Source organism: Rhamphochromis sp. 'chilingali' (assembly GCF_963969265.1).
Source record: "Rhamphochromis sp. 'chilingali' genome assembly, chromosome: 10".
In the NCBI taxonomy this organism is placed as follows: domain Eukaryota; kingdom Metazoa; phylum Chordata; class Actinopteri; order Cichliformes; family Cichlidae; genus Rhamphochromis; species Rhamphochromis sp. 'chilingali'.
In genome coordinates, this window is record NC_137937.1 from 32917979 (window position 1) to 33050027 (window position 132049).

The following is a 132049-nucleotide window of genomic DNA, read 5'->3' on the forward strand; positions in this document are numbered from 1 at the left end:
AAATAGCATCATTTTGTTACAAATTATTTACTCGAATAGCATAACTAGCTGAAAGAGATTTGTATAGTGCTTATGTTTGCTTTTGTCAGTTCATGATTGCTTCAGGAAACCAGCATTTTTGTGCTCACACAAGTAGTTCTTCTCATACTATCATCGCTTCTTGAGCCTTATTACGGCTCATGGTGCCTAACTTTCTCTAGTTCCTAATCTCCTATTTTATCATGTATAACTTTAACTATTAAAGTAAACCGGAGAGTGGAACTTATGTAAAAGTTGTTTTCCGAGTTAACTGTGTGGGTGTGCTTATTTCACATTAGGAAATAACTTGCAGGAAGTGTGCCATTACGGTAAAAGCTGTGTGCTGAATGTTAATGAATGTTAGCGCTTATCAGTTCTCACAGGACCTTTTTTTCTTCTCCCCCCGCAGAGTGAGGTTAAACATGGTTATTGAACCTTTTGCCACATGACGGACTACTACCCCCTCCCTCATCATGTGACCAGTCAGCTCCAAAGGATTTGACAAGGAGCAATAAACCCACAGCAACAATCTATGTGGTATGCAGCCTGTCGCATGCATTATCTAGTGTGGAATGTGGTTCGTTAGCTTGGACTCATGCCAGAGTTGTGAATGCACATCCACATGTCTGTACATGTGGTATACATATGTGTGCATAATAAACACCATGTAGCTCTGATGACATGTTTATCATATGTATCATTCTCTACTGTGCAGCCCACCTGGGAAAGTTTCCAGGATGCTAGGAGTTCTGAAGAAGTTTTACAGATTGGTGGAATCCAAACAGTTCAACCACAGCTTTTTGTGAAGGTGCTAGAACCCTGCCTGATTTGCACAAGACATCATATTTTGCATTTGTGATGTAAACTTATTTTAAAAGTTTATTCAAAAGATAATAAGGACTTTGTTTGACGTATTGGTCTGCACCTCACACTAGTCAAATGAAAGTTTAATCATCCCAAAGATGATGGAAGAACATTATTATTTGGCTAATAGAAATAATAGTAAGGGCACAGTTAAGAAATTTAAGCTCTGAATGCACCGAAATTGACCAAATGCATGATGCACTAATTTTAAATACTAATAAACACTATCATCTGTAGTTGTTGGGGTAGAAAAAAAGGTGAAAATTGTCTATCAAAAATATGACACTCATTGACTGAACATATTTAGTTTTTTTTATTTACTTTGATTTAATTTAATTAGAATATCATATAGAAGCTAGCTGCGAATGACTTGTATTTTCAGAACAGGTGAAGGTAATACATTAACACAGCAAATGGCATGGCTACCAATGCTCAAGACATCAATATATGTACAGTATTAAAACAGTGCAAAGAAGAAGTTATTTCTTCTCATCATGAATTCTGAAAAAGTCTCATCATTTCAAAAGTCCTCCCTGACCTTGCTCCAATCTTTAGCTGACTAATAAAATTCTAACTCCTGTCAATTCAACTCATTGCAAGACTAACAGAACAGACTAACACAAGTGCATTCATCATTTTAACTGGACCAACACTAACAGTGTCCTGAACACGTCTCTGCTAGCTAGGAATGAGGGGCAATACATTCTTCGCTAACTTGTAGTAGTTGATGGTTTAATGACAGGAAGCTACCTGATAAATGACACTCCAGAACAGTTGTGCAGAGATTTAGGGGGTTGGCACTGGCATTTTCACCACAGTCTGTAACATTGTCCACTCCAAAGCTCAGAACTGAATCATTCTGCAATTAAACAGATCATCAAAGTCTGGTTTCAGGTCTCGTTTCTGACTCAGAAGGAGGACAACATGGGGGACTGGGAAATGTAGAACTTCTTCTGTGAATGTGTTTTGGAGAAAGTTTTATTAGTCTGTTTTTGATTCTTACAAAGCCAACATATATACTCACTGGTCACTTTCTTACATATCTGGTTAGACCTCCTTTTGGTTTCGGATCTGCCTTAATTTTTCTTGGCATAGATTTCATGAGGTGCAGGAAACATTCCTCAGAGACTTTGGTCCATATTAACATGATAGCAACACACAGTTGGTGCAGATTTTGTCAGTTGTGCATAGATGATGCAAATCTGCCATTCCACCAAATCCCAAAGGTCCTGTATTGGACTGAGGTCTAGTGACTGTGGACACTACACTAAACTGTTTTTCATGTTCAAGTAACATGGTGTGTTACCCTGCTGAAAGCAGCCATCAGAAGATTGGTGCACTGTGTTAATAAAGAAATAGACACGGTCAGCAACAATCTTTAGACTGGTCTCTTTTCTCTCTTTTTTGGACCTTTCTCTCTAAACAGTGTGTAAAGATGGTGGTGTGGGAAAATCCCAGTAGAAGTAGCAGTTTCTGAAATAAACCAGTTTGTCTGGTATAAATAACCAAGCCACATTCAAAGTCACGTAAATCACCTTTCTTCTCTATTCTGATGCTCGGCTTGAACTTCAGCAGGTCATTTTGACCACGTCTACATACCTGGATGCATTGGGTTACTGCCACATGATTGGCTGATTAGCTATTTGAACTGGTGTACCTAGTAAAGTGCCTGATGAGTGTTTATTTAAGTTTAGACTTTAGTTGTATATTAGTGTTCTAGCTTGCTTTGGAATATAGATGATGGAATTGCTTTATGTATCTATTTCTTTTTGTTGTCTGTTTGATTCCCTTTGATCTATCAAATTAAACTTAAGCGTCAGGTCCAACTGCCCAGGGAAGGGCATCATGCCCGGCTGTGTTTAAGGGTCACTCTGCCCCATTATATTATCATGCTCCCTCAAACATCAGGTGACCCAAACTCAGGCTTGGATACTGTAACTAAGACAAGACCATGCTCATCTTTCTGTACGTCACTGGCAATGCCTCCCAGAATTACACCTTCAAACATTGTAAAAACGTTCAGATCTTTAGTGCTGTGTGCTGAAGTTTTGTGTGGCCCAAACTTCCCAGAACCTTTCTTTCTGTTTTCTTTTTCTCTTTTTTTTTTTTTTTGTATTTTGTGGTTAGTTTTGCTATTCTTGCTAACTTACTCCTTCTTCTTTTATTTATTCTAAGGAAACCGCTGTAGCTGTTGCCAAATGTGAAACTCATCGTAGAACCACTTCCTATTTGCAAGAACAACTTGTCCTCTAAAGGCTTACTTGTGCCTGTGCTTTGACTATCAAAACCTGTCAGAACAGGCAAGGATGAATCAATATCACAAAAAGTGCTGTAAAGAGATTCAAAATATATATTTAATAAATGAAAGTGTTACAAGTTATTATTCAAAAGGGCACATTGATGTAAACACAGAGTTAATGGATAACTCACTGAATATACTAAAAGTTACACCACAGAACCCAGTTAAACTCATATTGACCTTTGACCCCCACGCCACCTTTCAGTGTGTTTGTGACTTTCTTTCTGTTAGATAACAATAATAAACTCTGGTCCATCTTTTTATAGTCTCAGGTAGGAGTTTGGAGGAACTGAAAGAGACTCATTTTACCTAGAGATATTTTAGTTATCTTTGACATTCCTTTTTAAGTAAGGAAAATCATGTTTGTCTAATTAATAAAAATTACTATGTGTTATCTAAATTCTGTTTTCAATTTAAAAAAAAACTTCTGGCACCTTCTAATCCTTCTTATCATTTATGATAAGATAGTCTGTGTATGTATGTTGTTAAAAGTTGAGTGGAAGGAGAGGGTGGGACTGGGAATAGAGACAGCAGCAAGCCTGCACACATTTCAAGAATGCTACAGTCCCACAGCCTTCACTGGGCCCTGGAGAGGGGGAAGGTGGTGTGTAGAGTGGCAAACCAAAACATGAGGGAGGAGGGACAAGAATTCTTCCATTTGAAGGTCTCACTTGGCTTTTAGAATTCACGTCTCGGGGCGTTTAGTCTAGACTAAGTGGAGATGAAGGCACAAAATAACTGTGCACATGAATATGAACTGATTTTAATTGATTGCAAATAGATTATTGGTTACAATAATGTCCCCAGTTTAGCTAGCTGAAATGTTTCTACTGCATAGATTTCTACAATTTACATTTCATACATTTCATACTTGTTGTTTGATTGTTTCAAAGATCAATCAGTCATCAGCCTGTCCTCTGTGGCTCCGGAAGAAGCATTCTTGTCTGAGAACCCTGAAGATATTGTAGTGTCTTCAAGGTTTTCTCAGTTTTGACTTGAAATTTCAAAATATAACAAAGTTACCATTGTGCAGTTATAATGCAGGTAGAGTAAAAGATGCCAAAAGATGCCTGGATCTTGCAAATACAAGATCCAGGGTTTTACAACATAACTCACAAAAGGACTAAAGATCAGGATACATGTTTTCTTCATCCTGAGTATATGTAGATTTTGTAATTCAAACTGTTTTAACAGCTGCAACAGCTGCAAGACTGACTTGCTGGTGCCTTAAAGTGTGGACATAAGTGAGAATCCGTGTACACAGTCTGATGTTTGTTTTCTGTGGAGTCAAGCAACTGAAAGTGAAAGTCATGGTCTTGGATTTAGTGTTATAAACATGAACAGTGTTCTTAAAGTAGAGAGCAAAGAACCAAGGACGAAAGCTGTCCTCAATAAAGTTCATCTAATCATAAAATTGCTCAAGTGCAAGCAACAAAAAACATATTTAAAAAAGAGTGAAGTTTAATGTAGTGAGAGAGGAGGAAAACAGGAGAAAACACAACAGAATTAGACATTTACATTTGCATTTTATGAGGATTTTAAGCCTTTTGATGAAAGCATTTCTTAGGAATACAAGTCTAATCATCACTACAAGCGGTCAGAAATGAGAACAGTAACAATAATCATGTCTTTGAAAATGTACCAGAAATTTTGAACTAAATATGATAGAACACGCAGAATGTGAATGATGAAGTCATGTAGGCATCCTGATCTTAAAACCCTGTGTTCTTTCCGCTACAAGATATCAAAGGCAAAGTGACCAAAGCCACCTACAGGAAAATTCAATATTTGCTCTACTCCAGTGACAGGCCCTCCGTGCTCCTGTAGTTGTGAAAGTGAATTTGTCTGCATGCAATGTTTGATTAGTGGTGAAAAATTGTGCAACCTGAAGTTGGGTCTTGAAATAGCTGCTTAAAGACTGAGTCGTAGTGAAATCAACTTTAAATAACGACATTTTGCATTGTGAAATAAAGCAGCTTAAGCTTGTTTTGCAATTTCAGATTCAATCTATTAATTTTTGTATTATATCCTCTTTGTAATTCTTGTTGCTTGAAAACAGAGTAATCTTGTGTTTAAGTTATATTCCGATCATTTATAAAATCTATTAATGGGCACATAACACACTTTCATCATTTCCCCTTTTCTATCTTCCTGCTACTGCATGCATCCTTGGTTAGCACTTTATCATATACTGATAAACTTCCCTGTAGTCAGCTCTTTGCACATGTAGTCACTCTTATCTCAGCTCAGATAGTTAAGGGTAACTGCACAGTTCTCGAAGCCACAAACACACTGGAATTTTCTACTCCATAGTTTTTCCAGAGATCTATCAGGGCAAGAGCTAGTGATTAACTGGACTTCTATGTCATTGTGACAAATGACACTTTTCCCAAGATCAAAGTCATGTCTGGTATAGCTGGTTAAAGGCTGTCTTTACTAAACTAGCTGTGTCACGTTAGACTAAAGTACAGCGGGAAACCACCTGTTGTAGTGGTAAGAATTCAGCCCTGCTGTCATGGCTGATTATTTTAAATATACTGTGCTCTATGTCTAGATTCTGACTTTAATCCTTTATTTGTTCCCAGACAATAAATTTGTTTGGTGACCCTTTATTCTTTTGTGCACTATGATTTGTGGTTAAATATTTGCAGGACCTTACCATTCAATTCACAGTGTGAGGGCCATTGCGTGGGGGCCAACGTGGGGGCCCTTCGTGTTTGTCACACGGTGCCAGTGGTGGACCTGCCAATTCTGGTATTCTACACCAAATGCCAATCTACACAATCATTGACCGAAGTGCTCACTACAGGATGTCGGGCCACCCTCACGAAGTCTGTTTCTAATTGTTTGGTCGTAGAAACAGACTGAGAGGAGCAGATACCAGTCCTGCTGATGGGTTAAGGACCTTCTGTGGCCCTGTCCAGCTATCATAGACTAGCTGCTTATCTCCTGGAATTTTCTCCACGCTCTTGAGACTGTGCTGGGAGACACAGCAAACCTTATAGCAAAGGCACATATTGAAGTGCCATCGTCATGCTACTGATTGTGGCACTTGCCTTGGCCAAATGCAAAAAGAGTGAAAACATGAAAAGATAAAGACGGAAAAATGTCCGAGGCCTCCACGTGTAAAATCATTCCTGTTTTGGGGCTTATCTCATTCTTTCTCCTCTAGGACACCTGTTGGTAATTTCGTTAACACCAAAGCAGCTGAAACTGATTAACAACCCCATCTGCTACTTAAGTGGATCAATATCACGGAAGGTTAACCGACTTGATGCTATACTCTGATTAAAAATGGTAAATGGTAAATGGCCTGCATTTGTATAGCGCTTTACTTAGTCCCTAAGGACCCCAACGTGCTTTACACAACATTCAGTCATCCACCCATTCACACACATATTCACACACAGGTGATGGCAAGCTACATTGTAGCCACAGCTGCCCTTGGGTGCACTGACAGAGAAAGAATTCCTTCAATTTTGGGGGGAAGTTTATTAAGGATTGCTTTTAATTCAATTCACTGTCCACAAAGCTGTCTGTGCTCTAGATAGCATACTAGTATACTAAGGTTAATATGGAGCAGCACGATGGTGCAGTGGCTGCTGCCTCACAGCAACAAGGTCCTGAGTCAGAATCCATCCACCAGCTGGGGCCTTTGTATGTGGGGTTTGCATGTTACATGGCTTCTTCCCACAGTCCAAAGACATGCGTGGGGTTAGGTTAACTGGTGACTCTATATTAACCACGAATGTGAATGGTTATCTATAACTCTTTGTTAGGCCAGGGAAAGACTTATAAACTGTACCCTGTCTTTCGTCCTGTGGCAGGTGGGATAGGCTCCAGCCTTAGAGTAAGGTTTTTAGTCTAGTGCTAGCCTTAATCCATGTCTGGGTCCATAGTCTTGTATAATAAGATGAGTCATTAAATAAAGCTTAAGTTGTTTCCTTGTTAAGCTGACATACAGTACAAAGTTTACACCTGACATCAATTCTATTGATCTCTTAGACCTCATCTCTGTGGGAGTATTTAATATTACAACAGACACAGTACAGCCTGTGACAGCTGAACTCTGTTTATTGTCTCAGTTGGTCCTGGTGAAAACACATGAAAGCTGAAATTCCAAACAGGAATTACCATACTTAGCTTGCATACGAGTATGCATGCCAGTCTGTCTGAGCTCTGTGATCATGTTTAAGTAGACTGTTATTGCCAAATATGAGCTGACAGATGAGCCTTTAGGCCCAGAGCCCTGGTTTGAAAAGACTGTGAAAGGCCATCTAAAAGATCTGGTTAACTTAAAGTTGTAAACAGTCTCAGACAGTTCAGGGTGCAGAATTCAAATTACATTTGAAGATCAAATAAAAGGCAAAACTGTGTCAAGGTAATGAGAGCTGGAGTCATTTAGATGAATTCGTGATTTGCAGTTTAAATTCCCTTGATCTGCTCTGAATCTCCATTACGTGGGTTTGCTGCCTCTGAGAGCTTCAAAGGGAGAACCTGACACGCAGTGTAGGAGGAATCCAGCAGATTGATGTTGTCTTTTTGTTAACAGGCTGCCTCTTGCACACTTGCCACATGTACAGGAAATGAAACCATGGCAATGACAGCTTGTGTAATGTGTGACGCCAGTTCTCCCATAGCATGTATTAGCTTGTGCCTATTAAGTATCACTCCAGGAAGCTTTCTGCTTACGTGATGTCATTTATGGCACAGATTGACTCATCATCTTTTTTTTCATTACATTTTGTTCCAAACAGCATGTTTTTCTCTGAGTAAATGTTTATGTGATGTTTTTGTTACTATTGTTATATATTTTATTAATGTTTATTTGATCGTGAGTGTGCAGAATGATGTACAAATTTGGATTTGATGGGTACATACGGTTAGGTATGGAAATTGTGAAGAGTGATGTAATCTCACTTATTATTAGAGAAATCCCTGCCTGTCCATCTGTTGTTTGCCTGTCTATACAGTTAAACATCTGATTATCTTCAGTCTGGCTGGATATTTTTCACCAGAATAAGTGCAGTCCTGGAGTTTTTTTGATTTAGCAGTTTTCATTTTTTGGATAGAACTCATTCTCTTTGTAGTCACTCTTATCTCAGTGTTTCCACTCGAGTGACTGCTGCCTCGCTGTGAGGGAAGGGCTATAAACACAGGCACGCTCGTTTGGCTATATTTGTAAGGACATTCATTAACATGAATACATTCCCATTTGTGATGCTTTGCCAGTCTTTTGCTGTAATTGTGTCTATTGTTGGTGGGTTTTCTGCCATTAATTTTGTCTTCAGCAGTTGAGCTGGAAGCTCATTCAGGTAAAAATTAGATGTCTGACTTGGTCATTGCATAATATTCAGCATTTAAAAACACTTTAAACCTTTTTACCTGCTTAATAAATGAAGAAATAACAGCTAACAGCTGTCTATTGAAACTTTTTGATTGATGTTCAACTACATTTTGGTCCATAAAAATAAATAGCTGTGTATTAAAAATGGTCCAATATTTCTGGATTTGACTGAACAAGCAGGATTTTGTTCCACACAACAAGTCTGGAGTTCTTGGTCTCAAAATGAGAAGAAAATATACGACTGTTTAAGGTGTTTTTCAGTGAGAAAGATGAAGCAGATATTAACTAAATTGCTGTAAAACTCTACTGTATAACATTAACTGTAGAACTGCATATTCTTGACTTTCTGGAGCACGGCCATAAGTAGCGTTACTGCTCCCTCAGTGGGTTCTGGCTCAGTGCTGTGGATCAGACGTTCATTAACACACTTGACTGACCATCTTTTGTTGCCAGTGGTAACTGAGGATAAAGATCTCTGCCACAGCTTGAGAGTCAACTGAGCACAAGGTTTGAGTGTGTCTGTGTGTGTGAGCTTATGATGGTATGTGTACGTCATTGTCTCTTGTTTGCAGATACCTTGAAGCTGTGAAGCAACTAAAAACGGCTGACATGAGGTTTGGGATAGTCGTGTTATCATTTCCTTTGGTGTTTTTTTTCTTCCAAGCAAAAAGAGCAGCTCGAGCGGTGTAATTAAGAAGAAAAGATTGATTGATGGCTTTTAAACTGTGTAATCATTTACTGAATGCTTAATAATCGTATGGTATGTTCAACCTCACTAAGATCCAGTAAAACAAGCCAGGCTTAAATACCGTGGTTGGTTTCTATTATGGGAATAGAACCACACCTTTAGAAACTGGAAGACTGTTACCGTACTGTGACAGCACTGTCATTTTTAAACATGGGGGTACATTGTGTTTCTCCCTGTTCACAAACAGAGATGGACACATGACGTTTGTTGGCAGTTACCTACACAATGACTCACTTATCTCCAGCTCATTCATAAAGTCATTCGTAAAATTCTCTCAGTACCAATCCTGTATCCCATTCACCACTTCAGGTTGTAATCCGTTTATTAGTCTTTTAACATTGAGACCAGAGTGAGTGTTTGAGCCATTTTTATTCTTCATTTGGGTCTGGTGGACCTTTCACCCCCAGCCAGCAACTCTACTTATCCTCACATGAGAAAACTGTCACATGAGGCATGTTATGGCCTTCTAGCTGCCTTGACTTCTTGTTTGCTTTGCACACGATTCACTTTGTGTCTAAATTCTGTTTGATCAGCTGGTAGATTTTCTTAAAGATAACAATGAAAAAAAAGAGAAAAGTACTGGAACAAGTTTCTGTCCTTGTGTCAAATTGCAGGCTATAAAGATATAATCTAAAAGAGATATTTTTAATGTTCATTATAAAGACCTTTAAAGTTCTATCTGTGGATCCGCACTGACATTGAAGAGGGCAGCTGGCAGTGTAGGTTTAGCAATCCTCTTTATAATCCTGCTGAGTGAAGTAACTCGAGACATGCTCTAAGGTTTAGCCAAATCCATGCACAGGTGACAACAGTGTCATATTAGCATGACAAATCTGGCTTTAATTTAAGTATGAACTTTGACACTATGAAGCAAGTTGGGTTCCTGATGGTGTAGAAGTGCACATTTAGGACCCTTTCGGAAAATGAAAACAAGCCTAAATGAAGAAAGTAATCAGAATTTGCAGTCACCAAAGTATTGTATTTTAAGGGAAAACATTATGCATATATGTTCAGTATCAACATTAACATAATATACCTGCTGATACAGCAAGGTGACTGCAGTGGATTTTTCTAACAGGGCATGCAGGCTTCATAAAAGCATGTAAACAAACAGATTAGACTTACTTTTTCTGTAGAATACCATAGAAAAATATTTTAAAAGGGTTTAAAAGTAAAGGCAGATCGAGAATCCAACCTATGTAATAATTTAATGCCATGTAATGAACATCAAGTGGCTTACAAAGATAACCTCCCAGTCATAAATATGCCGCCTTTTAAATTGCTGACTGACTCATGTTCTTCTAAAGCAAATGTTTATATTTACAAACAGTAATCTGCTGATTAAGCGTAATTTGACTTATATTATTCACACAAGAAAACGTGATTCTGTTAACCTGTGTAGAGAAAGACTTCTGTAACTACCAGGATTGACGTGACAAAAAAGGGAAGGGTGTACAGCTATTTGATCATATTTCAGGAAGGAATTGTTCCCGTATCTTCATATTGCTCTCCGAGTTGTGGTGCCTTTTTTTTCACCTTACATGATTTTTACAGAAAGATGTTATTAATATTGTAAAAAGACATAGATTTCATTGTACACCTGAAAAATCTACATCACTGTATATTGTTATTATATTATTTATATTGTTATTTATATGAATTTGTAAGATAGACAAATCTAAATAAGTAGTCTGGAGTTTATTGACCTTCTTTTATAATCCTTTATGCACTGTTGCTGTTTGTTAAATGGATTTCACTGCCTAAATATGTATTTCTCCTAAATATGCACCAGTATATCTGCCCAACATCACTATTGACCAGCATCAGCCCTGTATGTGTATTAAAAATATAACAGACTTTATTTTTACAGTGCTCTGTGAGGTTTTTACATGTTTTTTAATTGTTTATTTGAACATCATTTTTTAAGTGTTACTTTTGAAGCAAATTTTGTACTTTGAGGTGAGTTGTTGATGCCAGAGGTTAAAGGAGAAGCTCAAGATAACCTGCCAAAGTTTACAATGAGTATCAGAATAGAAAGAAAAGATGATTTGAGTGGTTTTAAATATGGCATGGTTGTTGGTACTAGACAGAGTGGTCTGAGTATTTCAGAAACTTGTGTTTTACTGTAATTTCCTGCACAAAATCTTTGGTTTACAGGGAATGAGCTGATCTGGAGCTATTTGTTCTCCAAAAAAGAGAAAATATTCAGTGACCACCTTTTTTTCTGTGTTATAATTTCCTTGTTGACAACACTGCAGCAAATCTCTGAGGAATGTGTCCAGCTCTTTGTTGAATCTATTGGCGTATTGGCTTCCCTTCATTGGCTTCCTGTTAAATCCAGAATTGAATTCAAAATCCTGCTCCTCACATACAAGGTCTTAAATAATCAGGCCCCATCATATCTTAATGACCTTGTAGTACCATATCACCCTATTAAAGCACTTCGCTCTCGTACTGCAGGCCTACTTGTTGTTCCTAGAGTATTTAAAAGTAGAATGGGAGGCAGAGCCTTCGGTTTTCAGGCCCCTCTTCTGTGGAACCAGCTTCCAGTTTGGATTCAGGAGACAGACACTAGCTCTGCTTTTAAGATTAGGCTTCAAACTTTCCTTTTTGCTGAAGCATATAGTTAGGGCTGGACCAGGTGACCCTGAATCCTCCCTTAGTTATGCTGCAATAGACGTAGGCTGCTGGGGGATTCCCATGATGCATTGAGTTTTTCCTTTCCAGTCACCTTTCTCACTCACTATGTGTTAATAGACGTCTGTTATTAATCTCTGTCTCTCTTCCACAGCATGTCTTATCCTGTCTTCCTTCTCTCACCCCAACTTGTCGCAGCAGATGGCCCCGCCCCTCCCTGAGCCTGGTTCTGTCGGAGGTTTCTTCCTGTTAAAAGGAAGTTTTTCCTTCCCACTGTCACCAAAGTGCTTTTTCATAAGGGGTCATTTGATTGTTGGGGTTTTCTCTGTATGTATTATGGTTCATGGCCTGTATTTGTATAGCCCTTTACTAGTCCCTAAGGACCCCAAAGCACTTTACACATCCAGTCATCCACCTATTCACACACACATTCACACACTGGTGATGGCAAGCTACATTATTGTAGGGTCTACCTTACAATACAAAGCGCCTTGAGGCGACTGTTGTTGTGATTTGGCGCTGTATAAATGAAATTGAATTGAATTTAATCTATGCTACAAAGGTATCAAGTACCAGATTTTTTTCTAAACATGAAGTATATTTTCAAAAAAGAATCAGGAGAATCAAGATTTTTTAAAGTGTTGTTTCCCACATGTTAAACGTCAGTAGAGTGCTCACTTTAACATTTTCTCATAATGGAAAGTCTTTAGTTTGGTTTACATGAGGATGCCTGTGTAGAATAAACAGGAGTCAGGAAGCATGATGTACACTGACTCATTGTTAATTATTGCACAATTGCCTACTCTGTTTTTACAAGGGTGCAAATGGACATCATACTGATTTTGCAATGAGGATCTGGCAGGGTAAAGACTCCACACACGGATACACACCATGTCGAAACAGAAATTAGCCTGTTTTCTCTAAATAAATCAGAATCTACAACCTGAAATCGAAAGACCTGCTGGAGCAGCAGATAGGTTTTAGTTTCAGCTCAACAGCTGTAAGGCTGATTTAGTCTTTGCTGTGGCTTTCAAAACAGGAAATTCAGTTTTTCACCTCACTATTTCAAAGTAGCTGACACATAGCTACGTCAAAGGATGTTGTGGTTTTTTTAATCCTGCCGCAAGAACATAAAAAGTCAGTAGAGATCAATGAAATAGCTGAATTTATGATTTTATTGTTTGTCTTTGCTATTGCTGACACCTACTCCATACAGCACAGATGCTATAAAACAAAGAAGGACATGCAAATACTTTCACAGCGCTTTGTAATCATATAAAGGAGCTAAAGCTGATGGAGATGGGCAGTTTGATCCTGTAGTTTTAAGATCAGTTCTGCATCTAAAAACCTGATATAATCAGCTCACAAGGACAGACTCTTAAGGTTGTTACTTAATGGGTGGGTCATACCAATCATACCTTCAGGGACCAAAAAAGAGGGAAACTGTCTCCTCTAGCATACAAGGAGGCCTCATTGTGATTTAAATAAATGACTGAGGGCCATGGTGTTTTCCCCCTCTTCTGCTTATCCTCTTCACACTAAGCCAAAACACCAATTACACCTGCTGACCTCTTTTTCATGGAAAGGTTTGACAAAAATTCTCTCAGGTTAGAGGCCCAGGAAACTCCCAGTAACATTAGAAGTGTTATGTAATGCAGCCCTTCCTCCTGGATCAGCAACGTTGTGCTGCACAGGAGAAAGAGGGCCTATAAACACTGTGTTTGCACATGTAAGGGTATTTAACAAACAAGGACAGGAAAGTTGACCAGATATCTTTAAAAAGTACCCTAACCTTTGCTCATACATACTACACCAAGATAACCGTAACTGAATAAACCATGATTTGACTAAAGAAAAACTAGAAGAGAAAAACAGGCTGATGAGTTGAAGTAAGATGATAAAGTGATTCAAAAGATGACACGTCTTCTAAAAATGATCTGTCTTAGTAATCGTCTATAGAATTCTGAACTTTGTGTGTCTATAACAGTTATTTTCAGTGCTGATTACAGGTCTTATAATCTGATTCATCTCAGCTTTTCTTTTTCATCTTCAGGTAGAGTAACATCAACAACCAAATTATACTATGAGAAAGTAATTTCCAAAGCGAGAAAATACACCGGTCACAAAAACTACACTGTGAAAGGTAAACATTTTTCATTGATTTTGTTCAGATTTATAGTCTGAGTTTAAGTTTTAAGCAATCCAAGGTTTTACAGACATGATATAAAGCCAAGAAGTTGCCATAAATTGCCTCAACTGTTTGTTAAATTTCAGCAGGCGACCATATGCCGCATGGCTGAGAGCAGCTGGCCCGGGTTCGAGTCAAACCTGCGGGCCTCTGCTGCCTGTCTTCCCCTCTCTTTCCTGTATCCATCTAAAAAAGCTGAAAAAAGGCCAAAAAATTTTTTTTTTAAAAAAGCAAAAGTTTATGCTTCTTCAATCTTACATCTTGCCTTCTTTTCTTCTTGATTATGTGTAAGCCTAATGGAGGAAAACCTGTGTAAAGTTTCATGTAGAAATCATAAAAGCTAGGTATGGAAGAGTTAGATTTCTCATGTTGACTCCCATCAGCTCTTCAAATGTGACTCATGCCTCATCTGCAAAAAGTCTATTAAACTAGTATATAGATAACGTGATTAAAGACTGAAAGTTTAATTTGGTCCCCAGCACAGCGGGTGGAGAATAAGACAAAATGTGAGTATTAGCATCCTGCAAAAAATATAAATTTCATAAAATGGCACAATACAGAGACAAGATGCGATGCAAAAAGTTTTTTAATGCGGCAATTACACTACAAGGAGAGCAGTCAAAAATAAGAAGACGTTTTTTTTTATAAACAAGCATACATACGACTCCAAAGCAGAACAGATAAATAATTTATATTTAAATGATCGGTTCCATTTCCCCCTTAAAATGTTACTTTTTTTACAGAAATAATGGATTCACCTACCAGTGAACTATTAAATCATATGCAAAATTAGGTCATGCTAATATAAACTATTTAGAACTCCATCTATCACAGATGGATACAGACCGGCTGTAATAAAAGGAGACTGAATATTATCCTGTTCAGATGTTCTGTTAATGAGAAATAGGGTGCTTCTGTAATTTATTAGGCTACACATTAACCCTTACATGTGTATATACATTATGGAAATACATCTGTATTATTGGGTAGAGGGATTGATTCAGACACTGATAAGCTGGGGGAATAGTTCATTAGCAAACATGTCATTAGCAAACATGTCATCCCAGGCACTCTCTGCACACAGGGGGGACGACATGTCGCTGAAAGGGGAAGGGGAACCTTCATATCCGGAGTCGCTGTAGGTGTCCGCCAGACAGGCTTCTTTCTCCAGACTGTTGAGGGCAGGAGAGGAGGGTCCAGAGAAAAGCTCAACTGCCTGACTCTGACTATTACATGCAGGGATGACCACTTCCTGTGGTTCATCTTTGACGCAGATGGTCTCCTCCTCCACCATGACCTCAGTAACGGGGAAGGCTACCTCGTCATTCTTCTCATTTGTGCCGCTCTCCAAGTCGGTGTGCTGCCCACTACTCACTTCCTCCACGGGCTTTGTATAGATGTGGTCAAAGTGAATCAGTTCATTAAGGGTCTCCAGCTTAACTGATGTGGGCCCCACAGTTGGAGATGGGGTGGTAGGTACTGGCTCACCCCCTCCGAGCAACAGGACCTGCGGCTCCTGGCAGTCTGGTTCACAAGACTTGAGAAATAACTCTGGGTCAAGGATGTCCAGAATGCCCAGCAGCAAATCAGACTAGGGAGAGAAAGAAAGGGGGTATAAGTATTCGTTCTGAATTGTTGTGGAGCTTTGGTGGAAATCTTAAGACCCACACTTTAGCAGGGACTCACCTCATTGTCTGAAGAGTCAGGACTATCTGTATCCATTGGGAAGTCTTCAGATTTAGGGACTGCTGGGCCTGCACCTGCTGCGGAGGCACACATAGCCTGAGTGCTGCGGACTCAGAAGACCCGATCCCCAAATCTGCATCGTTCCCGGTGGACAACATAACCTGAACCTTTGAGGGAAAAAAAGATTTAAAAAGAATTAATACAATTTTCCAATCCCTGCAATCCAGCCCACACCACTTCCCCTCTCAGCTCTCCATTCTTTTTTTACCTTCTCTTTCGAGTCAAGAGTGTCCAATCCAAGTCTTTGTCTCAGTTCCTCATTTTCTGTGAGCAGGCCATTTGTTTTTTCCCGGAGTAGCCTGTTTTCAATGTGAAGTTTCTGATTCTGCAGGAGGAAACAGATGTCTGTGAATGAAACCTGCAACAGTTTCAGGAACTAAAGTGTGAAGTATCACATGAAATGGCACAAACGGTTAAAAAAAAAAATTGCTTTGCATTTCTTCATACTAAGACATGCAATTACAAATTAATGCTATGGCTATAATGTGTAACAGTGTATACCTCCAGCTCCAACTCTAGGACTTGTTGCTCCAGCTCCCCCATTTTTGCCTTTTTTCTGTCTCTGGCTGTCTGAGCTGCCACTCTGTTCTTGAGTTTCCTGGGAAAAAAAGGAAGGAGTGGGGGGAAAATTAGTTTCCACGATGCTGACTAAGCCCTCTGACATGACTTTGAGTTCACAGTACTGCGCAATCACCGGCCATGTTCCTGCCACGCAGGCAAAGCATGATATCAATGTCCTGCTCTGTAACAGCAGCATTTAAATCCCTCACATACTTTTGACCAGCTAGCTTAAAGTGCAGCGCAGATACGATAACGTTTATGATATTTAACAGCTTCACATGACAGTTGTTATAGTGCGGAGATAACCTATTTACACCGCTATAGTCACACAGCATTTGAGCTTGCATTTATATTTTCTTGGCATTTGAACTAAACCGTAAACATAGTACCTATTGTCTTGCTAGGGGATCGATATCTTTGGGTGTGTCTCTGTATTAATTTCTTGAACAATGGCCCCATTTACGCTTTAGAAATAAGTAATTACACACAGATATAATTATAGATAAGGGTTTATTTTTGAACAAACCTGCGAAGCGCTTTCTCTTCAGGACTCAAATGTGTGAGTCTCTGTCTTTTTCGCACCGGCGGCCCTGCAGAAGTGTTGGAGTCTGAATCCGACGACACTTGGCTGGCCGTTGACGGTAAAACGACAGAGATGGGCCGGCTGAGGGCCGTCTGTGAGCCGGATTGCTTCCCTGATATGAGAAGGACTTTGTGGGCTCCTCCAGCCCCAGCTGCTACAACCACCATGTTGATGTATCCTGTTGTGTTGCTGTCTGAACTCAGAAATTACCGGGTGTCCGTATTAAAGTCAGTAGAAACCTTTAGGTTTCCCTGTTGACCCGAGCCCCGACAATTCTCAAATGCCTAAAGAAAATGGGCTGTGTCTGCGATCTTTTCTACCATCGTGGTGAAACCCGATAGGCTTTCAGCTGCTCTGACGCAATCAGCTTGAAGCTTGTGATTGGTCGCAATGCTGATGTAAGTTTGCACATAAAGTGTTTCACTCTGTTTGCAAAGTAAAATCGAGTTCCCTGTAATTTCCAGTCAAGCCTTATTGTCACATAAAGTCTAAATTTTTCAGTCCGTTATTTTTGCCTGCTTGCATGGGACTTTTTATCAAGTCCACATTAATATATTTATTAACTAGCCTCACTCGTGGATCTCCAAGGCTTATTTTGGCATAGATGGACCCAGCCTTTTTTCCATTGTGTGTGCAGCATTTACAAGCTTTCTGTTCAGCAAAGTCTAAAAGTTACCAGCTACTATATTAGTCTGAAAGGCAAAATGCCTTTATGCTAACTTCACCTTTTTTTTTTTTTTTTTTACCTCAATTCGTTTCTTTTTTTTTAATTAAACATTTATTTTACCTTCCAGCTATCTGGGTAAATTGTGCTGGATAGAAAAGTTTCCTCATTCTTTTCTTTTCTAAAGGATTCTAATGAAGCAACAGGCTTTACAAGGCCTTCCCTGAAATACATTTCCTTTTTCCTGGACTGGTGGACTGATTAGCTTATTATTTTGTCTGTGAAATAGTTCCTGTCAACAGACATTTGTATATCTTTTCGAAATTAATTTAAACAGTATTTTTTTAGCTATATTTTATTACCTGCATGTGATGTCTTGCAGAATTTAAAACTGAATTAGTCAGGCAACATAAATCTTGATCCAGTGCCAAAAAGCCAACGCTTTTTGAAAACAAAACAAAACAAGAGGTGTTAACGGATGAGGCAGCAGTGAAAGATAATAATTTATAGGACCAGGCGTAGCTTATAACCTGGTAGACTTTGTCTACCTGCGTTCAACTACAGTAAAATTTCTGAGATGGCTTAGTGCCAACAAATACTCATGCACGGTTTCAACTGAAGCTGCCACCCAAAAGTAAACAGGCCACAGTCAGAAAGAGAAAAGACATCAATCGACTTCACAAGTACGCACTCTTCCTCAAACTTCTATTTGTCCTCAAACAGGAATTCACATTTTTGCAGTAACTGGCCACCATTATTGTTTACAGCTTGTAGCCCTTTGCCCCTACAGTTTGTCACCTCAGCAGGAGTAACTGCAACAGCTAGAGCAAACAGTGGCCTGTTTGCGAAGCTTTACAGGCGCTACAGAATCAGCATGTGAGAAAGTGAGAGCCTCGGTTTATGATCAATTGAAGAAAGGAAACAGGATTTAAAAACAGGATGTGCTGTATTTCCAGATATAAACATAATAGGTCAAAGCAAACAGGAAAAAATGTGTGAGCGTTCCTCTAAATTCCCCAAATGTAAGTTTCTTTATGTCAAGAAAGTAGGCAGCAATACAGCAGTTCATATTATACACTAGCCTTTAGCTCTAGAATGAAACTGTTATTTCTGACTTGGGGATGTCCCATCACACTTATATACAAGTGTCGCATTGGCCATCAGTGAAACGACCTTCTATATTTGCAGCATGTAGCTGTCAAGTTAATGCTGGAGGGGAAGGGAGGTTTAATAACTGCTAAGGGAGTTTCCTTACTGTGTGTCGTACTTTACTCTCACTACGTTCTGTTCTCGGTGGATATCTGTCATCAGTAAGTGTAAGAAAATGTCCAGCGTGTCAGTTAACATTCAAATGCCACTTGGAATTGTTCTGCTGAGCATTTTAAATGCAAATGATGCCTTCAGTCTGCAGTATTTCCCTGCATTTCACAGTAGAATGTCCCAGTGAATCCCACCACAGATTTAGACTATACAACAGAGTGTGGTAAGTACCTCATGAAAATCCGCTTAATACATGATTTGCTTACATGGGTGTAACAACACAATGCAAGCACAAACAATTAAGACTCAACAAACACAATTTGAGACGAGGAGATTAAAGAGTCTTAAAATGTGAAGGTCACTGCTGACCAAGTGGATAAAAAGAATGTAAAGTGTACTTCGAGAATGCAGGAAAAGGGGTCTTGAAGAGCATCTTGAATTCTTATGTCATTAAAAAACAACTGCTTTGGTGAAATCTCCCTGTTTTCTTTTTTTATTAGGCCACTGGAATAGCTCTGTACATTGTTTAAAATGGGAAAACTAGGCAGGGTTTGTCTAGTGATTTAATATATAGTTCAGAATTTTGAAGTCTGGACATACTTGTAAAGTGTTATAATTTCCTAAATCCTCATTTTTCCAAGATGTTAGTATTTTGGGGTTCAAGTTACATCACAGAGCCTGAGGAGAGCATCCTGACGGGAAACATCTTAACCTGGTTCAGGAACAGCACCATGCAGGACAGACGAGCTCTACAGAGGGTTGTGCGATCAGCTGAGCGCACCATCCGCTCCGAGCTCCCTGACCTGCACTCAATCTACAGCAGGCGGTGCTGGACCAAGGCCAGGAAGATCGTGAAGGACCTCAGCCATCCCTGTAAAGTTTCAAGAAGGAGTTATGAGCCAAACAAAAGCGCTCTCTGATATGAATAAAAGCGTGATTGTTTGCACCTGGCTTTAATGCGTCGCCACATGAGATTCACTGTTAGAGTAACAATAGTAGGCTCTATACATCAGCACACCATCACATGGTGTCTGCGTTTACATTGTACTAGCATAAGAAGGCAGCACCGCTATCAGCAAGGCTATAACATCTGACAAACACATTCTTCCTCTTACAAATAAGAAGTAAATATCCTAAGCAATAAAAGACACCCTCCCTCAGTGCAGTTCATTCACGAGTTTTGGTTCCGCAACTGTCTTATGTCTGTTGTATTGCTCACTAAACAAGCCTTGCATAAATAATTCTTTATTAGACACAATTGACCCCACTATACGTGTGCTGCACTTGCTTTGGGTGTGATTTACTATTAACCCTTCAAGTGCTGATGCCAAACTTGTCAATGCTTAGAAATGGTAGTATTTTCTGATTTTTTTTTATTCTTGTTCACCGATGGTGGAAATATGTCATCTGTTTTTTTTAAAACAGTGTTAACAACATATTTAATGTTAGTTTATATACTGTGTTTATTTGCTCATAAAAAACGTTTTATTTTAGGACTGAGTATTAAAGTTGTATTATAGCCCTGACCTACTTTAGTTTTCTGGGAGAAATTAATCTTCATTGGAAAGAAGACGAATTGTTTGAATCTGCTGCAGAGCACGCAAGCTTGTGAAGAAATGTCAGGTTTGTTAAGTGAAACGTTCCATTGTTTTACATTCTAATAATGTGTTAAAGTGTTGAGAAACTATATTATAAGTGTTAGCACAACTCTAACTGACTGACATTATTGGCTGCTTTAAATCATTGGTTACACAACCAGGATTCAGATAATCTTCCTTGGAGGCCCGGAGAGGGACCGTGTGCAGAGTTAAACCTATGTATAGTCCGCCTTGTCGCTAGACTCGGCTCAGCCAGTACTTAAACACAAACACAAATGCAAACAGTGATAGACTCACAAACTCAGAAGTGGGGATCCTCCCTGGAGTTCAGTGTTGGAGTCTGTGATTAAGGTGGGCGGATCCACAAAACCACAGTTTAAAATGAAAGAATCCCAAAATCATCAAAAAGCCTCTCAGGGTGTATGAATCACGTCTATTTCTTCCAGATGGAGACATACTGTAACTGTGATACAAGATATAATCAGGCCTTTTAAATTAAAGTTGTAGCCTGCTGTATCCACACTGTTGTGCCAAAGGAGGACATACTTACTATTCTGTTTGAGTACACTGTGGTATGTCAACCACCCACAACTTGCATGTTTGCCTCTGTGTTCTTCACTTGGCCAAGTCTCTTCCAAGAAAGAAAATGACAATGAATAAGCTTGATTTGAATTACTACTGAAACAATAAGTTTAAAGTGAAGCAAATATGTTCTTCCTTTTATAACCTACCCATGGATTTGATACTGGTTATGTAACTCTTATGCTAGTAAAGAGGTAATTAAAGTAATTACATTTTATGCCGCCTACATTTCATCTACGTGTGCAGTTAAATATTTTGTGTGTTTCCATGAATGTGAATTTAGCACTAAGGTGGGCCATTATGCTCTCCAAAATGACCGGAATTGATCACTATTGAAATAACTTTATAACTTAGATTTGATGGCTAGTCTGGCGATCTGTATTGTTGACTCTGAAGACAGGCAAAATGAAGAAATGTGCATGCCAGCTTTAAATAACTACTGCTCGTGGCTTTGTTTGCTGTCAGCTGCACCAGTTCTATCCTACCCTGCACTCCACATCGTTTTTTCTTCATTACAATCTTAATTAAAAACAATATTACTAGATTAAAGTACGTGTCAGCACTCATGATTCAATTAAGAACAAAATACTAATACGTGTTTAATTAGAGGCTGTTATCAACTTAGCATCAGTTGTTTTTCTTTTCCAGGAAAGGCCTGGTCTGTACAGTGAAGGCTAAGCATGCAGAGTAAACAGCAACACCCGTGTGTGCTCATCAGGGCGGCCGCTCTTGTAAATGGTGGTGGTATGGGGCAAAGCCGAGGTGAACAATGGAGGTGAGTGGGGTTACACCCTGGGACCACAGCCAGCTGCAGAGGGAGGTGGGTCAATGTGTCTGCAAATACCTCCTTCCCACTGCACATCTCGCTCCCTGTCCACACCCACCAGGGTGTTTGTCTGGCCTGGAGGTTTCCCACACCCTCCACCTCCTGCTCTCATCTCCTCTTTCTCTGTGTTTTTTCTCCTGTCTGTTTCTCTTCTTAAATAAACAGGATGCTAAATATTTATTTAGCATGCATTTTTTTCATATCTTTTTACATCAAGGTGTTATTTTAACTTCATCTTTTCACAACACTTAGGTCTGTGTTGGCGAGAAAGCTTTTGCAACTCTGCTAATGCAGAACTGTTGACTCACTGCAGGGTTATTCCACTTCTACACTAATGCTGCACTAACACATCATCCAGCAGCTCATTCAGTCCTTTGAGACAGTAAAGTTACTAGCAGGTGGTTGTGCATCTGAGTTCACGTACCTGTTTGCTGGCCTGTCTACAGATAAGGCTTATAAGACTTTGCATATGTGACAGTTAAGACTAGAGGGACACTACAAGTTTTGAGCAGTACACACATGGCCTCACCTTTGGTTCAAAGAAACCATGTTTCTCTTTGATGCATCACAAGTTGGGGTTTTTTGCATTGAAGAATTAGGAGATATCACAGGAAACAGTAAAACTGAATGCATCTTTTATCATTTTTCCTAAATCCAGCATGTAACCTTGTTGGTCTATAATTGTCTTAGAGTCTCTGGGAGCACTTTGTTCACCCAGATAAGCCATGCTTTGTTAGTGCAGAGGCTGACATAGCGCTCTTTTTGTTTGATGGGCCACATTTACTCTGGTCTCATTGTACTGCCAGACAGACGACAACAACAACACTTTTGCCAGTAACAACACAGTAATGTTCAGATACAGAAGAAGACGATCTTGCAGGAACCTCATGATAACCTGAAACCACCCCTTTTGGAGGCGTTAATATATGGAGTTATAGTGCTCTGTTGCTGTGCAGCCACCTCAGCTGTTATTATGTTTAAGAACAAGATTAAATGGTTTTGCACTTGTGGTTGAAATCAACTTCCTGACCATTTATGTGTCAACTGAAGTATCTTAAGTCCCCTGAAGACTGTTGTACAATTAAACTGGCAACAATGTGCTAACTTACTTCACCAAAGAGACATAAAGTAGAGTGAATGAAATTAGAGTGCCACATAAAGTAGATTATAATTAGAAGGAAAAACTATTACAAATTCCTTGTATGTACACATTCAGCACTAACATGCATGAGTCGGTCTGTACTTGGACAGATCTGATGGATTGGCTCCACTATGATGCAACCCAGAAGCAAGAAGGAAAACGTCTGTCCTCAACATGATGAAATCTGTCTTAATCTTGCATTAATCATAACCTAGGCCATTGGTCATGACTGTCACTTCCTCTCTGCCTAGTCAGATATGTGTGTTGCACACATCCTATAGTGGCAATGTTTTTAAGGAGTAATATTCATTTTTATATAACATGTCACGCTAATACCCCGGCTGAAGTTTGCTCATGGAGAAGTCATGTGTGCTACTGCCCCCTGGTGTTTGTAACAGTACATTGCAACCATCTTTGAGTTGAGCTATTTTCAATGGAAGGCGGAAAAAAACGTTTGAAAGTAGCTACATCTTTATTTTATAATCCCATCTCTCTTTTTTTGTCTCTGGTGTTTCATTCAGCCAGAGGGAAGAGACAAACCAGTTCAATTCAATTCCTCATAAGAGATTTTTTAAAAATACCTGTGTCTAATCTCCATGTGAAACAGTTAAGCCGTTCTTACCCCAGTTCTGCGTGTATTACTACAATTTTCTGGTGCATTTGTTACTTCTAGGATGGGCTATGGTAATTCCTTATTTTTATTTTCTGAAAGCTCCCTCAAAAATCTTCAGTTGATCCAAAATGTTGCAGATAGAGTACTAGCAAACTCGAGACTGCCCGAATACCTTGTCCTTATTATCCGCATCCCTATCACATTAGAGATCACATGGTATATTATACCGACTGAGCAATTTGCCAGAGTTTCCAAAAATACAATGGGAACTAGAATCTTCAGCCACAAGGCTCCTTTCCTGTGAAATCAGCTCCAAGCATGGATTCGGGGGAGAGACAGCCTCTTTACATTTAAGGGTACATTTAGGTTTCAGACTTTTCTTTTTGAAAACGATTATTATTTGATTTGGATCAGGTGATCTTGAGCCATCCCTGCTACAGGTCCAGGCTACTGAGGAAGCTCCCATGATGCAATGACCTCTTCTCTTTTTCACTCCCTGTGTGTTCATATGCCACTACTGTAAGTAATCTAAACAACTCTCTCTCTCTCTTTTTATTGCTCATTGGTCTCTTTCTCCTCACATTCAAAACCTGTCACTACAGATGGCTGCCCCTACCCAAACCTGGTTCTGTTGGAGCACTGTACCGTCACCAAGAACTTTCTAACAGGGAATTCTTGCATTTGTCTCTAACACAGTATTACCTTACCCACATAAGGGAAACTGACCTGAATGCCACTTAGTGTTTCTTTAGTGACACGATCCACACTCCCAAGGCAACACAATTAATCCCCTTTTATGAGCTGGAGAGATGATTCAGTTGTTTATTTATGAGGAAAAAAAATTAAAATTCACCACATCTCAAGCTGTAAATCCACCAAAACATGTGGTGGCTTAAAACAAATGGCACAGCTGACAAGGCTATGCCAAAATGCATGCTTAAACAATGCAAAACAATAGATATACAGTGGGGCAAAAAAGTATTTAGCAGAGGTGTGGACTCGAGTCACATGACTTGGACTCGAGTCAGACTCGAGTCATTAATTTTATGACTTTAGACTTGACTTGAAAAAATGTTCTAAGACTTGTGACTTGACTTGGACTTTTACACCAATGACTTGGGACTTGAATTGGACTTGAACCGGTTTACTTGAAAAGACTTGATATTTTACCCCAAATATAAAATTTAACATGCATATTATATAGAGATTGAAAATGTGACGTCATTCACGGGTAGAACCGCAAAGGATTCTGGGAACTCGTGGCAAGCGGTACTAGCGCACGCAGGCTTTCAATTAAAATCAGTTATACAGCGATAAAAAGAAACACAAAAATGTCAAGAAGCTGTTGTATTATTAACTGCAATAGCCGGTCGCATGACAGCCACGAGAAGCTGACGGGTAAAGAGATCGGTTGTTATCGGATTACGTCGTTGAAGAGAAATCGTTCAAGCCATGTTTCCGAAGTAACAAAGACGCGACGGATGGCCTGGATCGCAGCCATTCAAAGATCAAATATAACGTCCTAGAACACTCCAGCTCACAGGTTAGTCTGCTCCAAGCATTTACACGAAGGTCAGTGTTTTTTAGTAGTTAATACGTCACTTTCATAACATAATTGGTGATATAGGTTACAAGCAAGTCTGGCGCTGAACAGAAATTGTCGCGCTATGCTCCTTTGTTTATTGTGCATAAATAGTGAATTGTCCTGACACAATATTGCGTTTCGCTTCTGTTATTATGGTACATTGACAAAAACATATGCTTTTATTCACAGGATAAAACAGGTTTTTTGTATCACTAATTGCCCAGTACGATTACAGCATACAATATTGTTGTCACTGCTACATTTCTGTGATGCTACCAGAAATTATTTCCACTACTAATTAATTACCGTTGAGCTCAAAGGTCCTATTAATAAACGGTTAAGGAATGTGTATTTATGACGACAATTTGTGAGACTGGTAAACTTATGATACGTACGATGGTCTTTCGTTCTACACGGTGCATTTCAAGGTCCTGTACCCATCCGTCGGTAAACTGTACCTGGGCTTGTTGCAGTGACCTGAAGTTACTAAACTTCATGAGTGTGTGCACTCACTCCAAGAACCGTATGATTATAAATATGCATATAAATATGCTACGATGAGATAGCTGACTTCATCTAACTAGCAAATGTTTTCCAGGCTACGTTGGTGATACAGTTTTTTTTAATGTGTATGATATTTTTGTCATGCGATTTTAAAGCTGGTCCTACAACCGCATCCAAGAATAACATGCAGCTTATCTCAGAACTGTCGGTGAAAATTATTCTTGGAGCTAGGTTTAATTGAGCTGCATTTTAAAGAGGTGCAATTTCACAATTTGTGTAGATTTTCTAAGTTCACTATTTTGTCATGTGTTGAGAAAAACACAGATTTTAAAATTACATGGTCTAATATTTACATTTAGCATAACTGCAACATTATTTTTTCTTTTTTTTTTTTTAAAGACTCGAAAGGACTTGAAATTCAAAGTTTCAGACTTGAGACTCGACTCGGAGTTGCCTGACATTACTTGAGACTTGACTTGAGGATAAAGACTTGAGACTTACTTGAGACTTGCAAAACAATGACTTGGTCCCACCTCTGGTATTTAGTCAGCCACCGATTGTGCAAGTTTCCCCACTTAAAATGATGACAGAGGTCAGTAATTTGCACCAGAGGTACACTTCAACTATGAGAGACAGAATGTGAAAAAAAAAATCCATGAATCCACATGGTAGGATTTGTAAAGAATTTATTCGTAAATCAGGGTGGAAAATAAGTATTTGGTCAATAACAAAAATACAACTCAATACTTTGTAACATAACCTTTGTTGGCAATAACAGAGGTCAAACGTTTACTATAGGTCTTTACCAGGTTTGCACACACAGTAGCTGGTATTTTGGCCCATTCCTCCATGCAGATCTTCTCGAGAGCAGTGATGTTTTGGGGCTGTCGCCGAGCAACACGGACTTTCAACTCCCGCCACAGATTTTCTATGGGGTTGAGGTCTGGAGACTGGCTAGGCCACTCCAGGACTTTCAAATGCTTCTTACGGAGCCACTCCTTTGTTGCCCGGGCGGTGTGTTGTGGATCATTGTCATGTTGGAAGACCCAGCCTCGTTTCATCTTCAAAGTTCTCACTGATGGAAGGAGGTTTTGGCTCAAAATCTCACGATACATGGCTCCATTCATTCTGTCCTTGACACGGATCAGTCGTCCTGTCCCCTTGGCAGAAAAACAGCCCCATAGCATGATGTTTCCACCCCCATGCTTCACAGTAGGTATGGTGCTCTTGGGATGCAACTCAGTATTCTTCTTCCTCCAAACACGACGAGTTGAGTTTATACCAAAAAGTTCTACTTTGGTTTCATCTGACCACATGACATTCTCCCAATCCTCTGCTGTATCATCCATGTGCTCTCTGGCAAACTTCAGACGGGCCTGGACATGCACTGGCTTCAGCAGCGGAACACGTCTGGCACTGCGGGATTTGATTCCCTGCCGTTGTAGTGTGTTACTGATGGTGACCTTTGTTACTTTGGTCCCAGCTCTCTGCAGGTCATTCACCAGGTCCCCCCGTGTGGTTCTGGGATCTTTGCTCACCGTTCTCATGATCATTTTGACCCCACGGGATGAGATCTTGCGTGGAGCCCCAGATCGAGGGAGATTATCAGTGGTCATGTATGTCTTCCATTTTCTGATGATTGCTCCCACAGTTGATTTTTTCACACCAAGCTGCTTGCCTATTGTAGATTCACTCTTCCCAGTCTGGTGCAGGTCTACAATACTTTTCCTGGTGTCCTTCCAAAGCTCTTTGGTCTTGGCCATGGCGGAGTTTGGAGTCTGACTGTTTGAGGCTGTGGACAGGTGTCTTTTATACAGATGATGAGTTCAAACAGGTGCCATTCATACAGGTAACGAGTGGGGGACAGAAAAGCTTCTTACAGAAGATGTTACAGGTCTGTGAGAGCCAGAGATTTTCCTTGTTTGAGGTGACCAAATACTTATTTTCCACCCTAATTTACGAATAAATTCTTTACAAATCCTACCATGTGAATTCATGGATTTTTTTTTCACATTCTGTCTCTCACAGTTGAAGTGTACCTCTGGTGCAAATTACTGACCTCTGTCATCATTTTAAGTGGGGGAACTTGCACAATCGGTGGCTGACTAAATACTTTTTTGCCCCACTGTACATATATATTGCATACATATGCAAAATGCAACATGTTTGTTTATGTATGCAAATCAAACAATTCTGGAGTTAGGACATGAGGTGAAAGCTGAGAAATGCTGAGAAATTATCTTTGTATTAAAAAATCCTCATTCTTCTTCTTCTTAGTGGTTCCCCCTTTAGGGGTCGCCACAGCTGCTAAATCCTCACTGGTGCAGAGTAATGGAAATGGGCTGACATTTATAGCCACAATGATCACTCAAAGCATTTTAGACTGAAAGACAAATTTAACCGTACATTCTTACAGGGTTTTATTCAGTACACCATATCTACCTCACATCCATGCCCAATTTATAATCACAAAATCCACACAGGCACAGGGAGAACATACAAATGCACCACAGAAAGGAAACCAGGAACATTCTTGGTTTGAGGTGACAGTGCTAACCACGGTACTACTGTGCAGGGTTGCCTTACAGTTACCAGTAAGAAAAGCCTGTCAAATGCCTCTAAAGCAAAAAAAAAAAAAGATTCCTGTGGTCATGTGGTAGAATTTAAATAATTTTGATTGTTATAGTAGTTTTAGGTCATTTGTTTATAAAACAAACTTCTGTTTGCACTTAATGACTCAGTATCATAATTATTCCTGGTAGCTAGATAATGTCAGCACTCTGCACTCCCTGCTATCCAAATGGGATTGGAAGACCAGTAATGCGATTGAAAGCTACACAGCTGTTGCATGTGTTGCCATTATTTTTTCAAGTGCTGATTCCAAGGTCAAAGGTCAACCTTTAAATATAACCTTTGCAGTTGAAACACATTTAAAGATAAAATAGACTTCAGAGGTTTGACCTACATGCGAGCTGAAAATCCATTTAAGTCTCAATGATTTCAACAGCGTGAGATAATAACTAAATTTCCTTCTGCTTCACACAAAGCTCTGATTTCCAAGCAAAATTGAATTTGTGTTTTACCAGCTACTAGTCTGAGCTGAAGTCCCTTTGATGTCTCCTTTAACTGGATCCTGTATGTGTGTGTGTCTATGAGCATATGTGCGTGAGTACCCATTACCACAAAATCAGCAGAAAACAAAATAAGTCTCACAGACATCAAAGAGACCCAGGAGGGAAGATGATCTGTTTTGAGTCATGGCAAACCACATTTCTCTCCCCGACCAGTTCTCCAGTCATCCCTCACTCCAACCACGATCCTTACATCTCTACTGCCACCCAACCACTGGGTGGCACATGCGGCAAAGTGTTGTAATATGTCAGCATGTCCTCTCACGCAAGATCCCTCCTTTCAAACCAGAATGAGTGATGTGCAGAACAGCTTTTCATTTGAGGATTTAGATGTTTGGGATTTGGCGATGCCTGTAGTCAGAAGCAACAAGAGAGCAATGAAATGGGAGTTTTGGGGGATTTGTTGAACCATCTGAGGGAGTGAAAGGGCCTTAATAAGGAAGAAGAGTGAGGAGATGGGGATAGGGGAGATGAATGAAGATGAGACAGAGATACTCAAAGATGGTAATTTTGTATCTGCAGTTTGGCAGCTTCAAACAGAATCTTTTCGGGTTTAGTGCTCAGTGGGATGTCAGTTAATGACGCTGCGCTGCCAATAAATACATTTAAAATATCTAAGAACAAATAAAGCAGTTAATTATAGAAAAGGATATTACAAAAAGATTTGTGTAGGCCCACAACTGTTTCTCAGTTTGGATGCATTAGTTGATTTTTTTAAAATTTATTATCACGTTAACACATTGGGAATGTTGTCATTGCAAACAGTTCATTTGATGCTTTGTGATCCAAGTCACTGTGGGAGGTTTCTGTATTAAACAACAACAACAAAAAACCCTTCCTACCAGTGGGCTCCCAACTGCTTATACAAACACAGAAACCCAGCAGTCACTGCAAGCAGATGCGGTATTGGACGGTCTTCTGAAAAAAACAAAACAAAAATCCCTAAAACTGTTCTTTATCAACGCTTTTACAAATTGCCTCTATTGTGTTAACTATTGGCATTAACTGTAAAATAAGTTTACAATTATTTCAATTATCTTAGCTTAACATAAAGTCAGTAAACTAAAGGGAATAGAGAGAATGACTTGTCTAAATCAGCCAAAACCCACATTTATAGGTTCATAACATCATCATAACTAACACTTTATATTGCCTTTGTTTAAAATCTATTCAAGAAAACTTGTTTTTATCGTGCTGGACTGCATTTTTTTAGTGGGCATTTAAAGAACCAATATGAGTTTGTTGCAAATGCAACACTTCAGTAACTCCTAAAATTAAACTTCTGCACATCAATATTTTCTGAGAGAGACAATAAAAACAGCCCTTTTTCATTTATAATCATAGTAATAAAAAAAACAAACCCTGATGTTTACATCAAAGAAAACTCTTTCCCAATGTAGTTTTCTAAAGTGGAAGAAGTTACCTAAAAATGATTTTTGTGTCCACGCACATGCACGCCACTCTCCTGAGGGCTTCTCATCTGTCCCCTGTCTTGCTTCCTCTTCCACTTTCCTGCCACGTCGCCATCGGCCAAACCCCTCGCTCTTTTAATTTGTGCTCATTGATGAGATTAGTCACTTTTTCATTTTCTCAAAGCCACACTTTCTGATATATTGTGCTTCAATTTTTCTTCAGATAAAGGCATGCCAACACATTGTTGTTTTTTCCTACATTGCTCACACTCCAATCAGTAGAATAGACATTTCCATGCCTGAATAAGCACTCTGCTTGCTGCTGTGTGTGGGCATTTGCATGTGTGTGTATACATATGAGAGAGATTCCTTCCATCCCTCCAGTAGTCCTTTAAGAACATGTTCCCACCTGTGTGAGTGTATCACCATTATATCCTCTCTATCCCCCATGTCTCAGAACAGATTATGAGCATTGAAGCTGACTGAAATTACTTTGAATTCTCCAAAGCCCCTAACCCCTGGGAACATACCTGTTCTTGCAAGCCTCAAATGTACAGGTGCCTCATTTCAAAAGACTACAGCCCTCCTCTCTTTTTCTCCCTCTCCCCTTTTCCTCTCTCATTTTCTCCCTCCACCCTTACGGCTGCAACTTTACCCCTCCATTGAACTAGTGGCCTATTGAAATACCTCCTCTGGTCTAGTCTGCACTTCAAAGTCGACTTTCACCCTGCAGCCAAATCCAAGGAGGCGGCCCGGTCAGGAATGAGTCCATCCCTCTGAATAATTAGGACTTCAAAGTCTGTAATATTTAGTTATGACCTGTTTGAAAACTGGAGAACCCCTTTAAAAAAATATGTGATTGATGCTGTCGTTTGTCCACAAGCTGACTGTTACTGTCTGACCAAAACTACTCACAACTTTAGTTAGATTAAGTTATCCTTTGAATTGTAAACACTTAACCTCTTTAAGCACACACGTAGTACAGTAATGGTAGTAATAGCAACTCAGTAGTTTACTTAATATTAAGCAGTTAATTGAAATTTAGGACAGTCTGAATGTTTGTTTCTGCATTTATTGTTACATTATGGCATAGTAGCCCTTACTTTTTCACATTATGAGGGCACTGTATAGTGGATAAAGTTTTTTAGGGTACATCTTCTCAACTTCAGCAGCAACTCTTTGTTTAGACACGGTCAAAACAACCTGCTGTCTTTCAAACTGAGCATCAGAAGGTGGAAGGCAGGTGATCTGTGTTCCCTTGAGTGAGGTATGGGCTGAGATTTGGGCCAATTTCCTGATTCTACCATACCGATGTGCATTAAAATTTCTGAGCAAACTGGTTAAATCTATGAATAATTGAGCCAGTTCTGGAAGCAAAGGTGGGTCCAACCTGGTATTAGCAAGGTGGACCTAATAAAGTGACCAGTGAATGTATAGTCTTGTAATTGGATAAATTGGTAGTGGATGAGTTTAATTTCAATTTAATTTCAATTTTATTTATATAGCGCCAAATCACAACAACAGTTACTTCAAAGCGACTAAAATTTTTCTCACTATTTTGTAAATAGGAAATAATTTCAGGCATAGTCTCTAATTTGTGTTCGTTGTGTTATTTAAAATAGTAACATAGACAAACTTCAGACAGGAGTACCCAGAGATTGCACTCAAAACCTCACTAGTAACCATGTAAAGCATCTTAAGGCCTGAGAAGAAATCGACCCCAGTGAGTACATAATATTTGTTGTAATCTAAGAGACTATTTTCAACAAAATACAGTCCTTTCTTGTCCTTTTTTGTTAGCTGTTCCGGCACCTACACTACCTCTGGAAAGACACACAAAAGCCTCTGCCTCGTGAAATAAATTGGTGTAAATCTCCAGTGAATCCTCAGTGTCTCCGTGGCATTTTGAGAATTAGGCTGCCCATGTATCACCAAAGACAGAGATTAGCCTACAGAAGGCGAGCCACCTTTCCACATAGCTCTTATTACCTTTTATCCTCTGGTTTCACAATAAAAGTCAGACTGTAAGTCTACAAGAAAATGACCTTACGTGTTACTGGTTGTATGAAATCAGTATTTTCTTTATGGTGTCAGTTGCTCAACTTAAAATGTGTTTTAACACAGAATAATGTTTTTTGTGAAATGTAGTCCTTATTGGACTTAAAAAAAAAAAAGAAGATGAAGAAAAGCAGCATTTTCTTATGTTGGGGCTACTCAGACCTAATCCTCACTCAAAACACCAAGATGGCGGCTGGCGATTGTCTGTCTTTTATGTACAGTCTATGTTTAAATCGTATTAGTGAGGGGCCTGAGCATAATGATCCCCAAAGAAGGACCTCTTGGCATTGTTGCATTATTTCCACATTGCCACTTTAACTTCATCATGAAACCTCATTTGTTTTGGCAAGCAGTCCATAAATAATGTTTTCAAAGGACTCAAAGGAGTCTCCATCATCCCACCCTCGGTGCTGGTATTTTTCCCCAACTGTCCCCTCAACTTATAATTCGTTGCAGATCGTTTCATGAGAGTTTCCCACTGTGGTTTGTTCAGTGACATCATTGCAAACATGCAGCATACTGCGAGCCTGTTGGAGTCAGTAGTCATCCTCGTACTGGGGAAATCATAATCTGGGGGGCAGTGGGGCCCCCTAATTGCTTTGTGTAATAATACGCTGCAGCGATGCACTCTTCTGGGATCCATGAATGTAAATGCTCCCCCTCCTCATCATCTCCTTTCTTCATTAAAACATAACGTCAGCACTGTACCAACAAAGGGACAATTCACAGAGGCTGGAAGCCTGGTGCATGTGCACAAATGTTCCCTTTGGGTATTATTAGTAACCCGTGCTCTTGTGTATTTCATATTTATTTATTTATCCAGCCAAGTCAATTAAAGCCAAATTCTTATCAACAATGGCATGCTTGCAGGGGGGGAGTGGATGGGAAAACTAAGCTGTACAAAATAAACAACAGTTGTTCTTTTGCATCGGTGTTGATATAAAAAAATACAGTCTTCATGAATTACATTATGTGTATGACACTGACATTTATCCCAAAAAATGCACATCTGCGTTGTGTAAAATTGGGCAGCATCAAAAGAATGCAAAATAAATGGAGAAAATCAATCATTATTTATTTATATTTATGATCAACAGAGTAAATATTTAGTCTGACAATGCTGCAAGCATTTCCAAAACCCCCAAATGAGGTGGACTTACAGTTCAAAAATCACCAGCCCTCCCCCCCAAAGCATCAAATCCTTAAAATGTTAATTACAGTCAAAACACTTTCTTCAGCTTCAGTTTTGTTTACACCACAGAGTCAGAAGAGGAGAAGATAAAGAGTGTTTGAAAAGACAAGAGAGGAAAGTGCTGTGTGGCTTTGTAATTTCACATGAAACATCTTAAATCAGCCGAAGGATCCCACAGAAATCCCCCAACTGAATAGCTCACAGAGAGAGATGGGACAGTAATGCACAGAGCTGAGCCAGCCATCACTACTCAGAGCCGTTCTCATCCTCAGCACTCACTCAGCCTAAACAAGCAGACAGCTGATTCTTCTCAGGGTGGCCCGAGTTTAGACACTGGTGCAGATAGACCGGAGCGTCAGGAGAGGATCCGCAGCTGCTGCCGAATCTCCGAAATGTGACAATTTTTCCGCATACCGCTGAAGCAATAATCAATTTAACAAATTCAGACTATCGACCGTATATCCTTTAAATATTCTGGAAGATAAAATCTAAATGACAGGAAACTAAAAATGGAGTTTAAGCATTAAAAAGTTGCTGTGGATTGAAATCTTACAGCATCCAGCAGAGGGCAGACTTGCAATAAAAGAGGAATAAGCCCTTTAGTGAGTAATTGGATCACTGTAACTCTTCTCCTAATGCATTTTGTGGTCCTTTAGTAAGCTGATAAGGTAAATCTAATTAAATTTTGATCATTATGCCTGCAGGCAGTGCTTTCAAATTCCCATCAGTTATGTATTTATTCGGTCAAATGTGCCCGAGTTTCATTTCTGTTTAAGAGTGAGAGAAAAAGGAGAGTGTCACAAGGCAAATATGGCACATGTGGTGTGGATCAGGATTCATAAAACTGAGGGGTGTCCAATCTGATCTGTAAATTATTGTCATGCTGAAGGCGCTGAAGAACTTCTTAAGTCTTGGCTTTGAATTGCCACCCCCACACCCTCCTCTCCCCTCCTTTCTTTTTTTTTTTTTGAGTCCAAACACATGTTGACCATCACGCTTTCCTTTCTTTCTTCCACAGGCGACTGCATTCTTGACCTGAAAAGTCCTCACAGTTGGTTTTCATAATCACACTGCCACACAGCTGACAGCAAGATGAAACCTTGTTTTCTACGCTTTTTGGGATATTAATCACTGTGCAGAGCTCTTACATTTTCTGCAAGAGGCCAGTGTGGTGAAACTACTGCAGACTAGTCTCTCCAGAGCAGAATCAGTCTTTTTTCATTATTGTTCTTTAATATTTTGAGAGGAGAAAAAAAATGGGCTAGCTTTCTGCTTCAAATATGAGGGAGCTTTACTAGACTATATTTTTTCTCGCAGCCTACATTAAAGACAGAACAATGCACGCACAGTACCATCATCACTTGCATGGTACCATGAGTGCTTTTCATGAATTGTTCAATTGCACAAAGATTCAAATTATGTTTTTTTTTTTTCCCTTCTAAGAATAAAAAGATTCTTATTCTCAGACACATAATGAAGCCTCACGGGCAGTGAAAGAAAAGGCAGCAGGCTGAAGATGTTCCCCAGGAGCTGGGCTGCAGGGAAATTTCACAATAGACCCTTTATTCCAGAGAGTGACTGAGTAATAATTCTTCTGCAGTAAATAACAGCAACAGTTTGTATAAAAGAGAAGTGCAGTGGACACATTTTAAAGATTAGGTTACAAAACCGACCTTTCTTAATAAATGCACAATGTATCATAAAGGCTGAATCACTACTGTAGCTTTTTTACAAAAGTCAAAATACAAAAACCACCACTTTTAAGACTGGTGCACAGTTAAATGAGTTCAAGTGAGCTGCAATGAGATGAGCTGTTCATGAAAGGTTTGGATAGATAGCTATATCAAGCTAGCTTCCATATAGGTACTTCATAAAATACTATGTATATTTTTATTCAAATTTCCTTATATTTGATTGATCTGAAGCTAAAAAGTGATGGCAGACTTACTTTGGGCGTCATACTGAGAAACTACTTCTTATTAACAAACACTGTTACCTGTAAGGTAAGCGCATTTGAACATAATTGGAAAATTAGCCCTGTTAAATCACGAAGCGTCCTGAAGAGGGTAGTGTTTGTTTTAAGGTGGCACGACGGCTGAAAACTGATTTAACCGAGGACTCCGAACTAAGAAAAACGCCACCAGGCAGCCACGGAATGCTAATGGAATAAATATACGGACTGTAATTCGTATTTAACTCGAGTGACTCAAATAACTTTGAAATTTAACCTGAAACAACAACAAGTGCCTCTTTCAGTGCGCAGTGAAGTCAATGGTGCCTCCTTAACAGAGTGCTGGCACTTCGGAAAGGGGAGTGCAAAGGAGAGGGTCAGAACGAGTGGTGGGTGGGGATAGAGCCCTTTTGGGAGAGAGAAAGAAAAAACTAAAAAAAAAAAAAATCACGTGTTTAGAGATCAAAGGAGATCCGCTTTGTAGAGGAGGAGGAGGAGGGTGAGAAAAAAGAGGGAGAGAGAGGGAGGGAGCGAGAGAGGCAGCGTTTGCAGGCAATGTAATTGACAAGGCTCGCAGTGGTGAAATAAACACGCTTCAGCCAAGGCTCAGTTTTTTATTGCACAATTTTGACTCTTGACGCATCGCCCGCACAGCGCACAGACCTGATTTCGATTATTTTCACCCGATTAATTCATCCGTGTGAAATTATGTCCCGATCGGCGCAGATCCAGCCGGCAAGATGATGATTTTACCAAGGAGAGGCTCAGATCGTGTGCCCGACTCGGTGGTCTTGGTGATCTTGGTGGTCGCCGCTTCTCTTGGTACCGTCTTCGCCAAGGATACAGCCTTTGTGGAAGTGGTTCTGTTCGAGTCCAGTCCCAATGGAGATTATACTACTTACACGACTGGCTTGCAAGGACGGTTCTCCAAAGCAGGAGCCACTATCAGCGCGGAGGGGGAGATCGTTCAAGTACGTGCAAAGTGTCCTTTTTCTTACTGGGGGGTATGACAAGCGGCGGTCCCGAGCAACGCTACCGGGACCCGGGCTGTAATTTAACCAAGCTGCCCTCCTAGAAACTTTTTCCGCTGGGACTTAGGGGTGCTGACAAGAGTTGTACATGGTGTGTGTGTGTGTGTGTGTGTGTGTGCGGGCAGTGTGTGTGAGGATGGTAACGAAGCTTGCAAGCATATGCGGTCACAAGATGGCTCCTATCTTGTGGAATTCATTCACAGGGAAAACATGCTCTTGCAAGTTATTTTGTTGATGTCTGGAGCTCACTTGAACGCGCCTTACATTCAGTCGCTCTCACTCTGAAACACACGCATTTCGGAGCAGTTTTCTTAAATAGCTACAACCCTACCACCGCCTCCACAAAGTTTGCAAACTCGTAGCGAGCAGGCGTTACGCATTTCGCAAGGGCCACTATTAAAACACTACGAAGCCACTATTTGTGCGTATTTAGCACTTTGTCCGTGTCAGAGCTGAGCCGCGTTTTTATATTAGCTTTAAAACCACCCAAAGCAAGTTTTAATAGTGGAATAGGTCTGCTTTTATTGACCGGACCAACGTGTAAAATAACCCCACGTCCCGCCGTGGTGCAGCCGTCACCACTACATTTGTAGTGGCACGTTTTTGGATAAGGCTCACTTGTAACTATTTCAAGGCTCCGGAAACACAAATAAATAAGAATAGAGTGCGTAGTAGTCGTGGAAGAAGCATCCCGGTTCCATCTTTAATTTCCTGGCCTCAGACATGACAAGTGCACTTGGCTGGAGCTGGCTATGCTTGGACCAACTCTGTGTGGGAGTCGCTAAAATATGAAGCTTCTCTTAAGTGCCAGAAGGATGTATTTGATGTTTTATTATTCTTGCCTAATGTGCTTGGACACTGTTTTTAAGAGTTTGGGTTCTGGTTATGTGCAAAAGCTTTGATGTTTAATGTTATATTTCCTAACCTCTAACATGTCCTGGATCAGGGGGTGCACAGCTCTTTGTGGGCGATTCAAAGCCACTCAAATGTAAAGCAGTTTTTGAATGGCCTGTGTCCTCTCTTTGAAGCTTGATGCAGTAACTGGGAGATGTTTGTAAAAGCCAGAGTGCAGCAAATGCCCCCATATGAAGGCAATGTGCATAAAGTTTGTCAGCAGTTGCATTGTGATCAGAGACATCATTTCAATATGGGTGTCAGTGAGCTCATCAGTAACCCGGAAGCCACAGCAATAATCATTCCTGACCATTTGTTTTTGCAGGGTATAGGACAGGTCGTGGTGGATCTGAGGCTTAATCAGGTTCAGCCTCAGTTGTGTTGTTGCATTGCCGTCATGCTCTCCAGTCAGCCAGACAGCTAGTAGCACCCTGCAGCCATCCCTCACTTCTCTGCAACAGTGTAGTCAGCTACTCTGCAGCATCTTTTGAGTGCACATTTTTGCTTCCCCCCCCTAAAAAAAACATAGGCTCTTATTTTGAAATAAACACGATATGTGGAGATCAAAGGCAGGGATACTCAGCACACAAATGGGCCCTGTTTATACACAGTGATGCCCATTTGGCGCCACTCGGTAACCACACAGAATTGTCGGACCTCAGCTTTACATTGAAAACCACATCTATTTAGGTTTGCTTTCTTTGCTAACATGGCCTCTGACCACTTAGAGATAGCTTATATTTTGTCAGGCTATAATGAGGGGCAGTTTGTCCGGCCCAAGCACGTCTTGAATTTCCTATTTTACCAAAGATTTATGTAAGTTGAAACTGACAATGAATGACAATCATACATCGTGAGGAGTATAATTTAAAACTAGTATCCAATTTCCTACTTTTGAATTCTATACTTGTAAAATAACATTGCAGGAATGTGTTGGGAAATTTCTGTGGTGTTGTTTTACACTGGAATTGGGTTAAACTCAAATATTTAGGTTCTTGTCTCTGGTGATGTCGGCAGCCGTTGCACTTGTCCACTTTCAAGGCTTTCGAGTTCAGCGAATAAGAAGCTCGCTTAAGTCTTCCTGAGGTTTGTGGAGCCCTCTGGTCCTCTGTTTGATCAGAACCCTAAGGGGTTTGCGCTACCTTAATTGTGTGTGTATAATAGCGGTCAGACCTCAGCAGGTATGGGTTCAGATTCCGGGGAAAAGTGGGGGGGCCTTGGCAACACTCTTGAGCAAAGACCCAACCGCGATCACCACTCGTACGCTCCGGACTCTCGTTTTGCTAATTCCCTAAAGCTAACACCCCCGCTGATCTGACTGAAGAGTGCAGAAAACAGTGGCACACGCTCCTGGGGCCAAAAATAATAAATTAAGTTAATTTGCTTCTTGCGCTCTTCTAAAAGGGGGGAAGCATGATGACGCATATCTGGCCACAGTGCCAAACCCCAGGCTTCCCAAGGCAGCTCCCTAATTGCTACAGTTCAGCTCCATAATAGCAAAGTAATCAATGTCTCCTTAAATCTGTGTGTGTGTGTGTGTGTGTGTGTGTGTGTGTGTGTGTGTGTGTCTGTCAACAGGCGTGACAACTTTAAGAGTGTATTTACAGCATCAACTCAACTTGGGTTCTAGGCAACCAGAGCACAGGTAGTTAATGGTTTTCACCTATTGTCCCAGATGAAAATACTTGCCTTATAGGCTACTATAATGAAGGAAAATGAGCAATTAATTAAATGGGGGAAAGCCCAATTTGGATCACCTGCGATTGAACTACTGAATATTCGATTTCTTGTTTTGCAGTCTTGCTGTACTTTTCCACGGGTTAGCGGCAGCTCAGACTTCGGTTAAACCTTTAATGCAGGGCATTGACGGCACAACCAAATCATTCCCTGGTTGATTCAAGTAGGTGCGTTTCTCACACTGGCAGCAGATCCTGCTTTTGCATTTACCGATAGTTTGATTTCAGAAGCCTAAACACTCAGTTAGGCTTCTCATCGCTGTGCTGTTTTCATTCTGATCGCTGTTGACAGCACTCGCACGGCATTTCTGATTAGAATGGATTTAATACGAAGGGAAACGCCATCTGCTGCTCATCACTCTTTATTGTCTCTCAAACGCCAAATCATCTTTCCTGTAGCGAGATGAGCTTCGATGCACTGCATGAGTTCACATCTGCCTCTGATTTCCAGCGGGCCCGTGCTGTCAGCATGTGAGTGAAGAGCTGAGGCAGGGACGTGGCAGGGGCATGCAGGGGACCAGATGGAACTCATAGTGTCATCGGCCAGAACCAGAGGGAATAACGTGGCTCTTGCCTGCTTTCTCTCAGAGGGGACACAGAGCATCCCCTGAATCCCACGTCCAGAAGCACCCAGAACCCCATTTGCCTTTGGGCTTCATCTCCATGCATATGAACACTGCGACTTCTTTCAAGGTGGCAGTTTTGGGGGGGGGTTTGTTTTTTGTCTTGTGCAGGGGTAAAGTGGTGGTTTCAACGAAGACAACGATGAGCTTAAATACTGGAGCTCCTACCTTGGAGCTGGCAGGAGTTGTGTCGCGCTGCATTTAGACTATAATGAGAGCTTTAGTGGTTTAAGGAATCCAGCGCGCTTTCTCGCCACAGCCTGGAAACCCCAAGAGGCCATAATGGGCCGGTCCCAGACGGTAGGTGCCAGGGACCGGGCCACTCCCAGCGCCAAAGCAACAGTAGCAGTACACAAATGCTGGTTTAAAAGGTTAAAAGTGCTGCTCCCTACTTTTTTCCATTTATTGGCTTGGCGGTCGCAGCTGTATTTTAAGTGCTATCGTCTCTTAACCGCCACCCTGTTTCACTTTCATGTCCCAGCCAAAGTAATTTGAGGCTGCGTTTCTCCCCTTTTTGGAATAGAACAGACTAAACTGTTTTTCTCTTTCTCTTGCTTAACACCCCCCTCTTATATGCACAAACTCATCCCACACCTTTGCGCTGGTCTTTTTGATGCATCCGCTGACTTCGAGTTGAAGCTCAGGTGAACTGGGCTGATATTGAATTGCGCTGCCCCTGGATCTTAGTTTCAGACCGTTCCCCACCTCTGTGTCCCACTTATCCTTGCTCCAGTGGCAGCCTGATGATTAGGATACAGAAAGTCAGTTCATTCTTGAAATAAATCTCAGGGTTGCATTTACTTCCCTAAAGTCAAAACATAACTAAAAATTCCTTTATCGTCTAATGTCTTTAAATTTGGCTGAAAAACGGCTCAAATGATAGATTTCCATGTCCCCCCCCCCCCCCCCCCCCCCCCAGTTATATTAAACAAGTTGCACTTCTGAGGACACCAACCTGCTAACATCTGACATTTTTACTTCCCAATTGCTTGATATAGCAAAACATTTCTGTCAGATCCAATAATAGTAATTTCAAAGAAGTGTGTGCCAAATGGTAATGATTACTTTTAGTCAATATTGAGATGTCTGTCAATCTTGAAATGCCTGACTTCCTGTTTTGATCACGTAGTACTTGTCCAAACTTCTTTCAACTCAGAAATGCTGCTTCTCCAACCCTCAACTGTTGTTTTTCTCACCTGCCGCTGGCTCTGTTGCTCTGTCTTATCTTCCTGCGCTTGCCTCTCCGAGCCTCACATTTCCACCGAATGCACAGCTCCACCTGGAACAAGTGCATGTTGGTACTGGTGGCCCCAGTAGCTATGTTAGTTTCCACTGGGCTGAATGGCTGAGCTTATCTTTGATGTTCAACTCCAAGAGAGATTAGCAGTCAGCGTGATGCTTGCGGCTGCCTCCTCTCCAGCATCCATCCTCTTCCAGAGTAACTTTGTTCACCCGAGTCAGTCCTCTCCTGACATGAGCTCAGACATGCAATCAATAGATTGCATGTCTGAGCTCACTTGTATGAAATTCTTGCATATGTCCTCTGTATTGCAGTTGAGTGATGAGGAAATATTTATTCATATTTCCCCCAAGGTTATGATTTTTCTTTGATGCTGCCTGTCTTAAGTGGGGGTTTTTCAACCCCACATTTGTGACAAGTTAAAGATGAAGAGAAGTCCTGAGTAGAGTTTTCACTTTCTGAATAACCCCTGGCGTGTTAGCCTGGTCTTTGATGAAATGGTGCTGAAAGGCCCAGTTCATCCTCTCTGCCCACATTTTTATCTACTGACACAGAGGGTCTCCAAAACAAAGGCTAAAGGGTCGAGGGTTATGAAATGACAATGCTCACAGTAGCTCATCCAGGCAGAGGCATGCTTTGTTGTCGGCAAGGAATGTGCTGACTAACTGTGGAAGGCCACAATGCCACTCGCCCCTTTTGTTGTACTTTTTTTTTTTTTTTTTTTTTTGCCAGTGAAGGTAGCTGTGCAAAGAGTTTCACTCTTAGCCCTGCACTCCGTCTTCTTTTCATCCTTCCTAAGTATATTTACTGTCATTGTTCCCTCACTCGTCTTGTTTGTCTTTCATGAAAGGAGAAGTCTTATCTCAGATCTTTCCGACTCATCCAAGTTCAAGAACACCGGGTTCAAAGTTCTTTCTTTTGTGTACATCATTATATAATGACGAGCCTCATGTGTAAGAACAAAAACACTTGCACACAATGGTGCTATTAATATGTGAAGATCCTGCCCTTTTGTGATCCATAGTTCTGTCAGGACCTCTATAGTCTAAAGGAGATTGTTATTTCAATTTGCAGACATTTATATTTACCAACATGACTCCATTTATGGGAGGACAGAGCATACAGGGAACGCATAGGGTGGCGGAGCAGATGTCAAAGGCGACAGATATGAACCTGCTTAAGGCATTAAAAGGAGGTGCTGGGGTGCATGTGGGTTGCAATGTAGCTTGCAGATGCAAAGCAAAACAAACAGACAGAATGAAGCAAATAAATGCACCTTATGTGACATTTACCCACCGGGTGTATAGAAGGATATCAGCTGACTGTTCAGCTTATACAAGCTGACACTGAGATCAGCTGCTCTGACAGAGTTGCAGTTAAGCTCGACTTTGTGGCCTAGCTGAACTAACTCTGCTCGATTTTAATTTCTGTATGGTTCAGTGAAGCAGAAACATGTTTTGCGTGTCAGATCAACCTCGGTTTTTGCACCATATTAATGTTGTGAATGCTCCCCCTGACAGCCTGTATATGAGAAATTCCCCCCAAAGGTCATGTACAGGGGTGCCATATGGGGATAAATCCATTTCAGGTGGAAGCTCTGACCTCATTATGTTCATCTATACCCTCCCATCGTAGACCACTGTGAGGCTCCTTTTGTGTCTGCAGGTAGTTGTTCCAGTAATGAGGACGATGCAGGCTGTAACACAATGAGGTCAGAGGTATGATGGATTGGTCTCGCTTGGTCAGATGTGAACAAGCTGGGTTATCTGTGTAATTTTTTTTTCTGGCACAGCACTGCATGTCTCTTGGCTCTGCAATGAATATATCACTGCATTTTCCCACCTCCTCCTTTTCCTGTTGCTAAACATGCGCCTTGGATTCTGAAGTGAAAAATTGACTCTATTTTTATATTGTCCCTGTTTCATGGGGATTCTGAAGGTATTGGGGACACAGGGTTTTCTGCTATATGTTGCCTGTAATGTTTGCTGAAGGACTATCCCCAGGAAAACTCATTTTCATTTAAGATGAATCACTTTTTCTGTAGTTGTAAGAGTAAATTCTTTGCCAACGTAAAACAGATTTATCTCCTGAAATCCCAAAGGGTCAGGTGAATTTTTTTCATTTTATGAATCTGCAAATGTAGAATCTTCACTGACAAACTATGCCAATAAAAGCTCCTTGGTACAGCCTAGGGCCTCTGCTTCTTCTCTTCGATCCCTGCCGGCAGCTCAGGCCACGCAGCAGCTCTGTCCAGCCCTTGGACCCTGAACAGGGCTGATCAGGGAGGGGCCTGCGGGGCTGGGTGAATAGCTGCCGGGAGTCATGCTGCGGGTGTAAACCACATGAATGTGCCGCCTGAGCAGATAGGATCAGGCGAGGCAGGGAGGCCTGGGAGGCCACGATGCTCGGCGCAGCACCGCGTGCTAACATCAAAGGCAGTGCGGAGGTGGGGGTGGAGGGGAGGCGGAGAGAGGAAGAGAGCGAGCGAGGGCTGGGCCAAACTCTTCAAAGGCCTCTCTGACTAATGCCGGGCCTGATATGTGTCGCCACAAAACCGAGTGATGATGCAATTGCAGGCCCCCGAGCTAAATCCGCTCCCATACAAATAAAGATGGAGGTGTTCCCTTGCACAAGCACGGTGAGAAAAATACTTTGAGTGTTTGACTGAAGCCTGAGCACCTTGCAGGTGAAGGTGTTGGGTCACCCTCTGACACTGCTGCTGGATGAATCCCAGTGGGGGGAAAAAGGAACAGGAAATGGATTTAGTGTGATTTCAGTGGATGGGTACATGCACGGGGCGTTTCTAAAGTATACAACAGGTGAAACAGAGTTGACTTTGTTCTTTGTAAAGTTTATACAGGTCTTGTGTTTACATGTGTGAGATAGCGTGTACTTCTCTTCTAATGTGCATGACTACAGATCCCTTCAAAATGCCCCCATGATAATCAGGCTGATAACTCATTGACAGCTCTCATGACAGTTGCGGAGCACACGCTGCTGGAGAGTATCTCCGTTGTTGACAGCGCACAACAGTAATTTGCTGTTGTTGATTCAGTATGCCAGAGGTTATTTGCATGCCTCCGATTGAAGTTATCTTTTCCTCGTCCTTGTTTTGCGAGTGCATGTTCCCTTTGAAGTTAAATTAGTACTAAACAGCTGCACTTTATTTCATTTGAAGTCCAGCCTTTTAATTCCTCCATCCTGGGGTCGGTTTCACAAGTCAGGACTGCAGCACAAAGCCTTTGTTGCTGGTTAGAAAAAAAGAGGCTTCAGCATTTTCGGCAATGAAGGCTGTAATGCTGCAGCTCAAGGCTATTGCAGCAAATTGCTAATATACTTACATGGAGGGTGGAAAAAACTGAATTTGTATCAAAGCTTTCCTTTATTGCTACAAATGGCAGTTCATTTCTGATTTTTTTTTTTTTTTTTTTTCCTCCCAGAAACTGATTTTTAAAATATTCTCTAACCCAAAGACATATGGTGTTCTGCTTTTCATTCTAACCTGTTGTTTTACTGGTGTTCCAGCAGTTAAAATGCTCAGTTACACTGGAAATGTTCCTTATGTGGTCAGCACATCATCAGTGAAAGCCTCATTAGCAAAATAGCCAGCAGTTTCACATAATTGTATCCACACTGAGACTTTTGTGCTGCTGGGAGAGCGAGGGGCAGAAAGCGTGGCGAACCACTGTGAGTTATAGATTGCGTTGGCCCTGTTTCAGTGTCAGTTTGCAGGTGCCATTGCCTCTAAAGTGCTGCTGTTAGGTGGATACTGCAATTGAACCTCACGCTGGGGAAGAAGTGCTGTCTAAGTCTTTCAGCCATTATTGGAAGGCTTACATGGTATATCCAATACTACATGTTAGATATTCTGTCCAAGCCAATATTATACAAAATGTTATGGGAACTCTGTAGAGGAAAGCTGTATTTTTATAATGCAGTACTATCAGTCATGATTTTCTTCACTAATATCAGTGTAGATATTTTAAAATGAGTTTTTATTTCAACAACATTGCACTAGAGGTATATTTTGATGAACAAGACGCCTGATCTGTAATTAAATACATTAAAACATCGTCATGATCAGTTTGGCTAATAGATGCGACTTTTTATGCCATGCAAATTTTTTCTGCATTACTCCAGACCCCACCCTTCCCCACCACCTGTACCCCCCAGGCTCAGCATGAGCCTGAGGTTTATGAAAAGGTTAGGATAATTACTCCTGGCCAGCTGTGTCCATATCTTTCTCCTTGCAATCCATCTGTTCACCTTTCATTGTTCTTGCATATTACTGTCAGGAAAAATGTCAAGACTTTCTCCCTTTTTTTTTTTTTTTTTTTTTTTTTTTAAAGCATATGCCACAGCTTACAGCTCGCTAAATAAGCAAAATAAAATGGAGGACATCATTATTGTTGTCAGTATGCTTTCTCTATTTCACAACTTCTCTTGTATTTATCTAGATTCATCCTTGTGTCACGCATCATTGTAAAAGCTGCTCTTCCCATTTTTAGCAATTTCATAAAAGGCCAAGGAGATATGCTTTGTTTCCCCCTTCTCCCCTGACACTGTATGGGCACTTTGTTCAAACACACTTGGCTCACTAATGACAGCATGTCCTCGGACATGTCAAGGAAATCTAGATTCTCAGAATTCTGTTTTAAGAGAAAGGAGAGATGGAGTGGGAGAGGATGGGAATGACAGAAAAAGACAGGCCAATACAGCCCTTTGCTATTCTGTCTGCATCCCACAGGCATGTGACATAGTCAAATTGTCACCCCCAGGGTGACATGCATCCCACAGGCATTTTGAAGTAAACACATCTCAGGGAATGTGGCCTCGCCATATTGGAAGCATCTTTTTAGCTCTCATATAATGAATGCAGGAGGATCTGAAGGTTGTATTATTTATGCATAAGAAAAAGCTCTGATACTTTTATGATCTAAAAGTAATGATGCTTGTGATCTGAGCATCATTGCAGGAGTAGTTTGACACATTGGGAATGGATGAGAGGATCAACAAAACATCACTGTCATTTTTATACTGTCACTTTATACAAAAAAAACCCAAACAAGGCAAATGACACCAAATTTGTTTTTAATGCACTTTTTTTAGGTGCTGCGAACTTTATGCAATAATTTCAGTTTTTTCACAGAAGTTGTAAACTAAATAAAACTTTCAGATGTTCCCATTGTCTTTATTATGAAGCATGCCCTGTAGCCTAATAAAAGATACATAAATGTGAAAATTATTATGGAAATGTTGCAGTCTGATGGCTGGAGTAAGATTAGGTGAGACCCATTTGGCATTATTTTTGTTTTAAACCTAACTAAGTTGGCAAGCTGAGGGCTCTTATTAAAGCAATCATCTAAAGGCTATTCTATAACATGCTAATGAATGGTCATAGTGCACAGTCAGTAATGTGTTGGCGGGAAAAAAAACAGCAACATGAGGCCAGACTGGGTTTATTAGCTCAGACTTCCACACCAGAGCTCACAGCGTATAATGTTGCCAAGACAAGGCCGGGAGTCCAAGATACTACATTGGGTGGATGTTGTATGACCAGCAATCTCAACATAAACAAAAATATAGGAGCTGCTACCTTATGGTGCTTTTGAGGGGTAGCGAGTGGGTACATGTATGCTTCAGTAATAACCCTTTTTGTGATATTAGATGTGCAGTTATGTTGTCTCGACTCGCTGTCGAGCACTCAGGGCTTTTGTGCTTGCAAGAGCCACACTTGTCTGTCCTAATCTTAATTAGCTTCAAACCAAAGCATCCGGTCTCAAAGGCAGTGAGGGTTGTTAAATTCAGAAAATATGAATCCATTAACATTAATCAGAATCCATCTGCAAAACTTAAAATGCTGTGCTTCCTGACAGCTGAGTCAGTCACTTTGTCAGTTGGGCTTCCAGTAAAAATCTGGATGGGAATTTCTCAGAAAGGCTTTTATGTGAATTCTCCATAATGGCTTTACACCCCACTGAGGTTTTTCAGTAGTGTTGCCACCAAATGATAACGGGTGATAACAAATTAAGGTGCCTGTTACGACATTTCCTAAATTTTATGTTTTGATTTAACACGAGTTTATCCTTGTGCCTGTTTTTGAGCCGTTTCCTGTTGGCAACCGCACATTATCCATTTCGGTCAGCTTTCCTGCAGCACTGCCTCAAGCTAAGCTCATGGACGGAGGATTTGGGAAGGTACTGATGCATACATTTGTCATAATTACTGTTTTGCAAAAGCTGGAGTTTGAATCGCCCAGGCAACGGGAAAGCTTCAGAATTCAAATTAGAGTGTGGGATTGAGCTTTAAGTTGTGGAGAAGGGCTTTTTTTCAGCTTTTTGGTTACTGCATCCAGGAAGTCTCCATCATTTTTGCAGTCTGCCCCCCCGCTGATTGGTCTTGGTTGCTTATGTATTAAAAGCTTGAGTTGGCATGGCACTTCTATCCTTGTGAGTTGAGGCAGCATGGAAGAAAGGTGAGGATAACGCAACAGTCCTCTTCACGGGCATGAAAGCATCTTAAGCCAGTTACACATATAATTGTGTCATAAAAAAATAAACAGCTGTGAATGCAAGTGCGTTTCTTTTGCTCGTTCCTTCTCTTGGTTCTCTCTCAGTGTCTTTTCGCTCCGTCTTGTGTCTCTGTTCCGCATGGGAGGGGAAGGAGGAGGGTGTATAAAAGTGGGACCACACATGCTGTGTCAATGTTTGCTGGAATAATTAGAGACAATGTGGGCCAATAACGGGAGGAGTGCAGTAACCTGAACTCACTTTGTTCTGCCCCAACAGCAACACAAAAGCCTTTCACAGATGCGCAGATCCGCAGGCTGAGAGCAAGAGCAACTGCACTTTTAGCCGGCGCGCTGCAGAGCTCTGAGGATCAGCAGGAAAATGGATTGGTTTCTATGGAACTGCTCTCATTTCACTATTTGTGCCAGCTCAAAGTGATGCTGATGTCACTCTAAAGGCCTTTTAAGCACTGCCTGAACGTCCCTGCCACCAGGCCCAGAAAAACAACCCTACCCCTTGTCACCCTCCCCAGTCTTCCAACACATGTCCCTGGCTTAGAGGACCCTCTTTAACTAGAGGATATCCGGCCGCTCGGTATGCAAAGAGCCTGTGGATTCCTGACGCGAGTGCTAGAGCTGGACTCAGAGGTGACTTTCAGCGTAGCCAGACAACTGTTGGATTAACACTTTGCGTTGAATCTGAGCCAATAGGAGGCAGCCTGGCCAGGGGTAGGAGGTACTGGGTTAAATGCAGGCTAATAGACTGCTTTGTAGCATATATGATGGATTAGATTTTAAGCATACCAGAGCTGCTTGTGTCCTGCATAATTTAACACAAAGTAAAATAGAAAGTTTTTTTTTTCTCAGCATATAATTAAAATGAGACAAATGAACATTTGTGTTGTACTTAAGGACACAAAGTGTTTTTAGTGCGGACGGGAATCAGATTTTGTGCCGAAAGAACCGAGCTAATGATCGTGAAGCGTTGCCTGTGCTGTGGATGTTTCTGACTGTAACAGAGTGACCCGCTGCTGTGCTCACACCCCGGAGATGGACCAACTGGTTTGTCCCCTCTGGTGTCCATCTTGAAAGGGGACACCGCTATGGGATGCATACATCCCCTGGAGGTTACTGGTGTCATTGTGGCACCTGTCTCCTCCACTCTTTGCCTGTGTCAACAGCTCAGATTTATTTACATTCACAGTTTTCCCTTTTCCAGATCTGGAATCAGCAGAAGATCCGTTTGTGAGATCTGGAGGTTTGTCAGTTGATGGAGTTTATGAATGTATTTATTTTATAGCTAAACCACTCCCCCCGAACACTGCACCCTTTCTCTCTTGTTTGCGAAATACAACAACAACGTTGTACACAGCGATCTTCTTGTGTGGATGCAGTACTATGTATTTATGCTACTTCTAGTGTTTCGATATTTATAGGTACTTGTCTGTGAGCTTGATTGCAGTTCAATTTTTGTTTTTGTTTTTTTCCACAAACCACATGCATCCTGAATCTCAGAAGCAGTGGGTTTGGTTCAAAAATACACCTTAAAGACTTAATGCAGTTTCCCTGCAGGACTAACGTGTGTTTTTAAGTCTTGCAACTATTCATATTTAGTATTTTTCAGTTTTGTGTGACAGAGTGTAATCTTATCTCTGCTTTTAGCTGCGGGATACACAACAGCTTTCATTTTATTCTCTTCCACCCGGTGTTCTCCTCTAATCAGTCTCAGATTCTCACTTTGCCTCCTTGTCATTCTCTTCTCTTACTCCTTCAAGGCTTGTTTTCCTCCTTTTTTCCACCCCCTCCTTCTTCTATCTCTCTCCTTGTCTTTCCATTCCACTGGGCTGATGTTCTTTTCTGTGCTCCTGGCTCGCAATGTGTTCCTCATCACAGCTTGTGTTTCCTCTTATCTGGCGTTCTTTTATCAGTGGCCGCCACACATGCCCGAGAAAAAGGGGAGGGGGAGGTTTGGGGGGCTGATGTTATCAGCAGGTGGAGATTTCACCACAAGAGTTCGGGGGCCCAGTGTGGCCAGAGGAGGGCCATGCCGGAAAGGCTCTGACATGGGAGCCAGCAATGTAAATTCTTTACAGTGCAGCCTCACTGTCATCTAAACACCTGCCTTTTTAGTTACACAAGTAAGCTTTCTGCATGACACTTGGAGAGAGTGTAAGCATTTGGCAAATGGGACGTCGACAAGGTTGAAGCTGTTTTGCCTTTTGTTCTTTCACCTGCTCAGCCAACAAAGAGCACAAGTGTAAATAGTCTTTTGCAAAAACAAAACTGCTGCAGCGATTGTAAAAGTGTCATTTCACATGTGGCCAATGAGAGAATATACCTTAAAACAGGTGCAAAGTATATTTAAAACCTTACATTAAGTTCTAATTGGCATCCGGTTTCAATGCAAAGTAGCGGCGTATGTCAGGTCTGTGCATCACAAAGAAGATAAATCCTTGACATGGAGGGAAAGGAGAGCAGGGATGGTAGGGATAGACCGGCGGGTAAACCAAAGCACAGGCTCACAAAAGCCTAAAATGATATCGCTGGTGGATATCTGGATGCTTGGGATGCCTTGGATGGCTGCTGTACACTTTTGGCTTTGTCTTTGCGGGGATGAATAGAGGCCTCTGTGGTAGTGATGACAGGCTTCTCCAGGCTGGGCCCTGGTTGGCTGGCAGACTAGGTGCTGAAGGTCTGGAAGATTCAGCTCTCTCGTAGGGGCAGAAGCCCGACAAAGGATGCTGATCGTCCAGGTTCGCCTCACAAAAGACGCTCTGTTCTTGGCCTGCCCTTGTTATTGTGACATGCCTGTTACATTCATACACATGAGTTTAGCTGAGACCGACACACCCACAGCACCAAGTATAATAGCCACCTGTGTGGGGATATACTTAGTTATGTTGGTGTTGTTGATTTTTGCAAGGGGCTCCAGAGACTGACTTTTCTTGGTGCAAAAATAAGTCAGTTTGTATAGAAGTCTATGAGGAAATGATCCTGTGTATTGCCTGACTCAGTAGACACTTGACTAAGTAACCAAGTTTATGGTCTAAATAACTAGTTCCAGGTCTCATGTAATACAAAATGATGTTTTTGTTAATGAAGCTTCTTTTTGCATTAAAAAAGATCAAAAGCAGGGTATGCTTTTGTTTAAGACTTTGGCTTTGTGGTTTGCACATTCTCAAAACAAGCACAAGGTCCCTGGTCTAATCCCAGGGGGGATACATGAATCCCTTTGGGGTTACATCAGGAAGGGCATCCGGCATTAAAGCTCTGTCAAATCAAACATGCAGGGCTGCCCACTGCGGCAGCCCTTTGTGAACAAGGGAACAGCTGAAAGTAGCAGCTTCTTCTTTGTGATTGACAAGGCTCTACTATACAAGTGGACAATGTGATTTCTCCATCAGGTCCTACCACCTTACTGGTGACATCTGGTTTCAAAACAAGAAGATGGAGCAAAATGCCCAAGTCAGGAGGCTTAAAAAGGGGACATCATGTATCTCATGCAGTTCATGGAACAGATGTAAGATATTAATAAAAACTGAAAGCTGTGATTCCTTTGACTGTGGGCCATTGAGCTGGTTTAAAGCTGATATGAAGTTGGCAGATAAGCCCAAAAGAGTATTTTCACAAAGAAGGCGCTGCAATGGCCTTAAAAGAGGTTTCATCATTGTATCATCCACCTTTGCTTAGATGGCCAGTGAGGTAAACACACTGCTCACTGTACTGTGCATCTTATGTGTTTACATGCTAGCTGGGGGCACTAATAGCTGAGACTAGTTGCAGTCTTTTCATGTTTTTTATTTCAAATTATTAACAAAGAAAGGAGAAGCTGTTTGGGGCTTCCAGGCTTGATGCATAAAGAGTGAAAGTTCTCCCAGACCCTTCACATGCCCCTTCGGGTCTATGCCAAATGCCCCTCTTAGAGATTCGTGGAGCCTCTTTGATCCTTATTATTTCCTCCCAGCTGGGAGGCCAGAGGATGCAAACAGCCCTTTTCCAAGTCACACATTCTTTCCTAAGGACCAAGAGGTCCTGACCCATAGCTGCAGTGGAATTTCATATACAGAAATAGGCCAAACTTGCCAGGCCATTTGAATGTCCAGCCATCCGCTTTTACCATTCATCACCCTTAGATCTTCTGAATTGGATAGTCAGCTTTAACACGTCAAAGAGCCTTAGTTTGCCCCTTTCCTCTACAGTGTTTTCATCGCATCAATTGTCTGTTTAAAATCTAGCTTCACCAATACCTCAATGTTCAGAACAAACACGAGTTCTGAGCTAATTGCTGCTGCAGGATTTAGTTTTCAAAGTACTTCACATTGAAATGGGTCCAAGCCACCTAAGAGGTTTTCAAAAACTATAAGAGTTTTGCTTCCTGAGAAGACTCAAGATTGTTTGTTTTGACATCCTCTCTAAATGACTCTAACTTCAGACAGTTTTTCAAGCCTTTTTTGTCTTCAGGGACACTATTTGCCACAGCTCCTCTTTTTCCAGAAAAGGACTTGCAACCTGCAGTCCTCTTAGATGTGGAGCCAAATGCCCCGTAGGTCACAGTCAGCTAAGTGGTTCCTTGCATCTAATAAAAAAACAAATCAAATAACATGGCTCCCTAGGGGTTTATAGCGCTACAGTCTCTGGACTCCAGGGCAGATAAACCTCTTCAAACGTCCCCATGCAAATATTTGAATGTGGGAGGAACTTTTTGGCTGCGATTGTATAATTTACTGTCAGGTTCATGAGCCTTTAGATTTATAGCTATTTCATAATATTACCTCTGTGCACTACACACAGTGGATTCTGACTATTAAAGCCACAACATGGCAAAGAGCTGACCACTGGGCTGCTGAACAGTTCTCTGAACTGTGAAATGACCTTATCTTTAGATGCTGGCCATTAGCTTTTCAAAGAGCCAGACAGAAAATACATTTGTGTAAAGTAGGTTTGATGTTTAACTCTTAAACGATGGTTATCCTCTGGGTCTTGCTTATTCCAGAGCTCTTGTTCCTCTTCTCCTGCAGTCTCCGTCAGCTTGTACCTCTGGCAGCGCAGCTAGGGAGAAGGAGAGGAACAATACGGCATTTGTGCACTGCTCTGCACTTGGCCTGCTGCTAAACAAATGTTCGGAGGAATTCTAATGGCTGGCCTTGCCCCTGGGCCCAAGCTGATCCCACAGTGACTTCATAAACACTCTCTGAAGTGATCAAAAGAACAAATCACCCTTTATAGGGAGATATATGGTAATGGAATTATTTCCACATCAATTAAAATATACTTTGGCTCTCTCTTGGCCTTGTGTAGACTATTTATTTTGACCCTGCTGCAAAAAGGGGAAGCGTTCTATTGCCCAGGGCGCATACATAAATTTTCGGGGAGGTGCAGTTTTTGCAGTAGTGTTTATGGCATCTTCTCAAGCTGCGGCTGCTTGTGGCGAAAATGATCAGTTGAAATGCAGAACTCCAATCATAAATAATTACTTTTCAATGACTGTTCTTAAATTTGGGTTATCTTTTACTTGCATAAGCTTAAGTCCTGAAAGTTTAAATAAAATAAAAAAAACACATCCTCACCCATTGTGGAACATTTAAAATACATAGACCCCGTTCTCAAGTGTTGGTGTGGCTTAGCATTAAATGGTCAGGTGATGTGGCCATGAGGTGATGAGGAAATGTCACGCATACGGAAGAGCATGTTATGTTCCCGTTTTTGTGTTTTTTGTTTTTTATGGAAGAGAAGCTTACTATTAGAGTTTTTATTCAATCAAATCAACAAACCCAATGTATTTCTCGCCTTGGGAGTATGTTCTATAATATTTAAACAGCTCTGATGATTTAAAGTTTTGCTCTTTTTAACCCCTCAGCTTTAGGATCAAGAAGGATCGTGAATATATTGGTAAATATGGGCCATGAGTCAGTCGGGCTAATAGTAAAGTTGAATGCAGTAAATATTACAAATATTGTGTTTAGTTTAATGGCTGACAGACTGTTTGATCAGACTGTGATTTATACAAATCCAGGTACTTTATTAAGTTGGAACAAATAATATTATCTGAACTTAAACTTACTCAGAAGACAAACAAATGTTTTCTCTAAATCCACCTCACCTGCTATCACCTACCACTGCATTTTTCACCTCCTCGCCCAGGCCTCAACTTGGCACATTTCTGCTTTTTATCTCCACCCGCTGATGGAGCCAGCCATTGAAGCAACCTCGACACCACCCCCACTCCTCCACAACCTTTCTGTGTCTCTTTACTGCGCGCCTGCACAATAGCCTCGCTCGGCAGAAGTCCAAGAACGTTGTTTGTCCGATCACCGCTGCGGCCCCACCCCCCTTTTATTGGTGCATGCGGAGGGACAGTGAGTGAGTGTGTAGGTCTGTGTGCGCAAACGGTTTTTCAAGCAGTCGGAGGGAGGTGTGGCTGGATCGTTATGGTAACTTATATTGACCGAGCGGAGGGGGACAAAAAGTGGAGCTCGGCGCATGTTTTAGACTTGCAAAGCAGGAGGCGTTTGCTGGAGCATCCCAGATTGACAACGCATAGATGGTGTCAGGTGACAGGCTTTTGGCGCACTTCCGAGGCTTTGATGGGAAATTAACTCTTGAATGTCTTTTTAAAACTGTTAGCAACAGAAAAGATGAGCAACTGTTTGATCAAAAGTCCAAGGTACTGAAAAAGGAACCAAGTCAACTACAACTCCCAGGCTGCACTATGAATAAGTAAACGTGCTTTGAAGAGTTATAATAAAACATTCAGCAGTTTAAATCAGGTCACATATGAACTGTATTTTGTCCCCAGCTTCTGCACTGAGGTGTTCTGAATTTTTGATACAGCTCATGCCCACGACACGCTTTCTCTTCCTAGCAACATTGCCTGAGGGTTATAGGTATAGCTGCTTTGAGAGCCGGATATCATACTGAATGAACAGAGATTGCCATACATACAACATTATCCTATTGCCTCATTACATTGTCCAGCAAAACTATGTATTTCTGTGCATTTTTCATTTATAAAATGCTGGGAAATAAAGAAAAAAACTGTTAAGGGTGAGTGATTGAGCTAATATATCGATATGCTAACCCCACTGCTGTTGTGTTTATGGTTTTGTTTATAATTCTTTATAATTCAACTCATTAACTGATTCACTTGTAAAATGAAGCTCTGGAATACCCTTCCTGTTTTGTGTGGCAGAGCTGGGCACCAACACTGATGAACATTCTCCACATGTATGACTAATGAATGTCACACATGTGCTAATAGCTAATAGCATTTGTTCTCCGCACTTGGTTGCTCACTTAGAGGCTTTTCGGTGTTCTTCGTCTGTTTGTTTGTTTGTTTGTTTGTTTGTTTGGTTTTTTTAGGTGGTTGGCTTTCCAGTTTTATCCATTTTACAATCAACATAATCGAGTGATTTGTATTCCTATTTCCTCACAAGCGACTTTGTGCATGGCTGTTTCTGGCAGCTGCAATCAGTTGAAAAATCTTTAAATATTGCCCAACCATGAAACTAGTAGCAATCTTTAAAGCTGATTCACTGGCCACAGGTTTTGGATGTGTTTAAAAGATTCTTCAGTCACACACCTCGCCCCGGTTTAATCCCAGGCTTTGATACCCTGAACCCAGCTGCTCTGCCAGGGGCAGGGCTGTTCCAGTCATTTTTGTCCATGCCACTGACCTCCAAGCGCACCTCTGCGGGGTCTGGCCCAAAGCCGGACGGTTGATGGCGGACATTGTTGAAGCATTGGGTTTCCCTCACCCGGGCAACCGGGCCCCTTTGAGCCCTTACCCCTTACTGTTTGCCCAGCCACTCTTTCCTCCTCAGCCCACTCTTCTTCTTTTCCCTCTCGCCGTGGAAGTGAAAGGAAGCTTGAGAGACAGCATGTTGTTTTGTGCTCACTGCTTGGATATGCTGCTGGTGGCCGGCTTCCTATGGCGCACCAAAGCTCCCATTCACTTTCTCTCCTTCTCTTTCTTTGACCTCCTCTCGGGAACGAACCACTGTTTGATCACATTAGGGGAGAAAGAGAGAGATCAGTGGTGCTTTTGACATTCCCACTAGCTTTTGACAGTCTATGTGCAGCTGATCAGTTTGCCCGGCACCAGCAAGTGGCCTCTTTTGAATTTTTCCTCTCTCTTTTATGTTTTTTAGGCCAGCCATTGTTAAGCCTTTTGATTAGAATGTGTGGGTAGAGCTTAGCAGGACTGGTGTTTCATTTCTTATTTCACACTTTTCTCTTGAGTCTTCTCTCCCTTTTGTTGGGAAGAGCTTGTGTTGACTGCTTTTCTCAAAATGTCAACTTCTGCGATCATATCTGTAGGAAAAACATGCACTTGTAAGTGAAAGAGAGCAACGGCATGCGGATGTGCCACTTTGATCACCACAAAGAGGCCATGAAAGCTGGGGAACGCTTAATATGTTGGCCACTGAGGAAGCAGAAATGCAAAAACTGCACAGTTGGTGAAAAACCACAGAAGTTTCTACAAAAGGTGAATCAGAATGTGGGCGTTGAGCAATTGCTCGCTGATATTCTACTGTTCTTTTCTTTATCACTTCTCAGAATCACTCTGATAGCACACACTCCTCTCTTTTGATCTGCAAGGTTTGAGCATATTTGAGAAAGCTCACGTGGCTTCGGGTATGACCACTTCACAATTACTGGGGGCTGTGCTTACTAAAAAGCAGAATCTGTAAAAGGCTTAAAGGAGGAGGCCTCTGGAATCTTGTTTTATTTATGCCAAAAATGCCTGGCCACAATTAACCAACCACGACCATTCTGAATGTCAATTTAGGTCATTTTCTACCCTCACAAAAGCCCTGGACTTGGAGCCCATAAAGGAGAAAAAAGCTGATGTAATGGGTTTAAGAAAATCTCCAAGGGGAGTCAAACCTCACCCACACAACCCCAACCAAACCCCCCTGCCCCGCCACCACCTCAGTCTAAAATCCACTCTTCTGAAGTGGTCACCACCTTCGGTCAACATCAAAATATGATACGCAGGAACAGCGGCTCTGAAACTTTCAATGGTAGAGTTAGTTTGTAGACGGAGGAGAAGCATTTATGAGGATTTTATTTTGCAAGCCCCCCCCAAAAAACAGAGGAAATGTTTATGATTGACTGATTTGGTGTTTGGGATGGGGGAAGGGGAGCAGGAGATGAAGGCAGAGGGAAGAGGGTGAAATAGAAAGGAGGGGGGGTAAAGAAAAGAAATCCCAGCCTTGGCACACACACTCATGCGCGCGCACACACACAAACTGCAGTGTAGAGCACAAAAGAAACCTGTAACGCCTCCAGATTCCTTCTAGTCGAGTATCAAAGACATGCTTTGGTTAAGAACGAGACTAGTGCGCAAGATAGCACCGAGTGAGCCAGTGAACCCAGCACTGGCTCGGTTGGGTGCTGTGAGTTAATCTCTCAGATGGGATTTTTCTCCCTTCTTCTTCTCCACCCTCCTCCCTCTCTTTGGGGATATCGGTATTGCTGTGTAGCTCTGAATAGAGGGACTTGTCTAACCTGATCACTGGTCAGAAAAAGCACAGGGAGAGGTTCAAAAACCACACGCAGAGACGACTGCTGCTTTTAAGTTTGGACCAGTGGTTTATCCCACCTCTATTCTGCCTAGCATAGCTCTTGTCCCAGACCTCCTAATACTTGAAAGAATCTTTTGAAAGGGCGCTTTAAACTGAAACTTTAGATGAGAAGTATGGTGGGATTTAAAAAAAACAAAACAGTCTTTTTTAAGTTAGCTTTGTGATGACTTTATCCTGTTATTTCTTCAGATCGATTCATAGAAAATAAGTGTGATGTCTCTAAGGTGTCTGCCAAACTAACAGCCCACACCTCATAATTCTCTTTACAATGAGAACATTAATGAATAATAGAAGACAGGAAAACACATTTCCAAAGCTGGACAGAAAATCTAGCTTCCACCATATTTGTGTTTCCGAATCATTGTTGGCTTCCTTTGAGGCAGTGTGGCTTAACAGTTAGGGCTCTGGCTTACTGATCAAAAGCTTGAGTTTCTGAGCAAGCCCCTAAACCCTGTCTTCTCTGAGGGCTGGGGGGGATCGTATCATGGCTGACCCTGGGCACTGACCACAGCTTGCTAACAAACTAATAAACTATGCAGAAAAAGAATTTGACTGTGCCTGTAATTTATATATCACTAATCTTTATATTAGTATTCGGAGACGTCATTGATGTGATCCATGTCTGTGGTTACTAAAAGGCTATGATGCAGTGATGGCTACCCCTCATCAAAACATGAACGGCCCCACAGAAAAAGCTGCAGCTAGGCTTACATTACGATTTCTTTGATCAGATCTTGAGGCAAAAACATCCAGGAGCAACTTGTCAAGACTGCAGCGTCAGCTTTTCAGTTATGTAAAAATGATGACTTTCTTATGGAAGCCTGTTTCCGCCACTAAAAAAAAAAAGTATCCATAACTCAAAATTTCAACTAATCTTTCTTGAAATTTCGAGTTATTTTCTCAAAATTTCGACTTATTAACTTGAAATTTTGAGAAAAGTAGCTTGAAATTTTGACTTTTCTCAAAATTTTGAGTTAATAGCTCAAAATTTCAAGTTAGCGCTGCCGGTCAATAATCTACGTGAATGACATCATTTCCTTGTTACCCGGAAGCTGAAGCCCTCAGCTACAAATGCTACAGCTAAGCTAGCAGTATCACAGCCAGTCATGAATGCACAAATTGCTGATTATTTTCAGCGTGACTTCACAAATGATGAAATCCTTGTGTTATTAGCTGAATCACATGGCGTTACTATCAGCAAACGTACTCTAAAAAGCGCCAATTAGTTGTGATCCGGTTTTGAGCGCGCATTCCACATAGATTACTGATTGGCAGAGCTAACTCGAAATTTTTTCGAGTTAATAAGTCGAAATTTCGAGTTATGGATAATTTTTTTTTTTTTTTTTTTTTGTGGCGGAAACTGGCCTCCATACTTTCTAGTTCAGGGAAAGGGTTGCAATGACACTCGACATGACATAAACCCATGTGTCACAGGAGTCCTTGTGTTTTATATACAAATATAAAATAGCTTTCAGCTGGTGCACAGTCAAGGTCAGTGTGAATATTTAGCATCTGCATTTTGCATAAAAGGGGAAAAATGGGGATAACTTAAATGTAGTTGTTGCAAAAAGTGCGACTAAAGTATTTACCGAGCTGGAGACTCAAGCGCTTTTTACTTATCAGCAAATATTCCACTATGTTTACCATGCAAAGCTCTGGAGGCACATATTGTATACGCATTGTGTCCATGTGACCCGGGCTTTTCCTAGAAGCTACAACAACGAGAACATAATTGGCAGTTTGGAAAGCATCCAAATAGCTTCCTTTGCCCTTGTTCTTTCCATCAGGATCTTCCCTTAAGGAATGTATGTAGAACGCCGCAGGCTGATAACAGCCCTCCCTCCACCTAAGAACTCTTCATTCTGTTTCCCATTATTCATTAAAATGGCTCTGTCTTTGTTTATTGTTTATTGTCGTTTCCTGTGGAATATCATTAGCTAGTTGGAGAGCGTGAGCTTCTGGGTTGCGCTTTCCTTCTCTCCCTCTGGTTTGTCATGAAAGGTGATTGTGCAGCCAATCACAGAAACTAGAGAACAATCAAAAGACAGAGAGGGTTCAGGAAAAAGCCAAGAAAAAAGCAGACTTGGGGAAGTCGTCAGAGGCTGTTCATCAGTTTTCACAAATCTCTTCCGATGCATATTCCTCCCTGTTTTGTTTAAGTGTCTCTACATTTCAAACAGAATCACAAGGCTAATTGCAGGCGACGCATAACACATTCCACATGTGGTTTAATGGTGTCCCCGCTCTTCATCTTCTTCGCTCTAAGTGCCGCGTGACCTTAGCCATATGACCCGGAAGTGATGTAGCTGAGCATTTCCTCTGGTGTATTTGGAACCCCAGTAAGTGTTTCCTAAAGAAAACAAGTTGGAGGCAGCTGAAATCTGAAACCACGCTAATGCTGGCTGTCTCCCCACCTTGGTTCTCTCTCCCAAAACCCTGTGGCCACAGGGGAAGCAGAGGTAAGGTGGAAGGGAGGGGGGGTGAGTAGCTCTTACTGTATGAAACCCACTTTGTACACATTCATTTAAGTGTGTGAACATGCGCATGTACTGTAAGTCCAGTTCACATTCCTCTCAGCTCTGACTGGCAGGGAGCTGCAATCCTCTGCAAACACACTGTGTGGTGTGAGCCAATATTCAGGTTGGCCTCGTCTAGCCAAGCCCTGACAGACACCGGCATGCAAGGCCAAAACGGCTTGTTTGTGCAGTTGTCGTGCAGAAGGTCATTCGCTACATTAAGTGTGTGCAAGGACAAAATGAACCTGACCTTTGGAGAGAGCCTTGTATCCCTCCTTTGAGAGCAGCTGGATTATAATACTCATCTCACACTGTAACTGTCACACATACGCACGCACACCCCAACACTGTGGAGGCCATCGTCTCTCGCTGATTTAACGTTTGGCTCTCTGCTTTGATATGCCAAGGTTGCTATACAAATTTCACAAGTGACTTTGGTCATCTGAAGTGGTTCCATCGCCTAAACTGCATATCTGAAAGCATCTTTCTGATGCTGCATTGCTGCAGACAAGCACGAGCTCCATAAGCTGTCTCTGCTTCTTCTTTCACATACTGCATGTCCAAAATTTGGCAGTTTTCTGCAGTTTTATCTATTGATCAAAGTCTGATGTGACGGTCATAAAGTTGAATTCACAGTCCCGAGCAAAGCTTTGTTTACTTGTTCGCCTGTATTCTCATTCTTTACATCATAAATGAAATACAGATTACGAAAATGCTCGTACTTAAAAGTCTTTAAAAGAATGTTTGTGAGGTTTACTGTGTTTTCTGACTAATTAAATACAAAAGGGTTGATGAATGCTTAAACTTCGGGGTCTGGACGAAGTTGCTGCCGTGCTGGACATTTGAGGGCAGGGTGAAGGGAGGGGTAAAGGAGGGGAAGGGTAGCATGGGCCTATACGCTAATCCCATTCCAGCGGGCCAAGCGGCAGCAGCTTGCATCGCATTCCACAGCTCTGCAAGCTTTTTAGGGTGGGGGGGAGTAACATTCCTCCATAGCCGGGGCCATCAAAGATGCCGCACAACATCAAAGGCTACTCATAGCCAAGGTGTTGATGACTGCAATCCTCCTCTCAGTCCACTTTTAGCAGCCTCAACCCCTTAGCCCTCCAACACATGCACACATAGAGCAGGCAGGCTGCGCCAAGCATGCTCACCCTCCTTCCTCCCTAGGCTCAGTGGCCATTCTGCAGCATTATTAATCACTGCTCATTAAGTAGTGACATTGACTTTTGTTTTATGGAGAGAGTTGAAGGAGGATGAGCCGGGCTCGCTGCAGCAGGGGATACCACTAATATTTGGGGTGGTGCTGGTGGTAAACATAATAACAATCCATGAGCACTTAATGCTGGTAATGTGGAACACAATCAAAAACACTTAAGTGCTTATTGTTCTTTTTTTTAATGTATTAAAAGCTTTTTTTAATGCAACCTTCCTCAGCATTCTCAGTTGCCTTTTAATAGGGTGTGAACTATTAAAAGGCAACTGATTTTTGTGGTCACATTTGCCACAAAAATCTGAAGGATGTGACTTTTGTCCTTACTCCTGAGTTCCATTTCTCAAAGTGTCTTTTATCCCCTGCAGTGTTCAAAGTGAGCAGTACCAGCTATTGTTAATGTAGAAATCGAGCCCACTAGTAATAAACGGCAAAAAAAATGACCAGCAACAATACAAAAACAACACAAGGAAGGGGGGCGGTGCTCTGAATTAAAATGATAAAAACCAGCTTAGCCTGTTCAGCTAGATGCTACATTGAGTTGCAAGCAAAAGCAATTGTTGGATTTAGTAGGTAAGCTGACGTTAGCCAGATGAATGGGATCATTTGGAGTGAAGCCCATCTGGTCAAGTGGGAACTTGATGGGGCGAAATTATGTTCTGCATCATTAATTCAGAAACCATTGTTTAGTTTTGAGGATCAAAATGGAGCCAGCTTTCTCCCGGATAGTTTTCCTAACTCAGCTGAATTGCAAGCTTTCTCTTATAGCAAAACACTGTCCTGATTAGATGTGTCATTGCAATTCCATTTTATTTATATAAAACAATTGATAGTAGTTGTCACCGTAAGGTGCTTTATATTATATGGTATGTTGGGTAAGACCCAGCAATATTAGAAAGAAACCTCAACAATAAGATGACCTCCTGTGAGCAAGCTGTTGGTGACAGTGGGAAAGAAAAAATCCTTTTCAACCGGAAGAAAACTCCAGCAGAACCAGGATGAGGGAGGTGCAGTCATCTGTTCTGTCTTGATTGCAGTCTGTAATAAATAATATAAACGTAAAGCCAAGGTGTCTAACGGTTGCTAACTAATAATAGCTTTCTTTCGTAGCCATGAGTGATGCAGGATGGAGGTGGTTAGCCACGTAGCTATAACTTAAATACTTGGCATGTATTTAGTGCTGTGTTGTCGTGGCCATGATTGCTTTATTGTGGTACTGAGATCTAAGAGGCATCTACACAAGAAAACATCTTCTTGTAGCGCATCACCTTGTTGCTGACAGCTGATTGCTAGTGGACATTTCCGGTTTCTGGTTGCCTCGGTAACTATCTGATGTATTCAGCTTAATTTCTGAAATGCTGATCACGGTTCACTTTATTGTTGCGAGTGCCATCAATAGCTGATGTTTTGAGGGCAATGCATATAGTACATAGATCCTGTACGTTATTTAACAAGTAAATGAAAAGTCCAAATTTATTTCAGCTTCTCAAATTCTTTGTTTCACATAATGACTAAGAATTGTGTCACTTTGGGATTTTTCACCTTGATTTGATCGAATAATTATTTTGGCGACATCATCTCCAACTTTGAACTTTGTCAGGACAGTTGTGGAAAAAAGATTATGTTGGAGTTTTGTACTACAGCTGTGCAGTTGCGTGCTGTATAGATTTAATGAGCCCCATTTCCCTTTGCTTGTTACACTGTTAGTCATGCTAATTAATTCACAGTGGCACCTTGATGCCGACAAATAATTTATGCATGTGTTCACCTACTTTCATAATTGTCCTCATAAGGACAGCAGCATCTTGCACATGGAGACAATATGTTTGCTCGCTGTTGTTCCTTTCTTTGATCACCATGATCTCAATTGTTTCCACTCCTCCCCCCAAAAAATGGTGCCATCCAACCCAGTGTTGACCCCTGAACTTTGTCAGCCTGTCCTTTGTTCATGTCACTCTAGGTTTTAAAGACTGAAGAGCTGAAAGTGACACCAGAGAGACTTTTGAGTGTGCGTACACACACACAGTCACACACACGCCATTGATGGTTTCGGGATGCACTCGCCGAGAGTTAATAGAGTCACAAGCTCGGCGTCCTGCTCAGTGTTAAAGCTGTCAACCCTAGTGCCTTGTGCTACATATCAGGACATTTACATGATATTGGGTGTCCTCTGCCAGTGTCCCCTGCTCACACTGAAACCATGACACTTGTTTGCTTTGCCCGTTGCTATGAAGATGGTGTAGAGGTGATTTTTCAGGGGAGTTTAAGAGGTGGACTTGGAGTAGAGGGGGGCAAACGGACAGTTGATGACGGCTCTGAGGCTCGTATCACAAAGCTGGCTCGCTTGGGGCATGGCCTTGACATTACAGCTTTCTTAAGTCTAAGTGATCAAAGTCCAACATGTAATTATTATTGTTGGATCCTTTTTCTGTCAACATTATTTTGTTTATTGCCCTGCCTTTGTTGGCTGGTTTATACCACCAAAATAAAAGATGGCTAGCTTGGCTAATTGTTCTTTTGGTCCCAGTGGAGAAGACAAAAGGGAGGAAGTCTTCATTATTTCAGAGGAGAAGCAGAAGGATCCCTTTACAGCGATAATGTTACAGGAGGAGGAGTGTCAGCCCCACCTGTATGGCCCTCCCAGATGCTCCACTGTAACTGGATCCCGCTCCCTCTCTCCTCAAGGCTACCAGCCCTCTTTGAAGTTATTTCTAGTGCTGGGAAAGAGGGGCAGAGAGGGATTGAGAGGGGCAAAGAGTGACTGTAAAAGGGGAGGTGTGTGTGTAGCGTTTTACTGGATGCATTTGAGTTTGTAAGTCTATTTGTGCATGCTATACATAGAAGGCTGCAATTCAAAACTCTTTCTCCTTTCTTGTGCTCACCCCCCTCAGTGTGATCTGACATTGAACTTGTGTAGCGGGATCAGAAGACTCGCTGACGTATACTTTTGTTTAGCCACAGTCTGATGTACTGTGGAGCAAATTAAGTTCAAAGTAAACCATAGCTACCACACACACACTTTGATGGATGCATTGAGTGGGTAGGGGTCATTATTTTGCCCCAGAACACTTTGACACTTGGACTGTATGAGCAAGGGATCGAACCACTGACCTTCCAATTAGCAGACAACCCACTCTACTTCTTCAGCTCCAGTCGCCCCAATTAATCAGCTAATTGGATTCTCAAGATCAGGGTTAACTTGCTCTAATTTTTCATGCGTAGCCAGATTTGTCCCCATCTAAGACTCATGGTTAAAGTAACCTGTCTGCAGCTGAGGACGCTTAGTGTAAATCCTCCTGGTAAGGTCTCCGAGTGTCTGTTAAACACGCACGTTTCAACCCGCACTAGAAGCTTAACCTCATAAAGCCTGAACTGGAGCGACTTGCATGAGGAGGTAGACTGCTTGCTTCACTCGGGGGTTTTGGGTCATCTTTTGGATTAAGGCTCAGTGTCAGACTGATTGGCTTCCTCTGTGTGTCTAACGTGATGTCTGAGCTCCTCAGGGTTCATTCAATTTCTCTGAGTCAGTGGGGAATGCGTGATAATTAAATAGAGGTGATGTGAAGCAAAAAAGAAAATAAAGAGGCATCTCACGTAAACAGATGACAGCTTGACCTTTTGACATTTGAATCTCAGTCAGATGTTACTTCTATGTTTTCCTTGCAGGTACCTACTATAGGTCATACGAATGAAAACTGTGCCTCGCAAATGTCGTTGGTGTTCTCAGCTTGTTTGTTTTTTGTGTTTCTGTAAATGCTAACTTTTTAAGAGTGAATCGGCTTCCATGAGTATTTGCGTTTCCCATTTATTTGAGCCGCATTGGCTCACAGGAACTGCAGCTCATATACTTCCACTTTTAATACGTTTACTGGAAGTCTGACCTGCATTTACTGGGGCAGAGAGTTCATTTGCGGCCTTATGATTAAGAGCTGGTGTGCTTGTGTGTACACACACTTGCAGAAGACATCTGGGGGGGTAAAACACCAGCGTGTTTCTAATTGGTTGAAGTCTCCTTCCACGTCTGGCTTGCAGGGGCGTTTGGGGGTGAAGTTGACTGCATCCTGACCACACCACAGTTTGAAGTGGCTGGTGGTGGAGCTGGTGCTATGTTGACATTGTGGTGGTTTGTGTGATTTGGCCCGGCTTGTTAGCTGGATGTTACACAATTGAGCATCCATGTTATGTGCTGGTTTGCATGAAGACTTTTGAAGTTGTTACTGAAAAATTTAGACTTGCTAATTTGGTTTACTTGGTAAAATCTTCAGTGGTTATGACTGTTGTTTTCCTGGAAAGACCTGGAAGATTTGAATGGGTAGTTTTTAGAAAATCTGTGAGCTATCAATTAAAATGAGTTTAATTTAGTTGTAGAATCAGCCACCTTCATGCAGTAAGAGTGAGCTATAAATTCTACTATGAATACATGAGATTATTACTTTAATTGCTATATTCATGTTATTCCTTCATATTATGCAGTGTTGTCTTTGAAGGTAACAGTTTCTAATTGAAATACTCAATAAAAGGCTGTTAACCGTTATTGAGTAAAACCTTATGATATGATTCATGTTGTGTTTTTCACTGCTAGATACTGTGAATGTGTGCAGATGTACTGAGGCTCAAGGTTGTTTAACTGTGTGTGGAGCTTTGTGTGTGCTCTGCCTGTCTGGCTCTGGACATCCTGTTGCATTCCAGTCTGACTTAGCCATTTTCATGACTGTGTTTTGAGACTCTCAAAGACACCACAGTTCCCAGGGGAGAGTCTTTGAGCCGTGATTAGACATACCCACCTTGCCATCCCATCCCCACAACCATCAACACAAGAAACCGGTGTGTTATTCCAGGAAGTTGACAGTATTTTGGTAGTGATGGCTAGAGCAGGGCGATATGGCCAAAAATATTTATCACGATATACATTTGAAAATTTGCGATAACGATATAACCGACGATATAATTGATGCGAGACAAAATACAACTCCACAACATTACTAGCGCAAAAAGACAACCTTCCATTAATTTTCACTTAAACAAGAATCTGGTTTTTATGTACATTAAAGCTTTATAAAAATGTAACAGTGCAAATGCAAATTCCTTGCTGAAAGTTTAACCAAAAGGCATTTCCAGTAGAAATGGGCTGACATATCCTGAGCATAACCATATATAATATCCACTGAAGTTAAAAAAGAGGTGCTTTGCAACATTAAACTGTAGTGTGCAGTACGTATTTTTTGGACCATAAGGCACATTGAGCTAAACAAAGCAGTCAGATAAATCAAACTTTATTAAACTCATTCTTCTTGCTTCCTCCACTTCTGTACCATTGATTCATTGATGTTGAATTCTCTGGCAGCTGCTCTATTCCCATGTTGTTGCACTATATTAATGACTAACCTCGTATTGTGGATGGATTATCTCAGTTGTTCTCCTGACTGACGTTTGGTCCGTTTACAGCATCCTGCCATGCGATTGCATTTGTCTCTAACCATGAGGAACCTTAGTGTTCGTCCTCCAGCTTCACTGTTTATGTTATGCTAACATAGCTGTGTCGCTAGCGATCACGTAGCACATCATTATATACCAGCTAGCCCAACTTCAGTAACCCTACAAACGTCACTGCTGTTTAGTTTCCTGCCTTCATTTATGTTGGAAGTGATAGCAGAGCTGTACGTTTGATTTTTTTCAGAAATCTCTCAGTCAGAACATGCTATATCATGCTTAGGTAACTAGCGAAACTAGCGAGCTAACTTCCGCTAGCTTCCTGCTAACTTCTAACTCCGTTAAATGTAATAACTTTTGTTTTCATGGATGCCTGGAAGTTAAACTGAATTGTTACACCTGGTAAAGCAGCAATGCTGATCGTTTTATTAAAGATGAAAGAATTTAGACAGTTAACTCTCAGTGATGCTGCAGTGTTGTTTGACCTGAAGTGTACTGAGTTTAGGACCCAGATTACTCCCAGATTTAAGAGCATCTTAGTCCGACAAATACAACATTAACGACGGCCGCTTGCATGTTCTGCAAAAAAATGTGCTTTGTTGTGTATCTGACGGACAAACACCAAACCAGTTCCACATCACTGAAGTTGCACCATTTTTACAAACCAATTCTGGTTCATCTGTTTCACTCAACAATCGGCCATGTGCGTATGAAAACAAAGGCACTGTGCATGCGCGTTTTACTCATATTCTATCGCGATATTTCATTTTCCTATCGTTGCCTAACATTATACCGGTATTACCGTGAACGGTATAATATGGCCCAGCCCTAGTGATGGCGGTGAGGAGGATGAAGGACCTGGCTGAGTCAAAGGCTCGGGGGCTGTGCGTGAGATGCTTTTCCACTGGAGTGAATAAGTCACCCCTTGGTCACCCCGATATGTTTCACGCTACAAACAAACCCCTACGCCTGTTCTCAAACAGTGAGATACGTAAACACATGCACGGCACCGGGGAAGCAGGTGGGTGCGAGGACTGGCTTCCTGCCCAGGTTTTTCTTCCTCTGGATTTTGTGTGCTTGTGAAATTGGTGCCAGCTCCTCTTCCAAAACTTATAGGTGGAATCGGTAAACGAGAGATCTGCATGGTTAATCATTTAGCCAGCTTCAAGAACTTCAAATACAAACTGTCGTGCACTTCCACTTTGTTGTAACCGAGGCTTATTGTCTGCGGCCTGTAGCTCATTAAAGGAAGTGTTGGAATTCAGATTGAGTAAAATATTGGTGTCAAGAACAGACAGTACATGCAAGTCTATAAACATGTATAGATCGGTTTAGCTCAGGGATCATCCCCTCCTACTTGCTTTTGATGTTTTTTGGCTCCTGCCGTGCTGTAGTATGGATGGCTTGTTGTAATGCACCATTTTCAAGCAAGTGCATCACTTTAAATAAACATGCAATTCAGCAGCTTCTTTTGGAATTTTAGATTCTGGTACCCTGTGAGCATCAGCTCCCCTCCAGTTCACAAGGCTTTCCTTGCTGGTGGTGCTAAAAGCACGATTGGAGAGTAATCTTTTTGAAGTTTGTGCTTTGTCGCAAAAAATAAAAAGCCTTTTATTTTTCTGTGTCAAAAATAGATTGGAAAGAGTTATAAACAGGATTTTTTTATTTTTTTTAAGTTGAGTTAAAGTGCTGATTATGACCTTTTTATGTTGAGCATTCCTATTTTTCATCTTGTTAGGATACCAGAGGGAATGGAATTTGTAAAAAGCACATTAATACACAGCACAGGGGAAAAAAATGTAACTACCACTTTCACAGAAGCACAATATAGTGTGGCGAGGGCAAGGTAGGGCGACTGTCTTGGACGTGTAAGAGGGAAAAGGGGTAATGGGGGGCTGTAACTGGGGCCACCAATAATTTAGAAGGAGAGAGGGAAAAGGGGTGTGGCAAAGGGGAGGGGAGGGAAGCGGGATGGGGAAGCAGCAGAAGTGGTTGTTGTACGATCAAAGGCTGAGCGAATTGTGTCACAGACAGAGTGGGAAGAATGGCATTGAGTGGTGTGACTTGCATTTTGATTTCCTTTGAGAGCTTGGGGGGTGCGAGTGGTGATGGTGGGAGTTTTAAGGAGCACGGCTCTGTTTTGATCCCATTACCAACAGTTATCAGGTCACTTGTTTGACCATTAAGGATCTCTGAGTGAAAGATGATTGTGTGATGTTCTTATGAGTCATAATGTGTGAAAGTGTTTGAAAATATTTAGATTAAAGTATGAAATGTATTCATCCAGTGTTGCTATAACAACCAGAGTGAACTGGTGCACTGCTACAACAAAGTTTGCGTCAATTTCCATTTTATACCAGTGCTGAATATTAACAATGTCTGCAGGTGGTTCTCCAGACGGAGGTGTAAGATTGGTCGGTGCCGGGCTGTGACTAGCTTGAGTGACAAGCCAAGTTCAAATCCCCGCCAGGACTTTATTGCGAGTGTGGCTTGTGTAACAAGATATTCATGTGAAAGGCTGCCTCCCCAAGGGGCAGGACAGATGGGGTAGAACAAGAGACGCCCCCTTGTGGTACTTAGGGAGTGCCTTATGCCTTTCCTCCAAACCTGGGGTACGAAGCAACGGAGCAAAGTGGAGCACTTCGGTGCTTCCAGCAGGCTGAGCTGGTTTGATTTTTGGGGCCTTGCAGGGAAAGCTAGCAGTTGGAACACAAGAGAGAACAGTCTCTGTCTTATTGTGTGTTCGTGGAACTGCGCGTGTGCGTGAACGCACGTTTGCATATGTGCTCGTTAATCTTTTGTCTGCTCGGCCAGTAGCTGTGACCCACTTCGCAAGATCACCTCTCATCTCTCATCCAAGTCCGAGCTCCTTTTCCTTTTGCTCCCCATCCCCACATCCATCAACGCATATACGTCAACATCTGAGAAAAGAAAAAAAAAAGTCTCTGTGGTGGAGATAATGGTGCAATGGCCAGCCTCTAAAATAACAACATGGTGCACAACAACAACACTGTCCCATTTGGAGTCCAAGTGCCCCCGCACAATGGCCTAGTGTTTAGGGACCAGGGGCGCAGGCGGGGCTCCCCACCACCATCCAAGCTGTTAGACAAGCCAGAGAGGGAGGTCATAATCACAGTGCAAGCAGGGCTACGCTTCCCGGTCCTCATGTAGATCCACCACAACACTATCTCTGAGTCTTTCCCATCTGCACGCTTGCACCTTATCTAACATAACATCTAAAATGTTACCTTAGTTGACTGCAGTGTGCGGTATGCACAGAGCAGATGAGATGGTATGATTTGTACAGTGATGACATGTGGAGGGGGGCAGGTCGGGAGATGCTGGTTGAATGGAAAACTTACCAAGTTACGCACTTTAATCTTTGTCTTTCCCTTCAATTTTGCCGTCCTCCAAAAGCTGAGAGGGAAAATATGCTTTAAAATTATCATACCAAATGTGTATGTAATGTATACCTGCTCCGCCTGCCTGCTCCTGTCAGCCTAAGGCGAACGGTCAACCCGAGCAAGCTTTGCTCTACAACGAGAGAAAGGGCAGCTTTGAAAATCTGTTTTATGTGAAATCAGAAAGACAAGGTGACTGCATCCTGTGGATGTGTAAAAAGGTGTTTTGAGTCAGGAAAGCCTCGCTTGGTGATGACTTTTTATGTGTTTGCGCGCTGTTGCAAGAATGATCCACTTGTTTCAAAGGGTTGTGATTGAATGTTGGAGCTTAAGCTTTCATGTTTGAGCACACGTACTTTTGTCTGTGTGTGGGAGGTCTGAGGAGGAGGAGGAGGATTCAAGGATGAGGATTTTTTTTTTCCCTGTAAAGGTGTAATTCAGGCTATAAGAGAGAAAACGTGGAAAAGTAAGTGTATGTAGTATGAAAGGAGACTTATACTTACTTTCTGTCAGACATGTTAACAATGGTAGACGCTTATGTTAAAAATGGCCAAAGTTTCAAATGAGTTCAGCGGATGTACAAGTAATTATTAGAAGCCTAAATCAGGCTTCAGATTGCTCTAAAGTCCCAAAAAACTATATCATGATATGCTAATTTCATGGTGTAAACATGTCGCCCCATTAGGCAGTGGATTATGCTCACATGGGTCATGTAGAATGAGGTTAATAAAGTTGTGAAGTTGAAGTTTTGTAGTTTTGTAATTTGTCATATCGTAAAATTTATCGTTATCGTGAGAATACTCTGAAATTTCATGATATTCTGTTTGGGCCATATCAACCATCCCTAAAGTTAATCATCAAAAGTTACTTTAGTACAATCTAGGAATGCAAATAAAGAGCATAAATTGAGCATATTAGGTTTTTCTAAATGTAATTCTAACCTTGATACCTCAAAAAGCAAATGATTTCTGCTGTCTGCTTTCGTGCTATTAAAGCCGATTCCTCTTATTCAGATTTCCTCCCTAAAGGCAGAAAGAGAAGATGCTACCTTGTGGAGCTCTAGCATGATGCACGTTGTCCACATTCCTTTCCTGTGACTCGAACTTAGTCCACTTGATTTGCATTTGACCCCATTACTATTAGCTAAGTCCTCCCCCAAAACCCCTTCAGGTCAGGGGCTTGACCTCTCAGGGTTGTGGAACTGAAGTGACTGGGCACTTTCTGAATTTCTCTTCAATTGGCCTGCTGCACAACCAACCTGCTCCCTCTGCGATGAAGTGGGGTTCAAAGGTCAGGGTTCACCAGTGGAAGAAGGGTATCTTGGGTCATCAGCAGTAGCCCCCGGCCCAGAGTAGCCTAAGGCTCGGAGCCACAGATTGGGGTGCCGTGGTCACTGGGTTAATACGAAAGCGGCCTGCAGGTCATTTGGCCCAGTTCTAATGCTAATACGCGAGCTTGTCTTTGCTGTGTTGCCAAGGTGGGGAATTGATCCAGGATTTTGGTGACTCCACTTGGTTACAATTTTTAATCCGATTATTTTTCTTTCTCTTTTTTCTTTTTCCTGATAATTACAGCCTGACAGTCATGGCTGTCCTCTAGCCATTCCTTTTTTGGTTTCTTGATGTTTTGTGCTGGAGAGCTTTTATATTTTTGTGGGTATGTGAAGAAAAAGAAGGACCCTTAATAACACATAAAATGTAATAAAAATATAATAACCTGTAATTACACGCTTAGAATGAATTTGGGTTTTTTTTTAGTTTTTTTTTTTATCATCTTTTAATTTTCCTCATGACGTACACATCTTTTGGGAGTGCATTCTAGCATATCCACAAGATTGGTGATTGGATTAGCTTTTAGCCGTCTCCTGATGTCAAACTGTAGAACAGAATTTGTTGTTTTGTTTTGTTCTTATTCTTTGAAAATATTCCACTTTGCATTTTTCCAACCTTCTTCATCAATCAGTGATTTATGCCCTCCTTTATATGTAAACAATGTGAATGTGCTTGCTCTGCAAAGCAAAGAACTGGTGCATATTAGTGACCTTGTGTATGCGTTGACACCTGAAGTTACCTGATAGACAATGTTTGATGCTGCTCGAAGAAAATGTCAACATTCACTTTCCAATTTAAGAAGAGAAGATGCAATGTAACCAGTCACTGTGCATGTATGCACAAGCACAATAGAAATGGCAGCAGCATTAATCATTTCCAGCAGTAACAATGGTAGTAGACTTAATGCACCTTTCCCTAAGTAGAAATTCAGTAAAAATGTGCCTGATCAGCAGATCCATGAAAGCACATAAATCCTGATTTTGCTTATGTTGCTGCTGTTCTTTAAAAGGTCTTCTGTATGTTTAGATTCTGGATAAGTTAAGCACACAGAGAATAGCTCAGGTGCCTAATGCTTTTAAATTTCATCATAGGTTAAAAGAACATTATATTCCCTATAAATATGAGGAATGCATCCAAGAGATGTTTGTGCAGCTTTAAGCTTGTAATTTACCTCTTTGTGAGTCAAATTCAGAACGTGGGGATGCCAAGACCCTGAAACTTGATACATCATGTATGTCGGATGCACATTTTATTTTTTAATCTTGAAGGTTGCACATTCTGACTTTTCTAATGTGATACTAGCTCCGTAGCATAGAGACAAATATTTATTTCTCCATCTTATTGTCTTTCCAGATGCATCCTTTGGGACTATGTAATAATAATGATGAAGAGGACCTATACGAGTATGGCTGGGTTGGTGTGGTGAAGCTGGAGCAGCCGGAGTTGGACCCCAGTTGTCTCACGGTGCTTGGAAAGGTAAAGAACTGCTTTTTTATGTTTTCAAGTTTCCGTTTTGCCACCGTGTTAGTTTCTGAATTTGCCTTTTGTTTCCCGTTAATGTACATCCAATGACTATCCTTTCAGAAAGTTAATATATTACAGCACCTTGCTCTTTACTGTGCTACTGCAGGTTTGTTGAACCATGCAATAAAATGAAAATCAGCATTTAACAATGCAGGTGAGTCACTTTGACACCGTAATTCACTGTAAATTAGAAGCTAGCAATACTCTTTGATATTCAGAGCCCAAAAAAACACCTTGGATTTTGCCATCTTGGGGCACAAATATCTAATAATTTGATTACTATTTGCCTAAAATTACAATAGATTGTCACCTGTCAACATGCGAGTAAAGAAAAGTTATTTCCTTGCATTTGATGAAAATCCCTTTAAGGGTTTAGCTTTGATATAGTGCAGTCACTGAGACAATTCATGGAAGGATGGTTTAGTTTTATTTTGCTTCTTACTTCCCATTGTGGTCAGAACAAGAGTGTAGTGATCCCTCCCCAATCCCTATCCTCCCGCCCTCCCTTCCTCCAGTGCCCAGGCACCTCCAGTGGTATTTTATCGTGCTTTAATTAAGTGTTCCTCTTAATGGAATGTACCAACATTCCCCAGAGGATGAAATAAGGGAGTGTTGTCCATAGTCTCATTTATCCTGTACATTCCTGGTGACAGAAAGAGAGCAGCCATTCATAATATCAGAAGCCCACGTGCCATATAAACATCCTAATGGTGCACTTTGTTTGATGATGGTTTCTAGCTGACATACACTGAGACCTGAAAACTAATGTTATGCTCAGAACTCATTAACTGGATTTCATCAGCTAAGTAGTCCTTATCGTGGCGACGTGCCCACGCTTGAGTTTCAGCAGCACAAGTGGAAGAAATGGCACGTGAATAATACATTTAAACAGATGGTAAAACAGATATGTTTTCAGTCTATCAGATTTTTAATGGTAGGTAGTAGGCTGTAGTACTAGAAGTACAAGCAAAAACCTGACAAGGTCACAAACATCAGTCATTTCCCCTCCTGGTTTTTGATTCTGACAGTTTTCTATAAACGTAAAGCTGAATGTGTGTTTGCCTTTTCTGTAAGCATACGAATCATGTCCGTAACATTAGATCAGCAATTTAATACAAGCAGGTGCATTTTCAGAAGGAAGAGAGCGAATCGGAACGAGGTTGATAGTTTTTGTTCAGTCGTTCCCATCAGCTTGTTCCTTCATACCATGTTTAAAAGAAAAAATAAAAACACAGGAGAGACGGGATGAATGGAGGATACAGTATGCACCAGTGTCAGATTCAGATGCACAATGTTGTGGTTACGCGGGATGTGTCTTAGCCAACTGAGCCACGGGGACACCCCAAGTTAGAGAAACCCACACCTTCCGCTTAGTGGACCAGGTCAGAGCAGAGTCCTAATGAGCTGGCCATTTTTATATATTCTAGATCTGATCTTTTGCTAAGGGACACTGTAGCGGTGATGGCAAGAACTTTGGCCTGTGACCTTTTGGCCTCTAGCCAGCCTCCCCAACTTCTAGGTCACTCTTGTTTCCTCTGTGTGTACTCAGCCAGGACTATAATTAGAGGAGGGAAAGCCCATTGTTGCATCTTGACAAACCCTCGCCTGGGGCCTGAACACAGCTGGGTGCTTTGCGTTGGCACAAACGCTTTTGCCAGGCCAGACAGTCCAGTGTTTACCCCCTACCAGTCTGCTCCCTCTGCCCGACCAGCCAGCCAGACCACCAGGCCGCTATGCGCCCAGCCCCATTCCGGATACGATGCCCACTCCTGCACCCTCACCCCGCCTGGCCTGGCCTCGTGCTCGGCGGCCCCCACCCTTCTCCCGCCCTACCAGACTGTCCCCTGACTGAACCCAAGTGTGCTTTACTGCCACTTTGCCACCAACAGTGTCAGGGTCTTGTCTGGTCAATTTAGATTCCATTCAATTACAAAAACCTAGCGTCTAAATATAAACTGTCTGGGAACACTGGGCCCCCAGCTGTGCTTCGGAGCTGATCAACACTCACTGATGGGCATTTAGCTGGAGCTACACAGGACATTGCTCCTCTGTGCTTTTGTGATTTGTACTCGGTTATTCAGCTAAGTGGCACAGGGATGTCGGGTTGAGCTCATTATTATAGAGAACTGCTCTGACAAATAAAATAATCGCAGTAGAGGAAGACACAGGAAAAGGGGTCGGTCATTCCAGCCTCTGAAGTCCATGTGCAAACTTCACTAAAGTGCTGGTGTGTCATATATATGTACACAGTTTTTTCCTGCACTTCCTGTCTGGTTCCTGTGAGAGCTCCAGGACTATAAAACCTCTGACCTCAGTGTGCCACAGAACTAGAGCCCCTCCCCATAACAGCAGGAGAACTGAGAGCAAATGGGCTCTCACTGTAGTGTTTGATGTGTTCTTTATCAGATTTGGCTAAAAAGTGCATTTGTCTTGTTTATAATGTCCTATGTCCGAAGGCCTGCCCTGTTGCTTTCACAGCGCCGTCTCTGTAACTCCAGCTTATCAACCCTTAACTTTCTCTGGGGTGTTTGTAAATGTTGTAAATCATGCTTACAGCTCTGCACACATGTATCCTCTTTCATGTTGAACTATTTATTGCAGCCAGTTACATATTCTTGGTTGTCATTTCCTCCTCGCTGCTCGACTTTCTCAGAATTGACCTCCCTCCCGTCTTCGCTACGCTGTCTGTTCACACGCATTCACTGCAATTTTTGGCAGCTCCTCTGGAACATGAAATCATGCCACTGGCCTTCATTGGGGGCGCAGACCCGTCGGTGTCTTTGTTGCAGTGCCAGCAAGAGATCTCTTCTTCCAGTGCTGCAGTGCGAGTCCAGTGGGCACTGGACTCTCACTCGGGGCGTTAGCATGCCGGCTTTCCTCGTTTCATCCCACCCGAGTGTTCATGACATAAGTCCCCATCCCTGGAAGCCAGGAGAGGGAAGGCAGAAGAGTGTATGGGCAGAAAATTAAGGTAAAGAGTTCGGAGACTTGGTGTCTCAAAGAGATGACCTGGGTAAATGTGTCTGTTTGGTAAGTGGGTGGTTGGGGTTTGCATTTAGCATGGTATATATATTTTCTTTTTATATATGCACATAAGTAGCAAAATGGAACCTGTCCTCCCACACGGCCCTGCTGCTTGTGAAAAGCAAGACTTTTGGCTGGCATAGCATGTAAATCTCCCTGGTATGTGCTTGTTGTGTGTGGCCTGGTGCTGGCCTTAACCAGCTTGTCTCTGAACCATGATCAGTTCCACCTTAAACGCCAGCCAAAAACAACAGTTCATCGCAGCGGAGCGCGACTGGCCATGAGATCGGCCGCTACAAAGCACTTAAAAATAACTAGAGCAACAAGAAAAGTTTCGAGACCTTTACTGACATATCCTCCCCGAAATAAAGCCAGCTACTTTAAAGTTTTTGCCAGAGGCATACCACCATAAAAAGTGTATCCTGTGTGGGCAGCTCTGTCTTTGACACACACACAAGCTTCATCTTAAAACAGCAGTTTCTCTGGAACAATGTGAGCGGGCAGAGGAGTGTGTCCTTTTCTACTGTGGTCCTGAAGTTGGCACTGTGGGACAGCAGGCCAGAGCAAACAGCTGCTGAGTCTTAGTGCTAAGTGGCTCTTGGACTCTAACTGTGTCTGGCATCTCAGCCAGAGCTGCAGAGAGGGTGTAGTGTGTGTGTGTGTGTGTGTGTGTGTGTGTGTGTGTGTGTGTGTGTGTGTGTGTGTGTGTGTGTGTGTGTGTGTGTGTGTGTGTGTGTGTGTGTGTGTGTGTGTGTGTGTGTCGGCAAGGAATGATCGGGAAAGTGCACGAGGGCTACAAGAATGATGTGCATCTGAGGAAAAGGGGAGAGATGGGCATTAAAAAGAAAGACATGGCTACAGACAGATGAGTGCGATATTGCTGGCGACTGGCTCATAGCCTGTGGCCACATTAGCCATCCTAGACGCTATAGTTTTACACACTTTACTGTTAGAGGTCATCCCGAGGCCACGGCAATGCCAGTAGGGTGTCATGCCGCAGGCCGTGTGGTAAAGAAGCTTACATGCTGGATTGAACTGGCTCTATGTGGCCTTGTTTTCAGACTTTTTCATACGAATACTGTTTGATCAGTGGGTGTATTTGTGAATGTGTGCACGCTGTGGCTCATCCGCTGTTTATCAGTATGGACATGGAGACCTAATGGGCTGGCAGATCAGCTTGTGTTTTGATGAAGATGGCTGAATGACTCACATTCTCTAACGATTCTCTTCTCACGCCATTTTCTTTTATTTTTTTTGCCTTCTTCATTTCACTCCTTCTGTTATAGAAAAGACCTTCGTGAACAGAAAGAAGGAAAATTGCTGCAGTTCTACGCTCCGCGTTCTCCCGAGTGTTTTGTTAAATTGCAATTGATCTGCAAATTGCACAGGGACCGTTCGATAATGACGAAGCTTGTCTTTTTGTTCAAAGTTTTTAAAAGAACTCTTTTCTCAGAAGATCCATAAAGATGCATGATATCGATGAGACAATTTTCCCCTGCGATTGTGCTAAAACTTACGGGGGCTTATTCCCGTTCAGTTGAATACCGCAAACCGAAAGCCAGTCTTTTTGTTTAAATCAAAGCTGTTAACTCTGGCGACCCCAGTATGAAAAAGAATTGAAGGCTAAACTTCTTCAACTTGTTGAGTTTTCACCTAACTTTAGGGATTTGCTTTTTTTTGTCACTGAAACACGTTTTTGTCGAATTCGACGGCTTGCAATTTGAAACAGTTTCCACACATTTGAATGCAGATGCAATTCTATCTGAGACTTCAAATGATTGAAATAATAGCCAGGTGATCACTCAGGACTTAGTGTTCTGTGCAGCCTTATTAGCTCTTAGAAACAAATCATGAAGTCGTGAAAGAAAGGTTCTAGATCTGAAAGGAAATACTTGATGAACTTCGTGTTACCCTGATGGGGTGAAATGCACACACTAACTCTTTAGCTTTCTCTCCACCTGGCCCTCGCCCTAAGCACTCTGCACAAACACTTTCAAACGCGGCAGCGCGGAGGGAGGGATAGAAAGAGAAACTGAAAAAGAGAGGAGGAGCAGCAGGGAGAGAAGAAAGGGGGAGGAAAAAAGAAATCTTGTGAAGCATGGAGCACTCAGGGGCCTGCCTCTTGGGTGCTTCTTTCATGTTTGTGTGCGCCTCAACTTGCTGATATTATCTTGGCCGCTCTTCCGGGTGGGGTGTCAGGAGAGGTTTCCACTGTGACCAGGCAGGAGCCTCTCTCTCTTTCTCCCTCTTATCTGTGTAGCCCCTTTTCAGACTCTTTTCTATTAACCTGACGTCCTCTGAACATGGTGGATTTATATCTGAATGAGCGCCTGAGTCACTTTTTTCTGGAAAAGTCATGACCGCAGTCTTACGCAGCCTGAGCAAACTTTTTTTTAGCATATGCATATGAACATTTAGAATCTATCAACATGGGATTTTTGGTACTGAAAGCTTTTTGATTTGCAGTTGTAGTTTACCTGCAGTCAGATATTTGGTTGTGTGCTGGTTACACTTGCAGAAATACAATCATCAAGCGATCTGATATTCCTTAAAGATAACCTAGCTTTTAATTAGCTTTTAAAAGTGATCTGCATTAGTAAACATTGACCTTTAGATGAAACAGGAAGTCCTTGGTCTCGTATCTGTCCCACAATAAGAACCGTTGCCAATTCAGGGTAAGGCTTCATACCTGGAAGTGCAAGAAGAACGATCCCCTTCGCAGCCTGTGTACAAGTTGCAGAGGCAGCACAGACAGCAAGAACCTGCTCTTGGTAATAACGGTGCAAAGAATGAAGTTTTGAAAGCATTCAAAACTGCGGTGACTCACTTGTGTTGGAAAGTTGATTAAAGCTGTAAAATAAAAATGACAAGTTAGAAATGCGATCGACAGCAAACAGGCATTTTAGTGGACCGATGAAACAAGCTGAGCTTTAAGTCTCCTCTCTAAAAAGGGCCTATGTCATGTGACATTCTGTAGACTGTATACTTTCCAAGCCTTTTTTTCCCCTGTTTGCATTCAAACCACTAATAATGGTGCAGTTTCCAGTGGCCTGTAAATAGTAATGCAGCATCACCTTTTTATTGCAGTCTTTGATTTTCTTGCAGTCTTGTTCCAACCTCCTTATTTTCTACCTACAGTTCCTCACTGTGTGTGAATGCCTAGTAGCAAGGTGAAGTGAACGTGGAGAGTTTTTTTTCCTAATGTATTTCACTCCGATGATTGAATTTTACATATAGACTCAGTGTAGCCTTGACTTCACTATCAGTTCTGTTCTGTATGTTTTGCTCCTTTTTCTGAGGCTAACATTAGTCTTGGACAGCAGCTCTTAATCTTTTACCAGTGTTGCACCACTCAAAGTTCCTCCTATATTGAGGAAGTACTTCCAATTTAGCTTATAACTCATAATAAAAGACCCTATAAATAAAGCTCCTAAAATCACCCTGGCTCCCATTTTATGCAGGCCACAGGAAAAAAGAGGGTACTGTCTTCAACCTTTACTGGAGCTATAAAAAAAAAAGCTTCTGCAGGCTTCTTCTCTCTTAGGGTGTGTTGGAACACTCACCCATCTTCCTACTTCAGTTTACCCCCATCACCCCCTCCCAAGTAAGTCTCTCCCCTAAATCACTGCTTTGCCGTGTTTCACGGCACTTGGAGGGACCCAGGGGTCCCACTGCGCTCGTTTCCATGGTCACTGGGAAGCTCCTTGTGTCATGTGGCTCAAAGTGAGCCGTCCCTGGACCGAATTACCCAGCTTTCAATGGGAGGCCAAATGACCATTATTAGACTTCACAGCTAAGGCCTCTATTTAAAGAGAGGAGAAAGGAGCCCTGGGGACTTAAGATGAGAGAGAGATGGAGGGAGAGAAAAAGAAAAGATGAGGCAGGGGGGCAGAGAAATAAGGGGGGAGGAAGAGAAGAGGGGAGAAGAAAGTGCATTTAGCTCTACTATGGATGTTTCTTTTTATTTTCTCCACCTTTACACTGATTTTTGATCTTTATCACAATTGTTACTTAAAAGTCTGACAACAGCCTGAGCTTAAGCTGTCTTGTCTGTCAGACAGTGAGCAAAAAGACAAAAGAAAAGATGAGCCATGGAAAAAGTAAATCTTAGAAAAGATAGGACCAGACATCCACCCACATCAAGCAAAGCCTTGTCTTTTCTCCCTTCATCTCTAAGCCCGTTGCTTTGTATGGGAATGTGCTTGTGTGCGTGAGAATCCTCGTGTCCCGCGCCTCACTGTGTATGTCAGGGCCGTGTTGTCTGTACGGCTCGAGCCCACGGCCTGGCACAAAAGCTGGAAACTGAAGCCCCGAGGTCCCACACAGCTAATCTGATGCCTCTCCCTGCTATACATGACTCCAAAACTGAAGGGTTAGCGGGGGTGAAAATGGCATCCTGTTCTTGTGGTTCAAACTTTCTTTCATGCTTTGCCAGGGAGGCATGGTTAGGTCCAGCACAAGAAGATGGAGAAGAAGTGATGTGTGCCTAAGCGAGAGTGTGTGTGTGTGTGTGTGTGTGTGTGTGTGTGTGTGTGTGTGTGTGTGTGTGTGTGTGTGGGTTGATGTATGAGTGTCATCGGAGCTGGTCGTGCCCTCAGACAGTGAGGTAATGGAACAAGAGAAAGAGAAACATGTAGATAGGGAGGGGATATTGAATGGGAATGCACCTAGTAGATTCTGGGTAGCACATTAGTATTGTTTACTGGAGACCAGTATAACAATAAAGATCTAACATCTGGATAAGTGATTACATGCTGCAAGAAGAACTTGAAGAAGAAAGTCAGTGAAAAATTTATCGGATAAATATAAGGAATACAAATTTATCTGTAAATTTTTTTTTTTTTTACAAAATAGAGGTACATGAAAGACAAGGTGTGTGTGATCCAGAAATGGATTTGTTGACCAAAAGATATTATAACCAAGAGATGACTTGCTGAGAAATGACAGTGTGAGGTGTTTTATTGCAGTAATAGCTGAATAAACGCACCTTTATATGGAGGCATTAAGGTCATGCAATATAAAGGTTGGTCAAATCCTATTTGCAGCAGGTCCTGTGTTCTAGTTTCAAGTCCAGTGTCTTCATATAAATATTTTTTAGAAGCCCACAACAAGTAAAATCTAGTCATGAGAGGAAGAAAAGACTGGAAGAAGAAATAAAAAGGCTTTTTTATGTTTTCCAGTGCCATCAAACATCTCACGAGTCCTTAGATTTTTGTCTTGAGGTTTGTAAGCTGTCCCAGATTACTTAAAAGGAAAATTTTACATATCAAAAAGGATCTTGGCGTGAAACTGCATATGTGAAAATAGTTGTATCAAGACTTTTCCTTATTATAATTATCTCTTCTCTACTCCATTTGGAGGATACATGCAGTTGATGCCTTTTCAGTGTCGCAGCTAAGCAGACAAGTCCGTGTGCTCACAACAAATTGGTCACATTGTATCCCAATTTAAAGAAGAATTGTATTCTTCTTTATTCTACATAATCAACCACAGTCATCCTCCTCTGCTGACCCACTGTTAGGCTTTATAGTGGGGGAAGAAAGGAACAGTAAAAAAAAAAAGAAAAAAGAAGGATGCAAAATAAGGGGAATAGGGCCAAGTCCTGACCCGCTCTGCTGTTTGCCCAGGCAAAGAAGTGAGCAGGCAATGGCAACACCCCCAACCAGCAGGAGGATAGCGTATTACAAGAAAGAGAAGCAACAGCGGCGGTGTCTCTTTCAAGCGTGCAGGGGCATGGTCTCCTAAAGCAGCGTCGAGTCAGAGATTAGAGAAAAACCGTATAACTGGAGACGAATTACAGGAAGGGGAGAAGTAGCAGTTTAGGGAAACGCCTCCACTTGACTGAAATAGTTGCATTTTAAACGTTGTGCAAGTTCACAATATAGCAGCGTGGACACTGGGGACAACAAATATTGTGCTGTTGCTGTTTTGTTTTGTAGAAGAAAAAAAAAGAAAAGAAATTTCGGCACAACTCCTCTGCCTTACTGACTTTAAAGCGGTCTACTGAAAAACAGCCATACTTCTTTACTTCATGTACCCTGTTAAACGCTTGACCAGTAAGTTGATGATTTCAATCACTAGTTTTAAATCTTTTTCAGTCCATCACGATATTCATTTTGTAAATTAAGGTTGCGTTTTGCATAAAATAGACAACAAAGGATGACAAGCTTCAGGGCATTTATGGTGGCTGCCTTGCGACTGACGAGATGCCACCATGTGAGCGTCAGTCTCGTTCTCATCTGAGGTTTGTAAAAAACACTGGTGTAACTGTAGCTACATCCATGTTTTATAGACACCTGCGTCGGCTGCGTATGGCAGGTACACCTGTATGTGTTGTGGTTAGCAGCTAGCCCGGGAGGCAGAACGAGATGTTTTTCTCTTTGTTTGCAGCTAAAAAGGCTGTTGACTGAGCGAGAGCTTTGGCCGTCTTTTTCAGCTGCGTCTCACGTGCAGTTGATGTTACAGCTGTTGCAATCAATAAAGCTGTCTGCACACGCTGTCTAACAGTTTATTCATTCATATTGTACTCTGATTGGCCACAACATTAAAACCACTGACAGGTGTAGTGAATAACCTTGAATTTACATTGTTAGTTGACATGTACCACCCATGGGAACAATGCTGCAGACCAAGCACACCCCGCCCAGAGTAATGGCACACCTCAATGGCAGCGGCATCCCCCAGCAAGACAATAGAAAAAGTGATTTATAAACAGAATCAGTTTTTTAAAAAAGGATAAAAAGTCTTTTTCAAAGTGATCAGCTAAACCCGCCTGACCTTCTGTTTTAATATTTAACTTTGTTAGTTTGAGGTCAGTATCCTTGGCAGTCAGAGAGAAACACTAGTATTGATCTGTTATGTGCCAAGAGCCTTGCAGGAAGGAAAGCACAATGTAGTGTGTCATCCCAGGCCTGCTGTCTTCTTTAGTTTCATCTGACAGCTCTCTTCAGTTCTTCTGCCTTTGAGTGTTCATTTAAAACAATCCTTTAAACCCTTTCTAGAAGCTATAATCTAACTTGTATCATAAAATCACTCTTCCATTCATTAAAGTTCTGTGAGGCTGATTAAAATGACGGAAGGCCAAATTAACAATCAGTAATACTAGTAAAATCCCACCAATGAATAACAAGTGGGATTATAGTCCGTCTTTTCTAGTCATGACTTCTCCCACTTTGGCCCCAACGGCTTCTTTTAGACACTAGGTGGAGAAGAAGCTTTTGAGAAGTAGTGTTCTTGTTCCTAGCTGGATGCTTGTTTATTTTCCTGTGAATCACAAAGGGCAAGAAACCAAAACCGGTAAGAAAACAACATGGGAGGGACGGAGAGGAAAAGTGGAGGAAATTTAATTAGCGGTTGTCCATTCCTCCGGTCTCAATGTTTGGTCTCAGCAGGGCAGAGCAGTGGGCAGCGGGAGGAGAGAAGACTAAAAAGCATCTTGATTAGCGGCAGTCTCAGTCAGTGCATTTACGTGTGTGTGTGTGTGTGTGTGTGTGTGTGTGTGTGTGTGTGTGTGTGTGTGTGTGTGTGTCTGACACCACAGGACATCAAACCACAGGGAGAGATGGGAAACGCTGTCTGTGGTGCAAAACGGGCAAAGACGAGCTCGTGTATTTTTATATACAGAGAGAGATAAAAATGCGACGTATTCTGCGAAAAGTTCGAGTTCAGTGATTGCACTTCATCCATCATTTGTTGTTTATTGTGCCTTCGGGACGCACATAAGAAAACCGAACCATTGCTCAAATTTCCCGCCAAAATAAATGTAATTAAAAAGAAAAGCAAGCATAAAACGAGGGCCATATTCAACTCGATGCTTCATGAAAGTCTCTCATTTTGTAAAAACCACAGTGTATCCTAAGTAATCTTTGTTTTTTCCCACATGATGACAAGATAATGAGATTTCATTGTCTTTTTTACATAATTCTGATCGAGGTTTTTTGTGAAAACATGTTTTTTTTTTTGTTTTTTTTTGTTTTGGTTAATTCAATCTGCTATCCGTGTTCAAAACAATTGCGCTAAAAACGGCAATGTTATAACATTCAAGCGCACATTCTCATCTGGTGTTTACGGTGTTTCCTGGAAATTATAGCCACGGGAGAGGGCTTAAAGAGAATATGACGCCACTGATAGGTGAACATACTGTTGACTGTTGCACTGAATAAAATTCATTTAAAAATGGTAACATTTGAAGCCAATGTTTAAACGTTACGGCCTTCTCGGCCGAGATTCCAAGAAATCTGTGGGGATCCAAAAATGTGTTGTTAACAGACACATGCCACAGATTGGCTTGTCGGTGGTGTCACTCGATGAAACATGAGTCCTTCACGAAAATCAAAACCGCCATTTTTTTGAAACCAGGCGACGAGGGGAAAGGCTACACTAAAAACAACAATGTCGTCCGAGTTTGACAAGCAGGAGTTATACCATCGCCTCGATGTCCTCCATTGTTGTGGTGTTCATGCCACGTACAAATGACGCCACGGTACTTTATAGCATTGCTATACAGACCCCATTAGGTGGTCCTCGATTGTAATGGAAAACAAGCAAAACTGAGTGGAGCCGTGCAGGTACTAGTGGAAAAGGGCTAATAGTGTCTCAAATTCACTGGAGAAAAAGACACCAAAACTAAAAAACATGGGTTAGTTGTAATCTTCTTTGTTATTTTTTTTCTTCTAGGAAGTGAAGTTTATAATTCCTTCCTATAAAGTGACATGCAGCTTAAAGATTTTCACAGCAAACATGATACTTAGTATATGGGTTTTGATTACATGCTGCTTTTTACAGACTGCAGAGTAGTAGGTAAAGGTGCATTCCATTTGAAGTGGGAAGTTTGAAATTTCAACTTCCAGGTTGGAATTTTCAGCTGGAATGCCCCCTCATGTTGGATTTCCCACTTGGAAAGTCCACCAACTCTGACTTTGCAATCCATGATGGCAGCAGCAGCGCTCATATTTATATTACTGATGGACAAAAATGCAAACTTCTTACATGCTTCTCTCTTTTAAATGTTTCTGAATAAAATCATGTCTACATGTGGGGAAAATGAGTTCAGCCAGGCAGAATCGAATCAACAAATAAAGAAGAGAAAATTGATCCGGCGTTTAATGCCTGGTACTTTGTGTTTTTAAGGTCACATTTTGCCAGCATATATATCTATCTCTCTCTCTCTCTCTCTCTCTCTCTCTCTCTCTCTCTCTCTCTCTCTCTCTCTCTCTCTCTCTCTCTCTCTCTCTCTCTCTGTGTGTCTCAACTCTTTAATGGGGTCGGCTCCTTGCCAAGTTCCACTGGCAGGCCTCCTCAGAGGTGCCCCCTCACACACCCATGCACACACACACATATTTTGATAGCACAGTTCACTTGTATAATGCTGGTTATGCAATAATGGGTGAATGGCCACCCAATATTGTGCGCTGAGGCAGATACAGAAATGGAGAGGGGACACTGGTGTCCCACACATCAGCCATGGAGGGACAAATCCCAAAGGGCCACTACAAAGGCGGGCTAATGGACCGCCCCCAAAAAATCTGTTTTTTTTTCTTTAGTCCAGCAATATCAAGAGAGATAATGAATACGGCTGATTTTGTCAGAAATGACAGATGATGTGTAGTCTTTGTCCACCATAAACCTCAGAGTAGTGACTCTAGGTGAAAGCTCTTTGCCTCCTAAGGAAACCTGGAAATGTCTGCTTTTTCTGCCTCACTTTTTACAATTTTTCAGCTCTGGGGCTTCAGTGCAAAGAAAGTCCTTTGGCTGGACTTAGGGGAACTGATTACAGTGTCACAGTGACAAAGATAGTCATTTCATGCTGTGTGTGTGTGTGTGTGTGTGTGTGTGTGTGTGTGTGTGTGTGTGCATGCGTCCTGGTCAATTATATGTACAGCACAGAGATGGGGTCAAGGGTCAGTGTACCTGAAGTTTGTCTGATAGTGAGTTCATTATATCTGCTCCAGATTTCTACATCTCTCTCAATCTGTCATCCTGGACAAATCTCACAACTATTCATAAATACTGAGTCATAAAAACAAAATGTGTTAAATTTGGTCTAATTCAAGCAACCTTACCATGAAATGATTCAAATCAGGATCAATATAATTAAATTAAACACACAAATTACATACTTGCACACATCCTGCTTCACAGCAGGTTTAAGGGTTGGACCACACATTTTATTTGAATGTTTCTTACTCAGCAGGTTGTAAGTCTTATTGTTTGAGGAACAAAACTGTTTCTTTCATGTTTATTACAAAATGATAGAAAATCTCTGATAGCCAAGCCTGTGAGCTATCTTAAACCAACAAATGGCTAATAGTCATTAATCTGGCAAAGACAAGCAAATATATGCCACCCAGATATTTTTCTAGAAATTGGCGAAGCAGGGAGAAAAAAGCAGTAAAGACCTAACTTGTAAACATCAGATAAAAGTGTGATTCCTATGAACAGTGAACCCTTACCCCAGCAGCTCAAATGAAACCATGATTTATGGCAGACCTGCGCTCCATTGATCGGACGCCATGTGAACATGTTTTCATTTGGGAATGAGCTTCCCGGGGAGTCTCACCAGGTCAGACCTAATAACATTTACTTATCACTTTCAATGCCGCAGCCGCATTAACAGGTAGGCATGTACACGATGCCTCTCGTGCTTCTTTCTGAGTTGACATGATTATCGTGATGGATCACCCAATCTAGAAGTGGGTGTGGGAAATGTGCTATAACCCTGTAGCACCATGTGGCACACTCGCACAGACCCTGATGAAGTAACATTGACATTATGCCAGCAGATTATTAAAGTTGCCTGTCGTCTTAAACAAATTTTAGGGCTTAAACCATTCTTTTATTCAGCGTCCTTACTCCTCAGCACATGGTGACCAGGTCAGCATCCACTTCCTTACTTCACCTCTTATCTGCATGTTGGATATTAATGGCAGTCACTGAGCTCACTGAGTGCTTTAAGTGATTCTTCCCCCTGTGTGTTTACTTTGGGTGAACTGTCAGTTTATATGAAAGTGGTTGAATGGAGAGGAGCTCAGAGGCCTGCCGGCCCCCATCCCCCATCGGTGTGACACACAAGTGGATTTTTATGTGCTCCGTAAATATTTGAAATGGTGCCTTAGACTGCCCTTAGGACTGTTGTAACACGCTGCAGCTGCGAGAAAGCATTAATATTTAAAAAAAAAAAAAAAAAAAAAAGGGAGCGAATGGGCGAGTTCAAAAGTTTGTGAGAATGGAATCAGAAACTGAACGGTGACTCAACTAGGGCTGCACGATTAATCGTTAGAAAATCGCGATCTCAATTCATACTTATGTGCGATCTCATTTCCAAATGACAACGATTTTTTTTAAAAAGAGAGAAAAAAGACGACGACGATTGTACCGCATTTTGATCCGGGACGTAATCTGCATGAAAACAAGCGCTCACTCTTCCTGCTCAACAAATGACAAGGGCGGAGCCTTATACCACGTGGTACAGAAGCTGGCTGCTAAAATTAGCAGGGGAAAAACAACGGAGAACACGTCAGGGACGACGAGAAAGTGACAGGAGAAAATCCGTCCCGGTCAACCACCCAAACATCAATAACGGGAACCTTATACAGCGCTTCCCTATACACGTCGAACTACTGCAGGCACAAAGAAATTACGGAGGCTATTACTTATCACCTGAACAAAGATATGGCTCCCATCAACACTGTGCAAAACGAGGGATTTAGGAAAATGATCAACACCCTAGACAAACGCTACACAGTGCCGTCCCGCAACTATTTTTCTATTGTTGCACTACCTGCTCTATACACGCAGCATCGAGCAACGGTGGAGACAGAATTTCAAGCAGTACAACATTTTGCGGCAACGACAAAATGTGAGACATTTGTTGTTTTTATGTTTATTTATTGTTTTTATGTTCAGTCTTACGAAGTTGATGTGCAGTTAATAAGTGCAATAAATATTTATACTGGAAAAGAAAATCGCGAGAGAATCGTGATCTCAATTCTAAGCCAAAAAAATCGTGATTCTCATTTTATGCAAAATCGTGCAGCCCTAGACTCAACACTAGTCAGGTGTTTTTAGCACATCAAGGTTTTCTGAGTGACATTGTGTCCTTGTAAATGATTTCACAATAGCGCGGTCTTAATATTACAGTGGTCATGACACAACAGTAAGCAGATCCGGCAGGATCGCTAAACCTGCTGATTAAATGACACACAGGCCAAAACAGTTATGTCGAATATCTGTAAATAGAAAAACATGTTACGACAGAGCAACGGTTTGTCGGTGAAGTGCTCACATCAAACGGTGGGAGATGAAGAAGGATTAGTTAGGTGAGTAAGTGCTCCTAATCCTGCTGTTTTGAAAATGTCACGATAATACAGCCAGGTTTTGTCTGCTGAAGTTCAGCATCCACGGAGAACAAAGGAGAGACGTTTCAGAAATGCTTTTCTTTCTCTCAGCTGCAAAGGCGTCCAATCAGATGAAGCATAGCCACATTGAAAACTCTGATTTTATTTTAGCTGAATGTAAATAATGTCTCGGCACACATGCCTTCCCTGAAAGGGAGTGAGAAAAGGACATGAAAAAAAAGAGGGGGTGACCACATATGAGAAAATCCACGGGAGAAAAGTATGCCTTTATCTTTTAATAAACGGTAAAGCCAGGAGGCAACATGAAATTACAGCATAATAGCAGTGGAGAGTCTTCTGAAGACTTAATTGCCTTAATTATAGCAGTGCGGGGGGAGAGAGAGAGAGAGAGAGGGAGCAGGAAAGGAAAGCATGAGCAGAAGGAGGAAGAAGGAAAAAACAAGGGAAGCAGAGGAGAAGAAAGGTAGCAGTGGGATAGAAGAGCTGGAGCGTGAGACAGATGTTGCAGGTGTATCCAGGTGTAGTTCGGTTTGCACGTGAGCCTGTGTTTTTCTGTTAAACATGCATTTATAAACACACACGGATGGCTCTGTGTGTGACACAGAGTTAATATGCCAACCCTCGGTCCGTGTGAATGACGGAGTGAGTTCTACACTGAGAAGAGACTCTTTCCAGACGAGTGAAAATTTCGCTCCCTCAGATCTTACAAGCTGGCAGGTTTACTTAGGGATGCTAAACATAGCTTTCATTTTCCTCTGCGTCTAGACTGAGTCCTCAGTGCTTTCTGCTGCGGTTTTTGTTCACTCAGGGACGATTGTACCCTAATTCTAATGTCTCCGAGCCAGCGGGAAGTTTGTTTAGCCAGCATTATTGTGAAGTACCTGTAACCCCCCCCCCCCAACCACCATTTTGGCAGGCAGTTCGGGTTGAGAGTTCAGCTGACTTTTGAGCATGGATGACTGATCAAGAGAGGGAGAGAGATCACGTCTCAGCTTTGAGAAAAATATTAACTTTTTGCAGGATTTCACAGTGAGACAGTTTTCGGTTTGCCTTGTTTTTGACCACCTCTGTTTGCCTCGCAGGGGTTTTGTCCTCATATGTTTACTTTTTGATTCATGGATAAAGATCAAATCTTACAAACTACCGTTGGTTGAGTAAAAAAGTACAAAAGATGGGGAATCATGGTAATCTAATATTATCTGAACACTTTATAGTGTTTCAAGTTCTTGATCAGTGAATCTCCACTGGTGAAAGAAGCTCTGTTTAAATATACTTCACTTCAAAGGTGTCAAAAGTAAAAGTACTTCTGCAGTAAAATGATCTTCTTAGTGTTTATTGTATTTTTTATTATAGATGACATTGTTATTCACTCATTATCACAAACCGGGGTGCTTGGGAGTAACTTAAATAACAGTTTGTTGTATTTTATGAAATTACACTACACTAAAGAAATAGTTCCATAATTACATCACTACATTTTATCATTGTCCACATATGTAATATGTGGACAATGTACCAGTACATGGTGGTAAATATACCACCAAAATTCCCATCTCCTTGTTTCTTGAACAATTCACCCTTTAATGTTATATTAGTTTTTATAAAACCCAAATATTGTAAACTGTTACTTGTCAGGCAACTTTCTGTCTTATTGCAACTTTCATCGTGACTTCCTTCCCGATAAGCTTAATGACCAGACCTCTTTGAAATCCCTGTTGAATCTCAATGAAAGCCCACTTTTCTAGTGTGCAATTCATCTTTTTTTGAAAGGTTTACCACAGACGACTTGGTGCTGTCTCAGATTTCTTGCACAATGTCTCGTTAAACCCAGTTTGACTCATTGAAATAAACCGTAGTTTAGTTCTGAGCAAATTTTTTAACCGTATTAATCCATCTTTTGGTGTCCGAAGATTGTAATTTTTTTTATGGTGTTTTTTTTAAGCAAGCCAGTTTGCCTGTGGGTGCATTTTTGTTGTCGTCAGGCAAGTCCCTGCACTGCAGCGCGGGCCTGCCCGAGTGGAGATTCTTCAGGAGGGAGATCTCTTTCTTCTCAAAGCGTCTTACCAAGAGCTATTAATTATTAACTGGGAGAGCTAACATCAAAGGAGCAGACTTGTGCTGAATTAAATGGGGGCTGGAGCCTGGCAGCGTGGAGCTGAGAGAAAACTGGGTGAGAGGGAAAAGCCGATTCCACACCGCTCGCTTTTGAACTTTCCAAGTACAAAAGTTAAAGAAAAACGGAGAAAGAAAAGAGCAATGCTAGTTTATGTAAAGGAAGCAGAACGAAAGAGAAAGTTGGAAGCGCTTGTACTTATTGCGTGTTGCTGTTGTTTTTCATGGGGCTTTCCTTCACTGCTGGGAATGATTGATTCAGTTTGTTTAGTTAATTAGTCTTTAATGAGCTATGAAAGCCAGATTCATAAACATCTTGTCTATGGATTAAGCCAAGGGGAAATCTAATTAAGACAGCTTGAAATTCAGAGACATGATATGTTTACATTTTCCTGAAGCTGATGTTCACTCAGTCACTCAGAGTCAAGCCCCCCCCATCAGAGGACTTTTGTTCCTTTTGTTTTTCTTCCCCTGTGCTGTAAAATAAGCCCATGTACTGAAAATCTAACTATTCTATACAGTTTCATTATTTGCTGTGAATGCAAATAGTAGCAGTGGACTGTGTAAAGGAATTAAAAGCTGCCAGTTAAGTTGGAAAAAGTTTATTTCAAACTTGCTTTAACTTCACCTGCTTGTTCTTGGACAGCTATGTTAATCATTACCACCTTCCTACAGACTCAGGAAACACAGGAAACTTAAGAGTGTCACGCAAGCATCCTGTAGAAAAGCTAATCTAGGGTAAAGTCACAAAAATGATATTAAATAATGGATTATTTTGAATTTAAAAGCCTTTTTACTTTTCTTCACGCCTCATTTTTACACAGGACCTTTAGTGGCCTGTTTTTACAATTCTCTGCCATCCTATAGACTCACTCATGACAAGTAATTGATAAATTAGTCAGCAATTATTGTCAGTTGAAGCCTTTGTGACATGATGTGCCATATAGCTACCAATTAGACAAATAAAACTTGAATAGCGCACCGAGGGCTTTACAAGCCTTTGATTTGAGGAGCGCTGAGGGCCTTTTTGAGACCCACGGTGGTCTTTCTACTGAACTACATGGCTGCCCTTTTGACAAATGATGTTGAAAGTTGCTCAACATCCCATTGTTGAATGTTGTTACCTCAGAAATCAACATGATATGTTGGGAAAAGAGCAATTGTGCCTCCCCCGCACATACCACCGCTCCCTGTCCCCACTCCGTGTCCGTCCTCCGTGCCTGCAGAGTGGAGCGGTGACACTCTGCAGCCAGTCGGCAGCGGAGTCACAGCACTGTACATTGTCACTTTGATCTTCACCCCCCGTCCCTGTTCCCTCCAGTTATGAAGAACGCTGGCAAGAGCCCAAGGGCACTTGATAATACCAGGATATGATCCAGCCGCGCTCTTTTAGATCATGTAGTGTAGACATCAAAACGCTGTCTAAATAGGGCACCGTGAATCAGGCGGGGTGAGAACGGGTTGTAGGGGAAGGCAGGAGTTAAGATAAAGGAACTATATATATATATATTTTTTTTTTCCCTGACGAGGGGAAGCCAATTTGGATTCTGCAAGGAGATACTCAGGGTTCTGCAGATCCAAGCATTTCCTTTATCTTTTGCCTTTAGCAGAACTCTTCAAAAGGCCTCTGTGTTATGACTTTCCCCCCTCTCAGATGAAAGGAGCTCACAGTTTTAACAGCAGGAAATCCATGATAACTTTATTTAACTTTTCTAAACCTGCACAGCAGAGTTGCATCACATGGAGCTGTGCATGCGTTAGTTCCTTATGGAAGTGTTTAAGTCTCTGTCGTATTATTAACTTAATATGGCGCAGATATACGTGGAATGACATCATGGTGGAGAAAGCCACATGTGCATCCAAGCAAATGTTGTCCCCGGCTTGTTTACGTCTCATCTGTTCGATTTAATTTTTCCTTCTCGTTTTCTCACTTCAGATAATGTGTGTGAAGGTTACACTCGGGCAGAGAACTCCCTCTAGTGGCCTTGAGTAAAATGTGAAATCCAACTTTGGGAGTTGAGTGTCTTTATCGGTATGATTATGCATTCCCCGGCTATTTTTCCTCAATATATCTAATGATTACTTTGTTCTGTGTTGGCAGGCAAAGAGAGCGGTGCAGCGGGGAGCCACAGCCGTCATCTTTGATGTATCTGAGAATCCGGATGCCATCGACCAGGTTTGTACACACAGAGAATTACTCCGGCATTCACGCTCTCAACAGCACTGAAACAGTCTAATCTGTCTCGGTCTCTCCGTGAAAGACTCTCCGCTTTTCATTTCTGAATGAAGCTTAGCAGCTTGCCCTGCCCTTCTGGCTGGCAGTGTATGAGTGTGTGTGTGTGTGTGTGTGTGTGTACACAAACAATGATCTTTCTATCTTTAGTTCTGTTCAAAAGCACGCGGATCAGCCTCGCGCATTCAGCCATTCCGGGCCTTTCATCTCTCCCAACTTGTGTTTGGAGGAGTGCACTACACTCTGTGAGGACTGAAAATTGATATCCAGGTTCAGCTTTCACTAGACCATGACCAAACTCTGTTGAGCTCACAATTGCACAGGTAGCATACTTTACCTCACCTCCTGAGAGCGTTCTTTGAGTGCAAGTTTAGGGGAGCACAGGCTAAAGTAAGAAAGCATATCTCTTGTCACACAAATCGAGACAGTATTCCTGACTCCCGTGTCTCTGCCGTTAAGAGGTATAATACTCGAGTTGCTCCTCTTGAACGCCTTTGTCGCAAGAATTCTCCTGTGGTATTCATCCCTGCCACACCAGGCCTGGACTTGCAGGGTTTTTTTTTCCCTCTCTCCTTGCCTCTTCTTCTCTGCTGCCGGATCATAAAGCGCGTAGCTGAGAGATAAAAGGGATTGCGCGCAGACCACATGAAAGGCAGCGCTAGGCGGCTGTGTTAAATTCCCCCGAGAGGCTTTTCCAGTCAGAGCAGCCCGATCAGCAGAGACAGGAGTCACAAGGCCGAGGGGCAGGGAGGAGGAGCTTAAAGAGAATTAAGGTCCTGGGGCCAAAATTAGGAGAAGCTTTATAAACTTAATGTACTTGACCTCCTTTTTCCTCTGTTTATACTGTAATGTGGGGCCAAGTGCCACTTGGAGTTTTGTTTTGGGAAAAGTTAAGTTTATGGTTAACTTTGTGCTTGTGTACTGTATTTTTATTTTTAGCTAATTTTTATTGGGGCATTACTTGTTAAAGGGGAAACTCGAGTTGCAGTGGAATCGTTTCTCAGAGTAAGAGCAGCTCACCAGAATCAAGCGGGAGATCAAAAGTTTCAGCATCTATACTTTTAAACCGGAACATACAGTAATTCACTGGGGAACATGACGACAGCAGAAGAAATAGCAATGTGAATATATCTTCGGTATTTCCCTTGGGCTTTTCAAATTACAGATTCCAACCAGCAGACGAGCGGGAAGAACAGAGAGGGCGAGGAGGAGTAAAGGAGTATGCCAACTGACTCAAAAGCCAGAACATACTATTCACTGACTATTTCCTCCTACTCCCTCTGGCAAACGTGGCCGCAGTTTCCATGTCTCGGGCCTATAGGTCATTTTTCCCAGCTGGGAAAAGTTTAAAACTTTTTACATTCACAAAGGTCACCGGTTTCTCTTTGCCTCATATCCTCTTTGTCTCACACTACATATGTTAATTGGTCTAGAACAATCCACCAGAGAGTGGTTTAAAATTGTTGGAGTTGAATAAAAAAGAACAATCAGTCCTGGGCATAATTAAAAAGGCCTCATTTTTGCATATTTGACACAAATGCATTTGAGCTCAAGGTTTAATATCCACAGACCAAACTTCAGCTCAAGCAACCCTTTCCATGAACTGTTTCTACATATATAAAAACAGCTTGAAATTAAAACTATAATGGAGCTAAAAAAAAACAAAGGTTCAACCTGTCCGTACCTCCATATTGCAGTGGTCTGCTTTGATTCCAGACAGACACACACATCTCCCCTGGGGTTTGCGACAGGAAGGGGATCTGGCTTAAGACTTTGCCTGAATCAAAACATGCGGAGCGACCCACTGTGGCGTCCCCTGGAGACGAGGGATCCGCTATTTCCACTAATTAAGGAGGAAGGGTAGTTCTGACTGTGAAAGCACAAACTTATCGGTTAACTTGCGATTGACTAATACCACAGATAATCCTCCATTATGAAACAGAATAACCGAGATTTACAAAATAGACTGAAAACTAGTGACCGAGTGCATAAGCTCAATAGTAAAGTGTTTACAGGGTCAGTACAGAAAGAGGTTCACCCACACTTCTTTAGGACCAGAGCTCTGATTGGAACCATAGCTGTCGCCACGAACAACACTGGAAAGCTACGTCCATGTTTTATGGGGGAAAAAAAAAAAGAAAGATGATTTTTTTTGATCATCTAAAAATAACCTACATATAAGAAAGCCTTAAACAGTAACGTTCAGCTAATGTGAGTTTCTCTCATTGTCTTCACACGAGGTCGGACATTGAAGTTATCATTGTGTGTGACATAGTGCTTTGGTGCCACCCTCTCAGTAGATATGTTATTGGAAACAAACTATATTAGTTACTTTATCCCTTCCTTTAACCAGCTTTGTTCTGATTGGCTGCACGTTGCAAGAAGAAGGTGGCTGGGGCATCTGTGCTCATACAGGGCCACAAAAAAACCTGTAAATGTGGAGTTCTACATAGACAGACCGCATTATTTAAAACCTTGGCCGTGCATAACAGGTCCCTTTTGAACACGACAGCTTTCATGTCAAAATTACAAAACCGGTCTAATTTAGTTAGAAAACAAGAGGCCTGTGTCTCACGTGTCTTCTTTCTCCGTCTCCTCTTCAGCTCAACCAGGTTGCTGAGGATCCCTTGAAGCGGCCGGTGGTTTACGTGAAGGGCAACGACGCCGTCAAACTGATGAACATCGTCAACAAGCAGAAAGTGGCCCGTGCTCGGATACAACACAGACCACCGAGGGTAAGTGCTTACTCACAAAAAACCCTCAAAATCGCTCAGTGTAGATGGAGTGCATGTGTGTGGGACAAATCTCAGGCGCATGTGAGGAACTTGGGGATGAGGTGAACATGTTTGTGAGGCCCACGCGGCAAAACAGCGCAGAGAAGCTTTGGATGTGAAGACAAACGAAAATTCCAGCTGTGAAATCTGACCCCTTTTCCTTTCTTCTCTGCTCTTTGCTGCCCCGAGGCCAAAGACTTTTTCGCAGCACTTTGAGAGATTAATATCAGCCGTTCAAAGAGCTGTTTGTTTGCTTGGAATATTTGATAAGAGACCTGCACACTTTGAGGTCAAATAACTTGACATAATGAAACCTCAAGAGAAAGGATTGGTGATGAGAGAGACTTTTCAGGGAGCAGTAGTGTAGCAGTGTAGTAAAAAAAACAAACCGTATTATTATTGCTACTGACTCGTTTAAGCTCTAGTCTGCAGAATGGTCTCAACTGTGTAGTTGTAGCTCGAACCTGTGCAAATTACTGACAGAGTGAGAAGACAGTGATGCACATGGCAAAGTGAACTGGCCAGCATGTATAATCATCCACGTATCTGTTCTTTAACACGCCACTGAATTATGCATGAAGGTCGCATTTTATATTATTTGCATTGAGCGGCGAATGAGTCACAGCTTTGCGTGTTCTGGTCTGCTGAGCAAGTAACAAAAACTATAATCAAATATGTCGAAATGCCAGTAAATGGAATTTTCTTTCTTTTAAATGCAAGTCTTTATACGATGAAATAACCCTTTTAACGAGACGCATGTGTTTCTGTTGCTTTCCTTTTTCCACAGCAGCCCACAGAGTATTTTGACATGGGCATCTTTCTGGCCTTCTTCGTGGTGGTGTCGTTGGTTTGCCTCATTTTGCTCATCAAGATCAAACTGAAGCAGAGAAGAAGCCAGGTTAGTGAGGAGCTCAAATAACTTGAGAAACTGTTTCATAATATGCCAGTCTGTGTGTGTCACAACCAAACGTATGCCCGCGTCGTGCTGAAAACACACCCAGATATACAACGCCGTGCCTTGTTTTTCCAGTCAGCACGACTTTAGTGGGAGTTGGAGGCGTTGCGTCAGGCGACAGTAGCTCTGCCGCTGATTGATTCCCCTTCTGTGCCTAGTAGGCAGTTCTGTACGTGCCGACTTATCAGTCAACATTTCCTAATAAGTAACAATTTTAAGGCGACGCAAAGCAAATTAAAAGATGAAACGAGGACAGGGAATTAAAACCAGAAAGATGCTCATGCATCAGTGAAATATTGCAAAATGATGCACTGTGTCAGAGGGAGAAGTGTTAAATCATGATGTCAGCCCCCCAAAACGCACACTTGCCAACAGTAATGTGTAGACACTTTAATGGAATTTCTTTTGAAATCGCTCATCTCAGCTTTTATGTCAACTTTGCTTCGAAAGGTCGTGCAAAAGTCAGATGTTGGTCTCAAATGTGCTGCTACCCCCTCTGACACTGTGCCACACCCTCCTCTCCACAGAGCTCGATGAACAGAATGGCCATCCAGGCTCTGGAAAAGATGGAGACAAGAAAGTTCAAGGCCAAAGGCAAGGGACAGCGCGAGAGCAGCTGCGGAGCCTCTGATTCGCTGAGCAGCAGCTCCACCTCTGACTGTGCCATTTGTCTGGAGAAGTACATCGATGGTGAGGTAAGAAGAGTTTTTTACCTGGGGTACCCTGAAATCTGGAAGGAATGAAGGAGTTATTTCACTTCTCTGAAGCTTCACATAGGTTGTTTTTTTTTTTTTTTTTAGGCCGCCTTCGTGACAGACCATATTATCAATCAATCAAACTTTCTTTGCGTGTAGCACTGTTTAATAATAATAATGGATTGGATTTATATAGCACTTTTCAAGGCACCCAAAGCGCTTTACAATACCACTATTCATTCACTCTCACATTCACACACTGGTGGAGGCAAGTTACGGTTGTAGCCACAGCTGCCCTGGGGCAGACTGACAGAAGCGAGGCTGCCATATTGCGCCATCGGCCCCTCTGGCCCCTCTCAACACCAGTAGGCAGTAGAGTAAAGTGTCTTGCCCAAGGACACAACGACCAGGACAGAGAGCCCGGGGATCGAACCCGGCGACCTTCCGGTTACACATGCGCTTCCCAACCCCCAGTGCCACGGTTGCCCCAATGTCTTTTAAAACTGAGAAATTGATAATAAAACTGAGCAAAATGTTATAAATCTGCACAAATAAAAAGATGACCATGGATGAAAGGGAAGAAAATAAAGCAAAGCTGGATTAGGAAAGACTGTGCTGAATGTTGTCTGCTTGTAACAAAGCAAAGCACTTTTATTTGATAACTGCCGACACGTTTTGTTTCTTTAAATCAGATTTTTTTTAAATGAGAATATTTCAAACTGTTAAAGCAAAATGCATAATAATGCAGTCCAGACTAACAGTTTGAGTGACACTTTGCAAAACACCGAAAAGTTCAACACAAACGCAGGACTAATGTAAAACATCTGCATTGAGATGGATGCTTTTAAACGCTTCAAGGTTCACGCAGGCATAAGTGAACCATATGGGAGTCAGAATGCTTAACTCTGGTCGTGCTAAAGCGGTCATCCACCCGCCTCGTTTGTTTTCTTTTCATTGCATATTCTGTTGACATGAAACATAATGCAGTTTTTATGGACAATGGAATGGAAGTCCCCCTGATGTGCTCGGGGACCGCAGTCCTGCGATCTTTAGTGACACGCTTTCCGCTACCTTTTTAGATGTTTAGCTCAGTCTTTCAGAGCACCTGGAGAGATAAGGGTACCCAGAGTGCACTGGATTGTGATTAGGCTTCCTGTTTTCGCATTGTGGCCTTCTTTAATCCTTCAAGGAGTCATTGTCAAATTATGTATCCTAATCTTTGTAGATTTACAGTAAGAGCATTGCTCATCCTCGTTCAACGATGATGGGGGGGACAAACCCCAGTGCCCAGAAGGGACGTAGTGGTGTGTGTGTGTGTGTGTGTGTGTGCGCGAGAGTTTGTGGTTATGTGTGTCTTCGGTAAGGAGGAGAAGAAAACAGAACAAAGCATGGCGCCAGGATTGCACAGAGGAAGTGGCGATATAAAAGACTGAATGGCATCAAAGCTGTTTTTGAGCAGTGAACCAAGCAACAAAAGAGCCTAAAGATGAGTCATATTAAGCCACACAGTAAAGTATTTGTGGCAGTGAAAGAGTTGTCGCTGGAAAACCAGTGCTCCTAGTTTAATACTTTGGAATTCTTCAAATGGAAAATTATCATATTTAATGGTGTATGAGTAAAAGCCTGCTTTGTTTGAAAACGTGGCTTCATTGAGCATTAAAGTTGCATTTTACTGTGGTGTGAGTATTGTGTTTGTCCCATGATGTCAAGTTAGTTTTAAAAAGTCAATTAGACTCACGATCAACCGATAACAGTTCAGTGTAGCTTTGCTGCCACCTTCTGGACACCAGGCTTCTCTTAAGTTCACATTAATTCACACTTTCTTAAACTTTTCTGCATATATAATACAACTGCAACTATGAAATAATACATATAAAATGTGTTTTTAAAGGAGACCTGTTGGATACATGGGAAGTTTCAAATAATGTTATCAGAGTATGTGCAAGTTGTCTCTAGGCTTTGTATGATGTCAGAGAGGATGGGTTTATCGCTAATATGGTCATCTTAGGGACAGAGCTATAAATACAACGCCCCCACCCACCTGCCGTTCAAATCTTTTGTTTGCAAGCAGCAGCCAATTAGATGATAGCTGTATTAAAGGAATCAGGGGAACGCTGGCTTAAAGGGTGGGTAAATGGAAATAAATGGCTTGTTTCCTGCATCACAGCCGAGTATAAGATAAAATGAGGAAATCTTTTTATACTGCAGTCACTCTTTTAGTAACCAAGGATGGACATATGGAGCTTGAAACCCCTGAAAGCTGATTCTGCTCATCAGGATGTTTTCTGTCGGAGAAACGTTTCGTCACTGTTCCATGTGACTTTCTTTCTTTGTGGAGACCAAAAACATTTCTCCGTTGGAAAGTACGAACATGAGCATGCATCAAGATATTAGGACTCCTTTAATGCAATATACATATGAATGACTTATTGGTAAGAAATTAATTGGCTTGAAAATGTTGAAAATGTCTTAACTGGGTTTAAGAAAAACCCCCAAAAACTAAATGACTTGTTTGGGTGTTTGATTTTTTAAATTTTATTTATTTATTTTTTACATTAATCATTTGATTTTTTTTTAACCACTGACATAAACCAGATATATTGAATGTTTTTTAAAATATTTCTAGAATGAATTATTTATCGGACAGTATTATGAGATTTAAAAAGATTATATCAGCGTAATTAAAAATAAGAGCATGCGTTTGATATATTTCATTGCTGTATTTGCTGCTGTTTGTGCTTTGACAGTGCATGAAGATTAACTGCTGAATTTTTTATTTTCTCCTGCAGGAGCTGCGGGTTATCCCTTGTGCCCACAGATTTCATAAGAAATGTGTCGACCCCTGGCTGCTCCAACATCACACCTGTCCCCACTGCAGACACAACATCATTGGTGAGTTGATGTTCAACCTCTGGTTATGCTGAGGGTCCCTTTTAGAAATGTTTCTTAATGTTGTTTTATTTGTCATCACAGAGCAAAAGAAGGGAAATCCAGGACCAGCATGCATGGACCCCGGCAATCCAGTCCATGGCAGGCAACGAGTGGTCCTGCCAGTTCATTACCCGGGAAGGGTGCACCGTGCTGGTCAGGTGACAGCTTACCCAACTAGAACCAGCATGGACCCGCATGGCAACCCAATCACGGTGCTCACTGTGGACCAGCACCCAGATCCCCAAGGTCTGTACCCACCCCAATCGACGTCGGCCTTTCTCCGGAGCTACCACCCCACTCTCCTGGAGCATTCAATCAACCCTCACCACTGTGGATTAGAGCACCGTGGACCCCCTGCTTACCCTTCACAGCCTCATCATGTTACGTTTAAAAGACCCAAAATCCATAATCGCAACTTCTCCCGGGCAGCCTGTTTTTCGCAGTATGAAACCATGTACCAGCACTACTACTTTCAGGGGCTGACTTTCCCTCAACCTCCTGATGGTGGCCAAGGATCTGCTGTGCCAGGGCAGCTTGGTGGAGGAGGGGTCCACAAGAGCCACCACAGCAGGGCTTTTCAGCAAGGGCTGTTGTACCCCACGGTGGTACACATGGCACCTGCGTCTTCTTCAAGGATAGCTGATAATGGCAGCACTTCTGGCCTTAGCTGCTATCACGGGCACCGCTCAGTGTGCAGCGGCTACCTCGCTGACTGTCCTGGCAGTGATAGCAGCAGCAGCAGCTCTGGCCAGTGCCATTGTTCCTCCAGTGACTCCATGTTGGACTGTACTGAAGTCAGCAACCAGGGGGTCTACGGTAGCTGCTCTACTTTCCGCAGCTCACTGAGCAGCGACTACGATCCTTACGTTTACCGGAGCAAGAGTCCGTGTCGGGGCTCCGGGGGGGAAGCGGGAGCTACGGCTTGCAACACAGTTTCAGCTGAGGACTCATCTTCCCCTGCACCCTTGGGACATGACTGCCTCCAGCTCCCAGCTGGAGCTTCAGGATATAACACGGGGGACCATCTCTCCAACTGCAGTTTGGAGCCCAACTATAGCAGTCGCTCATCACTGGAACCCAGGGAGAACAGCAAAAATAGTACTACCTCAGCCGGGGCTTCAGAGGCTGCCGGAGGTGACAGGGGACAGGGGGCACAAGAGGAGTCGGGGGAGCTCGGGGCCGCAGCCTGTAGCTGCTGTTTTGAGGTGCTTCCGCCCAATGTTGAGTGCAAAGGGCAGGACTTGGACCAAGCAGGGCGTCTTGCCTCCGAACGCTGTCACAGGGAAATGGACTTCCAGGGGTCAACCTCCAAGAACTACTTTGCCTCTGAGCAATTGTGCCCTTCCTCTGAGCAGGTGAGCTATGAAGGGCTGCCTTGCTGCTTCTACAAAGAGATGAAGGTCCACAGGGCCACAGCAGGGCGTTATACTGAGGACTACGCTGTTAATGTGCAGTATGCACACGCAGACTCAGAGGCCTGCTCAGGACAGGGCTGCTGCGAACTCAACCAGAGAATACCCATTATTCCTGAGGACACAGATTGTGAATCGGGTACAGGGGCAGAGACCCAGAGCAGTTTATTACCAGTCAGTGTCACAGTGGAGACGGAGTTGCGGACAGGGGAGCAGCGTGAGCCCACGGACAGGTACTTCACCTCAGGACAGTTTAGAGGTCACCCATACCTTCAAGAGGAGGAGACCAGGGCTTTGTTTCACCCTCAGCTCTCTGCAAGCCCCACTGTACTGGGAAGCAGTACTTCAACATATGAGGGAGGTTTGGGCATATGAACCTGAGTCCTGAAAGAATGGGACAATGTATGTGGTACCGTGTCAGTCAATCATTGAAACCCTCAGTTGCCTTGTTCTAGCCTTGCTCTCTGAGCACTGAATGTTATCATCTTAGATTGTGTGGATTTCTACTGAAATGGCCTGTCATTCATATATATATATATATATATATATATATATATATATATATATATATATATATATATATATATATATATATATATATATATATATATATATATATATATATATATATATATATATATATATATATATATATATATATATATATATTAGTATTAAGTTCATTCCTGTGGCCACAAATGATACTACACACATGGATGGAGGTTGTTAACTGAAAATTCAATTGGGTTGGTATTGGCATCTATTTGAAGACTTCCTGCTGCCATGAAGGGTTTGCAATCTGGGCCCAGTTTTTAATAAAATCTCAACTCAGTTTTGTTTTTATGTGCCAGCTCTAGAAATCTGATTTTTTTTTTTTTTACACATAAGTACACTATCCGCATCTACATATACATTTTGCATATTTGTGCACATGACCACTGCCTTTAAAGCTTCATCCACCAAGTCAAGTAGATTTTATGGACTTAGCTACCAATACCAAAACAGAAAGACATGATTGTTTTATTTTAAACTGTTTTCAAGCAGGGAAATGGGTCTTTCTAGGTATTTGTGACCCACTCATTTCTCCATGGAGAAAAAAAAAAAGCTATGTATAACTACAGAAAATTGCATAGAAATGTGAATGCAAGGCTGACACTGGTCAATACACAGAATTTGTTTTATGCATTGCATTTCTGTCCAGTTGTGGCCTACCTGTATGAGAGATGCCAGAGCAACGTGGCAAGCCTTATGCTGGGCTGGGAAGCTATTTGTAGCAATATCTAGACACTGCACAGGTTTTCGTTAAACTTCAGACCAGAGCGAGTGTCTCGGGGTCAATAGATTCAAACATAGAGTGTAGCACTCTACTTAATGTTTGGAAGCCCTTAAAAGTGTATTTTTTTTGTCACTTACCCGATTTCCACAATGAAACATGCTCTATTAAATATCTTTAAAGGTTCTAGCATGTATCAAAAGGCCAAAGGAAAGTAGCTGGAAAAGACTCATCTTTTAAAAGGGTTCCTTATTTGTACTGTGACTTTTCTTTTTGAATGATGCAGTTATAAGTACCGCAGTGTATCCGTTTGAATCGTGCTGTGCATAATACATACTTGCGATATCATTGCTTGTCATTCATGCCTTTCTGTTTGTCCTGCAGACTGTTTTTAATACTGTTTCTATGAAATATACACATTCTCTACACAGAGGAAAACCTGAAATAACCCTATTTATAAGTTAACCCAGTGCTGTAATCAAGTGAGAATCTAATCTTGCCTTTTGCATAGAGATATGTACCTACTGCAAATATAACATTTTGGGGTACTTGAGTCACTATTTAAGTTTTTTTGTTTTTGTTATTGTTTCTAGCACTTAAGATTAAAAAATGTGTACAAAAATTAATATTTTTTAAGAATATAATTATTTTCTGTCATTACTATTACAAATGTTTAAAAAAAAAAGAGGCTAGAAATCAATCTGTATATTTCTGTACCTGTATAGCAAACACATTTCATAAATGGAAATATGTTCTCTGAATATTTATTTACTAATATATTTATCTTTAAGCCATGTCTTATGTTCCGAGTGTATGAACATTTGAGTTGCTTTTTATTTTGAGGAAAATCACTAACATGAGACTTTGTATATACATGGTAATTGCACAAAAGACGATTAAATCTTCTCTGACCAAAAAACTGATTTTAAAACTTTAGTACCATACAGTTTTGTAATTAAAGTGTATAAAGATATGTAAAATATACAGTTTTATTCAAGTAACTAATGTTGTGGTGTCCTGCTTTTCATCATGTGCACTCTATATTAATGTTTTCTTATTTTGTGCAAAAAGTCAGTGGTTTAAATTCTAAGAGCTTCATTATAAGGAGTAATTAATGTGCCTTTTGCAGCTTTGGTAATAATCCATTTGGATATTATGATTAGCTTTTTTAGCTTTTATTCATCACCAAAACACATTACCAAAAAAAAAAATCATCTTGTCATTTGTACAAGTACACATACAGTGAGATCTATTAAGAGCAGTTTTCATAATAATTCCTCTGGATTTCATAAATGTTCTCTGACCTTTGGTCATTCTGCAATGAGCAGATGGAAGCCTCAAGCTAGAAAACTCAAGTCTGAAAAATCTGTACAGTCATACTGCAGAGACGCCTGAAACTGACTTTACTTATTCGATATTTTACAGAAGGCATTCGGAGTGCATCTCACAGCTTGAAACCAGAGTGAAGAGCCACAACTCCACCTGTGAAATTGTAGTATTGCACACAATAGAAACCTGCATCTTCAATCATGGATTTGAACTCCTCCTGCAGAGGAAAAAGAACAAGGGGACCAATGACTAACAGTGAATCCACAAAGTGACAGACATGCACACAGCAGTACAGTGTGAATACATAACAAGCTTCAGCTGTTTCTTTTCCAGAGTGGATGTTTAATACTGTGACTGTGCATATAGATCCAATCAGTTGATGTGCACTAAAGACACTGTAACCTCATTTAAATGCTGTCAATTTTTTCTTAGACTAAAAGAGGGTTTAGAAATGTGACAAACAGTGCCAGTACAATCGAGTACTCAGATAAACAAATTCACGCCATTTATCATGAATCAAATCTCTCTTTCAGAAAAAATTATGTGAATGAAAGATCTAAGAAGGGAACTTGAAATTCAGAACTGTAATCAAAGTAAGCGCAGCAATGACAGAAATAAGATACAGACCATAAATCTGCCTTACCTGGCTGGGGAACTTGCGGATGCTCTCTACTAAATACTGATAAGACTTCCAGTCTCCAGCAATAACCTCTCCCAACACTGGGATTATCTGGAAACTGTACGCATCATAAAGCCTGAAAAAGAAAATGGGAATCTCTCAGAACTAGAACCCAGTGTTAGTCTCAAATAACTCCCATAATTACACATTTCACTGAGCTCCTGGACAGTCTGAGGTGCAGCCTGACAGAATTGGATGCACCAAATCATGTCAGGTAAGCATGGGGCTACTCAATAGTATCACTTCCTCCAGGAACTGCCTCGATACTCTCGCCATATGAGACTGAGCTTTTTCGTCACCAGGGGGGAGCCAGGACCCACTGCAACAGTGTGAGGTCTGACACTCGTTTAATCCTGATACCTAATGGCAGTCAGGGTATCTATCATTGGAAGTAGTGCAAGGACTTGGTTTGAGTAGAGTCCATGCATGAGTGGCCTGGGAGATGAGGGCTACTCAGGTGGGCAGGGGTGATTGTGTGTGTGTGTGTGTGTGTGTGTGTGTGTGATTAACAAACCCCTCTGCTACTTGCTGTTACTTGACCAGATTTATTTCACAGATGTTTAATAAACATTATCCTTTACTCTTGATTTATATGATTTTCCAGAGTTCATTTGTGAATATCATGTATTTATACTTTTCAATAAACTAAAACCTCTAAATCACATGCAATCACAGTTCTAGTGCCTCATTTCACTTTGTGTTGAAATCTGTTGAACTTTAAGTCAACAGTCTGCAAGTCAAACTGATCAATGATCAGCTGATGATTCTCAACTTCTTTTTAAATATCCCAAAACTCCATTTCTACTTAAGTGCATGCATACTATCTTAAAGAGAACCAGAAGAGGGCAGCAAGAGCTCATTTAGTCTGTTACATCTGCAGTTTCAGAAAAAGTCAACTGACTTGTAATTAAGCAATATTCATCACATTATATAAACTTATAAAACCATAAAAGCATCTCTTATAGAGAAAATGAACATTTCAGCAAGACTATTTTTTACAGTATTGATTTATATTACATATGCACTCAAGGCCATCATCTCCTCCTCACCTTGCTAACAGGGGATTTGTCACTTTGCTGAACTCTAAGCACATAAACCTGCCGCCAGGTTTCAGGACCCGCAGAGCCTCCTGCAGTGCCTGAAACAGCCAGTTATTAATTTAATGTCAAAGGACACAAAAAAATGTTACTCTAAAAACACAGCTGCTGGATTCATCTCTTATTTAAACTGAGAATAAATTAGTAAAAAATAAAATTTAACTGGAAACAGAAAATAAAAAGACCGTTAAAAGTAACTTACCTGATCTATATGAGTAACGTTTCGAATGCCGAAGGCGATGGTGTATATATCGAACTGGTCGTCATCAAAGGGCAGTTCCTCTGCGTCGCCAACCACCCATGATAGACCTGATACAAAGGAAAACGCAAACAAGCATGAATTCTGTGGGTTATTGGCAGTTTGCAATTCCTCGTGACAGTTTATGCCAATAGCTCCGCCATAATTACAGTGTATCTGTTCGGGTCATGCATGGCTGAACAGAAATCTCCCACACTTATAATTAAACTGTTTGCATCTCCTGTATCCTGTGTGTCGTTCCCACCACCATGACTTGCAGAATGTTTCAAGCTGAATAGTGGCACAAATTTAATTTACATTTTGTTTTACTTGATCTAAAAGTGTTTACAGTCAAGTTGCAGTGTTTCCACCACTAAAGCTGGATGCTTATATCTGATATCAGTGAACGCAGGTTTTTTTCTTTAAACGCATTTCCGTGCATACGTCTCCTCCGCTCTGGTGTCAGGTTGACATTGTTGTCAAGATTTCACAATCAAATAACTTTTTTCCACTGACGTAAGCCAGGTATACACTGCAATTGTGGCTGTCCCACAAGAAAGACGACCAACGTGAAGGAAATGCTCCAAAACGCAGTTGTACGTAACAGCGAGTTGCCTTTTGTAACAAACCAACCAGTATGATGCAGAAGTTTGGTCTGTACGATGTGTTCAACTGTTCCGGCTCCAGAGAGGATGCAGGTGGGATAAATATCTCAGGAATCACCACCTTGCATCGGAACATGCAATTAAACACGTATAATGATTGGATAGCGTTCTCGAACAACTCCTTTTTCCCATAATACAGTGTCACTGCTGGTGCTCTACCAGTTCTGCATGGTTTCTTTTGAGAACCAGACGATATTTTGACAGGTTTGAGAACCGATTATTATGTAGAGTTACAAGCAGAAGGTAGGGGAATTTCTGTGGGAAGGAAATGATGAAAAGAATCTCTGAATCATTGATATTTTTTTTTGTTTGTTTTTTTAATTGTGACTTAGCCCAAAAGCCACTAACAACTCCAGGTTCAATTTTGGACCACAGCAGTGGTAAACATTTTGGCACTGGCATCAGTCTTTTTTTGGTGGAATTGCATAGAATCTGTCCTATATTGGGCTCCACAGATCCACAAACAAAACTTTTGCTTAACTACCACAACGATCAACTCAATACTGGCATCACTGCGGAGAAGAACAAACCCAAACAGACATTTCTGATTTCAAGAAAGGAGAAAATCTCATTGAGCTGTGGTAGCAAAAACTTCATCTGTATATGTGATCTACTATTTTAGCTATTACCAGGACCACATTTGAATGAATATTTGAGGAACTGCTGCTATGCATTAGACCCAATGAATCAGAAGGTATGACCTTTGGAAACTGTGCACCAAACCTCATTTCTACAAGAGCCATTTCTGAAATCTCACAGACTGTAGGCATTTCAAGTATTATCTCCAGGCTGATGACAATATGTTATAGACATATTAGTGACACTTTTGCACATCTTAAATTAAAAAACAGTATTTTCCACATTAACCTTTTGATTCTGAATGGTTAGTTCTCCTTCTGTCAGACACAAAGCCAGCTTTCATCAATGAAAAGCTGTTGATTTCTCAGTTATAATGCATCTGAGGCTACGTGACACAGCATACATTGCCAGTTTCCTTCAGAACAACTCAGCCAAAGTGAGGCTAAGGCTCCTATTACTGATGAGATCTGTACATGCACAGAATCACAGGGACCGAGTATCCAGCTTGAAGACACTTGAAGCAGTTTTGCATTTAGAAGATTACCAGCAGTGATGCCCAAGCTCTCAGCCTTCTCCTTTCCCACTTTGAGCATCTCTTTGTTGATGTCACAGACAACAGCCGTTGACTCCCGGGGCCCGTCCGTCTCTATCGTGGAGTAGCTGTTGGAAATGTCCTGCAATGACAGCGTCTGGCCGAAGCGTACCGCCCGCCTCTGTTGCCGCTCCCGCTGAGAGCGAACGTACTCCAGGAAACGGAAAGAAATGTCACCTGAAGATCATCACAGGGAATACAGATGTGTATTGCCAGTAGATGTTTCAGTTTGATGTTTCGCAGAAGCGCACACAAACGGTTTTACCTGTTCCACCCGCCACGTCCAGGAGCCGAGCACCAGGCTGCGGATGCATCGCATGCAGCAGCATGTCCTTCCACAATCGATGAATCCCCAAACTCATGGCATCATTCATTATGTCATACTTCTGTGCCACATTCTCAAAAACTTTATATACTGAAAAAGAAAAAAAAAAACAATAAGAAAGAGGTATAGAATAGGGGTAGGATTTATGACGTAACCTATAATATTATCATAGCTACCCTGGACATCAAATATGACATGATACAGTGGTTTAGTGATACAATGCAAAATAGTCCATATATGAAATATCAGTAATCTGTGCAAATGAAATAAAAGAATATCCCCAAAAAGTTTAGAAAGCAGAGCGTTAGTGCGTATGTGTATCACAGTTATTCGTTTTAATGTAGCAGCTCAATGTGAGTGAGTTCCTCCTTCACTTCAAGGTTTGCTGCAAGAGTCCTGACAGCGACTAGAAAGAGAGAGCAGATTTCTCCTGTTTTGGCTTCCCTTCATTGGCTCCCTGTTAAATCCAGAATTGAATTCAAAATCCACCTCCTCACATACAAGGTCTTAAATAATCAGGTCCCATCTTATCTTAATGACCTTGTAGTACCATATCACCCTATTAGAGCACTTCGCTCTCGCTCTGCAGGCTTACTTGTTGTTCCTAGAGTATTTAAAAGTAGAATGGGAGGCAGAGCCTTCAGTTTTCAGGCCCCTCTTCTGTGGAACCAGCTTCCAGTTTGGATTCGGGAGACAGACACTATCTCTACTTTTAAGATTAGGATTAAAACTTTCCTTTTCTCTGTATCTATTATTGTGCGATCTACTGTACAATATAAAGCGCCTTGAGGCGACTTTTGTTGTGATTTGGCGCTATATAAATAAAATTGAATTGAATTGAAGGTCATTTTATGTATTTTTTATTTTTACCCTCAATAATATGGCAAGCTAATGCACAAGGAGTCAGGAATTACTGACTGCTACAGAGTTGTTATAGTTAGTTTTGTATTTTCTAATTAGATTTTTTCTTCATTGAACTTTTAGTTTTTAAATTCAGTTTAGTTTAGTTATTTTCCAAAGTGGATTTCCTTGTTTCAGGTCTAGTTTTTATTTATTTATTTATTTTAATAAATGTTTAGTTTTAATTTAGTTGTTAGTGTTAGTTTTAGTCCTTTAATTATTATTGTATTAAAGGCATGTATTAGAGGCAAGATTTAGGAAAATTAGTGCAGATATTACAATAAAAACTTATGACAAACTCATAGTGTGTCATAGTATTGTAGACATCTCAATAATAATATAATGTCTTTCGGTGACTAGCAGGCCAAGTTACCAAACTAACAGACACTAAAACTAAGGCCATTACCTCTACATTTTTTTTTAAGTTTAGTTTGTTTTCACATCTAGTTTCAGTTTTTAGGTTAGTTCCAGTTGACTGTGATAAAATTGCTCTGCTAAGTCAGCCCAGGTCAAAAGTTTGGGAGACTTTTTGGAATTTTGGAGAGTTATAGAGGTAGGTAGGGTTGGGATGGTTTCACATGTGCAGACATCCCATGTCTGCACATGTGAAATATGATGAATATGAATATACTGGGTATAAGATGTTAAATATGGAGCACCCAGGCAGGAGGACAAGAGGAAGACCACAGGGAAGCTTCATGAATGTTATGAAGGAGGAAATGTATATGGGCTGGTATGACAGGATGCTGTGGGATATTAAAGGTGTCACTATGAAAATAATCATAAATAAAGTTGACGGCATCGCACTTTAAACACTTAGAAGTTCACTGAATGTTGCCTCAGACATAAATGGTTAGCCGAATTGTCTAGCAGTTCCTCACGACTCTAAAATGACCTCATATCGCGTGCTTCAAAGTCTGTACATGTCTAGAGAGGCAACGAACTATTAAATGGAGAGATTTTTATATGAAGACTGGCTCCACAGTCGCTCACCTCTTTTCGCCTTCTCTGCTTCCGACACGGTCTCAAAACCAAAATGCGTACTTCTTTCTTCGGCTGATTCGCTAAAACATCGACAGGACGGCCGAGCAGAAACCCCGGCGGCTGTAACGGTGATGTTTCTGTGAGAAAGTCGGATCGCTTGACGGACAAGCAACCTCACGGACGCCGCCATGTTGCCTGACAGTTATGTCACGGGATGTCGTCATTCGTAGGCGACAATGTAGTCTTTTTTTCTAAGTAGCAATATTACAAAAATCTAAATACGTTAGTAATAATAATAATAATAATAATAATAATAATAATAATAATAATAATAATAATAATAATAATAACAGTTTAATGCAGGTTTTGTGAAATTTTCATGTAACACAGGTGAAGGGAAACTTTTATGGTAGCTGGCCAGGCTACATTTTCTCTTTAGCTGCATTTTAGTGTCCTGTGGGGTTCTCCATGCAAATTGCTTTATTGTATAAATTGTATCAGCTAAACCTCTTTCATGGAAAGGATATTGTATCAGAGTGTGTCCTTGTAGTACAGTGTATTAAATATTTGATATTAGATATTTTTTCTCTACGATATGTTTTTGGTTACTTGCTTAAAAAAAGGATATTATTACTCAAATAAGAATCATAACTGTAGGTAAAAATCAATGATACACTCACCGGCATAGATGTGGCATAGATTCAACAAGGTGCTACAAACATTGATCGGAGATTTTGGTCCACATGATACATGATACAGCAGCATCACAAAGTTGATGCAGATTTGTTTGTTGCGCAACTATGATGTAAATCTCCTGTTGTGGTCTAAATCTAAAATATATAGAGACTGTTGATAAATATTATAAAGCTCAAGATTTTAATTTATTTGAAAGCTTGTTTTTGTTTCATGACATTGTTCTGGTTAGCAAGGCCATTAGGGGGGTTTCATAGTTGACGTTATGCAATCAAACAATTACTGTGTGACCAAAATTTTAAAATAAAAAACTTTATCATAATTTCATTTCATTCACTGAGAAAATATTATTATCCAAGAAGACACAAATACGAAGAGCTGGTTCGGGTTCAGGTTTTTAGGCCTTTCTCAAAGGTCAGTTTGCCAGGGAACTAAACCTCGCAGTATCCATTCAACAGATGAATCAGTGATTTTACTAAATCTGCTTGGTTCTTCTTTTTTATTACTTTTTGTATAAATCATCAGGGGTGAAATGTAATATTTTACTTTTCTGTTGTTGCTCCTAAGTTAAGCTCTTCTTGCCTACTGTGTGTTCTGTTTTGGGATCGCTATTGTTTCTCTTATATTCATTCCTTCTTCAGCACATTTTGAGCATTTTTAAGTTTGTCTCTTATCACTGTTATGCACATGGCATTATGCACATGGCATTATGCACATGGCATTCAGTAATACATCTCTTTTAAGTCTGCAGATTTTTCAGAGGTGTTTAGACTCTATTAAAAGTGGTTGAAAATTGTCTCTAACTTAATGAGGAGAAAACAGAAGTCCTTGTTTGTGCCCCCAACAAATTTATGCAGAAAGTAATGGTGACTAGTTCATCAGGAACTTCAGAGTATGTTTTGAGTCAGCTTTCATTTTAGACACTCTGTCTCACTCTTGCTTCTATCATTTAGGGAAAATTGTTAAGTTGAGCTCAGTTGCGTCGCGCTTTGAGCTGGAAATTGGAAATCATCCTTTTATTTCATCATGTCTGGATGATTGTAATTCATTGTTCACGTCTCCTATGAAATCTTAAAGCTCGTCTGCAGGTTGTTTGTACTTACATGTCACACCTTTAAGGTGCACTGGCATCCCATTAACTTTAGAGTTCACTTTAAAATTCTGGTTTTGACTCTTAGAGGTCTCCATGGACAAACGCCAGCTTACATCATAAAACGTTACATCCTTACATGCCCAGGTCATGTGATCAGGGGCCTGCTGGCTGTGCAGCATTTAAGGCCGAGGACTAAAGGAGACAGAGCTTTTGCAGCAGTGGCCTCCCAGTATGGAACGCTCTCCCACTGAGCCTGAGTTCTGTGGATCTGTGATCTCTTTCAAAAAGCAGCTACGTATCCATTTTTTAACTTGCTTTTGGGTAAATTTATTGTTTGGATGTTCTACCACTTTTATTGTAATGCACTTTGTGAGATTTAATGTTTTAAAAAAAAATATGTAAAGCATTAAACAGGCCAGCATACCTGTTCATTGAAGTTCATGAGATAGTACTGCAGAGTGAAGTGGGTCAAACAGGCAGGTTCCTCCACGACCAGTCAACTTCTTTCACAGGGATCGTTTTCAGATCTATCAAGTGAGACAAGCTCCTTTACCCTCTAATGCTACATCCCTGCAAATTAACCTGACTTCAGTACCCTGAGTGCAGAAAGTGGCAGGTATTGTCTCCTATTCTTCTCACTTTCTCGTTCTTACAGTAACCAGACACTGTCACCTTTTGTCCCATTGTTGTCTTAATTACTGGTCGACTTGGGTTCAGAGGGATCTGCTTACTCAAGTCTCTTTTCCTTGTCTGTTGACTAGGCTGAGACTTTTCATTGGGACCCAGAGGAGCGATAATAAAGTTTAATCTGCACTACGGCTATTGGGAGAAAAAAAAACACTTTCAATGAATACATTCATCCAACAATTTTAGCAACATTTCAGATTATCTGTGGTGTAGAAAGATTATTTTACACACAAGTAGCAAAAAGGATGCCGGTGGTACCAAGCATCAAGGCGAGGATCATTTAGATATCTTATCACCAGTAGAGGGAGTAAGAGGATTGTCTACGGATTGCTTTTTTGTCTGATGTATTGGAATGTTCTTGCTGATCTCCAGAGGACTTTGCATATTAAGACCATTGATAGTCTTAAAATTGCTTATTGTTATGTGCACAGGTGTTTTGCTTTAAAATTTGCTTCATTCAGAAGCCTCAGAGGAGGTTTTTCTTACTCTCAAACAATAGTCAAAAAAACAGGACAGTTCCCGTTTACCACTGAGAGAATGACTTTACCATGAAGTTGCATGTGGCTAACCACCAAATATACAATCCAGATTTCAGCAAAGCCAAGCTTTAAGCAGTTTCAAAGTGAGCAATGATGAAAGGAAAACAGAAACACCTTTCATGAATTAAGAAATCAATGCTGTAAATGTCGCAAGTGTTCCAGCTTATTAAACGCCCCTCTGTGTTCGGTTTTGTTTTTGGATTTTTCTTCCTCGCAGTGTGTTTCCAGTTGTAAAGCTGGACTCCTGCTGTTCCTTCTAAAATGTGCAGGTTGCATGCTTGACCTCATCCCACAGTGGCGCCAATGGCTCACACATGGCACTCTAAATCCTCACTCTTGCGCATGCATCTCCAAACAATCTGGGAGTCATTTCGCATATCTGATAAGTTTTGTGCTTCGTGGAAGAAAAGGCGAAGGCCTGTACACATGTCCCGAGCCTGAATCCAATCAAGGCAAGTAGACTTCAGAAAGTCACACTGCACCTTTAGATTTTCGCACACAAAGCACAGAAAGACTTCAAATGGAAACGGGGAGAATGGGATTAGCTTGATCTGATATTTGCAGCCCATATGCTTTGCAGCAGCTCGGGTATCAGAAATTGAGTTTGATGATGAAATAAACTGTACTGCTGGGGCAGAAGAAAACAGTAGAGTAAGCACAACACAGGTATAAGAAACATGCATACAGTGTTTATTTTGCAACCAGGACACATTAAATAAAACTACAAAGATACTTCACTTATACAAAAGATAGATTATATCCCATTCACATACAAAATAACAATAATTTACTGTATAAATTAAAATTTTCACTATTTTGCTATTTACAATTTGATGAAAACAATGTTTTGGCCTCTTGTGATGACTCAGGGCTTCTGGTGTTGTTTTCATGTTATCGAGCACTACAGGACATTCATATCAACAAAAACAGTTTTGGAGACAAGAAAAAGACTGTTTCCACCGCTCAGAAGACGGCGTGGAATTTTACGACTGATTGGAGGACCGGACAGAAAATGGAAGTTTGCATAATTCACCAGGCTATCCAAACAAATATGCCCTTGTTAGATTTTAACTGTCAGATTTCGTTAGCTTGTGTTTGACTTGAACGCGCATTAATTTCCCATTGCTCTCCGTTTCTCCCCTTCTTTCTACGCTTGGTCAGCTCTGAACATCACAGACCCAGGGGCATGTGCTCTTGTCTTGCAATAATTAACATGAGTTACAGTTGAGAGGACAGGCAAAACATAGCAGAGAGTAACATTTTAGAAAACTTCTGATTGGGAAACAAAAGTTATTCATCTTTTTACGGGTATTAAATTCTGTCTCAGTTCTCGAAAACCATAAATCTTTTGATTTGAATGTCACTGTAATGCTGTGTCATGCATAAAATATAACCTTTCTTTCAAGTGCTCAGGTTGCTGTACAAGTGCGTATTTTTTTTCCTTTTTTTGTCTTTTCACTGAAACAGAGCTGTAAGTGATTAAGTACCATTTCATCTTGTAAGCTGAAGTGCTTCAAAGTTAGGATCTTTTTTTATTTTTCTTGCCAGTGAGAAAATAACTCAGCGGCCATCTGCAGAAACCTTGAACATCCAGTCTCACATCAGGAAAGGCCAATTACTATGCCGTTGGTGCATTAGTAGATTCTGACCTTTCACAAGTAGTTAAAATGTCACAGAAAACCATTATAGCTGGAAACCTTCTGTCAGCTTGTGGATAGTACCTTGGGGTGCTTTTGGTTATATTTCTGTCTGACTATATTGTTCGCACTCAACCTTTTGGCCTGAAATCTATATGACAAGTAAAAGCTTGAAGGTCTGCAGCGTTCTGCAGAATTTAGACAATTTACTGGTATCAAAGATTAGAATTTTTTTTTTTTTAAAAGCACTCCACCTTTGAGCTAAAGTAACACAAAAGAACTTTGACAAGTTGCTTAAATGCTTTGCCGAGACACAAAATGAAAGAGCAGTCATAAATATCATCATTCCCACACTGAATTACATAATATACAACAATATTCATCCCCCTGTAATCAAAAGACAACATAATGTGAACAATATGTTCAGTAAACGTCCAAGACTACACATAAGATACACAAATAAGAAACAAAAAAAGCCTTTTAAAGCCTCGTCTGTCATTATATGAAGAGTTCTATCCCAAAAGGCTAAGTGTGTCAAAGAAAATAAATCGACATCAACAAAATCGTGTTAAAAAAACAATGTAAAAGATCCCGTCTGAGATTAATGCTTTCAATCACTGCACAAGACCGGGAGGCATTTTTGACATTTAAGTGGCGGAAACCCTATTCTGGAATGAAACTCTTCATATCTACATGGATTTGTTAAAGAAGTGCAGACTTTTGTGAGGGACACCAGTCCACTTTGTGAAAGAAACAGATGTGCGGAACTGAGTCAAGGGAAGAGGAGATCCTTAAGGCACTTGAACAGCATCAAACCGGAAAGACTCCCACCCACAACCGAGCAGAAAAAGCCCTCAGATCTTCCCGAGCCTCCCTAAATGGCAGTTTGTGAGCAAACTGCACCAACCCCCCAACCCCCCAGCCAGCTAGCTACTTCTCCTCGCCACACAAATCCATGGGCGCTGAGTGAACGAGTGGGCGAACAAGCTCCCTTTCTCGCTGATCTTTTCATTTTGCGGTGACTGATTCGTCCCCAAAGTGCTGTCATATCTACCTTCCGTGTGACATTTCCGCGTCCTGTTTCCCTTTCCTCAGCAAGCCAGGTGTCACGTAAAACATATATTTAAAAAAAACAACAAAAAAATATTAGCAGTTTGAATACAGAATTAAGAACACAAATGAATAAACAACTCTTTGGATGGGAGGATTCTGGATTTTGGCTGAAAATGTTCATCCGCATGAGGCAGTTAAGTTATTAAAAAAAACTGAAGTTTTACAGCATGTGTCATATGTGTATATGTATTAAAGACTCAGTTTCTTCATCCTCTCGTTGATGCTGATGAAGATTCGGCTGCCACTGAAACTGAACTGAGCTGATTTGTTTTTGCACTCCAGCTTTGTCATATTTTCACTAGTGAGCTTGCTGTCCAGAGGGGTTTTTGGAGGTATCTTGATTGGTAGGGTCATCCATGGGTGATGGAAACAGCTTCTTGTATGATAAAAGCATCTTTGAGATTTTCCTCTATCCAATCTTTTATTCTCCTCTCCAAGAGTGGAGTCTTACAGTCCTGCCTGCCCTCCCGCTCCTCTTCGGTGTTGAGCAGGTTAGGAGGGCGTGGCCACTTTGGCACACAGACCATTTAGTAGCATTCACTCAGTCAGTTGTCATTAGCCACTCAGTTGTTGGCTTGTTTGCTTAGCGCCTCAAAGAGTTTCATTGTCTGAGGGCCTGGCATCTGACGGCCCTTGAACAGAATAGTGGCGGGTGGCGGTACTGTTTGGTTAGATGGCAGGACGCAGCAGGAGCACTAGTTGCCCACCAGGGGGCTGAGGTCACCGTGGTGGTTCTTTAGCTTCTTCTTGAACAGGGAGATGGTAGAGGGGCGGTACAGGATGATCCAAGGCTCAGAAGACGCTGTGCTCTGGCTGCAGGTGTCTGAACCACTGACGGTTGGGATGTTTGGAGACCTGAGAGTAGAAATGAAGACGAAGTAAAGACAAAGAAAAGGAATTGCACAAAAGAGAGGGGAATGGAGAAAAGATGGAAAACAATGAACAGAGATTAATAAAGAGAGTCACAAATGTGTCCTCGATTAATGTCACAGACAGATCCATTAAAACGGTGGTACTAAAGCTCTTGTGTAGGTTTTTACAATTTTTGGGTACTTGTTTAAAAGCCCTCAATATTTTTGGACTCAAAATTATTGTAATTAGTGGTAAACCTTGGCTTTAACTTAAACTTACTATATTTATTGCATTCGTTTTTTAAGGAAAATGGATCCATTTTCAGGGGAAAAATCTTTATATAAATGTTTCTGTGTTTTCACTGAAGGGAAAGGGAAACTATGTTCTACTGGAAGAAAATGTTTAAACAACGTCGTTTTCTTGTTTTTCAATTTTCTGTTCTGTTGATGCTAGGAGATTCTTTGATCGGAAAATTTCTGGCTTTAGTCAAAGTGAAAAAACAGACTTTTGCGGCTCCAGATAAAAATTCTTTACATAAGGACTTGTTCTTTCATCTTCAACCAGTATGGTATGGATATCGTGGCGTACGGGTAAAAGCTTGGAAACGTGATACTTGGCTGATCCGCCACGCCTCGAACATCCTCATACTTACTTGACTGTGACGTGCAGCAGCAGCTTTGCTACCATGGCGATGACAGTCAGTATGAGGAGAGCTGCTAAAGCGTAGATGGTCCACACTAGACAGAGAGCGGAGCACATTAACAAGACATCAGACATCCGATCACGGTAATTAAAACAAACCGCAGCAGACTGAAGAGATTAGCGAGTCAAGAACTATTCAAGCGCTGCTTAATTCAAACTTACACCTGTGAGAAGTTCAGTCAGCTAATTGTCAAGAAATGGCGATACATTATCAGTGCACATCTGTTATCAGCTAGCTGTTTGAGAAAAAGAATTAGGGCTTGGAAAGAATAACATTTGGAGGAAGCAGAAAAGCGCAGAGCACATCAGTCCACCCTGCAAAGTGTTGACTAGATGGCTGATTGGGAAAAGTGGGGACTTCTGAGACAATGACAAGTGAAAACAAGCGTCATGTGGCATTACTTCAATTATGATCATAGGGAGTCACTCTGGGCCAGAGCTTCTAGCAGTATCTCGACAAACCAGAACAATTTTCAAACTTTCAGAGAAACCAGGTCATGCTAAGTGGGAGTTCTTGCTAAGAAACCTCCAACAGCATCCCAGCAGAGGCAGAGAGAGGCGCGGTAAGTGCAGTGTACGACGGATGTTAACATACTAGCGCTGTGGCCGGTGGTCTCGCCGCGTCCAGCCCACTGACCTGGCATGTTGTGCTCCGGTTTACCGGGGCTGGACGTGATCACGTAGAGGATCTGGGACGAACGTCCATTCGTCGTACCGTTAGATTTCTCTGTGACTCCGCCAGCCAGCTGGGGCCCTGCTGTGCTAGACACGTCTTCGTTTTCCTCCTCGTCATCTCGTTCAGACTCTATTGTTCTGGTGTCCTGGCTTTGAAGCGCTCCTTCAGACTCTATTGTTCTAGTGTCCTGGCTTCGGAGTGCTGGGGGGGAAAAAGAAACAGACAGTTGAATGTTATTCCTTAAACTATCAGGTGGAGACATGGAACAAATCAAAAGCTTACTATCCCACAGCACCAAGTTGATCTGGTTGTTTCAGTGACTAAAAGATTACTTTGTCAGGTGTGGTGCTAAGAATATTCAATTCTGATGTGAAGTGTCTCACAGCACTGGCATTTCCAAAGAAAACTGCAACTTTCCAACTATTCAGACATAAATGATTGTCCTGTCCTTGAGGTATAAGCAGAGACGTCAACTTTAACAGCAATAAAACTAGTTCTCAGTCCCAAAAGAAAATAATGCATGAATACAATACAACAACATTACTTCCATCCTTTTTCTTAACTGCTTATCCACCTTGGGTCATGGGGAGGCTGGAATACAACCCAGATGACTTTGGTCAAGAGGTAAATTACACCTAGGACAGGTTACCACTTCACCACAGGAGGCAGACAATCACCAGTTAACCTAACACACAAGTCTTTAAACTGTGGCAGAAACTGCAGCACCTGAAACGAACTAACACATCCTCAGGGAGAAGATATAAACTCAGACAGGATTAATATGGACTCAGTGGCCAATATTTATCTCCTCTCTCACATTCTGTCTCACGACGAGTTAAAAACGTTAAAATATCGCTCCCTGCCATATTATAACAGCACACCTGTCTGTAAACTGACACTTTCCCCCCCAGTTTTTAGGTAATGCATCAGTTTTTGTCAGGGAGAATAATGATTGCATGCTCTTTGTGGTAAAAACTAATTTCATTCAGGACCACTATAGCCAGAAGAGCACTGGGATTTCAATATCCAGTTTTCAGTTGATGACCAGCTCAATTCTGCGACCTTCCCATCCATTCATGTGCTTACATTTAAAGCCAGAGGAGGGCAGGGTGGAGCAACTAAATGCAGAACAACACAGCAGGGATCAATGATAACACATGACATATTACACTGATATGACATTGATAATGTTAGGTACAGAATGAAAAAGGGTGGAAAGCGGGTTGCAAAGCTGCTTGCACCTGTGTAGCAACTGTAGGAAGACTGAATAAGTCCAATATTGAAGGTGAATAAGGGTATCAGCTGACACTGAGATCAGCTGATCTGCTAGGACTGTGACTAAGCTTGAGTTTTGGCCTGTCTGAACTAAATCACTGTGCTGAATTTGTTCGACACAGTGATTTCTGATCACGCTACTGCTGTTTTGCACACTGATGAGCTCTTTTTGATATAATACAAATCTGATCTGACGCATTTAATTTGTCAGTAGCAACAAAACAAGCAACGTTAACGGAAGGCAGATCACATCTCGCTATATCAGCGAGTTTTTATGAAGTCCTCCATCATTTGCATTTAATCATTTGTGAAAATGTCACCCTTTAGCCACAATAAGAAAAGGCTAGAAGGAGCTTTTGATAAGATAGGAGAGGAAAACGACTTTCATTATTCAAGAAAATCTTTTATTCATCTGGAAATATATAAATCATTTATCAGTTTTAGTAGTAAAATTACTCCTTGGTTGTTATTATAACTTAGCTTTACTGCCCTTACTAGATTACAGCTCTGTGTAATGTAACATCCCGTGTCTTCACAATGAAGTGATGAATGTAGCGTCGAATGCAGAAGAGGGAAATGTTATGCCATGTCACTGTAATTTCTACAAGTTAAGGGCATCGATCACTTAACACTCCTTTAATTATTCCATTGTATAAACTGGGCTGCAGCAAGCATGAGGTAATATTATACTACTTCATGCTGATCATGTTGTTGAAAGTATATACAGCAGAGGCACGAGTGAATATTTAATACTAACTGCATTTGTTAAGAAACAGATGGAGTTTGCAAAAACACCCAAGCGTGCTATAAACATGTGGTGCTGAGAACTTTTTTTTTAAATTCAAGACATGATTCAAAAAGTGTTTGCAATAAATTCTGTTTGCTTTAACCTGCTTACAGCTCCAGATGGGCAGAGTTTGCTTCATAAAACAACAGTGCCAGGGAGCATGGACTATTTCAGCTCATTTATGGGCTCCCAGAGGAAAGCAATATCCTAAATGAGATCTCCTCTGCCTTTCATTTACGTCTCCTAAACATAGTTGCGATTTATTTAAAATCACTGTGTGATTTTAAGAAATGTTCTCGTCCTCCGTGTGAAATGTTGCCGCTGAGAAACAAACTGTGCAGTGTTTCAGTCTCACACTGATATTTATGAGTGTCACTTGGGTCTTTTATTATTTTTCTTACATGTTAAGGTTTGAGTCATTATGCTGCAATTGTAATCATCCGCAGATGAGATATTGTGCTTTACTTAGATGCTTAGAGCAGATGTCTGTGAATATCAGAAATTAGATTTAAAGAATTAAAACTTTTAGACACAGTCACAAAACATCAAAAGATTAAGCACACGTATGAAGAAACAGAATAAATGACTTAAGTTATAAATTGAGAAAAAACATTTTTTTTTAAGCATATTTAACTTCAGGTGACTTAGTAAGGACCTAGCCATCTCTAACAATTTGAAACAGTCCAATGGAAATGATAGTTTCCACAACTCTCCACTGACTGCTCCATTGGCAGTGCAGAATAAACTTTCCAATATGTGAGTAATGGTCGAACCAAAAGCATATTTCATTCGGGAATACCAGTGTTCAACTGCAGAAATTTATATCTGGTGGCATGGATATGTTCTGGAGACTAATTAAGTCAGAAATAAAACACAAGCTGGGTTGCAAAGAGGCTTGCAGATATGCAGCAACTATGGGCTACGACAGCTGCTGGCATGTGGGTTGGGACTGGCGTCAACTTATTTGCTGGGAACTGCAGTTAAGCTTGACTTTGTGGCCTTCCAACTAACCAACTCAGGCTCAAGTTATTTTTTAAATACCCCAGTATGTTCAACAAATTATTAACTTTACATTAAACACATGACATGTACTGTGCAGTTCTTTTATATTGCTTCTCATGAATCTTCTGTACATTTATTTATCTTATTTCACATCACCTCGCCTCTTCCACTGCTGAGGTGCTTCGAGTTTCTCAGCTGCGTGAACTACTTTCAAATATCGATTATTCCAGGACTGTTCCACTCTTTTATGAATGCTGGTCAGATGTTAAACCAGCATGGGTTTTTTTTTCTTTTTCACGTAATTGCTCAACCTGGCTGTGATGTTCCCAGAACTGCCCACATGTTTCCCATTTGCAAACAAAATACCATGCTTCAAACCCAGTCACAGCTGAAATGTGCTGTCACTGTCATCTGAGAGCGTTTATCCTCAAATTACAGATCCAACCGCTCAGCCTGCCACCAAGGAGATATTAAACGTATATGGTGCTGACACTGTCTGCTTTCTATTTGTACCTCAGTCACTATGTGTTTTTATCTATATAGTTTTGTTTGAAAAACAAAAAAACAACTACTTAATTCAGGAGGTGACCTTTTCTCATAACCCATCTCAGATTGCATTTCTGGAATAGACTATACCTCCCGCAAAACAAGATCCATGCCATGAGAAAGGATCGTGCCTGTCTGAGGGTCAGAGGATTTTGACCTTCCAATATTGTTTTTACTGTAATGCCAGCAGGCAAAGAAAAATGACACAGAATTACAGATGGAGGGAGAGAGGGAGGGGCGGCTGGAGACTGCCTCTTAATGTGAGCTTGAATGTCACCTACAGTGAATTATATCAGGGTGTGCTTTGCTCATTCCTGCAGAAATTAATCTATTAACCCTCCTGCCTTCTTGGGACCTTTTTGTGCCACTGCTATGTGTTAAATGGCTGCCATTTCCACTGTGTTCAGTGGAATATAACCAAACTTGCCACAGGATAGTTTTTACCTGTCAATGTTAATATTCCAGTGTGAATTCCTTAAATCAGCCTAAAATGGCTGAGCAGCAGAAATCCCCACACCCATCACCCTGGGGACCATTTTCTGCCCATTGACTTCCATTATAAACGCTATTTTTCAACCCCAAATTATCATCGTATGATTTTATTTTTTCTTCTTTTCTTGGATGTCAATGAAGACTCAGGGCCTTGAAGTTTTAATTTTTAAATTGCAAAAAAAATGCAAAAAAAATAATGGCAGGTCAAAATGTATGTTGGTGCCAATCTTTGGTCCATCTAAAGGCCTACTTATAATGACAATCACATATTACTTCAACTGGTTTTTTGTGGAAATATTTAGTTTCGTTTTTTGGTTTTTGGGGCTTATAACACAGGGCGCTCATGTAATAACACTGGGATTTGAAGGGTTAAAACAACGAAAATATAATTAAAACTTTACATGAATATTTCAGGGAGAAGTAGTTTTACAAGGTTGGCTAATTTAAAGTGGAATAAAATATGGATATATGGTCTTTTTATGGCGTGGCTGAGAATGGTCCCTAGGGTGATGGGTGTGAGTTTTTTAAAGGATGGCAGGAGGGTTAAATCATTTCTGGTGCTTTCAGACTATTCATGAGAGAACATAACACAAAAAAACAAGGTTTTTTTTTATTCCACATGAATCCTTATACATTCTTTGCATTAGCCTGGGAGGAATAAAATTACTTTGAAGTCCTCTGAGCTGTAGTTTCTTAGAAATGCATCCACTAGACAATGAAATCGGCATATCAGAAGCCGTAATGCACACGATGGTTGTATTTTTTATGTAGGTGGCATAAAAACTTTCAGTGCAATTTAGCAGAGAACACACTCTGGGTGAGCACTCTGCAGCAGCTTGATAAGAGACTGAATTCCTAGAAAAACAGAACACATTTAAATATGCAATATCACCCGGGGCTGTGAGACATTGACTAGCAAATGAAAAGAGAAAAGGGCCTGCCAAAGCCATGACAACTGCCTAACCACAACTAACAGGTGTTGCTTTACTAAACTAGGGATGCTATGCAAAACTCTATCATAGTGCTAGCCAGCCAGCCAGCCACGCAAATGAGGGTTCTTACTTTGTTTGCAAAGTGTTATGAATGAAGGCAGGCTGAGCACAGAAGCTATAATGAAGGAAAACATCACAATAGGTGAGACATTTCAGAAAATCTGGTGAGCTCTCACCTTGGTAAAGAAGAGCAAATCCCTTGGCCTGGTTGGTTCGGTCAGAGTAGAAGTACAGTATGACAAAGTCGCCCGTGATGTTTACCAGATCCCGCGGAGGGCTTCGCCAGTCGAAGCGGGCCACCACTTGATTTGTGTAGCCATCCAATAGCTCCACCATGTCGGTCTGGTCGGAGATGTCAAAGAAGGTGAAATTGAAGAGGATGGCCGAAGATCCAGGGACCTGGATAGTCCAGTAGCAAACACGCCCAGCCCCGTATTTGTCAGGGAAGTCAGGGGAGTAGATCACTCCTGATGGAGAAGTGTAGTTCCCACCACAGGCCCCCACTCGGGCTGAAAAAAGAGCAGTAAAAAAATGCCTGTGTTATTCGTTTAAAGATTAAAAGTTGTGGAGATGGTTGACATCTGTACTTGTGATCATGCTGTACATGACCTTTTGTGATTGATCAGACACAAAGGACAGACATGTCCTTTGATTTTTAGCACCACAACAAAACACCATAGCTGTGGTATCTGATTTATTAAACTCAAGCTGATTTAGATTCAGAATTTAATTCAAAGCATCTTTACAAGATTCAGCCTAAAAACAGCCTGAAGAAGAATGTGGTTTAACTGAAGAGTATGTGAGTATTAAAAACAAGAAATAGGATTCACGCATAACCAGCAACAAAGCTTCTGGAAAATGAGCCTAACTGGACATAACATATGAATAAATGTTATGCAAGAAACATGTTTTTGAATGGACCAAAAAAAACCTTTTCAGGAGACTGAAATATAGGTGGTCTGAGAGAAAACTAGACTGCTGAGCCTTTGGGCTTTAATTTCAGGCTGTACAAAACCTGATCTTTGATAGCAGATTTTGTCAGTCAAAAGTCTTTTCAGAGCAGATCCTGTCTTTGATGGCATGGCGGTATGGGTTTAGAATAAAGAAGAGCTAGCTGCAGGCAGGGTTACTAATTTTAAAATTGTAGGTGTGTTGTGTTCTGACTTCTTACAGCTTTACGATGATAAAAGAAATGAGCTGTCCCCAAATCAGATTTGTACAAAATAAAACTAGACTAAATGTTTGAAAATGTATGTGAAATTACAGCAGAGATGTGAAAAGACTAAAGAATGAGATCAAGAATGACAACTGTCAGTGCTCACTGCTGAATATGATGACCCAGCCGTCTCCGCCGCAGGGCTGAGTGTGGTCACCGAAGCAAACATGGTTACACTCCATGCTAGGTGACTCCCCACGTTTCTGTAGGTCCACATCGTTGCCACAGAAACAGGCATATCCTGACTCCATACCAGCAAGCTGCAAAACAGAAAAAGGAGTTGTGCAACTGAGGAAAACACTGAGGGGGTCATTCTGCTGACTGCAAACACACATTCTTTCAGTTCTCTCAAACTATAAAGATTGTTGTTTTCCCATAAAATAAGACTTGATTACATTACATTTTTTCATTTTAAAAGGACCAATTATGTTTTTCATGTTCGATTTATGTGGAATTGTGTAAACGTGGGGTAAACAGTTGACTACATGTAGCTACTTCCCTCTGAAATAAGTGACTCGAGCCTAAAGCGCCCTAATTGCTCTTTCTCTCGTGATTACAAGATGTTGTAATCCGAGTCTGTATAACTGTGGCCTCTCAGCTGATTAGAAGACTCCCTTCAAACACGCAGCTGCACACGGGGTGTACAGAAGAAACGGTACAGGAATAACACCTATCTGTCTTTCAAATCAAAACTGTTAGTAAACCATTCCAGAAAGTGTCAGCGCAGGAATGTGACACGTCAAAAACCTTCACACATCTTGACCTCGCCACTGCTGGCCACTCGCTGTCAAAAGAGGTATTGTTCTTCATTCAGAAGGACGCCGTTGTTCGATATTCAGGCTCTAAACGAACACACGCAACTGAAGGTACTGGATAATTTCCTACTCATGGAATAAGAATTCACGCAGCCTCTGCTTCCACCCAGATGTATCAAGCTCCTTGTTGTATTATTCTATCTGATGCGGTTAAATTTGAGAACACGTACACAAATACTTTTGGCAGAGTAAACAAGCCATGGATTGCTGTCTCACTCATCAGGCATGCTCTCTGTCACAAAGTCACGTGGGATCCATATTTCAGAGCACTGATGTTTCACGTGTGTATTGAGGACAGTGACAGTCCAAGGGTAGGCAGATGATGTCAGTCTGTTGCCATTTCCTGTAACATCTGCCTAACTGAGAGGGGAGGGGGTGCCTGTCAGTATCTGTCAATGCATACTGAGCTGAAGTGGATCTGCTGAGACAGAAAATTAACACCTGGCACTGTTTGTAGCAGGGACAATGGCACGCCAGAAACAGAGAGAAGGGAAAATGCAGTGAAGAGGAGGAACCCAGTGGGCTAATAACCATTCATTTCCAGCTGTCAGCCTTGATTATTGTGATGATTCGTCATCTGCTGGTTGGCTTCAAACAGGAAGTGTGATGGCTGAATAAAGAGGGCATCATCTAGATAACTGACAGAAAACTACCCATAAAAGCAGATGATTTGCATAAAAGCCTGACTACTGCAAAAAGACTGCTCACGCCTGTTTTAAAAACAACAATTTACTCTGTTTTTACATCCAATAGGTAGATTTGAAGTGATAGGACAGAGGATAAACCATAAACCAATTACGGTTTGTTTTCCTCTTTTATTTTGGATTTTTTTTTTTACATTTAGTTTTACAGAACTTGTCATGTTTGATTGCAGTTGAAATAAAATTTCTCATGTTTTCTTGTTATTTAATATATTTTTAATTTAATTCCAAATCTCACCTTGTATCTTTGCTTCCTGCAGAAGCTGATACAGTTTTGGATAGTGAGTTTGTTGGAGGTCTCACTGGCACCAGTCAGGGTGGGGGGGTCACCACTGTCTCTGAAGCACCCCAAGTTTCCAGGCACTGTAGGGAGAGCAGACCAGAGTGGGAAAAAATGATTAGTTATATGCTGCATCTTAGATGCAGTCTGCATCACACAGTAAGGCGAGGTTTTCACATGATTAGGGAAGATCAAATGTATAATGGAATTAAAGTACAGCAGGTGTTAGAAACAAGTCGACAGATATGGAAAGAAATGGATTATTTCATACAGAACATGCTTCAAACTATATTTACATGGTCTATATGCTGTTTCAATTTTCTAATCATGTTTGTGATTAACGCTTAATCTCAAAAACCCAGCCCAAAGAACAATCAGTGATGACACACTCGTCAAATATTCAGAACTCTGTTTGAAACTTCTAGCTTGAACTGCCAAGAAGCAAGCCAACTATTTGGCTTCTGAGAAAAAGAGAAGAGGAGGAGGAGGTGGTGAGCGGCAATGGAGGAAGAGGAGCAGAGAAAAGAAAAAGGGGTGAAGAGGACAAGGATGTTTAAGTCATAGCGACACAGAGCTGGAATTTAGAAAATGTACCATGTCAGATTTGAGAGCTGTTGCATCAGATTAGGAATATAACATTTTCTAAATGTGTGACTGTGTGTGTGTGTGTGTGTGTGTGTGTGTGTGTGTGTGTGTGTGTGTGTGTGTGTGTGTGTGTGTGTGTGTGTGAGAGAGAGAGAGAGAGAGAGAGAGAGAGAAAATAATTTTTTAAAGTCTCACGTACAAAGAAAAAAAAAAGGGGGGGGGGGTTCCCATGTGGAATTTGTCACATGACAGGAAGAAGACCATGTCCAACACCTGGGCCTTTATTAAACTCAGATTTATTAAACTCAGTATTTTTGTAAAACACAAAAATTAAGAGCAGCATTAGTTTTGGCACGTTCCAAAATTAAGCTTTGCCAGCAATCATTGTGTATAAACTTGCAACAGCTGATTACAACACCCTTCAGTAAAGTGCACAATATTTCTGTTGCTTTAGTTGTTCAGCACTGTCTTCAGTCAGTCCTGCCTCTGCAAGCCAATTTGCAACCCATCTCTAAACCAACTCCTCATTTTTATCCTATGTCTGACTTTTTCCCAGTCATTGCCATCTATGCCTGTTTTATTTCTACACATAAACAGCATAGATGGCTAATAAAGTCTATTTAGGAAGACCCAAGCTAAGTGTTTTTGTCATTGATCAAACTGTGAAAATGCATGAATATTGGCTACATTTCATTGACAAGTTGCTAAGTGGATAATCTTTAAAAAATGACCTTTATCGTCTGAATATGACTTAAAGCTAATGATTACAAACCACAAGATAGTGTTTACTAAAATTATAGATTACAGAAATCACATCACTCTTATGCTGGTTTCACTTTTCATATGAGGAGGCTGAAATCCTATTCATAAATCAGTTGTCCTGACGGACGTGTTATAAAAAAATATAATACTTCTGTGCTTTTACACTCAGACAGGCTTAAGCTGAACAATAGATCTTTGCACAGCAGCCACTTGACATCAAACAGTAGGTAAGCACAATTTCTAATCTCGTGAATTTAGGCTCTTTGACTAAACAGAACAGAACCGACACTAAAAACATTACTTTTGAATTATTTTGTTGATACTTTGATGATAGCCTCTCATGTGCACCAAAAAGTTTCTCTGCATGCAAGTTAGATTTTACAATATGTGAGACCAATGCGCCAACAATGCCAGATGGATTTCTAACCAGACAGATAGATGAAAGATGGATGTTGACACCTTTCCAGATCACATTCGTGCAGATGAATCAAACTGTCTGCCCTAATCCACTATGTATTCATCAAATACTATACAATCTTTCAAAATCTAGTACAGTGATTAAACGCTGCAAAGCTTTTAAATTCAATGTAATAGCTTGGGAAGTGCCAATAAAGCCTCCAGCAATCTATATCCTATTTGTGATTTGCTTTTCATTTAAATCCAAATGCGCTTAAAGTTATTTATTTTGATGTTCAGAGCTAAAATGAATTTGACAAACATAAGTAAATGCACACCCTGAAAGTAATTTCAACGGGAAGTTGAAAAAAAATTCTCTTCAGTGTAATTGGAAGTGGTGTCATGTGGCCTTAGGGTGTGAAAGAGATCATTAGGGAACGATAGAAAAGACAAGAGCAAAGACTGCGTCCAAAATAGCTGTCAAGTCTGCTGTGAGATACAACAAGGACGCAAAAATCAAAAGCATGTGACACTGTGGTCTGTATTAAAGCATTTACAATTTCCAATTTCAAATTACCTTTAGTAAAAACTCAAAGTCTGATTGCTCCTTATTTCATACAGTCATGAAAAAGCACAGTGGCTGAAATCCTATAACTGCAAATCAAACCGCTACACAAAGATCATTGTTAGATTTTTGTGTAATGCAGGACAATCATAGTTTGGAGATCAGCAACTTCCAGAAAAAACGCACATTCTCCAAAGGGTCAGCGATGTGAGATCAGATGCAAAGAGGGTGCTGCACCAAAAACCTCCGCAATTGCTTTGGTCAACTACCAGATTGATGCAGTTGATCTTAGTCTGCATGGAAGACGCTGAGTTGTCTGCAAAAAAAAAAAAGATGACTGCCAAGACACGACTTTTACTTTGAAAGCAAGTGTTTTGCTTTCGATTTGCGTCACGTTGTTCACAGTTTCGTTATCGCTTGGTAATGATTTGCAAACTGGTGACCACGGCAACCTGCTGGCAACCAAAGAAATCCCATAGAGGTTTTCTCTTTGTGAGTAATTTCACACTAGCAATTGCTAGTAACCGCTTGCTTACTGGTCACAGAATATACCCTTTTCCCTAGGGATTGGTGGTTACCACTGGGTCATTAACTGGTCTCTAGGCCTGCAAGAATGGGGCTTTTACATTCAATTTCACAGCAAATGCGAGCCACCACTCACACATTTATGGTCACTGATGGCCTGTGAGGCCTTAATAGCATTTGTATTGATTTTTTATTTATTTCTCTAATGACATGCAAATAGAATCCCACAGAGAACTCCCCGCTAGTTTCCTCACGAATTGAGAAGAGCGCAAGACGTTCATTTGATCCTAAGACATTACACAATAGCAATTCCTGTCTATTTGTACAACAACACTGTCTTGCTTTGCGGGTACACCAAAGTCTGACAACATGCTCAGACACTGTAAAGTCCCCTGATACTGTACACCAACACTGTCCTAGAAATAAGAATCTCTTGAGCTCTGCCTGTCATCAAACATGCAGGCACAGCTCGGCTGATGACAGTAAGTTCCACCAGTGCACAAGCAGTTCCCAGCACGAAACAGAAAAACACTTCATCTATTTTTACAAGCCTGTCATGAAATGTGGAATATATTGGTATTGTGCAAACAAAAAAGGGAGTATGGATTTGCATACAACTCTGTTTGAATGTTTATAACATTACTACAGAAGAGCATCAATCAACTCTGCCTTCATGAACTGAAGTGACCCTAATAAAGACCACACATGTGCATTGTCACTGGCGTGCCAGCTGCTGCCAAAGTTAACTTATTGGCTTGCACAAAGCACCAACAGAATCTGTAGATTCTCTCTGTTTGAGGCACAAAGACTCTTTGGGGAAAAAGTGTGACATGTTTTAGATTCTTCACAAATTGTTGTCCACAAGAATGTCCCCCACAGACTGGAAAATGAAGACGAATAGAAAGAAAAATGGTGCCGAAACAGACTGGCAGAGAGACAGCCACTCCCTGCATTTCGCTCACATTTGATGACCGTTAAGTGACCGGCGAAATTCTGGCAGCAGCCAAGAACTGTGTTTGACAAATGACTCAACACTTGAAGACAAAGTCCTCAGACACACTCAGACCAGCAATAAATCATGTGCTATATTCCTTTTTCAGCCACAAACATGCCAGAGCTTTAGAAGAGATTAATGTGGTTGGTTGGGATGGGGGGATCATTTACTAAGACTCCACGGTGCACACTTGCAAAAGTAAGCACCAGATTATTTGACAGGTTAAAGGCAAACATGACAGTTATAAGAATGTTTGAGGTCTCTCGTATTTTCCACGGTGCTATAGAAGCGGTTTCTTTTTTATCAGTTGCTTAAGTACACACTAGCGGTGAGGTGCACAACAGGGAAGCAGAGAAGAAAAGAGAGATAAACACCTGGTAGGGAACCAGCAACTTCCCTCCGAGCAAGGCAGGCAGGTACTACTTCAATAGAGGTTTTGAAAAGCAGAGGAAAAAATGCTACTGCTGTGCTCAGGAGCTAGATTAAAGGCACAAATGCTCTTTTTCAACTTGGCTTTGACAAGAAGATTGCAGACTAAACTTAATTTATCATTCTTTGTCCTCTTCTCGTTTTAGGGGCTGAGAAGTACTGGCTGAGGAGCGGTAGGTGTCCGGCTCATACACCGGTGCACTGGAGGTTTGTGCAGAACTGAAGACGGCGACGATCGCTTTTCTATGCACCGCCCTGCAGTGTGCATCCACAAAAAGCACAGAATTGTTCTTATATGAAAACTCCTGAGCACAGCAGCATCTCGCTTAAAAACATCTGCTTTGCAGGCGCAACAAGTGCAAATATCTTCACGTACAGTAAAAGAAAAAACACACACAAACACACTCAACACACTTCAAAGCCGTTGCTGGAATTTAGACTTTAACGAGCCAGAGGGGAGAAATGGAGGAAACACAAGGTGTATAAATGCTCCAGTTAGCCCACACCAGACCTCTGAAAACCCTGGGAGATCACAGTGGGGAAAGGGGGGGACTTCTACAATGTTTAAAAAAACCCAGCCACACTCATCCCAACCTGGCAGCCTCAGCTCACTAAAGAGCAGTCAGCCAGCTTTCCCACAATGCACTGCAGACAGGAGGCACTGGGCAAAGCTGCAAAGTTCATGGGTGTCTGTTTAACAGGAGGTCTTGCCAGGCAGCAGACACAACAGCACCACTGACCTAAAACACATGAGAGAAAAAGAAAAAAAAGCTCCAACACAGAATGATGACAAACAACATCAAACATGTGCAGCAGGCTTTGGCAAATGTGCTTGGCAAGCAGTACGTGCAAGCTGGTTGATGAGCTGGAGGGACGAGCATAACATTAAGCAAACATAATTATAGTTATAAATTTCTATGACGTGGAGGGTAAAGAACTGAAGATATGCATAAGAATAAGCTACAGAGGGTGAGAGAGAGTTAAAGAAATGTTTTCTTTTTAATGGGACTCTGGGTAGGACTTCTTATTTCAACCCCGTTCGCTTGCACCACCCAGCAGAATGCTCCACACGAAGCAAGATAGTGAAGTTGAATGATGAATATGATTTTTCTGTATTATAATCACTGGAACACTGGAGAATTTGGCAGAAAAGTTATTCTTGCAGTCTGTCCTAATCCTATAATCTAGAAGAGATGAAAAAAATTTGAGTCTTTTCTGTCCCTAAAAGCAGGGTAGCAAAAAGAATCCTTACGGCACACATAACTCTATACCTAACTTAGTTGTTTTGAATGGACTCTCTATTCATGATTTGAACTGACAAAAACGAATCCAGTCATTTGGTTTTGTTTTATTTAGTTTCTTTTTCTGTAAGCGGTTTGTGAGTTACTGTCTCAAGAATTTGGGACGTGGGAACATAAAATGTCAAGTTTAATGTCAAAAGGGGATGACTGACGATGCCCACTCAGGTGATGAATGATATCGCTCTGTGGCTTCACTCTGTGGGTGATGGCACGAGGTCTCTAAATAACTGTGTTGAAATTTATGTTCACTTTCTAGATCAACTCGTCCGCCAGACTTATCAAGTACAAACAAAACTGACACAAAAACACACTGAACAACTGATTAATTTTCACATTTGGCTCAGAAAAAAATATCACCTTGAACTACAGTAAATAGATATATATCATAATGTCCACTAGTTTACTAAAATATTACAAAAAAAAGAACTGATTTCCTGAGAATATAAGCACCAGATTTCAGGAAACAGCCTTCAACACCAGGGAAATGCGCAACGTGTAAGAAGTTCAAAGGTGTGAGGAATGAGGAAGCATCACTGTAGGAAACAAATTCTCTTTTCCGCATCCTCATGCAGACTAGAGCCCAGAACAAAGCCCAGCTGGGCTCAGCCAATACTGATATCAATTTTTGAGAGAATAAAAAATCCATTATTATAACATCTGGCTCTGACTACCAATGCTTCAAAAGCCATCCTTAGAAAA

General features: G+C 41.3%; 4 protein-coding genes across 7 annotated transcripts in view; 1 reads left to right on the forward strand and 3 right to left on the reverse strand.

The window, feature by feature from the left end:
* Positions 1-14669: 14669 nt before the first annotated feature.
* On the reverse strand, positions 14670-17283 carry xbp1 (X-box binding protein 1). The gene is given in 6 exon segments (XM_080893564.1): positions 14670-15548; positions 15551-15692; positions 15788-15954; positions 16056-16172; positions 16349-16445; positions 16935-17283. Coding segments are annotated over 6 exon segments (1194 nt in total). The 5' UTR covers positions 17159-17283; the 3' UTR covers positions 14670-15101.
* Positions 17284-36013: 18730 nt separating this feature from the next.
* On the forward strand, positions 36014-101597 carry znrf3 (zinc and ring finger 3). 2 transcript variants are annotated; one of them, XM_080893405.1, is made up of 8 exons: positions 36014-36479; positions 72372-72494; positions 92136-92210; positions 94871-95002; positions 95832-95939; positions 96524-96691; positions 99481-99583; positions 99665-101597. In XM_080893405.1, the coding sequence occupies exons 1-8, from the start codon at positions 36249-36251 to the stop codon at positions 101407-101409; spliced, it is 2685 nt and encodes an 894-aa protein (XP_080749531.1). In that variant the 5' UTR covers positions 36014-36248; the 3' UTR covers positions 101410-101597. The 2 variants fall into 2 exon arrangements, with proteins under 2 accessions (XP_080749531.1, XP_080749530.1); XM_080893404.1 differs by having other exon boundaries at positions 36015-36479; positions 95829-95939.
* A 1842-nt stretch (positions 101598-103439) lies between these two features.
* Positions 103440-109891, reverse strand: coq5 (coenzyme Q5, methyltransferase). The gene is made up of 7 exons (XM_080895285.1): positions 109705-109891; positions 107752-107901; positions 107439-107663; positions 105615-105721; positions 105365-105453; positions 104280-104391; positions 103440-103853 (listed from the first exon to the last, which is right to left on the reverse strand). Exons 1-7 carry the CDS (start codon positions 109883-109885, stop codon positions 103752-103754), a joined length of 966 nt encoding a protein of 321 aa, XP_080751411.1. The 5' UTR covers positions 109886-109891; the 3' UTR covers positions 103440-103751.
* Positions 109892-114051: 4160 nt separating this feature from the next.
* The window catches only part of kremen1 (kringle containing transmembrane protein 1), a 63235-nt gene continuing 45237 nt past the window's right edge, over positions 114052-132049 (reverse strand). Inside the window, exons 4-9 of one of the 3 annotated variants that reach the window (XM_080893551.1) lie at positions 125752-125876; positions 124104-124257; positions 122958-123290; positions 117727-117888; positions 116962-117046; positions 114052-116312 (exon numbers count right to left, since the gene is read on the reverse strand). In XM_080893551.1, the coding sequence (XP_080749677.1) occupies positions 116153-116312; positions 116962-117046; positions 117727-117888; positions 122958-123290; positions 124104-124257; positions 125752-125876 (1019 nt within the window). In that variant the 3' untranslated portion in view covers positions 114052-116152. Of the gene's footprint in view, positions 116313-116961; positions 117047-117606; positions 117889-122957; positions 123291-124103; positions 124258-125751; positions 125877-132049 lie in introns of all 3 variants that reach the window. The other 2 variants (XM_080893550.1, XM_080893549.1) reach the window with 2 other exon arrangements.

Bases quoted from the DNA above. Each gene is read 5' to 3' on its own strand.
- znrf3 (XM_080893404.1), top strand. From the start codon at position 36,249: ATGATGATTTTACCAAGGAGAGGCTCAGATCGTGTGCCCGACTCGGTG. The intron at 95,003-95,828 runs GTAAGTGCTTAC...CTTTTTCCACAG, and splicing joins TACAACACAGACCACCGAGG to CAGCCCACAGAGTATTTTGA. The intron at 99,584-99,664 runs GTGAGTTGATGT...TTGTCATCACAG, and splicing joins CTGCAGACACAACATCATTG to AGCAAAAGAAGGGAAATCCA.
- coq5 (XM_080895285.1), bottom strand. From the start codon at position 109,885: ATGGCGGCGTCCGTGAGGTTGCTTGTCCGTCAAGCGATCCGACTTTCT. The intron at 105,722-107,438 runs GTAATCTTCTAA...CCTTTGTATCAG, and splicing joins GAGCTTGGGCATCACTGCTG to GTCTATCATGGGTGGTTGGC. The intron at 104,392-105,364 runs GTGAGGAGGAGA...TTTCTTTTTCAG, and splicing joins ACAAATCCCCTGTTAGCAAG to GCTTTATGATGCGTACAGTT.